Below are 140,009 nucleotides of genomic sequence, written 5' to 3' on the forward strand. Positions count from 1 at the left end.
TTTTCTTCAGCCTGGATAAAATTAAATCCCCAGCTTTCTTTACCATTAGTGGCCTATGTACAACAACCATAAGATTCTTTTTCAGATGTCTTTGGTGAGATTATTCACATATTTTAAGAAAAAGGTTCCTCCAAGGACACAGTTATCTAAGCTCTAATTCTGTTCAGCTTTTCAATTAAATGGATCCTTTTCTGGAGAAATTGTTCAAAATTTATAGCACCCATGATTCCTTCTGCAAGAGGGCCATAATCAAGGGTGGATTTCAGAAACTTTTTGGGGGGCGGTTGCCAGTCTTCATGACAACACTTTTCTGTTTATTCATTCTCATTGTAAAAAGGCTTTGCTGACCATGAAATCACCTTTCCAATAGCACAGCTCTTCCTTATCTCTCTACCACGGTGTTTTAAAGCACCTTGTCTAAACTTTTCTTAATTAGGCTAACTTCAAATCCTCATTCATTTAGAAAAAAAATTTTTTTTAAATTCTTGTTCATTTTAAAATGAGAAGCCCACACAGAGCTTGATGCCTCCAAACATGACTTTACACCAAAGGCAAGGAAGGTATTGATGCACGTTACGGTCCATCTTGGAGAAAGAGTGGGGCAAAGGAAACCATTCCTAAGAGAGTTACCATATCCTGGAAGAAAGAAGAGCCTGGGGCAAGTAAACCTGAATAGCAATTATTCTTTAAATTTTAGAAACACTCCCATGTAATCCAAGTTGGGTGCTATTTATGAAACATTCTGACAGGAGGGTCGACCAGCTGGTTCTAAACCTGGCTAAGTAAGGAGTAGAGAATATGCAGTCCGTCTTATCTAGGGGCTTTGCCCACCAGTAAAAAGCCAGCTTTCCCCTGCACCTCACAACACATGCTCCTGGGATCCCAACCTGCCCTCCAAGCCCTAACCCCCCCTCTTTGTGGTCACCAGCCTAATCAGTGATCCTAGCGGGGTGGGGATCAGTGCTGCTCAGCCCAGGCTTGTGAACTTCTAACCCACAGAGCATTCTTATCCCATTGTGATAAAATCCACAGAGCTCAACAGTTTAATTCTTCTAGGAACACTGAATATATACCAGGTGCTGGGAGAGGGCGAGAGGGAGGAGAGGGGAGCAGTGAGGCCGAGCTGTGCAGAGACCCCGTCCCCGCTCCCCAGGTCCTGAGGGTCTAGTTAAGCAGAGATAGATTGGATATGAAACCAAAAATAACATGACAGAATGAAGTCAATGGAATAATAGTGCGACGGGCTCAAGGGATTCAGAGGAGAAACAATTCCTTCCCTAATGCGGAGGGGAGCAAAAGGGAAATGAGGCTTTTCACAGCAGAGAAAGGGTGGGGGCATTTTTAGCTGAGGGAACAGCCTTCAAGTGTAGGCTGTATTCAGAGACCATTTTTAGCTGTCTAGTGAGGTTACAGGGGAAATTCAATAATTTGCCGGGAATGAGTTGGACTAGAACTTTCGTATCACATCTCACCATGGAGGGGCGGGGGGCTGGTATCCTCCTTGTTTTGTGGAAGTAAGGCATATAAAAGTATTTTTTTTTTTTTTAAAACTTTAAAAGAAGATTTGCCTGGCTAGTGAATTCTTTGGAACCATAGAAGGGACTTACAGATAGTAATAATAACAATAATAGTAATAATTGCTACTATTCTTATTATCTTGTCAAACTGGAAGTGATTTAGGGCATACATAATCGTTTAGAGTTGAAAGAACTTCAAAGACCACCTCATCCAACTCACTTATTTTCCAGATGAGGAAATTGATGCCCAGAGATTTCTTGTCTCAAATCCCTGGCTAGTTAGAGGCAAAGCCAGGTTGGGGTACAGATCGCTTCCCTCTGAAACCAGGACACCAAATGACTTGCCACTAGAACTAGTCTGCACCACTCCCGGCTGTGTTTCAGGAAAGCAAAAATGGTGACTGGAGTTGAAAGAAGTTTGCCTGGAGTCCCACAGCCACTGGTGGCTCACGTGGAACTCTAACCCGGGACACAGGGCACAGGCAGCCCGAGCTCTCCTGGAAACACTCAGACTAAAATTAAACCCCTTCATGAGGGATGAAGCATGAGAAGGAAGAGTGAGTGCGGTGGCGAGAGCCCAAGAATGCCGGTTTCTCCAGTCAGGACCTGGGCTGGAGGGAGTCTGCCTCCCCTCAGCTTCCCTGCAGCCTCACCACCACCACCACCACACACACACACACACACACACACACACACACACACACACACGCCAAGCCGCAGGGAGCTCTCTTCACCGGGGCTTAGCTGCAATATGGTTTAAATTAGACATTTCTTGCCTGAGTAGAACAAATCACTTAGGTTATAGGCTGACAAAAAAGGAACAGTCTGCATGCTTGGAAAGCTTAGGGGGAATTAAATTATGTGCTGTCACTTCTGGGGCTCCTCGGTCCTCTCCAGCGCCACCTCTCAATTGCCTGCAGGAGTCCTGGAGCCTTGCGTGCAAGCAGAGCCATAACCCAAGGCTTAACATAAACTTCGGACTCTCAGGTCATTGGGAAATAACAGGTATATCCGGTTGGGCCTTTTGTGCTTGTCTGCACGCAAATTAAAAGTTCGTGCAAAGCTGAACTCCTCTGAGCCTCTGGTGAGGGAGAGGGGAGGATGCCTTGGAAGAGAATTCTCACACAATCTCCCTGTTTATTTTTTCAGGGAACCGCAGATAGAGCTCGTTTAGGAGAAGTTTGCACCTCTAGAAGCCTGAGCTCAGAAGGCGCGGGCTGTGGAGGTGGCCTTGTGCCAGACGGTCGGATGGGGAGAAGGGCTCTGAAGGACCCCAAGGCAGGGCTTTGAAGGGATGTAGTTCTTATAGACCTTCAGGGAGGAAGGTTTGGGGGGTGGTTGTGGCATGCCAATGCCCACACTTGCCCCACTGGAGGCAAACAATGGCAAGGTGGCTGGGTGGGAGCAGAGTTGGGTCGGGAGGGTCATTGGGGGAGCCCCCAAAAGCCAGGGGCCATATACCCAGTGCTGTTATCTTGGCTCCTCCCTGCCCACAGTCTTTGATGATCCCCATATTCAGCTCTGAAGCCCCCAAGAGGGTGAATGAAGCTGGAAGGGGTGTCCACTCTGTCCCCATGCTTCATCCAGTGGGAAGCAGTCACATTCAGGCTTCCTGCCCTTGAACTTGGATCTTCCTCCATCAGGAGTTTGCCCGCTGGGAGCTGGGAGCTGGGAGAGAGTTTTTGGTCTGGTAGACCTGGATTCAAATTTCAGCTCGGCTGCCACAGGCAGTGGTGTGACGTTGGTTGGTAATTCTAACTGCTCCCCCCTTACTTTGTCCCTACGAGAGGGATTACAGTTAATAGTTACCTCAAAGGGTTAGGGGTGAGAGATTAACGAAAGGATTTCGGTCAAGTGCTTGGCACACTGCCTGGGTCCAAGTGTTCAATAAATAGTAATTCCACATTACTGGCAGTATATTCTTATTGTCGTCATTACAATTGGCAGAGCTGCTGTCCTCCAAAAAGCTGCTGTGGCTCACACCTGAGCAGGATCCCTCACCCTCCACCTCTGCCACCACCCTTCCCGCCCCACCCCCCAACCCCCAGCTCTCCCAGCCACCCGATTCAGACAGCGCCTGGGCTCTGGCAGCAGGGCTCCGGCTACCAGCCTGCCTCTTCTTCAGAGCTCTACTTGGGATTTAAGGTGCCTGTCTGGCTGGGATAGCCCAGCCAGACACCTGCTGATGGTACTTCCGGGATAGCCCAGCCAGGCTGTCGCAGGGCTCTTATGTGTCCACACGTGTCTCCAAGGCTCTCCTCCTCAAACCAGTAGCTGGGGCATCACTGGCCCTGAAACTGACCCCCACTCCCACCAACTTCCTGTATCAAGCCCCTTAGATATTGCTTGGATGGAGAGACACACCAGAGAAAAAAAATCACACTTTTAAGCTTAGGCAATGGTTTCCAAAGTGTGATCCAGAGACTCTAGAGGAGAGTGGGTGGTCCCCAGGACTCTGCCAGGGGATCCCCAAGTTTCAAACCATGGTCATAGGCTGGTCTTCGCCTTTCTTCCTCTCCGTCTCTCACCTTTACTGGGGCCTTTCAGGGGCCACATGACGTTGGCGATCACAACAGACTGAATGCAGAGTCAGATACCAGTCTTCATCTGTCTTCTTTCTGTTAAGTCTGAAATTAAAGAGATTTGCAGAAATGTAAAATGATGCCACTCTTGCTAATATTTTTGGTTTTGGAAAATATAGTTATTTTTCCCTAAAACATGTTATTTACGTTAACATGAATGTGTTAGGTTTATTCTTCTCCAATGAATAAATATTTTAAATCTTGTTGCGTTTTCCTTTCAAAAATTGTAAATATTGGTAGATATAACCTCAATTGAACAATAGTTTTTTGGTTTCAATAATAATCTTCTGGAGTGTAAGGAGGTCCTGAAAGCTAAACATTTGAGAAGCACTGAGCTAATATTTTGGCATTGGGGTCTATGAAATCATCCCTTTGCTCACTTACTTCTAAATAAAACCATCATTTCTGGAGATTTGGAATTGTGTGAATTTTATAGTAATTTCAATGTAATGGATTTGAGCGGAGCAGGTCTAGTCATGAAGCCCATGTGGAATGCTCTTTCCAGCTCTCAGCATGTTCCAGCCACTGTTTTAAAGGAAAAATGTCTAAGCTCTCCCAAGACCAGACTGTAAATGACAGAGATTAAATCGTGCAGGGCAGACACCAGGGAAATCCTCGGCTGGGAGGCGAGGGACAGGGTTTGAATCACATCACTCACTGGAACCAAGATGATTTGCCCCCTGGGGTCCTGGACCATTAGGGGGAGTCAGCTCTCCCTGGCAGGATGGGGGTGGGTGGAGAGGCTTGGGGTCACCCAGGTCCTTAGCAGCCATAATCATGCCAGAGAAATCTAAACTCAGCAAAGAGTTTGGAGGGAGGGGCTGCTGTAAGATTCAGGACCCTCAGCAGAAGTTAATTTATCTTTTCTGCTGGGGTATGGATCAGTTTTGCAGCCTGCGAACCCGAGTTCAAATCTTGACCCCTCTCTTGCAATCTGTGTGACTCTGGGCAAATAGTTCACTGTCTCTGTACCTTAATCCACTTATGTGTAAAGTAGGCTAAAATTAGCAATGCTTTTAGGGTGATTAGGAGAGTTCAATGAAATAGTAGTTGTGAAAACATAGAAAACAGTTCCTGGCACTGGGGAGGAATATTAGCTCCTTGTCTTTCTCTGTCCCAACTTGCTCTGTGGTGTTAGGCACCCTAAGAGCATACAGGGCTATAAAGCACAGGCCCTGACCTTATTATGACTGTCACATCAGAGAGGAGTCGTCCTCTCATGGCGGGCATAGTGGCCCTCCCAGGTTCTGTGTTTATTCCTTATTGAATCCAGTGATATGTGTAATTGGGCTTTTACCTCTCTGTCTGCCTCAGGTATGGTGCTGAGAGCAGAGCAGTAAAAGAGAACAGAAATGAGGCTTCTTAGGAGTCCAGATCCCTCCTATGTCCTTGCTGGGGAGGTAGATTTCTATTTGACCCCACAGCCCCAGGTATGCCTCTGGGTCATGACGCTGGAACCTGGAGCTCAGGGCCCAGTCACATTCTTAGGGCATCAAGAAGTCCCCGAAATGGTGAACAGAGAACGAGGGGCCTGGCGGTGACGGATCCCACCCAGACATGAACAAAGCAGGGTGCCATGCTTCAAGGCCCAGAATCCGCCAGACGCCCTCCTTCTCTCTGCATCCAAACCCTTAAAATGAATGGGCCACCAGGGACAGACTCAGCCCAACGGGGAAAGGAGAAACTGAGATTAGTCACCACCCAAGTCCAGACTATTGAATTTAACTTTCCATTTTGGATGGGAGAGCATTCTGGAGAAAGTTCTCCCTGGCGTTTAAGAAGGGGGAGCTGAGAGCCGCCCCACCCTGCCTTCGGGTTCTGCCTCCCAGGCATGGCCTCAGCCTCTTCAGCTTGGTTGTCAGATGGGCTTTCAGCCCCACCTGTAACTTCGGGAAAGAAGGCCGGCGCTTCTGGGAAGCTGGACAGCACTGTGTCATTTGTACAAATCAGCAGGAGGTCCCTTGAGTTCTCTCCCATGTGCACCACGTGGACTAGTGCTTTCTCAACTGTCCCTGGCAGGGAATCGCAGGAGTCTTGTCCCGGAGCCTCATTCCTGAGGGCTGCAAAGCATTCACCAAAGCCACGGTGGGACTGGCCCCAAGCCGAGCTGAGAGGAGGGAACCGGGCCCTGCCTGGCCCAGAATCTTTCAGGAATGTAGCACCCTCTTGCCTGAAGGGCCGCCTCCATACTAGGGTCCTGGGCTCCTAGGAGCACATCCACGGTGAGCTGACACGGGGCGAGGAAGGGGGCAGCACGGCCACCAACTGCGGGGTGGAGGAAAATGCAAGTTGGCTGTTGGTGCTGAGCCTTTCGGCCAGGAGGCCAGGAGCGGAGGGCTCTGCGGTCAGTCAGCCTCCTCCTACAGGCAGCCGCCAATGGCTACCCCCCCCAACAGTGACTGGAGCTGATGCCTGCTGAGCCCCTGTGGGGTGCCCCGCACTGCTCTAGAGCCTCACACGTGGCAGCTCAGTGAGTCTCCACCACGACTCTATAGGCTAGGGCCTGGGATCAGCTTTGTGTCCCCAAAGTGGAGCCCGGACCCCGGGAAGTGGTTTGATTTGCAGCCGCTGGAGTTAGCCACTGTGGGCCTCCTGGTCTGACTCTGGCTGGCTCGACAGAGGTGACTTGGCCGCTCAATGCTGCCTCAGGAATGCAAGGAGCAGGGGACTGGTGTCGCCCCAGGCTTCCAGAAGCTTGCAGGTGGGTAAGAGCACATCGCCAGGAGCCATCTCACCCATGCCTTTGTCACTGTGAGCTCCAAGTCCTTGCAAGACTCTGACTTTACTGGAAAGGAGTGAGAATGTATATCTGACCAAAACAGAAAATATACTTTACACACACACACACACACACACACACACACACACACACACTAAATAAATGTATGTATGTAGGCTTAGTAGTAGTAGTGGCAGTAGTAAACAACAACAACGACAGTAATAGTAAGGGCTAACGTATCTACAGCTTGCTCTTTCCATCAACCACGCTACTGGTTTCCTCACAATATCTCATTTAAGCTCCCCCAGTGCCTTCTGAGTTTGGGATAGTATTACCTCTCTTGCATAAAGGAGGAAATGCAGGCTCAGCAGAATCCAATAACCTGGCCGAGGTCACTGCTGATAAATAAGCAAGCTGGGCCTCACACCCACGAGGGCCTGGTCCCCGGGACCCAAAGTCCTGACGAGGGGGATCTGCTGGCTTCACTGTTTTTGATCTCCTCCGAAGAATTAGACAAGCCTGGAAGGCATTTGGGCCTGTGCCCAGGAGCCCATAAAGAGTTGTCATCATCTCGGGGAGGCTATCAAGGCACACCGAGGTCACTCTCCCACTGTGGCGTCTGTGATGTCTTCCACATAGATGCGGAGATCTGGAATGTCGCCCCCCTCACCACCTCCCCCCCCCCCGACATTTCACAGACTTTCATCTGGGGATTTCCCTCATCTGTCAAGAAAAGGAGACATCCAAACACAAGCACACATATTCTTTTAAAATAAGGAAGAGTACTGAAAGACAAGTAAGCTTTTGTTTGTTCTCTTTCTACAATTGCAAAGCTCGATGACAGCAATGGTTCTTTACAGCAGCACACAGACTCCTCGGTATGAAACCCAGGTTCCTGAGGATGCAAACCCAGTGCCCCTTTCTGGAAGAAAAATGGAGGGTAACAAGACCCTTTCGAATGCAGGTGCCCCTGGTTTAAACATCTCTACTGGAGTGTATATAGACCTGCACAGACAAGCGAAGTATTTCCGGTGAAGTCTACGAGCGAGACAAGGCCCGCGTGACCATCTACGAGCTGGTTGAATCAATTATGCTATAGTCGTACCACACAATAGTTCAAAAGCATGAGGTAGGTTTCTGCCTTCTATTGTAGTCACCAAGACAGTTACTAAATGGGAAAAAAAAGGTCACTGAACAGTAATGTACAATCTCGTTTGTATCAAAAATACATACCTATGTACAAACATATGCACGTACATAAATAGAAGGTCATGGTTCCCTGGGTTACATCTGAGAAGAGGTGGGAGTATGGGCTTTCCCATTTTCCTGCATATTCTTATATTCTGATTAAATCATTTGTAGCAAGAATCTATTTTTGTGCTACTTGTGTGTATTTTTAAAATGTATTCTGACCAAAACAGGAAATATACTTTATATAGACACATACATACACATATATAAAATAAATTATATTTATGTAAAATAAATATCTATCCCCATGTAGTTTTCCTGCTCCTGGTCTCTGGCCCTGAGGGTCAGCGAGAGTTTAACATGGCCTCCGCCGACCAGAACACAGTCTTACAGCCCCAAGATGCATTTAACAGGTATTAATGCAAATCTCATTCTTAGTTGTTTTTTTTTTTTAATTGATTGCCTAAGGGCAATTAAAGGCTCAGAATGGTACCAAGTCTTATAATGAAACTTAAAGACTTGGATCACCAGCTCAGTATGGGCACAACAGTGGAATGCAGATTTTTACAACAGTACAAAAACCTTAGTTTGCATTAAAAGGAGCACTGGGAGTCTCCTGGGAAGTAACTTCATCCCTTTGGGCTGGACAGGATGTCCTCATTGGGAGTAGGCTGTTCAGTTTCAGGTAGGCACTTAGGCATATTGAAAAACTACATTGTCTAGAAGGCACAGATAAGCTGGGTAAAGTTCTAGAAAACATGTTACTCAAAGAATGACTTGAGGAACTGGGGCTTTCTTGGTGGGTGGAACCATGGCTTCGTGCCATTTTCAAACATGTAAAGGACTGTATGTGAAAGGGACGTTAGTCTTGGTTTATGTCTCTCTCCAAAGGGAAGCTCTAAGTTCAGCAGAAGACAAGAACGTCCACTCCAGAATCTTTTGTACTGTCGGAAAGAACCTTCTGACATCTAGAGCTTTCTCACTTGGGCAATCCAACAACAGGACAGGCCATGGCTGAAAAACGAACACTTCCAGAGTAGAAAAGAAAAATCCTGTTGGGGGTTGATGGTCAAAAAGCCGATGTGTAATTATCCAGCCCATGTGTTCCCTTTTGGGAATGGGCAGGGGAGGAATAACCACTTAACTACCCAATATTATATTATATTATACCCAATATACCAATAATAAACAATATTATACCCAGTATACCAATAAATTACCATTTAACTACCCAATATTTTCTTAAGCCCTGGGTATGACTACAGTTTTTGACCTGAAATTTTGTCCCTTTGTGGAAAGAGACGAAAACCGTTAAGATAAACAGATTTAACCCTGAAAACTAAGAGGATTGTGGAGTAAAAGAAAACTGGAATCTGGATTCTCAACCAAGAATCTGTCCCAGATCAGGAAGGTGTACCAGTCAGCGGCCCATGGCCAGACGCTGAACCCAAATGTACATTTTTGTTGGTTGGTTGTCCTTTACTTACTGTGAGAAGGTGAATGTCAGAAACTGGCTGGCTGGTAGTCAAAACTCAGGGAACAAAGGTACTGAAGCAACCCCAGACCTCGGCGTCCCTTCCCTTCCTTTGAATGATCACTGTCCCAAGTTAGTGATCGCTTCTCCCCACAAACACGGAGCTGGGGCGTCCTGCCGGCTGGGAGCCCACCCTGTCCGATCCCTGCGTTCTCTGTTAGCCTCGGCGTTTGATGCTTTGCCCTTATTCCTTTTCTTAGTTCTTCTAGTCCCCCGATCTCTTTTCTTACTGTCTTCGCTCCCCTTCTCTTGTCTTCTCTACCCCTAACTCCGTACTGTCCAGGGAGAGAGAAAAGGTGAGCAGGAAGATGGAGAGAGACAGGGAGACAAAGGACGGCAGAGGCGGTGCTGGTCGCTGCACGAAGAACAGAGGTCTTGGAAGGCATGCAGGTGACATGAGGCAAGGACGCGCCTAAGGAAAAGGGGAAGGGGAGAAAACAGGATGCAGGAAGGAAAGATAACTGCAGAGCAAGGAGAAGAAAGAAGGTTGAGGAGGAAGGAAACTGACAGAAGCCGGAAGAAACAATCTGAGACACGTGCCCTTGGCTGCTTTTACGGAACCTGGGAAATGGTCAGTGGGTTATCTCCTGGAAATAAGACGCAGAGGGACCAGAGAAAGAGGTTTTTACGTATGATATTCTTTTTGTTTTAAAAAAGAATTGAAGGCGATCAAAGACCCAGATTCATTTAGAGCATTCAATGAGCAAGGATAGCCAAGAAGGGAAGGGGGCAAATCAGATAGGAAACTGGGGAAAACCATCTCAGCTGAGCACATTTGTACAATTTCCTAGCCCGGAACTCTGAGAGGCGGATCCAAAGAAGCAGCCTGAAGGACACGCCAATCCCAGGTCCTTGCCACTGGCCTCTCTCATAAGACACTCTCAATAAAAACGGAGGAGACAATGTAAGATCCCAATGTCAAGAAGATATTTCTTTCTTATGCTCCTAGTTTCTATTCTTAGTAACTTTTCATTTTTTTTTTAGTAACTTTTAATTTTGATACAATTTCAAACTTATAGACATGCCCCAAGAATATCACAAGGAACTCTCATTTACCCAAATTCTCTAATTATGGACAATTTACCATGTTTGCTTTATCACTTTCATCGCTCTTTCTCTCTCGGCCCCCCTCTCTCCCTCTTTCCCTCCCTCCCTCCCTGTCTTTTTTCTTGAACTCTGAGAGCATGCTGCAAGCGATGATGTCTATTCACTTCTAAATACCCACGGAAGTGTTCTGGTGGAATTGGGACTAGTACAGTGTAGCTTTGTGACTTTCACTAGCATCAGATTATATGGAAAGAGCTTAGTGGGGCACTGAGATTGGAAGGGGAGGAAGTCTAAGAAAATGGTCTTAACCTGCACTGATTTAGTAAGGGACTGTTTCCTTGGGTTTATTTAGGTCAATAAAATTAGCAAAATCTTCCAAAGCAGCTTCTCCCCATGCTTTATATGAAATTGAAGAAACATCAGTTGTTCACTCAAATTAAAAAAAAAAAAAAAAAACAATGGAAGGGAAGATGGCTTTGGTAGGTGACACTCCTGGCTCCAAATGCCTTATCTAAGAGCTCTCAGGACCCCCACTACTGAATACAAAGGCAGCAAAGATCACCACCAGCACGCAGTGCTCTGTCCATCCTAAAACACGCTGAGGATATTTTTAACATCTGTGAAATTAGACCATGTCTTATTAACCGGTGACATAATTGTAAGTGGTAGCCCCCTGTGTTTATTTATATTAGTGCATAAAACAACAGTGCATCCCACAAAAGATAACTTCTTCGATGAGATGAAATAAGAAAGATTTTTTTACCTCTGTGCTTCTTAGCCTGTGTATTACCAGGAGGAAGGAAGCAGAAGCAGGTCAGGTGGGGCACAGGGTTTTGGTATTCCTAAGAATCCTCCCAAGTCCCAGCACATGATCTGTAGCTTCCTCCTCCTCCTCGCTCTGCTGTCCTCTCAGTTGCCTGGGACACTTGCTTATCTCCCGATGGCTGTTTCTCTGCCTGCTAGCATGGGTCTGATGACAATGTCTTGTGCATCCCATATGTCAAAGTATTGCCAGGGGCTGTTGCTTCTACTCCCTTCTCCTCTCAGTGCATGTGCATATGTGTGTTTGGAGGGGGTTGGAAGAGCACAGCATTCAGCCGCAAAATGATGTGCTAGAGGACTAGGCTGAAGGGAAAATCCAGCAAGAAAACCGACTTCTAGCCTGATGACGTAAAGGCTGACTTTCCTGGGTAGGGGCTCCAGGTGTAATGCAGCCATCTGATTTGCTGATTTAAAATGACGATGAAGGGGCACCTGAGTGGCTCAGTGGGTTAAGGCCTCTGCCTTCGGCTCAGGTCATGATCCCAGGGTCCTGGGATCAAGCCCCGCATCGGGCTCTCTGCTCAGCAGGGAGCCTACTTCCTCCTCCTCTCTCTCTCTCTCTCTCTCTGCCTGCCTCTCTGCCTACTTGTAATCTCTGTCAAATAAATAAATAAAATCTTAAAAAAAAAAATGACGATGAAGGGAAACCTGGGTGGCTCAGTCTGTTAAGCACCTGACTCTTGATTTAGGCCCAGGTCATGATCTCAGGGGCATGAGTTCAAGTCCCGTGCTGGGCTCCACGCTAAGTGCAGAGTCTGTCCCTCTCCCTATCCTTCTGTTCCCCCTTCCCCAATAAATAAATAAAATGTAAAAAGCCCCAAAATGATGATGATGATGATGATGATGATGATGATAGGCTTGAGGTATTCTTCAACCCAAAAGGGAGTGTTGGACAAAAGTGAGATACAGGAGGACTGAGGGGGCTTTTACCTTTGGTTTCCTAGCATGTTCTTTCTTCCCACATCCTTCTTTTCCCGATATCAGACCTGGAACATTGGCCACAGGGTGGCCTGATGCTGGCCTGGCGTGTCAGAGTCCTTCCGGGGTCTTGTATAATGACCTTGGGAGAAAGATATTCTCTTATTCTTGGAGTGGTCCATTTGGGGCTGCCCATGGCCAGCTTTCCCAGCATGTAAGGAGAGTCTGAGATGGAAGAGAGTGGCTCCAGATCCTTCCATCCTGCAAGGTACCACAGTTATCCTTCTCTGAGCACAAGCCAGGGCTTTCCTGTTCTGCTTAAACAAGCTTAAGCTGGATTTCTGTTCTTTGGAATTGGTATGATATGAGGTATTTTAAACCTCCACCTTAAACTCTCTCTGTAGCTTAGCTGTTCTTTTGAAAGTTATTTGCCCCACATAATTCAAGTTTGGGATTTGGGAGGGTGAAATCCCCACATCCCGGGCTGTTGACTAAAACGGGATCCCAGGGCCTTCAGTACTACTGGCTTTGGTTGAGAAGTTGTGTTGATGACTGAAGAGCCTGGTGTGGATTCTCACTAGGGGGAGGGCCTTGCCTCGACCTGGGTCAGGGGTCCCCACGGGCCACTGAGGATTCACCCTACATCTCTGTTGGGTCCACAAAGTCTGAGAGAATCTGAGACCTGCAAATTCTGAAGAGGCTGTTACCATAGCCAGTCACTTGGGTTTGTCATAATCGATAAGGAACTGTCCTTTTGACAGGATGGGCCCAGCTGCGTACTCTGCTTTTTAAAGCATGTCCTAGAATAAGAGCTCAGCCCAACGCACCACGTCTTGAAGGATATGCTTAAACTATTCTCTATGGCAAGAGGGCATGCATCTAGTTTACCTAAAAACTACCCATACAGCATTATTCAGGAATTACTAACAAGAGGTCTTAAGAACAGCCTTGGGTTGTACTTTTGAAAAGAGTAATTTACTTGGTTTAAAGGCAACCCCTATTTGCTCGGTTTCTGGTAGAGCTACTGGCGTAGAGCTTTCAGGAATGTTGATAGCTGAGAATTGGCATCAGTCCATAGACAATTCCCGTCTATTAAATTAAAGCCTACTGAGAGACCGATGCGTGCAGCTGTCTCGAACTGAATTATTAGGCAAGGGGCTTGCTAAAGCTGGACATTGTAAAGTTATGAAACTCATCTCAAAGGGCGTGTAGACCATCCCAGCTCTGAAACCAATGTTTGTTTATTCCATTGCTCAAAAACAACTTCATCATGGATTGGAGAGCTCTGCTACAGTGTGTGACATCATTTCCAGAGAGAACCTCTCAAAAACTACTGAATGGAGACTTTTACAAAAAGCATTTTCTTACCAGGTCAGATATTTTATTGTTGGTCTCTCACAAAGTATGATTTTCAGACATCTCTTTGGGCTTCTTAAGGCCTCCTTCATCCAGTTTTACTGCAAAAGGGAACCACACTATTTCTTCTTTGTGAACCTCACAGTCCTCACTTCCATAAACAAAAACAAGTATTCAAAGAAATTCTTCCAGCTGATGATGATGATGATGATTATTATTATTTTAGCAGGCAGGAAAGATGGCATTTGTGCTTTTCTCACCTGAGGATTTCCTTCCACATAAACTTGTCTGATGGATCTGGAATGAGACTGAGGGGGGTTCGAATTCTGGCTTCACCTCTTGAGAGGTAGTTAAGAGGTGGGAAGGGGAGAAAACCATCAAACATTTCAATCACTTCCTTGAAAAGAATCACTTACGATTACAGTGTTGTTGTTGTTGATTTAATTTTTACTTAAAAGGGTTACTTGGGTTACTTAAAAGGGGTGGAGGGGAACAGGGAGAGAGAGAGAATTTTAGGCAGTCTCCACACCCAGGGGGGAGGCGACACGGGGTTCAATCTTACAACCCTGGGATCAAGACCTCAGCCGAAATCAAGAGTCTGACGCTTAACAGACTGAGCCCGCCAGGCGCCCCAAGATTATACTGTATGTCTGTAATTGTATTATTGCAGTGCGTGTGATCTTGGTTAAGTCACATAACCTCTCCGAACACCAGTTTCCACCTCTGCAAACTGAGAAGCAATAGAACAATAGAGATTTCCAGCGCGGGTAATACTCAAAGCGCAGAGTTGTCACGTGGTAAACCCCCAACTTTTATGACACTTGAGGATCCCAGAGGCCCGGAGGTACAATTCCACCCTGGTCAACTACCAGACATCTCACCCTTCCCCGGGCTCGCCCTTTCCCCAACCTTGCGGAGAAGCTCTTTTCTCCCCCGGGGCTTGAAAATGCTTTGTACCAGCTGGTAAAGGTAGGGCGCAGCCAGCGGGGGAAGCTACCGGGGACGGAGCACCTCCTGCTTCCGCTTGGAAGGAAGCGTCCCCATCTCGAGTTCACAGCGCCCAGATCCGCCTCCCGATAGGGTGGTCAGGGCGTCCTCCCCGCTGGCCCCCGGGGTGCGGCAGTGCGTGCGCCGCGGAGGGCGGTGGCGGCGGGTACCCCGCCCTGGGCTGCCGCCCCCGCCGCCTCGGCGTGTCAGGTGCCGTGAGAAGCGCCCAAGGATATGACCGGAGCCGAAGACTTTCCAGAAGCCGCGCACGCAAAGGTCTGCTCTGCACGCAAGGGGGAGGGACAGCAGAGGAAACTTCAACCCGATGAAATTGGTAGGCGCGAGGAGAACGGCCTCCTGCTCCTCCTCCCCCTCCCTCCGGGATCCTCAGAGCGCCTTCCCTCTGCTCCTAGCCCCCCGTTCGCCCCAGCTTGGCTCCGGGCTCTGTGCCGAGGGTCTCGGACGCGGCCAGCGCGACTATGCGCGGGTCTGGGGGCGGTGCCACCTCGGGGGACTGCGAAGCGGGAAGCCTCTCGACCAGCTGCGCGCGCCCAGCGCCGGTCTTTGTGTGCCCAGCACCGCCGGGGTCTGGGAGCGGCGTCTTTCGGGGTTCTTGATCTCTCTGCACAAGGTGGAAGGAGAACTTTGCCCGCCAAAGGGCCTCATCCGAGGGGCCTATTTGTTTGCAAGAAAGTTACAATAAAGTAAAACAACTGGGGATATGCTGTAAAGGCAAGCCGCCACCATAACCCGGGCAGTCCGCGTTCCTAAACCGGACAGGTTCCCTCCCCCGGCCCGGGTGCCCAAGGATCCCGAACGGGTTTGTCTCGGAGAACGGAGCTCAGTCACCGAGAGGGAAGAGGAGTCATGCGCTCCGGGCCGGGGCGGGGGGGGGGGGGGGGCGCGTTCCCATCCAGAGCCCCGCGAGACGGGCAGGTTTCGTTCCCAGCGCGCTTCCGGGAAACTGCGGCTTCGCTGGGGAGGGACTGATTAAGAGTGGTTTTCCGGCAGACTGGAAGCTCACACCGCAGCTCTGGCAAAGCCGACAGTCACTGTGCCAAGGCCGTCGGGAGAATTGGGGCCGCCTTGCGTGACCGCGGGAGCACAGCGACGGGGGTCTGAGCCGCTGGACCCTACCCGGCGCCCCGCCCCCCGCCCCCCACAAGCCCCGCCCCCGTCCCGCCAGGTCCACCCGCCCAATGCAGACCTTAAAAGTCGGGCGGGATGGCGCGTTTCAACTCTGGAGTGACTGTGCGCAAACGGGCCACGCCTCTGCGACACCAGCTGTCGGAGACACGCGGGGGTCCTGAGGGCTGGGAATTGACTGCATTCGTTGACCCCCCAGTCTCAGTCCGCACTCTGTGAGAAAACCCCGCTTTGCCGAGGCCCCAGGTATAGCGGTGATCTGCAAAGAAGGGACCCTTCTCGGTCCGCATCCCAGTCCCAGCGCCCCTGGCGCGGACGACGCCTAGAGGCTACTGAGTGGGTGCTCAAGCTCCCAGAGCAGCAGGTGTCCCGGCTAGGTCTCCGATTTCCTGGAGACCTCTTGCCCTCCACAAAGGCCCCAGCCCTGTTTCGGAGCCGTGCATCCCGCGCCCGCAGGAAACCGCGCCACCTCGCAGGTCAGTCTCTCCGCGGAGCTGCTTTCCCGCGACCTTGCCGAGCCGGGGTGGTAGGCACCGAGAGGGAACGGAGCACCTCGGTCTTGATGCCCTCCGTGTTGTCTCCGAATTGCTGCGACCGTTAGGCCGCTGGGGGTTGAGGTGGGGACGGAGAGTTCGGGGCACAGAGAGGTGGAGACACGCTTTTCCCCTTCTTCTTAGGGGGAAGGGGTTTGGGCCAGGAAGAAGCGTCCTCTGCTGCTTGCCCAGTGCGCGCGCCCTGAGCTGACCTACGTGCCACCTCCTCCTTCCCAACAGCGCAGCGTAGCCAGACGCCAGGGGAGGGGCGCGGGGCGCCGGCTCCTTCCTCCGCACACCTGAGCGCCACGCCTCCGTCCATCTCTCTCCGACATGGCCACCAGCCTCGGCTCCGACGCTCGCCTGCAGCCGAGCGCGCTGTCGTCCCAGCAGACCACGCTCCTGCTGCTCCTTTCGGTGCTGGCCTTGGTGCACGTGGGCCAGTGGCTGCTGAGGCAGCGGCGGCGACAGCCGGGGTCCGCGCCGCCGGGCCCGTTCGCGTGGCCGCTGATCGGAAACGCGGCGGCGATGGGCCCCGCGCCGCACCTCTCGTTCGCGCGCCTGGCGCGGCGCTACGGCGACGTCTTCCAGATCCGCCTGGGCAACTGCCGGGTGGTGGTGCTGAACGGCGAGCGCGCCATCCGCCAGGCGCTGGTGCAGCAGGGCGCCGCCTTCGCCGATCGGCCGCGCTTCGCCTCCTTTCGTGTGGTGTCCGGCGGCCGCAGCCTGGCTTTCGGCCAGTACTCCCCGCGCTGGAAGGTGCAGCGGCGCGCGGCGCACAGCACCATGCGGGCCTTCTCCACGCGCCAGCCGCGCAGCCGGCGAGTCCTCGAGGGCCACGTGCTGGGCGAGGCTCGCGAGCTGGTGGAGCTGCTGGTGCGCGGCAGCGCGGGCGGCGCCTTCCTCGACCCGCGACCGCTGACCGTGGTGGCGGTGGCCAACGTCATGAGCGCCGTGTGCTTCGGCTGCCGCTACAGCCACGACGACGCCGAGTTCCGCGAGCTGCTCAGCCACAACGAGGAGTTCGGGCGCACGGTGGGCGCGGGCAGCCTGGTGGACGTGCTGCCCTGGCTGCAGCGCTTTCCCAACCCGGTGCGCACCGCCTTCCGCGAGTTCCAGCAGGTCAACCGCAACTTCAGCAACTTCGTCCTCGACAAGTTCCTGAGGCACCGCGAAAGCCTGCAGCCCGGGGCCGGCCCGCGCGACATGATGGACGCCTTCATCCTCTCGGCGGGAACCGAGGCGGCGACGGAGGGCTCGGACGACGGCGGCTCACGGCTGGATCTGGAGTACGTGCCGGCCACTGTCACCGACATCTTCGGCGCCAGCCAGGACACGCTCTCCACGGCGCTGCAGTGGCTGCTCATCCTTTTCACCAGGTAAAGCCTCCAGGAGGCGTGGGCCGGGCCTTTCCTCCCCTGTAAAGGGCGGAGTGGGGCTGGAATATGCTGAGGGCGCGACCAACGCCCAGGGTATGCGGTTCCGCGCCAGGTCCGCACCTCTCCAAGCTGAGATCTCGGAGACCGCGCGCGCACCCTACCCAGCCGGGCCCCGACCGCCCGCGGCTTTGATCTTGTCGCTCGCTACCCCTCCAAGTGGGGACAGAACTGTGAGAGCCGCCTGAAAGGCAGGATCTTCTAAGTGTCCTCAGATCAGTCCTGGTCTCTGCCTCCTTGGCAAAACAGAAGCAAAATCGGCACGGTTCCGAAAGAAAGGGTAGCGGGGGATACGTTCAATAAACACAGCAGCATCTTGGCCCGGCCGGTCCCCGGCGCAGAGCAGAGGCCGCCCAGCCCCTGCGCTGCCCGCCAGCCGCGCGTCCGGGCTTTGTTCCCGGGCACAGGGAGCCCCGCCAGCGCTTACCCGGCACGGAAGCTTTAGGAAGGCGGCCAGAAACTAGCAGGTTGTGCTGGGTTTACGAAACCGCCGCGCTAGTTGTGTTAGAAGTATCCGAGTTAAAAAGCCGCAGAAGCAGTCACTTTTACCGAGCGCAGAGCGGCGTCCGGGAGGGCAAACGGGGCATCCAGGAGGCGCCTGCGGACGCACTTCTCTGGTCCCCGGGCCCGGCTCTGTGGGCAGACTGATCAGCAGTGGCCACCTGGATTAGGATCGCAGACCTCTGGGAAGCTCTACACGCAGGTAGCAAACGGGTTGGTGGTATAGGGTGTTGCTAGATTTAGAAAATAAAAAATAAAATTCACGCAGGACATGCTCTTGCTAAAAGATTAACCATTGTTTATGCGAAATTTAAACATTTAACAGAGCAGCCTGTGGTTGTCTAGGAACCCTACTCTGGGGCAGATGGCTCACTCAAGGCACATCGTGGTTGCCTTGAGAGACCTGAAGCCCTGGTTGTGCCATTTCTTGGCGCAGAAGGGAGCCACGGTGGGGGTGGGGGGTGGGGATGCTGAATTTGCTGGCAATCCAGACATTGGAAGGCAAAGACTGTTTCTTTTCTTATTAGAATCCTCCAACCTCAGATCGGGTGCAAGCACTTTTATAAACTGAATTTTTTGTATTTTTAACATTGCATTTCAGTATTAAGAGCCCAGAAACACATATAGGCAATGAGCAGAAACCAAATACAAACAAGTTGATAATAGATTGGGAAGAAGACATCCCAAAACGAGATCAATAGGTCTTCTATGTCCCTCCATAAACATATCATCTTTTGAAACTGCGCTCTCTCTCTCTCTTTAAATCAGAAACTGAATTGGGCAGCATAAGTAAATAAAACAATTTTGGAGTCACTTTCAATTCAATATAGCTGATGAATACATTTTTCTTACTTTTAGTGAAAAGACAGTATGATGGAGGTTAGCAAATTACACTGCCCATTTTTGTATGTAAGTTTCTTAGCAAAATACAACCATGCCCAGTCGTTTATGTCTTCTCTCTGGCTGCCTTCACAGCACAGGGCAGAGCTGAATAGTTGTGACACAGGGATTTGATTGGCAAAACCTTAAATATTTACTATCTGGCCTTTCATGAAAAGGTTTGCAGACCCCTGAAGTATGATATTCATGAGGCAGTTTTTTAAATCAACCATAATTTCATACCATACATGCTTAAATTTTTTTCAGAGATGCAATAATAATTTACTTTTTTTTTTAAACTTCTGGCATTTTCACTTACTGTAATGGACATTTTCCTATTTTTTAAAACTTTATTTTAGTGATTTTTGATGGCTCTCTAGTATTTTTGTCATAATAGTCCCATGGTATACGATCACTTCTTTTAACACTGTTGATTGCATTTTAAAAATTTCGGCTATTGTTTTAGTTACATATTTTTGTATCTGTTGTTTCCTGCATATACATTTCTAGGCATGGATTACTGGGTTTAAAAAGATTGGGGAGGGATTACCCTTCTGCATCTTGCTTTGTACTCAGATTTTGTTCTCCAAAAGGACTGTACTATTTGTATTGCCAACAGTGAATAAGCATTATAGTTTGTACCATCGAACACTGGGAATTTCCTTTTACGTTTAGAAGATATGTAGCTTTATCAGGATACCAATTTGTGTGAAGTGAGAGCAGTGTATGTCTTAGAATTATCCTGGGAAATGAGAGAAAAAAGGATCAGCTTTGGAGGCTGCTTTTTTTACTTTTGTGGACCCTGGGTGGGACCTCTTGCCTCTGTAGACGGCTTACCCCAAGTGATTTTTTAGTGACATTTAGTGACATTTTTTTACTACATTGGAATAAAGATAATTAGGTTAAAATTACATATTAAAACATTTTCTTTGACCTAACAGCTCCTTTTTTTGTTCCCTGATTTTGAATGAAATGAAAACATTTTCATGGGCCCCTGGAAAGTTTTGTGGGTCCTTGGCACTGTCTCCTGTGCCTCATGGAGAAATTGTCTTTGTTAGGACCTTTTTCAGACTAGAAAACTTAAAGACTGTTTTCGACTTACGAGAGGAAAAAGAGCATCAGCCAGGTGAGGCTTGCTACAGGAAATAGAATTATTAGTTTACCCATCCCGTAATTTAGTGAGAAAGTAGGAAACTGTTTGGGATTGTTCTCTTTTTGAGGGGTTGGCTGTGTTAACTCAGCCACTGATTCAGATAAAGAAAATGGCATGCACAGAAACGGTCATGCACTTCCTGGATAAAAGAATTCATTTGCCGCCTTTACTTTCTCCTTTTGTGTTAACAACCCAACAGGTATCCTGATGTGCAGGCTCGGGTCCAGGCCGAACTGGATCAAGTCGTGGGTAGAGACCGGCTGCCCAGCCTGGACGACCAGCCCAAGCTGCCCTACGTCATGGCCTTTCTTTACGAAGCCATGCGCTTCTCCAGCTTTGTGCCTGTCACCATTCCTCATGCCACCACCACCAGTGCCTCCGTCTTGGGCTACCACATTCCCAAGGACACGGTGGTTTTTGTTAACCAGTGGTCTGTGAATCATGACCCCTCAAAGTGGCCTAACCCAGAGGACTTTGATCCCGGCCGCTTCTTGGACAAGGACGGCTTCATCGACAAGGACCTGGCCAGCAGCGTGATGATTTTTTCAGTGGGCAAACGGCGGTGCATTGGGGAAGAGCTTTCCAAGATGCAGCTGTTTCTCTTCATTTCCATCCTGGCTCACGAGTGCAATTTCAAGGCCAATCCAGACGAATCCGCGACGATGGATTTTAATTACGGTCTGACCATTAAACCCAAGTCATTTAGTATCAACGTCACTCTCAGAGAGTCCATGGCGCTCCTCGATAGGGCTGTCCAAAAGTTTCAAGCCGAGGAAGGCTGCCAGTGAGAAGCCAGAAGCGAGCTCAAATTTTGGAAATACTCAAGTGGGGGGGGGGCGGTTTAAGACTGTTCTAGCTTCTCTGTGCCACATTCTCAATTGGCTTCTAAAGTGAGCATCAACCAATGAACCCGCTGATGAGGGGCTTCACGGACCTGTGCTCAGAGCAGCGCAGGGCTATGAAGGAGCTCCTGGAAGATTTTTGGAGCCAAAGAATTAAAGGGTCCAAGGTATTTTTACACAATATTGAGTGCTGGTAATAATATCTTGAGGGAGCATCCTTTGGAGTTGAAACCCACATATGCGCACCCACAAATGACCTAATGAAGAACAGGTTCAGTAACCACACCTTCGTGGGTGGGATCCAGGACTGACATTCCGAGCGTTGAAATCTGCTTCATAGGAAACCACAGTGAGCAAAATTTCTGAAAATACTGTTGATTATGCAAAGGCAAACCATTTCAGTGTAAGACGCGGGATTGAGGGTGACAAGGGAAGAGGGTAAAGACCAGAAACTCCTTTCTGACCTCTTTGATAAAAAATAGTTTAGGGATTATCTCCAGGTGGATTTGTCTTTTTGCCTACGGATGTGCTTTCTCTTTTTTGCATAAATCATGAGGTCATTTGCTTATAAAGAAATTAATAGTGGTTGATTCAATAGTAGGCTTTGATGATTTATCATGATTTTGAAGTGTAAGTTGTTAAACTGTCAAAAATTCCAAGCCGAAGTCACACCTCTGCTGTTGCCAAAGTATAGAATTTCAATGATGAGGAAAAAAAAAATATTTACCAGCCTAGCTAAGCTTTATGGCATATGATCATAATGCACTGATTTCAGTAAGTCTCGTAGAATAAAAAGGCCACCAAATACTATTCAATATATTTACATATATAATATTCTTAAGTAATATGTATTAGTTATTAGATTATTAAATAGTATTAGTGATTTTAAGAAAAGTTCGAGTTATGTACACCTTTCCAAAAGAAAGACCAATCAAAAAATACAGTTCAACCAATTTAAGCTCAAATACTTGAAATGAGCCTATTTTGACATCATGGAAACTAACATAAAGCAAAGTCCATTCTCTCATCCACAACTTGAATCGGAACTAAAAAGTCTCAAAATTGGATCTCTAAGATGCATTCTTTATTACTTTACAACATACTTTCTAAAAATTATATTCACAATCTAGAATCTTCTTGTGAAATCAATGTTGTTAATATGCTATAATTCTAAACTCTCACCATACTTAAATTTTAATTTAATTTTAAAGCCGTTCTGATTGTTGAGTTTCCATTGAAGTTACTGGAAATCTGACCATTAGCCTGTGCAAGGCAAAGAAATTTAACCTGTGTCTGCCTGGTGAATAGGGAAAAATGCAATGAACTACCCAGATCTTCTCTTTATTAGAAAACCAGGGGGGAAATTCCCATCATTCTAGGCCTAGTTTCTTAAATGATTTTTAAAAAATAGTGTCCACGTCTGTGTTTTGGAAAGTCAGAATCAGAAGGTAGCATTGGGAGGCTGTTTTGAGGATTATATCGCGTTCCACTGGAGCTGATCAGATCAGGCGTGCTGTTCAGAATGGCAGGCCTGGTGAGCAGCCCACTTTGATAACTGTGAAAACATGAAGCCTGAAGGAAATATATATGTTCCATTTATATAAAGAGCCCAAAAACCTAAAACACACACGCAAAAACAAAAAAACAAGGCAAAACAAAAATCGCACGATGGAAAGTGGCAAAAGTTCGAAGTGAAGGTTGGAGCTTTAACTTTCCGTTGCGTGTGAACTTTCAGAGGCAGGTATACATGTCCTGAGAATTTACTGCTTCTTACATTCTATTAAGCTTTTTGGGAATCTTTTAATCATGTTACAAAGGGAGGCATGTCTGATGGCTCTGCATAGGGGCGGTGAGAAAAAAGAGGAAAAGGAAAAGGAAGAAATATGATTAAGCTTTCCCCCACTCATTCCAAATTAATTCCTCTGAAGCACAAAATTTGAAATATGAACATTTAGAAAAATGTATCACCGGCTAAAGTTCAATCCCAAGTATACTTAAAAAAAAATCTACAACACAGAAGATCTATTTTGTAATTTGGAATTCTTTTATGAATAAACATTTTGTATGCTTTTAATCAATAAAATCTCATAGCTCTACCTCTTGAGGATGGAGACCCGTGACAGTATTTTTAAAGGCACTAAAGCCAACCGTAGAAATCGGGCTTACTCACTACATTTACATTTTTTTGTCACCCACTATGCTAAAACGTGGTTACCCCCTACCCCTAAGCAGGGCCAAGACAGTGATTTTAGGCTGTCCTAGCCCACTTACTCTGAGACATGTGTGGTACAAGAGCAAGCATGTACCAATCTGGATGCCTCATTAAGTCAACCAAGTCCAGATGTGCTATAATCTGTTTGTACAGATGTAGGCTCAGTTCAGCTGAGACTTCTGGCAACGGAGAAGGACGAAGAGAGGTGGGTTCCGGGAGGCTACCTGGCTTATTTAAATGCAACTTGGTTATTCTCTATTTTATAATCTAGTTAAAGGACTAAAGGATGGAAAACGAAACCCAAAACAAACCAATACAAATAACCAAACTTGGAAGCTACAGTAATCCAGCTACTGATCTAATCAGAAAACCTTACTATATTTCTTCCAGACAAAGAATGTATTTGCTGGTCGCTATTGTAGTCGGAATATCTACTCTCCAGGTTATGGTAACAGTTAAAGTATATTGTTCCTTAAATAATTCCTTTATATACTGAAGCTTTGACTTTGCAAGAAGATGACTTTTTTTCCAAACAAAAAGATGTCTCAGGTTTGTTTTGTGGGTTATCTGAAAGCTTTTTTTTTCTCCCCTCGCTTTAAAAGCTTTCACGTCTCAGAACTTAGCCTTCACCTGTGAAATGCTATTACGGCCTTAATATTTTCGTATTAGATCTATATTAGATCAAATAGTTGCATGGCGTTTATATGAATTTGTATGTTTTTAGCTATGACACATTGTGTGGTATTTTAGTAGATGTTTATAGCTCAATGATAACTTTTTATTTAACCTTCTCCTATTTTTGTATTTTATCACCGATGCTTTTAACACTTAGAGAGCTACTGTCATACATGCTTGTAACTGAATACATTTTGGCGACACAGGGTTAACATATATCTTTTACTGTGTGATTGACCAGGTTAAAAACATTCTGTATCTGTAATTACCTATAACCTGACACCATTACCAAAATAATAAAAATCACTTTCTAGTCTTGTTATGGAGTTTTACTTTCTGTTGTAGCGAATCTGCTACCTTTCTTTCAACATGTATCCATTCATTTCAACTCCGACTTACAAGTGCTTGAATTAAAATGTTGCCTTGTAAACATTTTACTTGGTCATTTGACATTTTAGGCTGCTTGCCTTTTTTTTTTTTTTTTTTTTTTTAAGTAGGTGTTCAGCATTCAGTTTCCTACCAAATTTCTGATCTCCATATTTTTCAGTTTATGAGCACCAACACAGAAGTTAAATTTCAGTGGCAAACACCTAGCAAAGTGCGAGTTGATTTTTAATTTTGAAAGATGGACTAGAGTAGATTTTTTAAGACTCTGGTCTTTTATTTCTGTTTCACCTACAAAATGCAGGATACACTTCCACCCTCAGTAACAAGCCAGTCTTTTCCTTTAGTATTTCATTCATTCATTTTGTTTCCTTTTGTCACAAAACCTTCTGTGTGTGTGTGTGTGTGTGTGTGTGTGTGTGTGGTGAAAGCTTTTGTTTTCAATTCAGTTGATACACATTTTTTCATTCATTTTTAAGGTACATGTGCCTTAATTAATAAATGCAATTCATGTCCAATAAAAATAGAATAGGGGAGAACATTCTGTCCCATACTCTGTGGAAATATTTTCTGCTAACCTTTTTACTGGGTGAAGGAAGTGACTTGCCAGAGCCTCTGCTGGGACTCTCCGGGCTCTCGCCGCCCCACGCACACAGATCTCAGGCTCTGCAGTGCCAAGGGCTCTCATTTTTTCCAGACCGAAGCTCCCATTACTGTGAAAACAGGAAAAGAAATTGGACACACACAGTGTTATTGATGCCTTGGCTCAATGACATCATTTCAGCAAGTAAAGGGTATGCCTATAAATTGGTTTAAGAAAAGATCCACCTGTTTTCCAAAGGTGCTAACCTCGGGTTTTCAGAATGATCATACAGTTTTAGGACCAGTGAAATACATTTTTCCACAGGAGAAATTTTAACAAAATTGTAAGTGGGGTCAGGCTTTTGCAATAATGTCAAGCAGAGTTGAATTCTACCCAACGGATCCACTAAAATATAAGGCTGGAGTGCAGGGTGGGAAATGGACTTAGCTTTAGACAAAAGACAGGCATGATTGCTGCAAACACATAGAGGTCATTTCTCTGACCTTGAATCCAGTCCATTTTTCTGCAGAAGTTTGGCTGTTGACACTCCCTCCCTTCGCCTCAGTGACTCCCATGCTCTCTGCTTTCCAGTTCTGACCCACTAGCTATAATTCTCAAGAGAAGGGAAGAAAAAAAAAAAAAGAATACACTCAGAAGCAATTATTTTTGATGGGAAAGAGTGGAGAAAATCTGGTTTAAATAGGTTTGGGCGAGCCGCAGGCAGACAAGAGCTGATGCCTGGAGCTGCTGGTGCACTTGCACCCGGGCTGCGTGCTCCGTGCATACACGTCCAACACGCCGCAGGTACGGGAGGAAGCCACGCCCCCAGACCGTGTGGGGCGCGTATTGTGTCTGAAGCACCGCACGACGCATAACTACACAAGCATTTCCTGCGGGGGGCCGTCACGGGGCCTGCTAAACACTGAGAAGTTGGCAGTGTCTGGACACTCTCTAGACAGGAACTGACTCCACAGCCCATTGTCCTCACGCTGTAGTGAGCTACCTTCCGACCTGGCCATGTGTCGGGGGACAGTCTAGTCCGTCTACGGTCCAATCCCTCTGACCCTTGGGTTTCACAGCCATGTGCCAAACCTGTCTAGGGCACGTTCCACACGGCAGTCTGGTTTGACACTGTGAAGTGCCAGGAAGACTCACAACACTCCTTTCTCCTGAGAAAAGCATCCTCGAACTTCCTTATTGAAAAGGAAGAAAGTGGGGTGGGGGGCGCCTGGGTGGCTCAGTGGGTTAAACCTCTGCCTTCGGCTCAGGTTACGATCTCAGGATCCTGGGATCCAGCCCCACATCAGGCTCTCTGCTCAGTGGGGATCCTGCTTTCCTCTCTCTCTCTGCCTGCTGATCTGCCTACTTGTGATCTCTCTCTGTTGAATAAATAAATAAAATCTTAAAAAAAAAAAAAAGGAGGGAAAGGTGGAAGCGGGCAGGGAGGGAGGGAGAGGGAGAGTGAGAAGAAAGAAAAGAGAGAGAAAGAAAGAAAAGAAAAAGAGAAAGAAAGACAAAGAAGGAAAGGTCGTGGTTTGTTTTATAATCCTAAAACTTCTATCCTGTAATCTGTTTAGGTTAAAGATCCTTGCCTGAGCCAAAGGCCATCCATTCATAGGGAGGACCAGTGGCCTATGAAGGGGCCTCATTGAAGAATTCTCTCTGGTAGGGGACACCACACTGGATATTGGCTCAGGTGACTCATCAGAATCTTTCCTGCTTTCGGCGACTTTGAGTAGGGTGAACACAGAACATTCTCCAGAGAGCAAGAGAGCGTGCCTGCAAAACCAAGGCATGAATGAGACAGGCATGTTGATGGGAAGTCTCCTTTGAGAACAGCTTCTGGGAGCTGCTGGAATGGATACTGGGCTATTTGAGGTCCTTTTAGGTGATAGAGAGGCTCAATAAACTAGCTACATAAGGGTTATACTAAACAAACAGCACGATATTACATAAATTGCACAATATAACAACACAAATCCAACAGCCACTGAGGGCCCTTCAGGTCAGAAAATCACACCACCAGCCTGGAAAACCTTCTAGGCTCTCCAAAAAATTTTCATTCTGTTTTTTATTCCTACCCACTTATTTTTGTTTCTCTCCCTCTCTTGATGCTTAATGGGTACTTTTTGTTTGTGTGTGTTCCAGCAAAATTTGTATTATTGTTTTGTATACATGTGGTTTTAATTTATTGTAAGTGCTCGCTGTATTCCATGCTACTGCTTGGTCTTCTCTGTATACGATACTTTAGACCTTGTTGAATCTCATGGCTTCTGCTCTCTCTCTCGTGCTTTTAGGTGTTCATCCACCGCATTTTCTCTATCCAAGTCTTGGGAATGGGCACCCAAATGGTGTCTGATTTCATGTGTCCCCATATAATGCTGCAAGGAACATTTTTGTACATGTTTAATTGAGGGTTTATGAGAATTTTATAATATACACCCATGATCAGAACAATCAGGTTCGCAAGTCTGCATCTACCTGATTTAGGGACTGTAAACACGTTCTCCAGGATGCCAACTAGCCACACTTCCGTCAGTCTGGTCCCTCTACACCGTTGTCCCTACCAACACATGGAAATGACCTCATTATTTTTTACATGAAATACATTGCTTAGGGAGTAAGCATTGCATTAAATAGATTTTTTTCAAAAGAGACATCCACCCTCATCTTTCAACATGTTCTATAGATATATCTGTGGTTCTATCAATCTCTTTTCAATGGTACCTTTATTAAAAGCAGGGACTGGGTGCTGGTGCTTTGCTATTGAATGGTAGTTTGCACATACACTTATCAATGAACAAAGGAGTGAGTTCTGGTAAATCTGCTTCTCAGCACTAAGGACACCATCTTTCCCCGACTCCTTTCTCAATCTGTGCCCTTGAAGTCTGACCTCAGTTTCTTCTCCCTGCTGTAGAGTTGAGCTTAGTTAAGGTTTTGAGGTTCTCCCTAACTCACTCCAGCAAGTAGATTGGCAAGCAGAAATGCCAATCCTGGGTCTTCCTCCTCTGGTAGGAATAGTGGCTTTTGAACATTTTTTTTTTTTTTTACCAAAATCTTCAGTATAAAATACATTTTGCACCATAACTTAGTACATACCTCTGTGTGTAACTGTGCACTTACATACTGACATAAACATAGCAGACCCTTTCACTGGGGCACTTGGGTGGCTCAGTTGGTTAAGAGTCTGCCTTTGGCTCATGTCATGGTCCTGGGATCGAGCCCCAAGTCAGGAATCCCTGCTCAGTCGGGAGTCTGCTTCTCCCTCTCTGTTTGCTGCTCCCCCTGCTTGTGCTCTCTCTTTCTCTCTCTCTCAGTGTCAAATAAATAAAATCTTCTAAAAAATAGTATTTAGCATTGTTTTCTGTGATGCAATTTCTTTCAAATCTACTTTATTATTTTTCATTTAAAATACACTGTAATGAGATACCACAAACTTTTGATAGAAACTAAATTAAAAAACAAACACATAATAAGTGTTAGAGATAATGTGAAGCTATTAGAGCATGCGAACATTGCTGCTGGAGAGTGCAAAATGGTGGAGAGGACGGTGTGATCAACAATCCTACTCCTAGATATTTATCCTAGACAGATGAAAATTCATTCACATAAAAGCTTTACATTAATATTTACAGCAGCTTTATTCATAATCACCGGAAACTGGAAACAACCTAAGTGTGCTTCACAGGTGATCGGCTAAACAAACCTTGGTACACCCATACAGAGGAACGACACTCAGCAGTAAAAAAGCAATGAACTCCGCAGATCTACGTACCAGCTTGGAGGAATCTTGAGGGAACACCATTGAGTCAAAGAAGCCATCCTCGAAAGGTCACACACTGTATGAATCCAGTTTTGCGACAGTCTCCAAAAGACAAAATTAAAGTGATGGAGAGCAGACCACAGGTTGCTGAGGGTTAGGGGCAGAGGGGGCTGGGGCTACAGAACATGGTGGAGTTTTGGGGGGTTTCTGACTGTGGCAATATAGCTTCGGTGTTAAAGCTTATTAAGCTCTACATTAAAATAGGCTGAAAAATATATATATATATTTTTTAAGATTTTATTTATTTATTTGACACAGAGAGATCACAAGTAGGCAGAGAGGCAGGCAGGCAGAGAGAGAGAGAGAGGAGGAAGCAGGCTCACTACCGAGCAGAGAGCCCGAAGGAGAGTTGGTGCAAATGAGTTTCAGCGAAGCTGATTGGTGGTTGGCAGAGACGACAGCAGCTGCTGGAAGACAGAGAAGCACTGAACAAAGGCCAAGTCTAGGTGTGTGAAGCCGGGTCACAGCCCGAGTTGAGTCCTTGTTGGCTGAGGCAGCAGGCCCTCAGAGCAGAACCGGGAAGTAAGACGCCAGCATTTCCGATGAACAACAGCAGCTACAAGTCAAGAGTGGGAGCCTGCCACTCGGTGCGATTGAAATCAGAGTTAACTGAGCACCTACAGTGTGGCAGTCACTGTTCTGGGCACTGACAATAAGACAGCGATCGAGATACTTGGCTCTGAGCTTTTGGGGCTGATATTCTAGTGGGGTAGACCTGGAGAGAAAGATAGAAAGGAAAGAAAGAAAGAAAGGAAGAGAGGAAGAAAGAAAGAAAGAAAGAAAGAAAGAAAGAAAGAAAGGGAAAGAAAGGAAAAAGGTAAGGAAGGAAGGAAAGAAGGAGACTTCAGTTAGTAGTAAGTGTCCCGGTGCTGTAAAGCCAATGGAACAGAGTGGAGTGTGTGTGTCCATGTGTGGGTGTGTTGAGTGCATGTGTTTGTATGTGCATGTGGGGGAATTCTATACGTAGTCAGGGAGGCCTTTCTGGAGGAGGTGGCAAGGAGCAGAATTAAGGACAAGCATCCTCTTCCTCCCAGCCTATGTGAAGGAAATAACCGACACAATTTTCAGACAATAAATCAGTAATCTAAAAAAAAAAAAAAAAAAAGGCTGGTTACAACTCATTAAATTGATTCTGTGGTCACTAATGAGTTACAGGCCACAGCTGGAAATAAAATCACTTCAACACACCCAGTGACAGATGTAGCAGGCAAGCCCTTATGCAGCTTTGGCTTTTGGTTTTGCCACATGGCATCGGTATGGTCCAGACCGTTTCCTGCCTCTGACTCCCAGACTCCATCGTCTTCCCCTGGGAGCACTGTAACAGCTCTCGGAGAATCACCAGCGAGCAGGCCCTCTACATGCCTAAGGATGTCGGCGCTAACATACTCGACAACGGTGCTTTGAAAAATCCAAGTTCGAATGGTCTGCGGATTCTCCCACTTTCTAAGCAGCAAAGGATTTCAACTTGATGCTTCGGAGCACTTAATGGATCTTCTTCTGGAATATTTCACAGACTCTACCTCTGGCCCTTGAATGAAACTCTTACTGTATTTTATTGAAAAGGATTTCCACCCTGATTTCCGTGGGCTTGTGGGGAAGAGCAAGCAGTCTGGGTTACAGTGTCCTGGGTCTTGCATCCCCGGTCTTGTACTGTGTGGCTGGTTAGGCTTTCTCTACGGGCCTTGCCTCGTGGTTGTGTCTGTCAGCTCTGGCTTTTGTCCAGGTGCTGGGACACCAGAGCACAGGTCACACCCAGCGCTGAGACTTCCACAGTTCCCTTGAGGCTGGCAGGCTCTGTGCTGGTCCTTCTGATGCCGCCTTGGGTGCTCCCCTCCGACCCCCCATTTCACTGCTGCCCCACCTCAGGGGGCCACGGGGCACCTCGGCTCTCCTACTGCCCTTCTCAGCAATCTTCATTTTAACTTCAGACTCTGCTTCCGCAGTTTCCACAGCCTCCAAGCAAATCCAGTTGGCACGCGGTTTTCCCTAGCACTTGGCATTGACACTGAGGGAAAAAGTTGGGAAACACAGGCTGGACAAAGAGGTGGAGGAATAAGGTTGGTTTTTTACTGTTGTGTTTTCCAGCATGGTTTCCAGAAACTCATTGCGGTAAAGAGCAGAACAAGGCTGCTTGCCACTTAGTTTTCATTTTTAACTTCACAAGATGGTTCTGGAGATACCAATCAAAGCTTTGTTAACAAAACCCACCCCAAACTGTCCTCCCTCCTCAGGGCCCCTCCAGGCTCATTTTCTCTGTGACCATGTGGCAGGGGTTCAGTCCGTGATCCAGAACCACCACTGGGCTCTGCGGGGTTCAGTTCCTTTGTCACTTTGCCCCTTCCTGTAGTCTGAGTTCAGACCTCAGTTTTTTTCTTTTTAAAGGATTTTATTTATTTTATTTATTTATTTGTCAGAGAGAGAGAGAGAGAGAGAGAGAGTGCACAAGCAGAGGGAGCAGACTCCCTGCTGAGTAAGGAGCCCAATGCAGGACTCGATCCCAGGAACCCTGGGACCATGATCTGAGCCAAAGGCAGATGCTTAACTGACTGAGCCACCCAAGCGCCCCAGATCTCACCTTCTTGATGCAGCCTACTTTCACCACCCACCAGACACTCTCAGCTCACCTTATCTCATTCTACCTTTTCTGTGTTTCTCTTTTTTTTTCTTTTTCACAGCACATGTTTCCTGGTAATATAACATAAACCTAACCTTTCCTCTTTGTTTATGGCTTAACGTCTGTCTCTAACGGACCTCACTCCACAGAATGTAAGGATGGGCATCTTTATGTTCCTTGGGAAGTAGGACATCCAATCATCCCACTAGGTTTTCTACACAATGTCTGTGGGGTCTGATCACTGCCCCAAATAAGTAACATACACACACACAAAATTGGTTAATTATTGTTGTATAGACCTGCTGTCCAATAAAATAGCTATGAGTTACATGTGTCTATTTAAATCTAAAGTAATTAAGATGGAAAAAATTGAGCTTCATCTCCCTAGTCATGCTAGTCATATTTTAGGTGGTCTGTAGCCACGTGTGGCTAGTGGCTACTGCTGTGGACAGCACAGATATAAAACACTTCCATCACAGCAGAAAGTTCTATTGAACCGCGTTGCTATAGGTGAATTAGTTTGTCAACGTGTTGGATTTTTTTTCTTTTATCCAAGTGGTAGCTATCCATTTAGTGTCTAATTGGAGTGAGGCGCCCTGATAAGAAATGCATGTTGCCCAGGGAGGATTCAGAGACCTTGCTTCTTTCAGCAAGTGGGTCTGAAGATAAATATAATATGAAAAATATGTATCAAAAACCTTGAGGTTGATACAGATAAATTACTGCAGGAATTCAAAGGAAGGAAATATTTATATTTTCCAGTTCAGGGTAGGAAATCAAGGAAGACTTCTTGGAGGAGGTGGATCTGAAACAGAAAACTGTCCAGTACTTCAGTCTGAAAGCACAAAACACTCAACACCTTGAGAAAACTAGAGGAGAGGACCTGATACAGTGATAACCTGGTGGGAAACTTAGCTCCACACAAGGAGATTAACAATGATCGTTCCCATAGCTTTGAAGTTCTGCTTTTACTTCTCCCTCACCTCTGCCTTGGGACGAGTTCCCTGGAAACAAAGACTTCTGGTCCTGACGTCCTCTGCTTGTTCGGAGCTGGGGAAGCAGGTAGAAACTAACAACACTTGAATGGTTCCTTCTCTGATTTTTCTCCTCTGTTTGGGGGTCGCAATGCAGGGAGAATCTTCTCCTAATCCCATTTCCCCTTGCAGAACAAAGCTTGGAATCTTGACCTGAAGAGCTCTATTGCAGGATGAGGAGTGACTGACTGTGATTTGTGGCTCTCTGAGACTCTCCACCGGGCTCGTTTACCCTCTTCCCGGAGCCCGTAGATGCTGACTGGTATCAGCCTGGCCTTCTCTCACAGGTGGGGAACCTCATGCTCCCAGTGGAAAACTCAACTCAGGGCAAAGGAACAAGGCACGTGAGGAGCACAATTATTTCCACAGAAAACAGTTAAATTTCAAACACTTGATGTAGCTCTCTAACACCGCTAATATGATTTGAATATTTCTGGAATGCTTCTAACACCACTAGCATAGCCTCAGCAGGCTCCACTGATCACCTGCTGTCTAGACAGATGCCACCTTCTGTGCTTCACACCAGAGGTCAGCAAACTGCAACCCACGGACCGCATCCAGCCCATGACTTTTTTTTCTTCTAGCTTATGAGCTATGACTTATTTCTACATTTTCTAATGGTTGGCAAATATCAAGAGAAGAATAGTATTTAGTGACACATGCACATTTCATGAAACTCAAAATTCCGTGTCCGTAAATCAAATTATGCTTGATTTACACAAAGACATCCATTTATTTGCTTTTTGTCTATGCTGCTTTCCTTCCCCAGAGGCAGAGTTGAGAAGTGATGGGGATCATGAAGCCTGCAAAGCCGACAATATTTATTCTCTGGCCCTAACAGGAAATGGGTGCCATTCCTGGTCTATACAATTGACGCCTCGAGGCACCAGCGAATATTGATAATAACTTCCTTAACATCCACCAGCCCATTGTGGCTGACAGGACACTTCCCCGGGCGCCACTTTCCCCTCTGTCTCCAACTGTCCTGGCCTCCGTCCAGCAGGTTCTAGCAGGCTGTGGCTGCTTCACAGACAGACATGAACCCACAAAGCCATCACCCCAGGTGAGGTCATTCGAGAACAGAAACGGGTGCCAGGCATTTTTTTTACTGAGGCAATATTCCAGGCTGTTTGAAAATGTAGGCATCTGATGACAGACTAGAGAACACAGCGGTTACGTTCAGGCAACATTCAGATCCACGCACATGGTGCGGTAACATCGCTGAAACAGAATCAAAGAAATAGATTGTGTGTCGGCACTTGAAGTTCTTACTTATTTTCCTCTTCCCGATGGATTTGGTGTCTGTAAGCTTGTATCATCTGAAAGAGTGCCCTTCACAATTATTAGGCGTAGCCTGAGCTAAGGCGACCAATCCGATAAACAAAATTCTTTGTCTTATATGGTCACAGGGGACACTCTGAAGTGTGTTTTTGAGCAACTCTCATAGGATCTTCCATGCAGAGTGGAGTAAATCAAATATCATTTATTCACATCCAACTTATGCCTCTAAGCATTGTTAAACACTGTTTGATTTTGTGATAAGAGAAAACTACTGAAAAAGCAAACACATTTCCTGTTTCAGGGGTGTTTATTCTTTTTTTTTTTTTTTTAAAGATTTTATTTATTTATATGACAGACAGAGATCACAAGTAGGCAAGAGGCAGACAGAGAGAGAGGGGGAAGCAGGCACCCTACTGAGCAGAGAGCCCGATGTGGGGCTCCATCCCAGGACCCTGGGATCATGATCTGAGCTGAAGGCAGAGGCTTAACCCACTGAGCCACCCAGGCGCCCCCAGGGGTGTTTATTCTTTGTTCGAGGAGACACACGCAAGCAGTGGGATGGATGCAGCAATGGTTTTGTATGAAGTGCAGGGGGAATAGAGATCAGAAAATACCGGAGGGAGGCGAGGGTCGGGAATGGCTCTGCAGAGGAGTTCGCTGTGAGCTGGGCCTGGGAAGATGCTTAGGATTGCCCAGAGAGACGGGATACTGGGAAAGAGGGCTGAAAAGATCCTGGCTGGGCGCTGAGGTGTGGAAGGGCCTGGTGGTCTGTCTGGTTCCCTGCTGGGTCCCCAGGGCTTAGAATGGTGCCTTGTCCTTGCTCAGTAAATACCTGTTGGATGAATGAATCTGGCATGTTTGTGGATTGTGATAATCCACATGGAGTGGGCACTTGTTTGTATGGTTAGTAATGTGCTATTTGGGAACCATTTCAGCGATGAGACTGACTTTTATCTTGATTTTTCATGCATCAGTGAATAAATAAATACTAGTCTCGGAGGGCCTGGAAACAGCTTGCATTCTCTCTTCAGCAGCATTGCTGAAGCTTTCTCCTGCTCTGGCCCATGGGTTCGATATTGTGTACTCTCAGAACTCCCGTGAAACCTCCCGCACTGCCCAGGACATTTCAGCTAAAAGTGCTGAGATACTCAGCTGTTAACAATACACCAGTAACAGCCACCTGCGGGCTGTTTGGTCTTAAGGTGAGAGGGGGCTGTGCACTATTTCTCTCACTCAAAAAATCATATCATGAGCCAAGTGAAAAAGATGTATTATGGTAGGAACAATTTTAAATCCACTGCTTTGTTTATTTATTTATTTAGAGCATGCCAGGGAGGGGCAGAGGGAGAGAGAGCATTCCAAGCAGGATCCATGCTCAGCTGGGAGCCAAATTTGGGACTCGATCTCATGGCCTTGAGATCATGACTGGAGCCAAAATCAAGAGTCGGATGCTTAACTGCCTGAGCTACCCAGGCGCCCCTCACTCATTTATATTTAAGGGACATTATTATTTGTACTTATTGGTACTTTATTTTTTAATCAACAAATGCCTTTCAATCTCACGGTGATTAAGATATAACAACGCGGATTGAGAACCAGTGCTTTGTACTACAAAGAGCCTTGACATTTATGGATTTGGCAGTCATGGAGTTAGTGACCAAGGATCCGTTCTATATGGTGATTTTTCTGAGACACAGATTTGAATCCCATGGCCAGTTTGGCTGGGGGATGGCAGGGAATCCATTAGCTGGTGAACCCAGCCCACTGCCCACCTGCTTATGTCAAAATAGCGTTAATATTTTCTACTTGACTTCAGGGTCCTCAAATTCTTGGAAACCGATTAAGAAAAAAAGTTTGTAGAACATGTCCCCAGGACAAACAATAATTGCTGGTGATGAAAATAAGAAGACAGAGAGGTCATCAGACCAAGAAGGATCCTTAGCCGGGCTCATCAATGCTTATGGAGAATCATTAAGGATATGAAGGTCATTCAGAATTTCCGTTTCCACCTGACTGCATTGTACAGAGGGCATGTGAAACTGCTGCCATTCGCAAACACCTCCAGACGCATCCCGCCTGACCGCCAAGGGTCAACTCTATCTTCAACACTCCCCCAGCCATTTGGTTTTGCTACGACTCTGCATGACCTTTGAAGGAAACGGTTGGCAAATCGAAGATAAACATCAAACCAGACTTGGTCTAATTGAATAAATTCCAGACTGATGAAGCCTGAGCTAATGAGGTTTCATGCCCTGAAGGACATCTTAGTCCTTGTCACTGGGCTTGGGGATGTCTTTCCTGAAGAGGCTCGCTCCCCGGGGTACAGCCAGCCCCACGAGGCTGTGTTCTAACTTGCTCTCCCTCTCTGCCTCTCTGATTCTGGCCCTTAAAAACAACACACCCTTCGTGATACTTTCGAGGTAATTCTTCCAGGTGGGAGATTCGCAAAAGCACAGGATTACCCATGAGCCTTCTTTGGACGCCGCTCCCCTCTCTCATTTCCCTCTGATACTTAGACATCAACCACGGTGGGAGGTTATCCAACTTGAGTTTTGAAGTTGGGCGAGTCTTTTTCACAGCTGGGAAACTAGACTCAGATTAAGAGTTGCTATTTGACTTCAAATTATGATGCTTCGATTAAGCATGTTGGGGGGAAACCATAAGTAACAATCCTAAGCCTAATCTTCCAAAATTAAATAAGATTTCTTAAATTCATGTCTTTCAAGGAGCAGCTTGCTCTCAGAGTGGTCCCAACTTTTTAGGGTCTTTTTATATTGACGGCCTGGCTTTTTTTTTTTTAAGATTTTATTTATTTGTCAGAGAGAGAGAGAGAGAGAGAGAGTGAGCACAGGCAGACAGAATGGCAGGCAGAGGCAGAGGGAGAAGTAGGCTCCCCACCAAGCAAGGAGCCTGACGCGGGACTCGATCCCAGGAGGCCAGGATCATGACCCGAGCCAAAGGCAGCCACCCAACCAACTGAGCCACCCAGGCGACCCTGGCTTTTTATTTATATAGATCCTATAGATAACAACACAAATCACAATAATTCAACAGAACAACATGTGATTATTCCAATACAGTGGATGCAGAGGTTATGGTCATCACTCAAAACCACGTAGTGAATGGCCCTCTGATCTTTAAGAAATCCATGTGCCCTTCACTCAGGGTCGTGTCTTCTCTTGGTTCCAAGTTCATAATGGGGTGACCAGGAGCTCTATTAGAAATTGAACCATGGTAGGATATCCAGGGCAGCTGTTCTGCCCAGTTAAAAACTAGATTGCTTCCCCTTCAGCCAGGACAGAGGTCCTGTGGGCTTTTATTTTTTTTATTTAAAGATTTCATTTATTTATTTGACAGAGATCACAAGTAGTCAGAAAGAAGGGAAGCAGGCTCCCGGCCAAGCAGAGAGCCCGACGCAGGGCTCGATCCCAGAATCCTGGGATCATGACCTGAGCCGAAGGCAGAGGCTTTAACCCACTGAGCCACCTAGGCGCCCCTCCCATGGGCTTTTAAAGACTCCCCCAGAACATCTGAGAGCTGCAAACAATGTAATGGACTGGTGATGTTGCTTGCCTTTTCATGAACACAAGAGGAGAATCAGAGAAATTCAGGCTGTAAGTGGGGACGTGAGGAAGGAAATGTACAGTCAAGGGTCATACTTAGAGTAAGTCATGCTTAGGCAGGTGTGTATGCTGGACCCCATGATCCTAGAGAGAAGAGGGCGTGAGGCAGGACAGAAGGGAGCCGGTTGTAGGAGTGAGGACCCTCAGAAGGCAGTGGAATGTGGGACGCACAGCTCGTGGGGACACTGGGCCAGGGACACGGAGCTCCTGTAATGTGGGGCTGAGTGTTTGTGTCGAATCATGAGTTCAAATCTAGTCTCTGTCAGTTTGTAGAAATGTGTGAATTTGTGCAAGTTAATCTCTTTAAGTAGCCATTCCCTCATGTGTAAAATGGAGGGAATAAGATCTCAGATTTAAATTGCTACCCTTGTGGGGCGCCTGGGTGGCTCAGCGGGTTAAAGCCTCTGCCTTCAGCCCAGGTCATGATCCCAGGTCCTGGGATCGAGCCCCACATCGGGATCTCTGCTCAGTGCAGAGCCTGCTTCTCTCTCTCTCTCTCTGCCTGCCTCTCTGCCTACTTGTGTTCTCTGTCAAATAAATAAATAAAATCTTTAAAAAAATAAAAAATAAAAAAATAAATTGCTACCCTTGAGTCTCACACACATACACACGCATGCACGCACACACTTGAGTAGGAAATCACTCCTCTGTGAAGAAAGATTACATCCTCAGTCTTTCCACAACTTACCTCCTGGCATTTCTCTGTTCTTCCGATGCTGGCCTTCCCCCAACTTGAACCTGCGGATCCCTGCTTGTCCGGCAGGTGCCAGAGGGCGAGGGTCTTCACCTGCCTGGGACACGACTGTGGACTGAGCCGGAAGTGCGGGGCGCCCCGCTGGGAGGGTGGCCTGGCGGGACAGCCTGAGGAGAGGAGGGGCTACCGGGAGGTGGGAAGGAGACCAGCAAGGCTTGCTGTGGCTTTGTCAGACATGGCGCTGGGCACATTCCCTTTCCTTGTCTGCTTGATTCCTCGAAGCAGGGTCTGATCCTTGGCATCTGGGGGCCGGGAGTGAAACAGGAGACATTAGGTTCTTGGGAGGGCAGGCCAGCTCATGTCCTTCCCTACTATCCTTCCTGACTCCTCAGGGAACACACGGTTCAGCCTCAGACAGTGGAAGATTTTGTGGCAGGGGAGGAAGAGGGGTCTTCCCTCATCTGTCAGCAAACCTGATTCCTCCCTTTGTGGAAGTGGGGCCTTCTGGTTAACAGCAGGGGTGAAAAGGGGGACTGTTCCATCAACACAGAAACGATGTCTCAGAGGAGCGGGGGTGACATAGGAGAGGCTGTGCCCCTCATGTAAAGGAAGTCACTGCTTCTGAGAAAGAAGTGAAAAAACACGAGTGCCTGGCGATGCTCCGAGGCCTTGTCACTTGCCATCGACAGCACAGCTGACCTGCAGAGTTAGGAACCAGGCAGCTCTGAGTTCGAATCATGTTTTGTGACTCACTGGTTTTATTTCCTTAGGCAGGTTAGCCTCTCTGGACAATAGTTTTTGCATTTGTGAAATGAAACCAATCCCAAATGAGTAAAACCCTAAAGGACAATCCCAAAATGAAGACTGACTTTTCCAGGACAATCATGGCATTAAAATCACACACATATATATGAATTACGTGTATTATGGACTGTTGAATAGCATCTGGCTTTTAACCATTGCTTTAAGAAAACCATTACTGTATTTTCATCATCATTTAAAAATTTCAAATCAAGGTTGGGTGCAAAAAACCCCTACACTTCCAGCTTGGCTTCTAGGGGACATACCGGCCCCAGAAGCACAGGCCTGACCCTCCTAGTGCTGAGGGGGCAGAACCTCTCAGGGCAGGGCTGGCCTGGTCAAGGCTAAGACCTGATGCGGTTCCTCGATACGGACTCCACAATTGGGTCTGTGAGACCAAGGTGTCTGTCTCTACCTGTCCCAAGGTCTCAACCCTGTAGGGTTCTGACAAGGTCCCAGTGTCATCAACCCACATTTCCTTTTGATTTCAAAAGGCTTGCCCTGGGTGCCTGCTGTGGGGCAGGGTTCATTCTAGAAGCTGTGGGTACAGAGACTGAAGGTGCGTGCTTGAACCTCAGCTCAGGAAGTCGGAAGGAACCGGCAGACCATGCCCCCCAGTGCGGGGGGGCCCCTCGCCTGCAGACGCAGAGGCCGCCCAGCACAGGCTGCAGGCAGCGGGCCGGAGCCCTGAGCCACGCAGGAGACAGTGCTGAATTTCCCAGAAAACAGCTTACACAACAAGGAGTATCAGTTTTCCTTGGCTCCTTCCCCCATGGACCAAGATTACCGAACGAGTTACACAGAACACTCGGCTTATTTGATTGTTGGGAAAAACCAAAACCTCCCCAAGGGAAGGAAGGCCCAAGCGCCTGGTGCAGAGGGACCGGCAGCTAGCGGCGGCCTTGCCCACGGCTCCCAGCACGCCCCGGGGACCAGGCCGCCCCCGGTTCCCCGAAAGGCCAGGCTGAGGCCCTCAAGGAGAAAGTCCGCGAAGGGCTCCCTCGGGGATCGGGCGATTTCCGCCGGCTAACCGGAGGCAGTAAGTGCCTTCCGTGGTCTAAGTGCGGGAAGAAATGGAAAAAAAGAAGGGAACAGGGAGAATAAAGAGGAGACAAGAGACAGAAGACAGCCGGCATTCTGGACGCCCGACTGGCAAGTGCAGGCGAAACTCCCAGGTTCCGGGGCGCCTGGGTGGCTCAGTGGGTTAAAGCCTCTGCCTTCGGCTCAGGTCATGATCCCAGGGTCCTGGGATCGAGTCCCACATTGGGCTCTCCACTCAGCAGGGAGTCTGCTTCTCTGTCTCTCTCTGCCTACTTGTGATCTCTGTCTGTCAAATAAATAAAATCTTAAAAAAACAAAAAACCAAAAACAAAAAAAATACCCTTAGGTTCCAGAGCTCTACAGGCTTACAAAACACTCCAAAGTATTGCATTTAATCTTTTCCTGCAATTCTCATTCCCTCACCTCTCTTTCTGGTCTTTCTGGGAATGACTCCCAGCCCAGGCTGGCACTCAAGTCTGTCACACTGTGGGAGTTATTGAGACTCGGGGAGCTTGTGTTTTATCACCTATGATGGCCTTGTGGGGGGTGGGGGACAAGAGCCAGAGGGTGTAAAGCATTTCATGCAGTGTCTTCCGTGAGCAGTTTGTGAGTTTCCTGCCTTGAGTTTCTTTCAAGCTCCCGGCCACTAAGGAGAACCCGAAAACGTGATCGAACACAATACGTGAGTTCGGGAAAGACACACCAGGATTCTGAACTCATTTGGAGACTCTGTTAAGTCAAGGGCACTGATGCGGATTCCCCAGCGGGTGTGCATGTGGCAGTAGTGGCAGCAGCGGGCTGTCTTCCCCCAGGACTCGCACAGAGTCCATGGACGCTGTCCGGCCCTCGCTCTGGGCTGCGAGGCCGTGAGCTCGTGGTTGGGCCTGTCTCTGCAGACATTTGCTCAACAACCAGAATCTAGAGGCCGAGTCGACAAGCACTCCAGGGAGAGGACAGGGTTATGGGGATAAAAAGCAATGTGGGAACATCTTGGGAAGATAGGGAAGCTGAGAAATCCTCTCCATGTCCCAATGCCAATTATTTTCCTTGCGTTTATTTAAACTTTCTCACAAAATCTTGCATCGTCAGAATGTTTAGCACCATTTTATGAAGGGGGAAGCGAAGGCTCACTGAGCTTAAGTCACTGGTGCAACTTTGTGCATGGAGCCAGGGCCGGTCTGGATCGGAATCGGATTCAGAACATTGTACTGGTTTCTCTTTTATATCATGCCACCTTTCCCTGGAAGCCTCGACTGATGGAAAATCAATGCTATCCGGGGATAAGGCGGCACATTTTGCTATGCACTTTGCTCTGCACCCCCCTTCCTACTCTCTGGCCACCAGGACCCCCGAAGTGGCCGTGGCCACCAGCCTTGTGGATTTTTGGCCCAGTTGCTTCCCATCAGACTTCTGCATATCTGCCAGCCTGGTCCAGCACATCTCTGGCTCTGATTTCTCCCTGCAGGAACCCGAGAGTCTGTCTCTGTATGTGTTATCAGACCAGCTAAAGAGTTATACATGTCCGCTCGGAGGAAGAGGGCTTTGATGTTGGATCCGCCTCCAGGAAAGCCTCCTGCTCCCCTGCCCCGGCTGGAGCTCTGTGTTTTCATCAAGTTCCTCACGACACCTTGCTGCTTGCCAAGAGGAAGGCCAATGAAGCAGGACGGTGCCGGGGTGGGGCGGGGGAGGGCGACGCGCCTGCTCGGGGCCCTGAGTTTGGGGCAGGGTGCTGATTATTCCCTGGCTTCCAACCTTAGCTTTCTTCAGGGAAGGGAATCTGGATTCTTGCTGGGTCTACAAATCCTGTGGCTCCTTCAGAAAGGATAGGGGGCAACGGCGAGGGGCGTGCTTGTTACAAGCCAGACTCAAGGCAAAGTGAACACTTGTCTGTGACCAGAGTTTGCAAAGTGTACTCGCGTCTGTCATGTCATGCTCTCCTTGAGGGAAGCCCGGGAGCTGGGCACAGCAGCCCAACTATGCGTACTTGGCTTGCTGGGCGTACGGAGCCCTACCTCTGGGCTCCTGGTAAGACTATCCTGCAGGTGGTGGCTGTCCCCAGGTGACACCTCCATCTCTTTGTGAGGAGATCTCCGTGATTCTCCATCACAGGCACCTCTTTCTTTATCCTCAGGTTGGGCCCATCAACAAGGGTCCCCTGCATGTGTGCCCAGGGAAGCTCTTTTTCCACATGTTCTTGTAGCTCCTGACACGGTGATGCTTGGAATTGGGTGCGGGGGGGTGGTCCCTGGGACCCGGGTGATGCCCAGAGTGAGTCACCGTGCCATGGTTGGGGAGTGGGTCTCTTGTCCATCTCTCCGACCCCCCCCTTTTTTTTCCCAAGGGCTCCTTTACTGCACAATCCCTTTTACGTGCCCCCTTGATTTATATTAAATTGGCCCGTGTATCTGGGTGTACTTACAGCCTCTCCACACTGATGGGTCATCGATTCATTCACAAAACTGCTTTCATTCTTAGAGCTTTAGGCTCCATTTTTTCCTATCTGGTAGGAATATCTGCTTCCTATCTGTTTGCCCTTCCTTCCTTGACTTTTTCAGGGTCTTCCCAACTATTCTTCTTGTTGTTTTTCTATATGACTCTTAGGGTACGGAAAGGATCTTGTTGGCATTTTAATGGGAATTACACTAAATTTGTAGATCGACTGAGGAAGCTTTGGTAACTCCAGGATGCTGTCTTCTAGTCAGAATGCAGTAGGTCTTTCTACTTGTTCAAACCCTTGACGACTTCAGATTTCCACTGTGCATCAGGCACTTCCTTACTTTACTGCTAGGGATTTGACTCTGTCTGGTGGTTACAGTCGATAAGGGCTTAGCTTCCATTACCTCTCCGACCGGCTGTTTGTACCGGGGATGGCTGTTGATCTCCACACACTGCACTGTCTTAGTAAACTCTCTTATGTTTGAAAATAGTTTTTTAGCTACTTCTCTCAAGTTTTTTGTGCATACAGGTTGATTTACCTACATAAATAACAATATTTATTATACTCTGTTAATATAGTACTTCCAAATGGACTCTGGAATTGATTTGTCTTTTTAAATCAGAGCTGGTACCAGGGCTAGTACCAGGTGGTTCAGTCGGTGAAGCATCTGACTCTTAATTTCCACTCAGGTCATGATGTTGGGGGTGGTGAGATCGAGCCCCACACGGCTCTGCACTCAGCCTGGAGTCTGCCTGAGATTCTCTCTCCTCCTCCCTCTGCCTCTCCCCTGCTCAGGTTCTCTAAATAAATTAATTAAGATATTTTTTAAAAAAAGATTTTACTTATTTATTTGAGAAAGAGCAAGTGAAAGAGAGAGAGAGAGCACGAGCACATGAACTGGGGGAGGGAGGGGCAGAGGGAAGAGCCAGCTCCCCGCTGAGCAGGGAGCATGACCCTGGGATCATAACTTGAGCCAACAGCAGACGCTTAACCGACTGAGCCACTCAGGAGCCCCAGTAAATAAAATCTTAAAAAAAAACTAGTGCCAGTGCCTCCAGAACAATATTAAGTGATAATACGGATAACATCATTCTTGTCTTGTCCCTGACTTCAGTACAAAGGTTTCTAAATTCTGTGTTGTAGCATGATAGACTCAGATAAATATCTTTTTATCATTTTGAGAAAGTCTTTTTTTTTTAAAGAATTTCTTTTTTAATCAAGCAAGGAGGCAATCCTATACTTTGAAAAGTTCTATATGTGTGTGTGTTTTATCATAAATATGTTAATAGAGTTTTAATATTTGTAATTTATAAATAAATGTATGTAAAGATGTTGGGGATGCCAGCTTTGAAAAACTGATCGCCTCAGGCATGTAATCAAAGAAGCTTGGAGACAATGGGCTTGTAAGATCGTAATAAAATTACTATATTAAAATACTAACATTTACCACATATATATTTAACTTTTTGTTTTTTTTCAAATGCAGAAGACACTTAAAGATCTTGAATGCTTTAGTTTTATCGTAATGGATGTTGTTTATCTTATCAGTTGATGGAAGATTGGCTAACTAAGCATCGATCATTAGAAGGTCTTAGTTCATCTCTGAAAAAGTCTGATTTCTTTGCCCCTCTGAATGTCTTCCTCTACATCGGATGGTTTCAGGGAAGCAGCAACATGCTGGGTTTCCCTGGTCACACCCCCAAGTGTGGAGGCATCATAATATGACAGAGGAAGGATGTGTGGCCTGGGTCCTGCCTCTCTGAAGCACACCTTGGACAAAGAGTGTGTCCTGGTTGAAAGATGCTCTTTCTGGCAGAGGCAAGGTAGTGACACACCTATGTGCAGACCACTCAAAGGATGGGAGGGAACCAGACTTCATAATGACTCATGGCTTCAGCACAGTGGGACTTCCTGTCGGGGCCACTGCCGGAAGTCTTGAGTAGATGATTCTGACAAGTAAAGAAACACAAGTATTCTTTGTAGTCATAGAAAAAGGAAAAGATGGCTAGAGGGATAAACATCTCAAACAACAAATACTTTTTATGGGATGTCTGGTTTTCTGCAAATTTTTTTTCTGAACCAAGACATGTGTTTTTTTTAAAATTAATACATGCAGTACAAAAACTCAAAGCAATATGCTGATTTAGTCCATAAAGATAATTCCCAGGCTAACTGTGGTTTGTTCTACATTGTCAACAAGAGTAGGGAGCTGGGGGAGGAATTTTGTAAAGTCCTGGAGATGAAAAGCTTGAGTCCACATGGAATGACTATAATCTAGATCAATTCAATCTCGGCCTCCCGCCTCCCCTCCATATCTCTCTCTCGCTTCCTCTCTCCCTTCTTTTTTCTCTCTTTCTCTTTTCCTTTCTCTCTAAATATATACATACACATATATGTTTATATGTGTGTGTGTGTGTATAAAATAAACATATATATTGAAATGGCAAATTTAATTCAACCTTTTAAAAAGCACTCATTGAGTACCACGGGAACACAGAAGCAGGATAAGAGGGAGTGCCTTTTAATCTATTTAAGGAGTGAATACATGTGCATATGGAGTGAATAACAATTCAAAGAAGTACAGAATTGTGGGGCAACTGGGTGGCTCAGTCGGTTAAGCGTCTGCGTTCAGCTCATGGCCTGAGCTGGGTCCTGGGATCGAGCCCCGCATCAGGCTCTCCACTCAGCAGTGAGTCTGTTTCTCCTCTCTCTGTGATCTCTCCTGCTTTTACTTTCAAATAAATAAATAAAATCTTAAAAAAAAACCCATAATTGAATAACAAAATAACACGGACTATGTTATAAGAGGTCAGAAAACTCAAGACTGGTTGTTGGGATTCTGTCAGTGGGGTGTCTGTAAGTACAGCGGAGCAAAGGGGGGAAGTAGGACCTAGGATTTCTCTTCCTTCTCCTAGCATTGTTCCAATGTCACAGCATCCATCTACCTGCTCATCTGAAGGTCTGTTCTGACGACCTCATCCTGGGGCAGGGGGCAAATCAGAGCTCCTGTCAGCCTCCTTATGTGCTGCCAGTGTTAAGGCAAGAAGGAAAAAATGACAAGCTACCCGCAAGTGAGAAGGATGTTTTTGGCTGTAGGATTTTTGAGTTTAGTGCCATCTGCTAGTCAGAGCAACTGAGTCAAGGAAGAAGATAGACAACGAGCCCATGAAAAGATGCTCAGTCATCAGTTAGTGAAGTGCAAATTAAAAGCACAATGCAATGCCATCATGCGTCATTAGAATGGCTAAAACTGAAGACAGGCTGACCGCGCGGAGTGCTGGTGAGGATGTGGAACAACGGGAACTCTCATTCATTTCTGAGGGGAATGCAGTATGGCGCTGCCATCGGAAAAGCAACATGGCGGTTTCTTGTAAAGCAAACATAGGCTTACCATGTGACAATTCCATGCCTAGGTTTTGCCTCCTCCTTCCAAATAAAAACATGTCCTTGAAAGACTAGTGAATGAATGCTCACATCAGCTTCATTCATAATAACCCCAAACTGCAAACAACCCCATATAGGTGCATTGACAAACGATTTATGACATTCAAATTATGAGTATTACACAGCAACAAAATGGAATGAACTATTTATTGATACACCTGAAAACACAGATGAATCTCAAAAATGTGCGTGGAGAAGGAATGATTCCATTTATGTGATGTTCTCAAAAACAACCTATAGTAACAGAAAGCAGATTTATGGTTGCCTGAGGCTGGGGTGCGGGCTAGAGGGACACAAGGGAAACTTCTGGAGTGATGCACATATTTATATCTCGATTGTGGTAGGGTTTAACCTGATGTATACATTTGTCCTGACTCATCACCCTGTACGCTTCACATGAATGCATTTGGTTGTATGTAACGTTTACAAGAAGTAAGAAGAGAAGGAGGAGGCCCTTCTTCTGATGAATGGACTTTCAGGACAGGTCAACCAGTGAGAGATAGCACTCGCTTCTGAGAAAGGCCTGGGGGATGACGGACAGAGAGCAACTCAGCCCCACATCTGCCCCAGTGCTGTACAAAGATGGCGGCTGAGTCTAGCCTGGCAGCCATGGTGTGGTCTGCTTGGTTGGATGTTTCTTTTGAGACCCAACTCAGTTCACTGGCTCCTCTCTTGAACAAGACACTTAATTTGGGGTCTAGCTAACTGTGGTTTGGAAAAGCATTCCTCCTGGGCCCTGTGCATCCCGAAGGTGGTCCCTGCTCTGAGAGCATTTCCAGTTCGAGACAAGGTGGGAGGTCAGAAGGAGATGGGCAGCTTTTGCTTGGGTGCCCCCAGCAAGTTATCCTCTTTGAAAAGAAACCAGGGGGTTCATAGTGCATTACTAAGTTTGGGAAAATCTAAATAAACTTCCCCTCATCCCCAAGCTTCTCGGCCAACTCAGTGAGCCACATTGGAACAGTCTAGATTTGGGGAGGAGGGAGTTGTGACTTCGAGATAGATCATAATCTCCACTAAGTATGTTCTGAAATGTAAATTATGGTTATGGAACAGTGATGATTCACATAATTACATCGAAATTAAAATGGAAACAAAGTATGACTGTGAGCAGTATCTTGTAGAGAAATTACCGCCACCAGATGTACGGAAATTGTTCCTTGAGTAGGGTAAGGCACCTTTCCAGGACATTCCTATGAATTTATATTCTATGGACACTGAACTCCCTATCCAAAGCCCATCTTAATTACTGTTTTCCTTTCCAATGAACCATTTCTCCCACTGTGGGAGATACTTGTGTGGTTGGCTAAGTTAACAATTACATGAATTTCAAGAATTCTTTGTGTTGAGAAAAGATAGACAGCCACAGGCAGTTTTTAGGTAAATAAAAACAAAGGAAAAAGAGTTCCTAAGTACATTAAATCTAAAATGGTTTAAAGCTGATTGTATGGATCTGAATATGATTTCCTCCCTTACTGCACACACCAGGGCTGGGAGTCAGGGCCCCAGGGTCCGGTGTCCACTGTCTCATTAGCTAGGTATGTGACTTCCAGAAAATCTAACCTCGTTCCGGTTTCCTCATGGTCAAGTTAAGATGGCACCATGTCCTTGCCAACCTCAGCAAGTTAAAGGCTTGCAACGAAATGTTACATCTGGTGCTAACACTTTGAAAAAGTGAAAGTTTGATATGAATACAAAGGAGCGTTTTTTTGTTTTTTGTTTTTTTTCACATTCCCAAGACAACTTTTACAATGTTATAAACATAGTATATGTCGTATCAGTAGATGTACATGCTATGGGACTGGTTCTGAAAACAATAAAAATCATCTCATTCAAAAATTTACCCATCTGTTAGCAGGAAGCACCAAGGGCTAAGTGTCCTCCGAGAGCCACACTCGCTCTCACCAGGTGGCTGTTAGGAACAGTCCTCTGTCACCACCACTCTAAATCATGTTAAGTTCCACACTGGGGTACGGCAGGAGTCACTTTATTACTAAACCAAGAGACTGCAAACTGAAGCCTGGAAATGGAATATGAATTAAAATTTCAAAAAGAAAAAAAATAGCAACTGGGTCTTAGAAATGCCACCATGGTTAAGTCTAGAATACAGTCCACATTCCATTCAATGCAGGCTATAGTTAAAAAAAAAAAAAAAAAGAAAAGGAATGTCCCCATGTCTGTGTTGTTTTTAGGGGAATAAGAGAGTCCTAGGAATTTGAAGTCAAGGACTGGTCTTGGCATTGCCTTGAGCTTGCTTACTGCCTCTGGCCTAGCCCTTGAGCTACAGGGTGGATCCATTTCCTGCCCTGCTCTCCCCTCCTTCCCTCTGCTTGCTCCCTGTCACGTCATCTCCCAAGGGTAGAAGTGACCCTTAATTTCCTCTTTTAGGAACCCTAGGAGCTGTGAAATGCTTTTGTGTTTCTTGAGTTGTTTGGATTAGTTGAACACGTGTTAATTGAGAGCAGACAGCCAGATAGGTAATAGAAAAGTGACTAATAGATGGTCCTTGTCCTCACCTTGCTGAAGATCTGATGGCTGGTCAGGCTGACAAAGGACACAAGAAGTGCCTTGCTATTTTGAGGAAGGAGAGAGCACATCTAGAAACGTGGATCAGGAAGGATTTATGATGGAGCTTCTGTCACTTGAGCCAGGCCTAGACTGGGGATAGAGATGTTTGCAGTGTGGGGCTCGACTGTAGGACCCTGAGGTCACCACCTGAGCTGAAACCAAAAGTTGGACACTTAACCAATTAAGCCACCCAGACACTCCTGACTGGGACCTTTTAAAAAATTAGGACAACCAATGTTGGGTTCCAGATGATTCCATACACACCATGGTGCGACTAGTCTACCTGACAGGAAGTCGTTGCCCACTGAGGGGTCCATGAACAGCACAGCTGAGTGACATTAATAATTCCTAATGATGTTTCTACTTGTAATTTTCAGCAGATTCTTTTCCCAGTCAAGTTTCCCAAATTTAAATTAGTAGGGTTGTGTAAATCTAAAGTACTGAAGGAGGAAGAAAGGTATAATTTAATTCTTCACATGCAAACTTTATTTGCCAAAGTGTAAAAATGCTGTTTAAAAACAAATTATCTGAGTTAGAAACCAAAGTCTAATTAAATAATTAATTTCATAGTACAATTGCTCAACTTGTTTTATATTATAGAATGGATACATTTGAACATTATAGAAATTTGTTTTAAGAAACAATTTAATATGTTTAAGTTCGCTGTACAATAGAATGGTTTGGAGGACTGGAAAGTGTTCCAGAGTGACAAGTGTTCCTGAAGTTACAATTTCTCTTCTTCAAAATCCAAACTATGGACAAAATGTATGAATCTATGGTTTTCCTGGAGTAGGAAAGAAAGAACAGTAACCCCTGAGAGATTGTAACAGACAGGATAAGCCCTGCATCTGCCCAGGGTTATTGCTTTGAGAGAGCTTCCAGGAGACCATGAACAGAGGGGGAGCCTGAAAGGAGTCCCACAATCTCCCTGAGTTGAGGAGACAAATTGAACAACAAAATGCCCATCAAAATCTTACTTTTTTTTTTTAAAGAAATTAAACAACTGATTCTAAAATTTCGATGGAAATGCAAAGAAGCTAGAATAGCCAAAACAAGTTTGAGAAGAAACAAAGCTGGAGGAATAATAATATCTGATTTCAAGGGAATATAAAACTACAGTAGTCAACAGTGTGGTGTTGGCATTAATACTCAATGGAATAGATCAATGGAACAAAACAGAAAGTACGTACATGTGTGGAAAATGGATTTTTGACAAAGGTGCAAAGGCAGCTTGGTGGGAGAACAACAGTCTTGTCAACAGATGGTGCTAGAACAATTCTGTGTCCACACACACAATGAATGAATTGCAATCCGTACCTCACACTGTATACAAGAGTTAACCCAGAATGGATCACAGATTTAAATGTAAAACCTCAAATATAAGCTTTTTAGAAGAAAATATAGGAGAAAATTTTTATGACCTCATATTAAGCAAAGATATTTACATATACCACCGAAAACAACATACATTAAAGTATAAACTGATCCATCAAAATGAAAAACTTTTGTCAAAGACAGTGTTAACGAAATTAAAAGACAAGCCACAGACATACAGAAAACAGTGACAAATTATCTATCTAATAAAGAACTTCTATCATACTTAATATATAAAGAATTCTCAAAATTCAATAAAAAAGAAAACAAGTATCTCAATTAAAATAATAGACAAAAAATTTGAATAGATATTTCACCAAAGATACATGAATGGCAAATAAGCACATGAAAAAATGCTCAGTGTAATTTGCTATTAGGGAAATGCAAACTAAAACCCCAAATAGACCCAATTAAATCCTAATCACTGCACACAGAACAGTAGTTAAAATTATGGAGAATGACGACACCTAGTTGTTAATAAGGTGGTGGAAGTGGAACTCTGATTCATTGCTGGTGGGACTATAAAAAGGGATAACCACTTTGGAAAACAGTCTGACCATTTTTTTAAATGCTAAACAGAGATCTATCACATGATTCAGCCAGTCTACTCCTATGTATTTATCAAAGAGAAATGAAAGCATATGTCCACTTAAAAAATTTATATGACTATTCATAGATTCGTTTGTAATAATCAAATACTGGAAACTCCCCAAATGTTCAGCAGATGGATGGAGAGAAACCACTGTGGTATATCCGTGCAATAAAAATCCCCTGGTAATAAAAAGGAATGAACTTTTAGTGTACATGATGAGATGAACGAATCTCAAAATAATTTTGTTGAAAGAAATCAGACAAGAAAAGAGAAAACACAATTAATGTACAATCTTAATTATACAAAAGTCTAGAAAATACAATCTGTCGTGTCAGAAGGCAGGTTGGTGGTTGTTTGGGGATGGGAGGTGCAGGCAGAGTTGGGGGGCTGCAAGCGGGTGTGAAGAAACTTTTGGGGTGATGCAAATGTCTGTTATCTTGTGGTGATGGTTTCAGGGATATATATATATAGAGATGGATCGATCAAAACACATCAAGTTATCCACCTGAAATATGTGCATTGTGGAATGCCAATTACACCCCAATAAAGTTATTTTTAAAAAGCTTAGGATGCGACTTCGGGCACCCAGAGCAAAATCCTGGTTTGGGAGCTACAGAAGTCACGAAACAGCAAGATATGAACAATATTTGGTTCTAAAATGTGACTTGTCTTTAATTGGGAAATGAAATATTGTTGTTAACTGCCCAACAACAGGTCGTAAAGTCTCCACTGAGGCTCTCCCACGACACAGATCGAGGTGAACAAGTCACTTGAAAGCAGGTTTCACCACCTCCTTTTTCCCTCCTTCCTTATCTTGGGAAAGGAGAAGGCAGTGAATGTGAAAACAGACTTAATATAAGGGAAGATACACAACAGGTTGCTGGAAACATAGGAAACCAGAAAATGGGTATCAATATCCAAAAACTACAAAGAAAGATTTTTTCACCTTTGTTCTCTTTCCTTACCATCTCTCTCTCCTACCTTCTGTCTTTTACCACCACATCCCCTTGACCCCCATTTGCTGGCAGGATTGCACAGTGGTTCCGACTATAGCGCGGACTGGAGCAGACTGCCCAAGTTCAAATCTCATCCCGTGCTCCGTATGGTATTTAATGCCTCCTGCTTTAGCTGCCCCGTCTGTAAATAGGGTAATACCAAATGTTCCTTCTCATCGGGCCACTGTGGTAGGTAAAGCACTTGAACTAGGCAGAACCACGGGTTAATACCCTGCAGTGTTACCATTCCCGGAGCTGCTCCCTAATCTACCACTGACAGGCTGGGCTCCAATCAGTTAAATGTAAAAATTCCTGGGCTCAGAGAAGACCACAGAAAGCACAAGATTCCGAGAGCTGGAACCCAGTCCTGTCTCGGCCAGTCCCCAGCTCCCTGACCCCTTCCATGTGATTTATGCATCAGAGATTAGACTCTGATCTAAATGAGAAGGGAAAATGAGAAGGTTGGTCTAGAAGACTGTCTCCATGGTCACATGCAGCTGTTAACACTTTTTATCATTCTAAATCATACAAATATTATCAAATGAGCAGCTTTTTGACAACCATTAGGCACAATGGAGTTTTTCGTGTTCCAGCAAAGATCATTCATTATTCAGTAAGAAAGATAACTTTGCAATTTGCATGGAGTTTAGGAGTCTGCGTGTTTTCCTTGTGGTGGCTGACGCGTCACTAGCTTGGCCTTAGGGACCCCCGGGGAGAAATCATCCAGAAGGTCTCTGGAGCGATTCTGTCTTCTCCCAGGTCAGCAGCACGAGTGGAGTGAAGTAACCATAGAAAGAAAGCGACAGCCAGTTCACATGACTCCCTTCGTGCGAAGTTCACTGCAGAAGTAAAACAGTGCTGCCCGCTGAGAAAAAGACTCCGCTTTTCACCGGGGCAGACTGAACGTGGAAACTGTTCCGTCGTGACCCAGACAGCATGAAGGGGATCCAGTATAACATGACGAGGGGGAGGTTTCCTCTGCTAACATCCTACTGAAGAAATTGTTAAGTGTGTCAACAATTCTGAATGCTTTAAAGGTTCAAGTAACTTTTAGGAGTGTTACATTCCCATTGGGGTCCTTATCCAGAAACAGGATCACTTAACGAAGGGACATCAGTCTGTCCCCTGAAGGCATATTGACTCCAGGGACCCAACAGGAATTTTGTTAAAACACATGGAGATCGCTTAGATGTCCCTCATAATTCCTAGCAGAAGTCTCTGCACTGCTCTCTGCTGGGATGAGCTGCTCCCACAATGTGGTTGATTCTGTCATTTGCTGCTAGTGACAATCACCGTCTCAACTGGCACATTCCTGGAGCTGTTTAGAGAGAGCCAGAGGCATCCTAGTCTGTGGACACCAGGGCTCTGTGCAGGGACCTACTGAGACTCCTGTCCCTTCCAGCCAGCAGTGTCAACGTGAGACCGGGTGTCAGAGTTTGGGCAAGAATCAGTCGAACCGATCTGGGTATCTCGATGGGTCACTGTAAAAGAGGGAGGATCTGGCTCAGTTTGATTAAATGGCATCGGTAGGTCAGGGCTCGAAGTTTTGAGTGTACAAATGTATGCGTGTCTTTGGGATAGCAAGCAGGAAATTCAACTTCTGACCTGATTTCCAGGATGAGGCTGGTTCAGGTGTAGTGAGGAATCTTTATAGATCGCTAAGTTCAATGAAAAAAATCCTTGTAGTTTATTAAAAATTGGGAAATACAGGAAAAAACCCACAACTCCACAGAAATAGGAACTGCTACCAGATTCGTGTCTTTCCAACTGATGCTCTTCTGCACACATTTTCATACAGCCGAGACGCCATGTATATGTGTATATGAGATGACAGGTATACACTACATATACATATACAAATATGTACACTGCCTTGTAAGTTGTCCTAAAGATGCTTTGTGCATTTCACAGTTCTGGTAATTTTTTCAATGTCAAAGTAATAACCTGTTGTAGTTACATTCTCACATGGTTAGATTCTAATACGGTTAACTGCTTTTTTATTGTTGGACGTAGTGTTCTGCTGTAGTAAAGAATGCTGTTATAAACATTTGTGGATAAATAATTGTACTTTCTCTCTTTAGCACTGAAATGACATTACAGAACTCAGGAGTTACTACATTTTTAAGGCTCAGCATTTTACCAAATGCTGGTGTCAAAATACCCTTACTCCAGCTGTGGCTGAGAATGTTCCAACTCCTGGCATCATGACCAGCACTGAGCATCTCTTGAAAGAAAAAAATCCTTGCTAATTTGATGAGAAAACAGTATCTTACTGTAATTTTATTCACATTTCTGATTACTAGTTACCATGTATTTACTCTCCTGTTTTTCCTCTTCTATCAACAACTTGTTCATAACCTTTGCCCATTTTTCCCATTTATCATCTACATTAATGAAATTTTGTTTTGTAAAGTCTCCATTGAAGCAGCAATAAAACACTTACTAGAGTTCACTTTGTTGAATTGATGTAAGTATTTTATTTAAAGTAATATTCTGAAGACTATAGTTTATTGATAGGAAAAATATGAATCATACATGTTTAAAGATAATTTTGTACCGACATTTATGGGAACTTGATTTCTCCAAATAACATGATTAGTTTTGTAGTGCGACTATTGGAATGCATTCTGCAGAAATGTGGTTTTACCTTCAGATCTGAGCACAATACCCTTACATCAAAAAAAGAAAAAAAAAGGATAATAAAAAAACGCAACTTGGATGAGTTTAAATTTTAGTAGACAACATCTGATTTGTTGAAGAGTAAGTTCTTTTATTTACCTCTTCAAGGAACTGGTTATTTTTTTTACTTCTCTCTGCGCATCTGTATCCTATAAAGAAAATACAAGTACACAATGAAATTTCACACAGTGATGCTGCTACCTTGGGTGTTTCAAAGCAAACTTGGTGGAGTGAGGCGGTACTTTCTGAAGGACCATTATAAGGAAATTACAGATTTCTTAGATCCAGGTAGTATTCAGATCTCTGAGAAGATGTGTCATGTGGAGAGCTAGTTCCAGGGTTCCCCCCACCAGGTCTGGAGTAGTGGGAACGCAGGGAGAAAGAGAGCCTTCTGTGTAAGCGGACACACTTGCTCTCAATAGCGTGTTAATGGTTAACACTGTTTTCTTTTTCAGCTGTACCATGTGGAAGAAGTCCCAGCCCTAGCAGCAGGATTTGAAGAAATCTGAGGTTCCAATGCAAGATCCAGGCTAGCAAATACGCCTCTCATTATTGACTTTAACAAGTAGTTTATATGAAAGCTGAAAAACCATGTAATATGTTTTCTAGTACTGCACATGTGTTGCTATTTCTTTAAAACGGGTATGGAGGTTAGAAAGAGAGGTGATACATTCAGATGGCAGGTACGCCTCTACATTTTTGCATTTAACAAACATTTATTGAGGGACGCCTGGGTGGCTCAGTTGGTTAGGCTTGGGTCATGATCTAGGGTCCTGGGATCAAGCCCCCAGTCGGACTCCACGCTCAGCAGGGAGTCTGTTTCTCCACTGCCCCTCCCTCTGCTCCTGTTCTCTCTCTCTCAAATGAATAAAATCTTGAAAAAAAACAAAAAAATCCAAACATTTATGGAGCACCTAATGGAAAAAATTTAAGGGATGTAACAAATTAAAATGAACAGATGAGGAAAAATAAACAAAGTAATATTTGGAAGTAGCTGTTAGCATTAAAAAAAAAAAAAACCGAAGTTCTTGAATAGTTTTTATCATAATGTAGTGTCTGATCAACAGGATGTCTACTTCTACCAAATCAATATTTGTTGAAGCTTGTGAGAAAATATGATTAACAGATTAGTGTATGAACGTATTATTTAAAAGAACTTATAAAAAATAAGCTGTAATCCCTGTTGATCTCTGTAACCCTCTGGCTAGCTGAGTGCTTGGCCCCTACGAGTCCTGAATGGATGCCTGCTATTAGGGGTCTGATGCTAGAACATACAGTAACACTTCCCATTGATCAATTCCTAGGAATCCATTTCTTACAGAATAATGACATGAATGAGAGAATTATTTCAATTAGATGCCTAAAGAAATGAAAATGCACAAACCACAATGAAAGATTTAAAATGAAGGTCACAGAGCAGCAATATTTACACTCATGCCCCACAAAGAAGAGATCCTCCAACTTCCACCCCAATTCAACTGGCGGCGAATGTGCGCACCCGCCCGCTCACCACACACACACACACACACACACACACACACACACACACACACCATCCCTCCCGTTTCACTCTTGCCCAGGGCTTCCATTCAAATATTCTCTTTATTTATGTTTTTATGTACAGAGGACACTGGTAGGGCTTTTTGGTCCCAAAAGCCACCTAAAACCACCACCTCCAATCACGCTTCCCTTTGTTATCATCCAAAATATAGGCCCTTTACACCCTAATCCTTGTTGGTGCTCCCCTGATGCCGCTCGCCTGTGAATTCTCCTCCTTGACTCAACTTCCCACTTTCCCCCCTTTTCTCGGACGCTTCTACAGAGCTCCCTAGCACGCCTGTTAGGGGACTTGTTTTGAAGTCACTTTTGCATCACCCGTAATGCATTTGCTGAGAGAATATATTCTGGGGGGAAGGGGAGAGGGTGAGGGGTATTACTGGCGGAGGGGGGGGGAGCCAATGAGGGAGGAGGGTTCCCCTCTACCATCTCTTATAGTTGTTAAACTCCTGGTCACTCTCCCTTTACGTTTATTTTTATATGACTTCGGGATCTGGATCACTCTCCACACTGTCTGCCACCACTGTTGGAAACATCCTTGTCCCCATGGCCCGTGGATCCCAGAGCCCCAGGACCTGGTCCCCTCATCACCAATGTCCTCCCGCACCACCCCCGTGAGCACACCCTGGGCTGCGTGATGACCTAGAACCGCTCTACCCCGGACACACGCAGCCTGCTTTCTGAATACAACTGCCTATCTTATTGGGCCCTTTATCCGATTATTCTCAATAACACCAATTTTTCAACTGCTACGGTTTATTATTTCCTTATTGTTCTCTGTCAGCTTCCTGGTGCTTTGACTTATTTTCTACCCACATTAGGTTCTACGTCCAGCTACTCTATGAGCGAGAGCGCAAAACCCATTCTCCCTCTGTGGTGCCTGCCCTGGCTCTCCACCAACCGACAAGTCTACAAACCCATTGAGTTTTCTACTGAGTCCATGACCAAAAAAAAAAAAAAAAGAGGACCGTGATGTGCTCTCTCTGGCTTTCTCAGGACCTTATTCTATCAATTATCTCCTCTCTCCCCAGTCTTTCTCGACCCCTGCCTTCTTTGCTGGCCCTTTCTCATCATTTAAATATGCTCCCCTAGTTCCCATCCAAAAATACATGATTTCTCAACTCCAGCACCACCTTAACCACCGCCTGATCATCCCCCTCTCTTCCCCATCACATTATTGGAAGAGCGCCTCCATGTACTGACTGCATTTCCTCACCTCTGGCGCTCGGCACTGTCTCTGCTCCTACTGTTCCATGGAAATAATCTGGGTGAAGATCGCCAGTAACAAACATCATTAAATTCAGCTCATTCCAGTCCTGACTTCTCCAGAGTGTCCAACAGAGGTGACCACTTCCACCATCCTTTGGCTTCTGAGGCCCCTGTGGCCACTTCTTTCCATCTCACTTGCAGCTTCCTTTTCCACCTCCCCTTCTCTTATGTTGGTGTTTCTCAGAGTTGATCCTTGACCTGTTGGCTTTCAAATACTCTCACTTAACTGGGTGATCTCTGCCATCCTGGAGCTTCAGAGATCCGTTATATGACAAATATCAATCATCTGATGGACTGGAGAACCTCACAGACACAAACTCAAAAGGTCCATAACCGAAGTCACCTTCTCTACCAAATCTGGTTCTCCAACGTTCCCTAGATCCTTCAAGGTACCGCCATCTATGCTGGTCAGTTTCTAAAGGCAGAAACTGAGATCTCATTCTTGAGTCCTTTATCTCCTGGAAATTCAGAGTCTGAGTCTTGCAGAGACCGCCCCCAAATCCGTTACACCTGTGCTCCCTTCTCACTCCTCACTGCCACTGCCTTAGTCCGGGTCACCGGCTCATGCCTGCTTTATTGCAGGAATTCCCTAAATGGTACCCCTTCTTCGAGTTCTGCTCCCCTCTGAGCCAAGTCAGTCTCCACATGGCATGCTGTGGACTCCCCGGGATCTCACTGGGTTACTTGTTGCTTAAGACCCTGTAATGGGTTCCCCCTCCTTTAAGAAAAAGGTACACAGGGTTCTCATCTCTTCCCTCCCTCTAGTACTCAACATTTCAGCCACATTGTACATTTGATTCAATGCTTTTCGGCATATTTCTCAATTCCAAGCATTTGTTTTTAGTGTCTTATCAAGTAGGGCCACCCACATCAGTACCAACCGAGATACGTGAACCACATCGTGTGTTTATGGTCCATGTTTCCATTCACCTTTGTCATGTACATACATATTTCGACACTAATATAATCCTTAGAACACATTATTTTGTGTTCCCCATTTTTCAGTTACATTAAAAGTTGTTTTCTGATTGAACAAATGTCTTTGTAAATATGTTTAGAGTTGCATAAAGAATAGAAATTGGTCAGCTTTCCACAGTGAGGTAACAAAGGGAAAATGGCCTGATTACTCAGCATGTTTCATGATTTTTTGAAGACAAATACCAATGTATCAGATTTTTTATCATCAACTTTTATTAATCTGCTGAGGAGGGATTATTTTATAGCCTATTGCACGTTACCGGATTGTGCCTTCTACATGTCCAAGAATGCGCTTTGGTTCTACATTTTTACACTGCATTATTTTAAGTGCCATAACATTTGCCAAAAGTCTAAATTATATGTTGAATTGTGTTCTAAAGCGTTCTTGATAGTTTTGTTCTCCAGTCTGAGTTTTCTTATAGAAGCTGCAGATAAAGGCACTTCTACTTGGACTTGAAGCCTGAGGGACTCCCCACTGTAAGAACTTGAAGGCTGACTAAGGTATGCGTGATCACTGAAGACTTCCCTTCATTTGTGATACTGAGGGTGTTCAATACAGTGAGAATCCTCATGTGTCCTTGAATGTTACTCTGTGAGGAAAGGGTTTCTCCTGTTTATTTCACTGAATTGCTTCTCGAACATGAGTTATCTGGTATTTCTCAAATGGCTTCCTCCTCCTGGTAGAGATTTGCTATTTTCCTTCTTGATTTCTGTGTTCTGTGTCTTCAGCGTTCTGTGTCTTCCAAGGCTTGAGCTTTGGCTGAAGGCTGTAGGGTGTCTCCCCTGTGGGGACTCTTATGGAAAGGTTAATGCTGAGGCTGAAGCGTCTACATCCATTACAGGTATGGGGGTTTCTTTCCAGCGTGTGTTCTCATGATGGCTGAGGTCACAGCATGGGCTAAGGGCTTTACCATGGAGATGGCATTCATAGAGTTTCTCTGTGGTGCGAACTCACTCATGCTGTTTGAAGGACAAGTTGTTACTGGTGGCATTTCCACACCAATTACAAAGGGTTCTCTGGTGTGAATTCTCTCACAGAAACAAAAGTTAGCTCTGTGGCTAAAGAGTTTGCCACATTCGTTACATTTGTAGGGATTCTCTCCAGCACCACAGACCAGTCAGGAGAGCTGTGGCTATTTCCCCATTCGCATTATATTCAAAGAGCTCTGCTCCAGTGTGAACTCCCTGCTCCTAAGGGGGAGAGGTGAGGCTGCTAACGGTCTGCCTACATCCGCTCATCAGTTCATCTGTCCACATGTGGATTCTGTGCTGATCCTTCAGTGATAACCTCCAGTGAAAGTCTTTGCCGCGCTGGCTACACTCACAGGGTGTGATACTCTCCCATACTGAAGTTCTTCTCTTCGTAGCAGGTCAACTGCACGGCGATTTGATGAATTCTGAGGTCTTCCTTACATTTCAGGCACTCGATATATATGGGCCACATCTGTGCACATGGCATCTTCTGAGGACTCGGCTTATGGTTTTGAGTTCAGATTATTTTTTGTCTCCCCAGATTCAAACTATGAGACATTTCTGCTGAGACAGCACACTTCCTCTCCTCAAAACACTGTAGTTTTAAATTCCGGGCATATAAAGTTGTTGACATACAAGAATCTGGGCCCTAGAGCCCAAGGGCTGACATTGCCAATGTCAAGTGCAGTGTGATGAGCTTAGACCTCCCTGAAAGGGACAGAAGACATGTCACAAAGAACTCACACACCAGGAAGAGATTACAAGTGCCACAAGAAGCAGCACTTATGGGAAAATATATCAATACTCTCTACCAAAAACTTTGCACAAGGAAGTCTCTCTCTTACTTATTCTTATTCTTATACTTATTCTTATACTTACATTGTTATGCTCCTGGCATTTGGCAATGATCGTCAAACATCAACTTGACTAGACTGGCTACAGCTTAAGAATGACTGATTTCAAACTGATGCTCTGTCATCAGTTATTTTAAGAAAATTATTAGAGGGAGGTTTAAGAAACTTCTTGAAGGTGTTTTTAAGATCAACTTTAAAAATGCAACCAACGCTATTATATATCAAGAAGACTTAATGGATACAGTATTTCGGAATGCCGATCAATACAAGAGCTGAGAGAGTAGAAATGGGCGGTAGCACCCTCCCATCTGCAGCTCATGAAAATGTCTGTGTAGAGAATTGGAACAGTCTGTCCATCCGCGAGTGGCCTTATTAAGTTCTTTTAAAATGAACCAGGAAGAATCAGTTCTCCAGGCCTGGATGGCACAGATGAGTTAATCTATACGAAATAAGTCCAAACCAGAAAGAAATAGGGCAAATCAGAATTTCTAACAAATGAGACCCTGGACAGCATTGCTGGGTTTCAGTAAGTGACCCACTCATTCCTCGGAGCTGTCGTATTCCCTTAACAGGAAGGCAGGGTGAACATCTGTGGACTGATTCCAATTTTATAAACTTATCTGAGAAACCAATTTCCTAATTAAAATTGGCCCGCTGATGGGTATTAAGGAGGGCACGGGTTGCATGGAGCACTGGGTGTTATATGTAAACAATGACTCTCGGAACCCTGCATCAAAAACTAATGAGGTACTGTCTGGAGACTAACATAATAACAAATAATAATTAAAAAATCAAGCATGAGATCTTAATTAAGACAGAAAATTAAAGCAGGATTAGGATTTTATTGCTAAGAGTGGTGACTAGTAAGAGGGATGATTCTTAATCTGTGTAACAGCATGGAGATACAGCCCAGGATTTTAAACAACAGGTAATTTCCAAGAAGTTGGTAGCCGGGACACACTAGTGTTTACTTGGAGCACTCCCAGCGTCCTCTTCTTCCTGGAGTTGTTCCTCGTGTATTTTATTTACTGTCCTTTAAGAGTTTGTCTTAGAAGAGCAATTAATTCCACTTCAAAATAGCACAGCCGTTGAAGAACAGTCTGTTTCCTTCCCAGATCAGCGCTTCCCTCGTCGTGACGCACAGCACCACATCCTGCTTCGTGCCCTGAGCGCTCGCAGCACAGCCCAGGACGGTAACTTGACCCTTCCTCCAGGCAGAGAACTCCCAGGCCGCTGGGGAGGTCACGACTTCATTCATCCAGCATGTCACGCCGCCTCAGACACAGGAATCCCTTTTATTTTAAAAACGGAATGTTTCTCAGGACCTGAGATTACCTTCCTGGGGTCAAGAAAAGTCCACATGAATAATAAAATACTGTAGTTTCAAGTTCTGGGAATACAAGGTCGCTCACGTGCATGAATCTGGGCCCTAGAGCCCGAGGGCTGACAGTCCGGATACCGAGTGCTGTGTGATGAGGGGCAGCCCCATGGAGGGGACGGAAGACGCTCATCGCCGGGAAGAGGTGACAAGAGCCCCGAGAAAGCAGTGCCCAGGTCATGCAAGGTCATGCGAGGGAGCGCGCCAGGGGCCGGTGCCCTTCACTGTAATTCGTGGCTCTGCTGGACATTTTGCAAATGAACAGACTGGTCAGCAGAGTCACTACTGGGGTGCACTTCAGTCAGGAAAACCTTGCAGAGATCAGGGGTACTACAGACAACTCTCCTCAGCCTACTCGCTAATTGAAAAAGAAACGGAGACATTCCTGACAGTACATTTAACTCCTTGAAAAAAAACCCCAAAAGACCAAACCTCCTAGAAAATGCAAACAGAAACATCACTGGGAAAAATAAAAAAGTAACATGGGAAATATTTACTAATGCTGTTTTGCTTATTACCCAAGTATTCCCACAGTGCCCAGCTCTCTCAGTTACATTCATAATCAGTCCCACTTACTAGCATTAGTATTTTTTTTTAAAGATTTTATGTATTTATTCGACAGAGAAAGATCACAAGCAAGCAGAGAGGCAGGCACAGAGAGAGGAAGGGGGAAGCAGGCTCCCTGCCAAGCAGAGAGCCCGATGCGGGACTCGATCCCAGGACCCTGAGATCATGACCTGAGCCGAAGGCAGTGGCGTAACCCACTGAGCCACCCAGGCGCCCTAGCATTAGTATTTTTGTTTGCGCGCTACTAGTCTTCTGATTCTTCCTGCCCGGACTCCTGAGTGCTTGTCACATGCCAGGCCTGGCACCTGGCACTAGGAACACGGGGGCGAACGAAACACACCTGGCTGAGACTCTCTTGGAACAATCACAGCCATTACCGTAGCTCTGTAAATGATAGGAAGGAAAAGCGCGAGGTGCTTTCTTGCCTGGGAGCGTCAAGGAAGTCTTTCCTAAAGAAAGGACATTCGTGGTGAGGCTGGAAGGTGAGTAGGAATAAAGGTGGTGAAGGGAGTGAGGGCTGGAGCGGGAGTGTTTCGGGAAGAGGCAGCAACAGGGCGTGGGGTGTGAGGCAGGGGAGAGCGTGGTGCAGAGTGAGGAGAGCAGGGAACATACGCCAGAGCCCTGAAGGCTGTGTTACCCATTTAGGACTTCCACGCAGGGAAGGGACAGACTGACGTTTGCTTAATCTGCTACCGTGGCTGCTACGGAGAGTTAAGAACGGCCTGGAGGGAGGGAGACAGCTAGCTGTGCGGCCATGGGATGCTCCCCCGCCACGGTTCAAGTGAACTGCGGTGCTTTCCTGCTTGGAGTGGGGGCAGCAGAGCCAGGGGGCTGCTGCGTGGCTCACGGCATGTTTCAGAAGAGGGAGTCTGAGAACTTGGGGACCGGGTGGGTGTCTCGGCTGGGGGCTGAGGTGTCCGGGATGACTCCCAGCATTCCCGACTGATGAATGAACGTGCCATTTAGTAGCTGGGAAGACGGAGAAGAGCAGATCGAAAGGTCTGAGGACGAGCTGAGCTTGAGATGTCTGCGAGACACGCAGGTAGGGATGTCCCACGGAAGCAGAAAAGGTCGAGAGCTCGGAAGGGAGGTCTAGAGATGGAATTCGAGCACTGCTGGCAGGGAGATAGCATTTAGAAGTCATGGACAGCAGGTTTGTGGGGAGGGAGGAGGAAAGGTGAGAGGAGAGGGGGTCTTAGGGACCAAGGACCAAACCTCGGGGGTCACTGATACTTGGCCCTTGCGCGAGAGCTGAACTGCGCGCACAAGCAGTTGCATGTCACACCAGGCATCATACTTCATTATCACACTGTACCCGAATCTCAAACTCTAATAAGAACGCCTAGACACCCAGTTTAAGATGACTGCATATAACCTAAGTGACATCATTCAGGAGAAATGGGCAAGTTGGTAGGGTCCCCATCACCAATATGGGGCAGGCAACCAGAGGGACAAAATCTGTTTTCTGCCCCCAAAACTCCATAAAATGTCTTCTGTGGGGAAGTGTTGCTACTGAGCCTGTGCTGTGTGCTCAGTGTTGACCAAAAGAACCCACTGAGGGGTCAGAGAGAGAAGGAGAGCCAACCCTGTAGGAAATCCCAAACCTAGGAGCCACCCGAGACCTGGAGCAGGTGATTGCTGGGAAGGCCCAGAGAGGGCTGGCCAGCCCCGTCTACAGACACGGGCATCCCCGAACCCTGAAGCTCCAGAAAGTTCTTGTTCTACTTCCCCATCATCCGTATTTCTCATGACTGTCCTGAACACCTCTTTCCCTCCAAGCACACAAATCTTCGCTTTTCCACACGGAGACTTTGGTCATGACCTGCGACGTGCTTCTCTCACACCTCCACGTCATCAAAACCCACCTCTGATGCTCCTTGATCTCTTCTAGTGAAAATAATTTCCATCTTCACTATTTCCATAACCAATTATTTGTACTTCTCTTAGCTCTTCGGGCTTTTCACCCTGAGCTACCGTTATTTGGCTCTCTAACCTATATTCTAGGCTATAGAGGGCTGTGGGCATGCCTTGCAAGTCTATATTTGAGATTACAACAAACATCAAAGCCAGTGTAGCTCCAACAGAGAAGGAGAGGGCTACTTATTTCCGAGGTATTTATTTCCCCACGCCACCCCTTTTTAAAAATGTAGGCTCCATACCCAGTGCAGAGCCCAGCATGGGGCTTGAACTCATGACCCTGAGATCAAGACCTGAGCTGAGATCAAGAGTTGGATGCTTAACCAACTGAGCCCCCTGGGCGCCCCTTGAGGCATTTCTTTTAGCTGTGATTCAGAGGATGATGTTTGCTGGTATGGAAGGAAGAAGGAAAACATTTATTTTCTTTCTTTCCCACAATACCAATATATGGCTCACAGGAACACAGACGGGATGGTTAACTCTGAAATTCTTAAACCAGAGCACATCCAGAATGCTAAATCAGTAGACAAAAGGGCAAGAATATGATAGTTCTAGATCAGTAAACAAAACAGCAAGAAGTAATATGATAGTTTCTTCTTCATTAATGGTAGGTGTCCAAAGACCGAGAAAATGGTAATACATTACTTTTAATCTTCTTCCTGCTGTAGGATAGCCATCCCCTGCTGTGAGCTGAGGACTGAGGATGGCCGGCACGTGGACAGTCCTCTTGCTCCAAGGGGGGCAGCCAGCCTACTTGTCTGCTGCCTATCACAGCTTCATCGTCAGCTCCCCAGATTGAGGCTGTTTTCCTTCCTTCCCCCAGTGGGCTTAGCCTAGTCTCTGCTGTCTAACACTTAACAGGCATTAGGATATTTTAACTACTAGCCCATGATTTGTGTGTCCCTTAAAGGTACTGGGAGTCTACTACAGCAGACTTTAAAACTTCATACTACATGTTAGTATGGAAGAAAAATCCAGACATTTCTAAGCCATATTTGAGGCCAGAAAAGGACTAATAAAATAAAAGCCCTCATTGTCACTCTTGGGACTTACCTCTTTGGTAACACAAGGAAGCAACACTGCCAAATTACAAAACTTCACAGCGTTGTCTGTTTGTTCAAGATCGATGTAACACTAGAAATGATAAACGGTCCATATGAAAGGCAAGCACAGTTTTATGTAATGGACTCAAAGTGATCTTAGAAGAGTGGTCTTCCTGGGGCGCTTGGGTGGCTCAGTCTGTTAAGCATCTGACTTTAGATTATGGCTCAAATCATGACCTCGGGGTCATGGGATTGAGCCCCAAGGAGGGCTCTGCTCTCAGTGCAGGATCTGCTTGAGATTCTCTCTCTCCCTTATTAAATAAATAAAATATTAAAAAAATATTTTATTTATTCATTTGAGAGAGAGAGAGCACAAGCAGGGGGAAAGGCAGAGGGAGGGGGAGAAGCAGGCTCCCCACAGAACTGGGAGCCTGAAGTGGGGCTCAATCCCAGGACCTGGAGATCACGAACTGACCCAAACACAGGTGCTCAAAAATCTGAACCACCCAGGAGCTCCAATAAATAAAATTTAAAAACAAACAAACAAACAAACAAACAAAAAACCCCAAAATAGTGTTCTTCCTTACCTTGGCCAAGAACAAGTAATTGGACTTAGAAAAACCAGGGTGTAGTTCTTCAACCTGATTTTAAGAGAAAACAGAAAATAGAATAATGGGATAATATTAAAACCACCACCACCACCAGTAAAGAGGATATATTTCAATAAATCAAGTACTAACCAAACTGTCCTAAAAATTTAGGTTGATTGTGTTACGTCAGAATCATTTTATCAGTTCAAGTACCTTATGAGTGGAAATAGAGCTTTGAGATTATCCATTAAAATGAAGTTATTACTACGTTCATAAAGCAAACGAAACAACGTGATACTTTGAGGTTTCGGGATTTCTTTGTATAACCTATCCTTTCTCTTTTTCTCCTTTCAAAAACAAAAACAATTGGTGATACACTTTCCCAGGACAAGTCCTATACAATTCACAATCTATTTAGGAACTAAGCAGAGGATGACTGGTATCCTATGACAAGCCTCCACTGCATTAGTATTTGATTTTTTAGGACTTCAACACATCCCATGAGTTGAATCCTATCTGGAGACCTTTGCATCAAGTGTTTTTAAAGCAAAGACTGACCCGTGAAACAACTAGTCCAAGTGGCAGACCTACGTGCAGATTTTAATAAGTGGGTATGATGGAGACACTTTACTCTTCATCTACTAAACTCTTATGCACCGGTTCCCTTTCTACAGCTCTGTGAATAAGAATTTCTTCAGGCATCTGGCATAGCCAATAGAAAGCACTTCTTAGAACCTAAGTCAATCTTCGGTCAGGGTCGTCTTCTGCAGTTGCAAGGGCTCATGCAAATATAAGCCCCCGGTCTGACCTCGGAACCCAACCCAGAGAGATACACAACCCAACAGAAGAAGGTTACTTTAAAAAAAATTTACAAAGATATGCTTGTTTTATAAGATACAAATAATATGGACATTTAAAAAATTAAAATGTGAAAATTTCTTTGTTCTAATTTTATTTTCGATTCCAGTCTCATTCCCCAGGGGTAACCACTACAACAGTTGGACATGCATCCCACCAGATCTTTCACAAGTACATACAAATTAAAAAAAAATCCGCTTTTGAAAAAAAATTAATATAGGGCCATTTCTATGTATTGGTCCAAAACTTTTCTTCCACAACATATCACAGGTACATTTTTGTGTTAACATACACAGATCTACCTCATTTATTTCTTAAGAGCTGTATTTCATAATACACATATGCCGTAATTAAATTAAGAATCCTCTATTAGACATTTTTTTACTCTTGCTAACAATGACCGATGAACACATCTGCTCCTGTATGCTTGTGCACATGTGGAATTATGTCTGTAAGAGAGATTCCTAGAGGTTGAATTGCTGAGTAAAAGGACACATACACTTTAAAGATGGATGCTAACGGAGAGGAATCTGAGACTGATGCACTCCTGTGCTGAGGAGGGCACATCCTTGGTAAAGGACATTTACTTTCTATAAAATCCAAAAGGCAAGGGTCCTAGGAGGAGGAGGAGGAGGAAGAGAAAGTCTTTTGGGCTGGGGAGCCAGACTGGGTGTAAGTCTTTAGGACCAAATGGATGAACAGTGTGTGGATCTGGCCAAGAACCTGCGAGTGAGACCGCAAGGCTGCCACCAGATGGAAGGACATTGTCAAGTGCAGTCCTAGTCAGAGCCTTGAAAAGCCCACAGGACCATCCACAGTGCTGTTGGGTTCTGGTTCTGTTGCTTCTATCTTGTCCAGTTATTTTCATCTCAACTCTTACTCTTTGAGTCTACTAAGTGCATTTCTTAGATCACTCTAATAAGACCTCACTTAAACTTTGCTCAACTGTACCTTCTTCTATGTCCAACAGTTGCCCGGCTCTGTCCAAATCCTGCCTGGAGAACTTGCTCCAACATATGCGCATATGCAGTTTCTTCTTTTTCTAATGTTGGCATTTTAATTCCACATACACACCTTAGCACTTATGTTTAATTAACCATACTAACTATAAATTAGAACATCTCTTTTTGTGCTCATGGTTAAAAAAAAAGAAGCAGCCCAAGGAACATAGGTTACAAACAACATGAACTTCCTAAAACGGAGCAGATTCTGACTTTTTACCAAAGGGCATACCTAATAACAAGGAAGGTAGTGTTGCTCAGTAGAATGTTTTAGTTAGGCAGCAGTTTCTAGCTAGGCTTTTAGAACACTCTATAATAATACTCTACAATAATACAGTAATATAATAACAATATACTCTATAATACTATAATGCAATAATACTAATACTCAATAATAATACAGAATATTGTAGTTAACTTGGTCTTGGTTGTACAAGTTCCCTGAAGGCAGGAGCTGTGTTCATCATTTCTGTATCTATTACCAACTATGTGCTTAATAAACATTACTGAATAAACTAGTGGTGTTTTAAGAACATCTCATAACCTCAGGCAGCTGCCCTCCATCATATCAGGACACAGATGAAGGCTCTGCAGGTGGTAAAACCACTAAGGGAGGATCCAAAGATCATATGTTGCAAACAGCAGGGGAGACCAGGGCCACCGATTCCCCAACATTGCTACACCTGCTATCCTATTACATATACTCAAGGCACTGGGTTCTCAACCATGCCATGGGCTGTACAGGAAGAGCTCTGAGAGCTTTAAAAACACTGATCAAGCTTTTAAAATACTTCCCTTATGACCCAAGTCCATTCCTTTTGCTAAGGAAACGTAGCAAAGAAACTTTAAACATTTCTACCTAAAAGCTTGCATATGAATGTTCATAGAAGCTTTATTCATAATGGCCCTGGTCTACAACCACCTCCTGAGATGCTGTGACACTGAGGAGGATCAGACTTCACCAGTTATAAGAGCAAAATAATAGCAGCTAACATTTACTTTCAGTTAGAGAACTTAACGTGCTAGATCCTGAGCTAAGAAACTTTTATGTATCGTCACAAAAACCATATAAAGTGGGTATTATTATACCTGCTTTACAGATGAAGAATTTAAGATTAAGAGAAATAAAGAAACATGGCTAGGTCATATGGACGGGAAAAGACTTAGGTCTCCAACTGTCTGATTCTAATGCCAGTGCTCTAGATCTCTACAGGACTGAGCTGGATGGCCTGGGGACACATTCCTGACCCCTGTGAACACTCTTTGGGGGGACAGAGCTGGGAACAGGAGTTCTATAGTCTGGGGTCCAAAACCCCAACCTGCTGCTGGGACCAAGGGTTGTGGACTCCTCTTGGGTATGGGATCAAAGCTCTTTCCCCTGTACCCCACAGTGTTCTTACTTCCCCCCACAGCCTTCGAACTTAGCACCTTGGGCTCCTCAGAACCCTTCGCTGTGGCAGTTGACACAGGGAGCAGCTTTCCTTATGCCTTCTCACTCCCTCAACAAATACCACAAAATGCATTTTCAGACAGAATTTAAGTCACGACTGAATGGTGAGATCCCCAAGATGGTTGGCCAAGGTGTATACAATTTAATGGAGTTAAAACTCTATGACCTTTATTGGGCTTACTAGGTACAAGGCACTCTCTAAGAAATTTCCTTGTATTAACTTATTGAATCTTCACAACAACGCTATGGGTCAGGTACTATTATCTCCATGTCATTGATTAAATGGAGAGAGAAGTTAAGAAACCAGTCCAGCGTTAATCAGTTGGTAAGTGGCAGAACTGAGATTTAACCAGGTGGTCTGGTTAACCAGAGGTAAGGCTGCAATCCTTACCTCTACATTATTGGGCCTCCGATCATTTATTTTATCTGGGTAGTATTTTGAGTACATTAGCACCTGAAGAACTTCTGTGCAATGTCCTGAAAACCTGAGCCCCCATTTATAACTCTGATACTATGAAGAAAGGAGTTTCAAGTCCAAATGACATTCTTAGCTTAGCACCTTCTATGACCTATCTTAAATATACCATGATCTATATTCTTATAAAATATAAAATGAAAGAACTAATTCTCAGTGGTAGATAAAAAAGGTGAAGAAATGGGGATGACCCAGCCTTAGACTACGTGCGTATTTTGGCCTGCCACTGTGTGACAGTAGAAAAAATTAAGTTCCTTGCTTTCCTTTTTTATAAAATAAAAAAGATCACGTTAAATAAAAAAAAATAAGACACATTTGGCCCCTGCGCTTTTATACCCTCCACTCTTTTCTAATGGGCTCATGATCTCAGAACACTTATTTTTTCCACAGGGCGTTGTAGGTAGCTGCTAACCATTCAGTCAGAAATGGAAAGTGCAATGAAATCTGTTGTGATCTTAGAATATATGTTTTCTAAATCCCCTCTTCGTTCTACAAAATCAAACCCTAAGATACAACAAAAAAGTATGAGCATGTATAATATGTTGGACAATACAGTTTAGAGCCTGATTTTTGTCTACATTGTTACAAATCTGAAAAGGTAAATAAGGAAAGAAAAGGCATCTGAGTGTCTGTAAGATTCTATAATTGCTCCCAGAGAAAGATAAAGGGATTAGCTCACCAGGAACTTGATTATATACACACACACGTTATTACTGTTTAGAGTTTTATCAGCATTGCAATTATACATTTTAAGACAGGAATGAAAATACTGGTTTGATCTGATGCCCTGTGTTCCATAGAACTGTCTGCAACTTATGGAAAATAATAACTTTCCTCTTTGATATCTTTTAGTTCTTCAAGATTAAATTGCTTCTGTATTAGGCTAATTGGGAGTATTTAGGAACAAGTCTAATAATCAGGGCATGAATGCTTTTGTACATACTTGAGTGAGTACGTACCCAGAGAGCAACTCTTGGATTTGGTAAGCAAGGGCTGTGCCCCTAGGACCTAAAGCATAACTAGCTGCTCTGGGAAGCAGTCTGGACACCTCAAAACTAGGATTCAACCCACAGCTTCTGTTAGAGATCTATGCATGGAGAAGCGTAGGAGGGATTGGTGCAGGTTGGAGCCAGTTTGATACTAAAATAACAGACAAAATATACCTTAAGGAAATTTTGCAAAGCTTCTTCTACAGTTGAGGATGGTATTTTTCCAAACAGAGTAGCGGCCATCTTTTTCTCAATCCAGCTCAGTTTTGAGACCTGCAAACAGGGAGGCGACATCATTCTTAGAAAGTTGATCACCTTTTTTTTTTTTTTTTTAAAGATTTTATTTATTTATTTGACAGAGAGAGATCACAAGTAGGCAGAGAGGCAGGCAGAGAGAGAGAGAGGAGGAAACAGGCTTCCCTGCTGAGCAGAGAGCCCGAAGCGGGACTCGATCCCAGGACCCTGAGATCATGACCTGAGCCGAAGGCAGCGGCTTAACCCACTGAGCCACCCAGGCGCCTAGTTGATCACCTTTTGAATAAATCGTCTCTCCTCAGACGTGCGTGTCCAGGTGTATGTGGATGTATATGCATAGAATATATAAATATAAACATCTCCATAAGTAACATATATGACAGAGATCATCTTTACGGTATTAATATTTTACCTTCCCTTTTCTATAGTTCTAACAAACCATGAGCTCTAAAAGCACTGGTTACCAAATCAATCTGAAATACTCACGGTAGGATTTGTGTTCAGACAGAGAAAGGGATGGGGAATACTGCTGATCCTGTTTGTTTATATGATTCAAGATTCTGAGATGACCACACAGAATTTCTTTTCAGGGTGCAGGACCTACCAGTCTCCATCCTGGGTTCCTTCCTGCCTACTCCCTTCCTGCCTACTCCCTGCGGCCAACACAGCAGCTCAGAAATGTAAATAGAAGAAGGGTCTTTAACCCAGAGGGAGTACAGAGTGAGGGCCCAGGATACATATTCATAATTCAGGAGAAAATTTTTTTAATCAATAACCACCAAAATCAAAATTCATATTATCATTTATTCTTTGCTTCCTTCCCCCCCCATTTTAATTCCAATGTGGTTAACATACAGTGTTCTGTTCTTCTCAGGTGTACAATACACTGATTCAACAATTCCGTATGTCACTCGCTGTTCTACAAGAGAGGTGTGCTCTTTGTCCCCTTCGTCTTTCGACTCACCTCACCCCTGATAACCAGCTATTTATTCTCTGTAGTTTAGAGTCTGTTTTTTGTTTGTCTCTTTTTAGTTCCCTTATTCATTTGTTTTGTTTCTTATATTCCACACATGAGTGAAAGCATATGGTGTTTGTCTTTCTCTGACTGACTTATTTTGCTTAACATTATAGTCTAGGTCCAACCATGTTGCTGCAAATGGCATGACTTCATTCTTTTCTATGGCTGAATAATATTCTATTATATGGAATACTATACCACTTCTTTATCTATTCATCTATTGAGGGACACTTAGGTTGCTTCCATAATTTGGCTATTGAAAATAGGTTACAATGAACATCGGGGTCCATGTCACACTTTGAATTAAAGGTTTTGTATTCTTTGGGTACCCAGCAGTGTGATTACTGGATCATGGGGTGCTTCACCAGTTTCCATTCCCACCAACAGTGCCCAAGGGTACCTATTTTTCTACATCCTCACCAACACTTGTTATTTCTTGTGTTTTCGATTTTAGGCATTCTGCTAGAATGAGTGACGTTGAGCATCTTTCCAAATGTCTGTTGGCCATCTGTATTTCTTCTTTGGAGACATATCTGTTCACTCTTCTGCCCATTTTTAAACTGGATTATTTGAGTGTTGAGTTGTATCAGTTCTTTTATGTATTTTGGACACTAATCTTTTATTGGATACATGAATTGCAAATATCTTTTCCATTCATTAGGTTGTCTCTAGTTTTATTGGTTGTTTCCTTTGCTGTGCAGAGACGTTTTATTTTGATGTAGACCCAATAGTTTATTTTTGCTTCTGTTTTCTTTGCCTCAGGAGACACATCTAGAAAGATGCTGTTATGGTCAGTGTCAGAGAAATTACTATCTATGCTTCCTTCTATGATTTTTATGGTTTCAGGCCTCACATTTAGGTCTTTAGTCCATTTTGAGTTTTTTGGTATATGATGTGAGAAAGTGGTCCAGTTTCATTCTTTTGCATGTAGCTGTCCACTTTTCCCAACACCATTTGTTGAAGAGACTATCTTTTTCCCATTGTATATTCTTGTCTCCTTTGCTGAAGATTAAGTGACCATGTAATTGTGGGTTTACTTCTAGGCTTTCTATTCTGCTCTATTGATCTACAAGTCTATTTTTGTGTAAGTAACATACTGTTTTGATTACTTGTAATATAACTTGAAACCTGGAATTATGATAACACCAGTTTTGTTTTTCTTTTTCAAGATTGCTTTGGCTATTTGGGTGGTTCCATACAAAGTTAAGGATTGTTGTTCTAGTTCTGTGAAAAATGCTGTTGGTACTTGGCTAGGGATTACAATAAGTCCATAGATTACTATGGGTAGTAGAGCCAGTTTGACAATATTTGTTCTTTCAATCCATAAGCATGGAATGTCTTACCATTTTTTTAGATCATCTTTAATTCTTTCAACAATTTTTTTTATAGTTTTCAGAATACAGGTCTTTTACCTCTTTGATTAAGTTTATTCCTAGGTATTTTATTATTTTTGTAATTGTAAATGGGATTGTTTTCTTAATTTCTCTTTTTGCTTTTTAGAAATGCAATGGATTTCTCTACATGGGGATTTTCTATTCTGTGAGTTTACTGAATTCATTTATCAGGTCTAGTAGTTTTTTGGTGTCGTCCTTAAGGTTTTCTATATATAGTATCATCTCATCTGTAAATAGTGAAACTTTTACTTCTTCCTTACCAATTTGGAAGCCCTTTGTTTCTTCCTCTTATCTGATTGCTATGGCTAGGACTTCCAGTACTATGCTGAATAAAAGTAGTGAGAATGGACATCTTGTCTTGTTTCTGATCTTAGGGGAAAAGCTCTCAGTTTTTCACCAATGAGTATAACATTAACTGTGGATTTTTCATATAAGGCCATTATTATGTTGAGGTATTTTCCCTCTAAACCAACTTTGTTGAGGATTTTATCATAGATGGATATTGTACTCTGTCAAATGGTTTTTCTGCATCTATTGAAATGATCATTTGGTTTTTATCCTTTCTCTTAATAATGTGATATATCACACTGATTGATTTGCAAATACCGAACCACCCTTGCATTCTAGAAATAAATCCCATTGATCACAGTGAATGATTTTTTAATGTATTGATGGATTTGTCTTGCTAATATTTTGTTGAGGATTTTTGCATCTATGTTCACCAGAGATATTAGCCCGTAGTTCTTTTTGTTGTTTTGTCTTTATCTAGTTTTGGAACCAGGATAATGCTGACCTATTAGAATGAATTCAGGAGTGTTACTTCTTATTTTGTTTTTTGGAAATGTTTGAGAAGAATAGGTATTAGCTCTTCTCTAAATATATGATAGAATCACCTGTGAAGACATCTGGACTTTTTTGGTTGGGAGTTTTTTGATTACTGATTTAATTTCATTGCTGGTAATTGGTATGTTCAAATTTTCTATTTCTTCCTCTTTCAGTTTTGGTAGATTATATGTGTCTATGAATTTATCATCTCTTCTAGGTTGTCCAGCTTGTTGGCATATAATTTTTCATAATATTCTCTTATAATCCTTTGTATTTCTGTGGTATTAGTTACTTCTCTTCTCGTTCTGATTTTGAGGTTTTTTTTTTTTTTTTTTTTTAATGAGTCTGGCCAGCGATTGATCAATTTTGTTTACCTGTTCAGAGTTAATCCTAGTTTCATTGATCTCTTCTATTTTCTTTCTTTCTTGTTTCAATATCATTTATTTCTTCTCTAATCATTATTTCCTTTCTTCTGCTGGATTTGGGTCTTGTTCTTCTTTTTCAACTCTTTTAGGTGTAAGGTTGGGTTGTTTGAAATTTTTCTTGCTTCTTGAGGTAGGCCTGTGTTGCTATACACATCCCTCTTACAATCACTTTTGCTGCATCTCAAAGATTTTGAATCATTGTGTTTTCATTTTCATTTGTCTCCATATATATATATTTTAATTTCTTCTTTGATTTCTTGGTTGATCCATTCATTGTTTAGTTGCATATTATTTAACCTCTGTGAAGATGTGGTCTTCCCAGATTTTTTCCTTTTTATTTTATTATTTTTTTAGATTTTTAAAATTTATTTATTTGACAGAGAGAGAGAGATGACAAGTAGGCAGAGAGGCAGGCAGAGACAGAGAGAAGGGGAAGCAGGTTCCCTGCTGAGCAGAGAGCCCCGATGTAGGGCTCGATCCCAGGACCCTGGGATCATGACCTGAGCTGAAGGCAGAGGCCCTAACCCACTGAGCCACCCAGGTGCCCCCAGATTTTTTCTTTTAAGCTAAACAAATAATGTACATTCAAGTCCAGACTCATGTGAGGTTGGGTTAATGGTTTTTAAGCCTGTGGAGTCTTGTACCTTAATGAAGACTCAGGTTCTCAATATCTAAAACTGGCATAATAAAAACTGCTTACAGGGATGTTTCAAGGATTAAAGGGGATAGGAAATACAAAGTACAAACTGCACATTTGATACATAGCAGGTGTTCAATAAAAGAGCTTCCTTCTCCATTCCTAATCCTCAAACCACAATTAAAAAGCTTCCTCTTTTGCTTATGCTAATTTCCTTATTCAGAAATAGCATTTCTCTTCAGCATAATTTTTCATGCATCTCTTAAGATAGATTTTCACATTCTGTTAATTTTCTATAAACTAATGTCATTTAAGACACTGGATCTTAGACTCGCCAGCTGTCTTGATTTATTTCTGTATGTTTCAAGTGTTTTTCTAAATTCAGTTCTTTGAAGACAGGAACAGTGGGCACATAATTTATGTTCAACACACTGATAAATGAAACAGTCCTCTCGCAAAACAAAGAGCAGTACACCAACACAGAGCACATGCCTATAGGAGGCTGACCAACAACTGAGAGCATGAAGGGGCCATGTGATTAACGCCGGGGGAAACAGAGAGGTGGTCAGGGGAAAACACAGATATATACATGTATATAAAAATTACATACTGTATGTAACACAGTATACAAACAAATCAATCATAAATTCATAAAATAGGTACTGATTTTATCATTTTCCCTATAGTAGGCACTAGGTAAAACACTTACAGGAAGAATAAGTCACTGGAAATATATCCTATAATCATAGTATATTTAAACAAGACTTATAGATAGAAACATTCGACTCACAGTATAACAGTATCTTCCTTTGAGGTAATACAAAAAGGGTTCTTCAGGTAAAAATTGGATTGCTTTATCTAGATGTTCCTGAAAGAAAAATCAAAACAAATACCATCTCTCAGATTTCAGACAGTGATGAATGGAAGTGTGCCTAGTCAATTCAAAGGGGCTTTACAGTGTTGTTTGGTCCTCCTCCTCAATCCTTAGCATTAATACAAGTAAGTCTTACCAATAATTCAATTTTTGGGAATGACTGCCCGCAACTAGAACAAGACTGTGACTCTGAAACAATCTGAGGGTTTTGAAGGGGCCGGGGGTGGGAGGTTGGGGGAACCAGGTGGTGGGTATTAAAGAGGGCACAGATTGCAGGGAGCACTGGGTGTGGTGCAAAAACAAGGAATACTGTTATGCTGAAAATAAAAATAAAAATTAAAAAAAAGTAAAAAAAAAAAAGACTGTGACTATGATTTAATTAAGCAATGTGTAATTTAAAGCCAAATGTCAGTATAAAAATAGAAAGCATCCAAGTGACATTTTTGTCTGCCCATGTCTTGCCGAGCTAGTACTTACTATTGGGAAGCATCCTTGCAAATATCAAATAATGGGGATATAACGGGAGAAAGAACAGCAGAACTAGGTGATGAAGGGATCTACTCCCCTGACGTTATTGTAATGGTTATAGGGAGCTGGAAGGCAAACCCTGACCATTTATATTGAGCTATCAAAGCTACAGGCACATTATAGATGATGTACATATACTCTATCTGTTTTATTCACTCATCATGTTAAGTTTAAGCCTTCAATTGGATTCTACTTCTCCTGCCACATCAATATGCAAGAAATGTTAACTAATTAGTCCCCATCATGTTGATGATATTGGTGCGTTCATGACCAAAAGACTAATCCTCAGTCTTTGAACAAGTAATACTCGTCTACTATGTGACTACTTTCAAGTTCCAGAATAATAATAATCTTCAAATTCCCAAGTAGTTTCATTCTTTTTTGTGTGGTATGATGTAAAGACTGTTACTTCATTTAAATAAAAAAGATAAATTCCTTGAGATTAATTCATTGAATTTGATTTATATCTTTTAAGGAAACAGATAGGTCCATTAAAATATTTTTAATACCAAGAAATACCTTGAAGCGATGTCCATAGTTGATTTTGTTTTGTAAGCCCTCAAACTCAGATACATAGCCACACAGAACCGCATACCTGAAAAGAATAAAAACAGTGGAGAGCGTGTGAACTTTTAACCAAATACCATCATATAACATTTTAAAAATATTTCTTGCATTTATTAATATTTGGCAGAAGTATTCATACAGATGCAAGGGCATCTTTATGAAAATAAAGTAAAATGAAATGAAAAAAAAAAAAAAAAGAAAAATAAAAAAAAACACCTGACATGAACATGAGGCCAGTTTCCTCACCTATGGCAGGGGAAAATAACATCATCTCATACATCCCGTACGTATGCCAGAACACCTCGAACACATAATTGCTTAGAATACTACCTGCCACATAGTGAGTTCTGAGAAACAGGAGTTGCTGCTATCACCAACACCAACATCAAAGTCACAAAGAGGCTCTCTGAAGAAGTCTAGTCACTCAGGTAATAAATTGAAAAATATATTGTATCATCATATCCCTGCTCCTCCTTAATAAAAATAAAAATAAAAATAAAAATTTCACAGCCTCCCTTAATGTCATTTGAAAACAAAAATAAATACCACAACTAAAACAAAATCAAAGGTAGTTTCAGAATACACTTTTCTGAAAAACTCCCCATGTCCTTCGATCCTTCCTTGGAAACAATGCAAACTAGAAGAGCGTTTCCCATGAATTGTTTACTTTTTTTTCCCACTGGGAATACAAAAGTTACATCAATAATTATTTGACATAAATTGGGTGTGATACTTGTTCAGCAATTTGCTCACTCCGAAATCTGGGGATGTATTACTCTTTATATCAGAGTGTTTCTGTCTATTTCAAGTCTCCAGAGTATTTCAGAGTGTTTCTGTCTGAGGCAAAATATTCACTTACCTAAATATTTCAAGTGTACATATTAATTTTTACTTGTACTGTCATAATCGAAATGAAATATGTAATTTTGGGTATTTATCTTGATAATTCCTGTAGATTAGCATCACTTTCAAGTACAAAAATGAAGTGAACAATTTTCTTAATTTGGAACAGTTAGACCCTTCCTGAACACAAAAGATGACATAATTCACATAACTTATGACACCAACAAAACAGTCACTTTACAGTTACGATTTGTTTGACCTCTGAATTTCCAGTTTCTATATAATCAACCAAATCTGCTATAGGAGAAACAAGAATGATAACTAAATCAACCTATCAAAAGTAATCTGAGAGCCTAACTAGATTAGGAGATACTACTACTCACAAATTCTATCATCAGATTACATTACACATAGCTCTCTGCACCCACCAGAGATCCAGCATGGAGGAAAAGTTTACCGGAGAAAGACTCAAGAGTTTCCTTGTAAAACTGCTACTGTCACCTCCAGCCTCACCATGGTCTTTTGAAATGCTCTCTGTCATTTTGTTCAGGGAGTTCCAGAAAGTGGAGCAGAATCCCATACATCTATTTCCCCCAATGCTCCCATTTTTTAATGGGCATTATCATTTTCTCATTCACTTGGACTTAAAACCTTAGGCCACTTAAAAAAAAAAAAAGTTTTTATTTTAAAATAGCCTGAGATTTATAGGAAAGTTGCAGAGATGGTACAGAGAGTTCTCATACACCCATATTCTGTTTTCTCTCCTGTTTACATATTACTTTACATTTTTGTAATTTTTTGGGTACATTTTGTACTGTTTACATATTACAGTACATTTATCACAAGTCTACCAATTCTGTCAAGCAATACTGATACATAATTTTTACAATGTACCAATAGTAATACATTATTATTAATTAAACTCCAAGCTTTATTCAGATTCTCATGTTTTTCCCTAAGTTAAATATTGACACTTTTCTCTCCATCCCTCCTTCCACATTTATCCCTGTTAACTCACACCTGTGAAAATCTTTTGAATTATTTTTGTCATTCATCATACATCCTCTTCTAGTTTTGTGTTACTTGCAACTTTTATAAATGTACCTATTCTATCTTTACCCATTGACAAAATTATGGAACACACCAGTGTCTAAGATACAGACCTGGAACCCTAGAATCACCTCCAGATTGACAATGATGTTGCCAACAGTTATTCTGTTGAGCAGCTGAGGCTTGAACCCTTCTCTCTATGTGGGTAACCCAGAGACCTGCCCACATTTCTGCATCTTGTCCATAAGAACATTATAAGTAAACTTACATTAATGCCTTGCTTAAATCCAGATGTACCAGCTCAATTTCCCTACTCTATATGCTGGCAAAGAAATAAAAAACAAATCATGTCACATTTTTAGAAAAATCTGTTTGAACTTTCTCATCCAGAGATTTATAGAAAAACCCAAATATTTGCACTGGAATCAAAAGAAAAGAATCTATGTTCGCTGATCCAGAGTGCTGGGATCAATCATCTATTCCGTTAAACGTCAGCATCAGAACAACTCCATGCACAGCCCTAGGCATCGACACTGCTTTCTCAGCATGCTCTCTCCAAGCTACTCTGAGTGACTCTTGCTTACTGAGGAAAAAAGGGGAAAAAACCCTCTATGACTTATGCATATTTCATATAATGAATATATGCATATTTCATATAATGAATGCCATTATATGAAATATACACATTTCCCTTATAAATAATCAGTCTTAATGCTTCTCATAATCTTTTATGAAGTCTGTTTCTTTCTTTTTTTCCCCCTGAGCTGAGATCAAGAATTGGATGCTTAACTGACTGAGCCACCCAGGCACCCCTTGAACTCTGTTTCTTCAAAGTCTAAAATATTGCTTATCTTCCTACATACTCTAAGTTCAAAGTTCACCTGACCTCAAAGGATCATCACTTTTTTTTTGGCAATCAGTTCCACTTATGTCTCTGTTTGTCTGCGTGTTTTTGTTCTTTTATGCTGTTCATCTTTAAACATGTAATTTAAACCTTCTCAAGTTGACAGGAACTCTGAAGAACGGTAATTCACAACATGGTCCATTACCTCCATCTAGAGGTCATTCTCATCGTAAATACTTTGACAAAAATTTCGATTTTCTTTGCATTGATATCGAATATATCTTTAATAAATGACCAACATTCCTGCTTTAACTACTAAAATTACCCCATTAGTTTCCCTGCATACTTCTTATTCAGCACAAATGCTATTTACACTGTAGGAAAACAGTAGAAAAATAATGTAAAAGGAAAAAATACTGAGTATCTAGGAGTAAGAGATCTGGTTGTTGTTTTTTTATTTATTGTGTGACTCTTGCTTACTAATCAGCATATACCCCCCACAACAGACCCCCTAAACACACTACCTGGCTCCTCCTTATCTATAAAGTGGAAACAGGTTGCTCTGTGACTCCTGTGCTATAAATATTTGGATATAATTTGTGAACAGTAGAGCACAACAAATATGTAAGACATTAGTTGTAATTAAGGTCAGGCCTATTGGGCTAACAAACTAAATCCTCAGTGATTTTACTCTCTTGGTTCTAGAAGTATTTTAGACTGGGTACAACAAAAACAACAGAATTTGTAGCAAACATTTTAGGCTTTGGGGTCAGACAGTGAAGGTTGCAACTATTCAACTTCATTGCTGTGCACAAATGCATAGGTGTGGCTGCGAGCCAATAAAACTATTTACAAAAATAGGCAGTCGGTCCCAGGATGTACTTTGTCATTTATGCTGAATGAATGAGAAAATGTCTCAACACCCCAAAAAAGACCTTTTATAATATTTTTATTACAATTAATTATGGAATCAGTTAACCTAAATTTTAACCACTGCTTCTCAAGTCAAACTTTTCATTTCTTTTATCATTACCCTAAGCCTCTACTATTTAATTGAATGAAAACTCTTGTATTCACTACATACAATATAATATATTCTAAGAACTAAGATAAAATTGACATTTGAATTTATCAAATTTTACTAACTGATTAGATTTTAACTTTTTAAAAAATTTAAAACTGATACTGAACATGACATGTGCAACACAGTTGGATGACTACTCAGTGTGTGTGTGTGTGTGTATAAGATTTAAACTTGGAGTCAAATACCATAGTTATAAACAAGGCAATCTGTTCACAACAAAAAGTGAAATAAGATGAACAAAAGCAAAGAAGCCAGACTAGTGTACGGCAGACCAGGTAGACTATGAGGGCAGAGTTACGGATAATTTCTTCTTACAAGACAGATTTCAAGGTACTTATGTAGCCCCCAGGGAAGACTTATGAAAATTCCTCTAGGAAAATGTGAAGCTTACCTAGATAAATGCCCTCAGGTTGAGGACTGAAATCCACTCTATATTTTAAGTGTGATTTTCCATGGATGCAGATCTGTATGTGGGAGAAGGAAAAGGACAACAGAGGAAGAGCAATGCAGCGGGAGGGAGAGGAGGAGCAGCTCAGAGTTAAGAGTAAGTAGGGCTTCGGGGTTCTTTCTTCATCCAAACCTCGGCAACCAGCTCCCAAACCTCCAGTATCAAAGGAGATGAAGAGTGTGTCTTGATCAATACAAATTCATTACAGTTACGACTAAAGGTAGAAGAACAGAAGTACCTCAATGCATTCCTCTGTTCATTTATTAAAACTGATGTGCACATTAGATGAGAAGGTCTGTTTGGCTGTAGAAATGATAGCCAGGACCCTTACTTACTGGGAAAATGATCTTAAAGATATGTACCAGAAAGTTAACTGCAAAACTGCCTTTCTGCTAGAGTTGCGACAGAGGGACCAGGGGCATAGAACAATACTTCACTTTAGGTGCTCCAATTCCTAAAGCCAGAAGCTCTACTGCCCGTGCATGACACCTTAAGGAAATGACTGACAGGCTCTGCTGGGCTCAGCCCTGTGCCCTTCTCCAGGCTATAGAAGAGAAGATAAGGGAGGATTCTTGCAGATGGGCGGACAGTGGGCCCTGACTCCCACCTTCTCATGGAAGGGGGCAGGAGGGAGGCTTGCACCTCATCTTAAGCCAAGTGAGAGCAGATCAAAAGACCTGTTTTTACTTTGGCCTGTGTCCCTTAGGGGACATAAAAAAATGTCCTTGACTCCTAAGCAGAGAAGCTTAAAGATGAGCGTGTGGGTGGAGCTCCCCCTGCTGGTGGCGGAGTAAAGAAACAGCTCTGCTTTGAGAAAATGGGTCTGCATTTCAGAGTTAGCTAGTGGAATGAAAATGAATTTCCTGTGGGACAAATGTGGACCTGCAGAAAGGGAGCCACTGTGAGAGAGATATTGCCTAAAAGTGCTCCAGAAGAATAAAAATAATCCCCAAGAATGGTAGGTTTCTGGAAACCTAGGTCTGAGAGAAGGATCGTAAATTAACTTACTATTGTTATCTTCCTAGCGCCTGAAGTACCTGTATTGCTGTAAGGAACTAAAAGATGTTGTAAAAATGCAACCACACGGGTGCCTGGGTGGTTTGATGGGTGAAGCATCTCCTTTCCGTTCAAGTTGTGATCTTGGAGTCTTGGGATCCCTGCTCATCAGGGAGTTTCCTCTGCCCCTCACCCTGCTCATGCTCTCGCTCTCTCTCCCAAATAAGTAAAAAAATAAAATCTTAAAGAAAAATGCAACCAAAGAGTGTTAATTTAACACAATATATTTCTTATTGTGTTTTATAATTCTAAACATACAAAGGATCCAAGAATAATTCTTGGATTCTTGCATACAAGAATAAATTTGTTTCCCCAAGGATATTCACCTACCCAATGAATTAAATTCCCTTTGTTTGAGCTTTCTTATATTCCTTATATTAAAAATGGCTCCTCTTTGACACGTAGAATTTGTACACATGGACTCATTAAGGTAAAGGAAATGAGTAACAGTCTTTTATTCTTTGAAGCACTCTTCCTACATTTCATTTAGAAACATGGTATCAATTCAATATTTGTTTTCAAACAAAACATTAAATTATATTTAATTAGAATTTATCACATTCAAAGGCACTGCACTTGGTTGATTCACCTATGAAATCTTCAGTGAAAGTTTACTTTGAATATATTAAAATACATATACTATAAAATACATGAGAATAAGAATAGTTACTGTGCTATCTACTAAATATATTTTTCAGTGAATGTGACAGGTGAAACAGGTCAATAATATCTTAAAAATCAACTGTAGCTTACATAGAGGCATATGAAGGTTTAAAAAGACTATAGAAGTTCTATGTACTTACCACAGATGACAATGTCCATTCGTGGGTGCTCTAGTGATAGCTCTCTCCCCTAATGTCTTTCCTGAAAGACAAATGTACTTACAGTTAGTACTTTCACATGAGTTGGTGGACGAGTGGAATATTGAATTAAGTCAGTGGTTCCGAAAATATGGTCCCAAGACTGGAAGTATCGCCTGGGAACTTGTTAGAAAAGTGAATCTGGGGGGCATCTGGGTGGCTCAGTGGGTTAAGCCTTTGCTTTCGGCTCAGGTCATGATCTCAGGGTCCTGGGATCGAGTCCCGCATCGGGCTCTCTGCTCGGCAGGAAGCCTGCTTCCCTCTCTCTCTGCCTACTGTGATCTCTCTCTGTCAAATAAATAAATAAATAAATAAAATAAAAAAAAAGAAAAGAAAAGAAAAGAAAAGTGAATCTGGGACTACAACGGAGAACTCATTCCCTAACAAAGTCTGGGCTCAGCAATCTGTCTTAACTAGCCTCTAGAGATTCTGCTGTATGCTCAAGTTTAGGTCCACTGGACTAAGTGACGAAACCAAGTGTAAGAAAAGTCATTTGATCATTATTTGAAAGCAAAGAAAATGGATGCAGAAACTAAAAGCAAGATGAAGAAAGAGAGAGCGAGGCAGAGGACAGCGTGCTAACTCCATCTAAAGGGAAGGCTTCCCAGGGAACAGGCTCTGTACATAAATAATCATTCCAAATCATTTCCCTTAGTTTTAGGATTACTTTTCATAATGTCATAATTACTTTGGATAGAGGTTTGTCTATTGGCCCGAAAAGTCAAAACATTTGTTACAAAACTGAACATTCTGAAAATTCTTCTCTAAAAGGGGCTTCTTTGTCTTGTGCCATCTCCTTTTCCCCTGCTCCATGTTTTTGCTGTCGTCTTGAAGAGAATATCCAGGGATCTACAAAATGCTCTTCCAAATAAGTGGTTGAGTTAATCTTTATAAATAAGGATCTTTTATTCTAAAACCATTCTATCTGTTAATATGTTAAGGTGGTACACTCTGTATTTGATAGCTCTATCCATGAAGAAAACCATCCTGTGTAGAAATCTACCAAAACCAGAAAAAATTACAAAGTGAAGTGTTTTAATACTGACATTGAATCGTAGACATATATTAAAAGAGTAATTTTTAAATAAATGATTGAAAAGCAGTTTTAAACGTACATTTAAATATTAGAAACAAAATCAGTATTTTATCTCCTTGGCCAAATGAGCAAAAATAGCTTTGAGTCCACAACCACAAGCCTGAAATAGAGTCCCTTACCCTGAGACTAGGAAAGGACGCTCGGTAGTATGCAGGAGGGTTCTGCAGCCTCATTGATCCAACGGAAGTCCAATAGGAAAGCTGTTTTCCTTAGGACATCGTACTTTGTGATCTATTTGAGACACTTACATTGCTCTTTTAATTCTGGCAATTATAATAATGTTCCTTTAGATAAAAGATTCATATTTTGTTTGGAAGACAAATTATGATCAGAGTACTTCAAAAGAGGCCTGTGTAAGGCTCCACCCCAGCGAGAGGGTGCGGAAAGAATTCTGCACTCCTCGGCCATCACATTTTCCCCTGGCACAACAACTTTATTTTTTATTTCTTTTTAAGTGTTTATTTATTTATTTGACAGAGAGGGAGAAAGCACAAGTAAGCGGGGTGGGGGGGGCAGGAAGAGGGAGAGGGAGAAGCAGGCTCCCCACTGAGCAAGGAGCCCCATGCGGGACTTGATTCCAGGACCTTGGGATCATGATCTGACCCAAAAACAAACTCTTAACCGACTAAGTCACTCAGGCAACACCTCCCGCACCATTTTTTAAAAAAATTTAACTACTCTATTATACAGAATAACATTCAGTACTTCCTCTTCCCTCATGCGGAGCTCCAATGTCCTCTCAACGCTGGTCTCAGCTCAAGCCTATTTTTGTCATTGCCTTTCCCAGGTACTCACTGCCTGAACCCTTCACATGATGGCCTGCCTTGATGTTGATCTTTCTAGCAAGTTCCTTAATGTAGCGTCACCTTAATCACGTTCACCTCCGTCTTCTCTCCCTTCTCTCTCACCCTCCACCCCTCATTTTAACATTGTTCCTGGACACGGTAATTTCCAATAAATACTTCTTAAATGGAGAGGAAAAAGAATTATTTTTTAACAAATTTCAGTATCTGAATGAATGCATTTGAGGCTTTCACTCCTTTTCCATGACATCATAAATGTTTCTTCTTAAAATAGATCCTATTCCAATCTATGTTCCATTTTTTCCCCCAATTTCCTCCAGCCCATTACTTTTTCCATTTTTACCACCTCATTCATTAATTCAATTAAACTTCTACTACATTTAAGAATAGAGATCCCAAGTAATTTCACCTATGAGAGACTCTTACTTCCCTAGGAAAGCCTTCCCTGCCTCGACCCCCAGCCCCTGCCATCATATCCTCGCTGTTATTCCTCTTAAAGTCCTGCATTCTCTTTCCTCACAATGGCTTTCCATCTGTTTCCTTTTATGTACAGTTATTTCAATAATACTGCTTCCCCAACAAAGCCTTCGGCTCATCTAGAGTCTGAGAACATGTGATTTTGCTATCATTTCTACCTCCTATCACACAAAGGAGGAATCTCAATGCCCAGGGAAGCGCAAGTGCATACAGGAAATAAAGAAGTATCTGATACTGATGAATGTTGAAACAGTTTACATGGGATATCCTGTGACTTTCTCAGTAGATACAAACACAAATCAGTTTTTTTCTCTTTGTGCAAAAGTCACTGGAGGAGGAAATCTACAAGTGGAAGGAATGAAATTACAAGCAGTTTGAAGATACTACCTTCTTAGAAATTAAAATGACAGTGAATGAGATTGGAATGAGGTCTGTGGTATCCTTATGCTTTGCTGTTTCTTCCTTACAGAAAGGTTGGAAAAGAGGAGGTTTGGAATAAAAGAAGAATTAAAGAAATTCTGATGTCAGATTACTATGCTGAAGCTCAGAGAAATGGCAACTACAGGGTTTTTTGCAAGAAAGGGTTTTGATATTTAATGAGAGTCAAGGTGAGATATATATATTTATATTATTTATATATATTTAAATATATATTTATGTATATTTACATATACTATATATTTGTATACTTTAATTTATATATTTATTATTTATATATATAAATATTTGACATCCTGGCTGTTTTTCTTTTGTTGTTACTATGGAAAATTTCAAAAATATGCAAAAAAGTATAGAGTACAGTATAATAAACAACCAGGTACTGTATGCCTTAGCATAAACGATGATCAACTCAAGGCTAATCTTGTTTTATCAAGATGAACTTTGTAAAAAAAGCACTGAAAAAAAACCTGAAGTTCTACCTTACAGTAATCAGGGAGGGTCATTTTAATTGTACTGAAGACAACTATCTTCTGCCTCTTTTCCTCCTCAAATATTACCTCTGAACATTTTGTCTTTCTGTGATTTTATAAACTTTATTATCTGAAATTTGAGTTTCTCAGTTGCCTATTCTAATATGCTCAAACATTCAAAAAATATATATACTTTAGCCCTAAAAAACCCTTTCTGTCAGGGCTGCGTAGCTCAATGGGTTAAAGCCTCTGCCTTCAGCTCAGGTCATGATCTCAGGGTCCTAGGATCAAGCCCTGCATCGGGCTCTCTGCTCAGCGGAGAGCCTGTTTCCTCCTCTCTCTCTCTCTCCTCTCTCTCTCTCTGCCTGCCTCTCTGCCTACATGTGATCTCTGTCAAATAAATAAATAAAATCTTAAAAAAAAAAAAAACACCTTTCTGTCCTTAGACTATGTATATTTTTCAGTACTAGGATATATTAAAATAAATTAAACATATTGGTTCTAGCTTAGGTGATTTAAATTTGATTAACATTCATTAATGGGTTATTATAGATAATGACTGTCATTTGAGGATAATCAATCTTTACAAAATACTTACCGATATTAGCATAATGTTTTTTTTCTTGTGCGTTAGTAGATAGCTCATACATGTCTCCATAAGCACGAGCTAACCGCCATATAAACTCTATTTCATCTCTAAACTGAAAAGATAGAACTGTATATTAGATTATACTCAGTAACTTGACAAGACTAGAAATGTTTTCCTCTGCAACTTTTAAACAAGTAGGCAGGTGAACTGACATTTATGGATGACTGAATCTATTCATGTGCATACAACATTTTCAATTCAAATATTCATGGCCCCAAAGTGTGATTTAATATAGTGTTGCCTTTGGATCTTAAAACTAAGGAGGGTTATGGAGACACTAGCTCTACACCAACAAGGGAGAGAGAAGGGCCAGGCGCCAGACTCGGTGAGTTTTCGCCAGACTCGGTGAGTTCTCCGGGGATGATAGTATCCTCTTTTTATTTTCCTTTCTGAGTTATCTACCTTCAATATAATGCCCCAGAGAGCATTACAAATCACATATACTCAAAAGAGCAGGCGTATTTTTAACCTAAATTGCCTACAAATACAATCACAATCTATGTGCTTGGAGTTGCTAAGTCCTCAGACAAAGGATTCGAGACTAAAACTGCTCACAGAGAAGACGTCCTTCCTCCGTCCTCCCCTCCCTCCTCCCTCCCTCCCTTCCTTCTTTCTCTTTGGTGGTAGTAGTGGGAGGAAAGGGCTTTTTCAATTCAGCCCAACGTTAAATATTGAAAAATGTCCATTAGTAGAAACATGCTGAAACTGATGGTTGTTACACTAATAACTCTTAAGACAGAAAACTTAAAATTGTAGCTTTCCTGCCCCAACAGAAGCAGTAGATCATATTCTTTATGTTATAAAGTACATATCAAATATGGCAAATTAATAAGAATCAAATAAAAATAGGTGTGTACAATCTTATCTCCGGTTCTCATTTTCATGATCTTAGAGCCTCATAAACTCTTATAATTTAGTTTTTAAAAGTTTCAGTTAGATTATAGAAAAATTTTGCATCAACCATTTAGGTAACACAATTGTTACAGTCATAACAGGAATGGGATTGCAGGTAAAATTAAAAATCAAAATTATACAAACGTTATTGTCTCATATCTCTTACCTTTTCTTTGTGATCACAAAGTAGTTCGAAACTCTCCAACTTGCTACATTCATTCATACGTAAATTATCAGCCTTCTGAAGAAGGACATCTAAATTTAACTCCTCTATGTGTGTGTTAAATGCCTTAGCGACTGGAAAACTCTGTTCTTCTGTGTCAGTATTAGCTGTAATATACCTAAAATTCAGAAATAATAAATAATGATCAAATCTCTTGAAAGTTATAATACCCAGAGTGATTCTTTTAAAATACAAGCCAGTAGGCTATGAATACCAGAACAGATGCGTGACTGATGAAATAAAAGAGGCATGAAGCAGATCGGTACACATATGGAGCTGTGGTGCGTGACGGAGTTGGCCTGTCAGATTACTGGAAAAGGAAGGGAAGGGCCAGGAAAAAAAAATGGCTATGCCTATGGAAAACAATGAAACTGAATCTCTACAATATAATATTATAAAATTAACTCTGGATGATAAAAGGAATTAAGTGTTAAAAATAATTTTCTAAACTCTAAGTAGAAATTATACGTGAATATCTCTCAGTCTTAGAAGTAAAAAGTTTTCTTTTTTCTTTTCCTTTTTTTTTTTTAAAAAAAGATTTTATTTATTTATTTGTCAGAGAGAGAGAGCACACAAGCAGGGGGAGCAGCACGCAGAGGGAGGAACAGGATCCTTGCTGAGCAAGGAGCCCAATATGGGACCCGAACCCAGGACTCTGGGATCATGACCTGAGCCGAAGGCCAACGTTTAACCGAATGAGTCACCCAGGTGTCCCAAAGCAAAAAATGTTCTTAACCAAGATATGAAAGAATTAGCTATAAATGATTAATTATGAGTGACTAATCAGCTTAGTTATATTAAAATGAAAAAACTGCTACTAATCGAAAGACAATTTCAAAAGTATAAGAACATAAATTAAAAACCAGGAATAGATGTTTTGCAACATATCCATGTGGAGAACACTGATATCAAGAACATATAAATGCTTTTCTAAAATTAGATAATAAAAGATGCAGTGAAATCAATAGAAATATGCTTGTTAGATACAGACTTTCCCAAATGAGAAAATACATATAGTCAATAAACATAAGAAATGATGTTCAATGTTCACTAGCAAACAGAGAAATACAAATAAAGACCACAGGGAGATATTATGTAAAAAGTCTGATAATATCAAATGCTGGGCATGAAGTCAATCCATAGGATCCGATGTGCATGCAAACTGGTGAACCCAGCTGGGAAAGCACTCTGGAGTTATCTTGTAATCATGAATTTCTCACATGCCCTAGGACCCAGTAATCTGGTCTCCTGCATATGTGCAAAAAAAGATGTATAATAGAGAGCAATACTTTTTTTTTTTTTTAAAGATTTTATTTATTTATTTGACAGAGATCACAAGTAGGCAGAGAGGCAGGCAGAGAGAGAGAGGAAGGGAAGCAGGCCCCCTGCTGAGCAGAGAGCCCGATGTGGGACTCGATCCCAGGACCCTGAGATCATGACCTGAGCCGAAGGCAGTGGCTTAACCCACTGAGCCACCCAGGCACCCGAGAGCAATACTTTTGAACACCAGGAAACAACCTAAATGCCCATCAAAGAGTGAATGAATATTATACAACAGTCAAAATGAAAGAGATACAGTGATGAGCAAAATATGAAGGAATCTTGACAAACTTATTATTAAGTGGAAAAATAAGCTCTTAAAACTATATACAACACAATCCCTTTTCCATAAAGACAATCAAAATTAAACGTGTATCTTAAGGAACATACACACACCTGCAATGAAATGATATTATTAAAAAAAAGAAGGAATGAACAATATAGATTAGACATTCAGGGTAATCGTTACCTTCAGATGAGGGAAGGCAAGGGGAGCCAAATGGTTTGATGAAGATTATTGTCTAGGTCCCATCTTTTGTTTCAGGAGGTAGTTTCATGGATGCTTTTACATTATTCACAATAAGTAACTAAATGACTAAAAGTGACACATGCATGGACCAGTCCTTAGAGTTTGCAAGAGCTATTCTATGTACCTGAGATATAAGAAAATGATAACCCAAAGGAAGTAACTAGTTTAATATAGTACATAATATTCTTTAGAGCAAAAAGCATTAGAAAGAGGGACACCGATGCTAAATCGTTCAATTTATGATAAAGAAAGAGCAGTTTGAGACGTCTATGCATCTAAAAACTCAAGTCTCAGATACACGGAAAACATAAATTAACACCTACAAAGAGAAACTGAATCCACTATCAGAATAGGAGATTTTTAACATAATAGTCTAAGTAATTGATAAATTATAAGAAAAGGTAAGGATACAATTTAGGTGCCAAAATTAACAAGCTCAAATCCAACTAGCATATATAAAACTAGACATTGAGCCCCCAAAAAACAATGTCATATGGAATATCTATGAAAACAGCCACATACACAAGGCCACAAAGCAAGCCACAAATGGTAACAAAAAATCTGCTATGTAGACCATATTCTCTGTTCACAATGCAACTAAGTTAGAAATCAACACTAAAGAGCAGGTGAGAAAACCTCCAAATTTAAAAATAATTGAAACATTTCCATCTACATGCCCACTACACCGGCTAAAATGAAAAGACAAAAAACAAGAAGAGTTGGTGAGGATGTGGAGCCAATGGAGCTCTTATACATAGCTGATGGGAGCATAAATCAGAACCACCACTTTGGAAATATGTTTGGCAATATATCCTAAAGCTGGTATACACATACTCCATGGACACAGTCATTTCACTCCTAGGTATATACCCAAAAGAAATGTGTACATATGTTTATCCAATCATAATAGTCCATAACCGGAAAGTACCAAATGCCTATGAGGAATAGGGAGCTTACATATTGTGGTATATTAATGCAATGGATGAGTATTTAGCAGTGAGGATAAATGGCCTTCAACCACGCACAATGATATGCTAAAGCTAATATCAACTGAGAGAAGCTAGACACAAATGGGCATATGGTGTATTATTTCATTTAGATAAAGTAAAAACATAATTTTAACTGATGTATGCATTTGTAAATCAAGATGGGTTATCCTGTTGGTGCCAAGAAGTGACTGGATGAGAGAATGTTGGGAATATCTGAGGTACTAAAAATATTGTGTCTCTAAATCTGGGTGCTGACTTTACCATTGTATTCAGCTTGAAAAATCCGTCTGGGTGTTTGTTATTTGTATGCTTTTCTGCATGTACTCTGTATTTCATAAAGTTTAAAAAGAATTTTAAAAAGATACATCTCATACATAAGAGAATATAAGAAAAGAAAGAAAAGCAGAAGTCATTATAAACAGCAGCAGGAATGAAACATTGTTACTACAGAGCATAGATTTAAATAACAGACTACAAGGGCACCTGGGTGGCTTAGTGGGTTGAGCCTCTGCCTTCAGCTCAGTTCATGATCCCAGGGTCCTGGGATCAAGCCCCACATCAGGCTCTCTGCTCAGCAAGGAGCCTGCTTCCTCCTCTCTCTCTGCCTGCCTCTCTGCCTACTTGTGATCTCTCTGTCAAATAAATAAATAGAATCTTTAAAAATAAATAAATAAATAAATAAATAAACAAACAACAGACTACCATGAGCAATTTTAGGCTAATAAACTTAAACTTGGAATGAAAGACAACCACCTAGAAAAATATAACTGGCTAAAACTGCTCAAGAGAAAATCAACCAGTTAGTCCAGAAAATGAAATAAAAAGTTTCCAGATTGGAAAGAAAGAAGTAAAATTATCTCTAATCACAGATGACATCATCTTGTTCACATAAATCCTAATAAATCCATAAAAAGCTATTAGAACTAATAAATAAGTTCAAGATTGCAAAATACAAGATCAACTTATAAAAGTCAATTGTATTTCTATATAACTAGCAATGAACAACCCAAAAACAAAAATGAGGAAAACAATTTCACTTACAATATTATTAAAAAAAAAAAAATTCTGGGGCACCTGGGTGTCTCAGTCAGTTGGGTGTCAGACTCATGATTTTGGTTCAGGTCATGATCTCATGGGTGGTGAGATCAAGCCCCTGGGTTATGGCCTACACTCAAAAGGGAGTCTACTTGAGATACTCTCTCTCTCTGCCACTGCCCACTCATGTGTGTCCCCCAATTCTCTCTCAAATAAGTAAATAAATAAATACTCTTTTAAAAAAAGAATAAAATTCTTAGGATTGAATTTAACAAAATATGTGCAAGACTTATATACTGTAAACTATCAAACATTGCTGAAATTAAAGAATAGGATCTAAGTACATGAAAAGAAGTTTTGTGCTCATGAATCAGATTTAGTTGTGATGGCAGGATTCCCCCAATTTATCTACAGATTCAAAGTAATTTCTATTAAAACTCAGCTGACAACATTTTCCCCCCAGAAATTGACAAGCTGATCCTAAATTTCACGTGGAAATGCAAGGGACCCAATATAGTCAAAATAATGTTGTAAAAGAGAAACAAAGGGAATTCATGCTTCCAGATTTCAAATTTTACTATAAAGCCACAGTAGTAAAGATGGTACTGGCATAAGGAAGATAGACATATGGTATAGGGATTAAGGACCTATTAAGAATTCAGGTCCAGAAAAACAAACCCTTATGTTTATGGTCAATTTGTTTTAACAAGAATACCAAGACAACTTAGTGGATGATACAATTTTATTTTCAACAAATGGTACAGGGACAAATAGATATCCACATGCAGAAGAAATAAGTTGGAACTTCGCCTCACACTATATATAAACATTAACTCAAAATGGATCAAAAACCTAAATGTAAGAGCTAAAATTATAAAACTCTTAGAAGAAAACACAGGAGTAAATATTAGAAAGAAAAAGTAGATAAAATAGATTTTATAAGATTTTAAACTTTTGTGCTTAAAAGAAATTTTCTTCATCAAGAAAAAGAAAAGAAAATTTAAAAATGGAAGAAAATACTTACAAATGAAATATACTAATGTATATCTAACAAGTATGCTGACAAATATACTGATGTATATCTAACGAGTACACAAATAGATTTACAACTCAATAATAAAGACAATTCAATTTAAAAATGGAAAAAGGACTTAATAGATATTTCAACAAAAGATGATAACAAAATGGCCAAAGAACACATGAAGAGATGGCTCCATATCATTAGTCATAAGTGAAATACAAATCAAAACCACAATAATTCATTCATTCATACCTTCTAGGATGGCTAAAATAAAATAGACAATAACAATATTGACAAAGATGTGGAAAAACTGGGAACCCCCTACACTGCTGATGGGACTGTAAAATGGTGCATCAAGTTTGGAAAACAATACAGTAGTTCCTCAAAATGTTTAACAGCAAATTACAAATTTGACTCAGCAAATTACAAAATGACTCAGCAATTACACTTCTAAGTACACATCCGAGGAACTGAAAGACTATGTCCATACAAAAACCTGTGTAGGAATGTACACAGAAACTTATTGCATAATAGCCAAAGAATGAAAACAACCCAAATACCCTTCATCTGCTGAATGGGTAAACAAAATGAGTGAACAATGGAATATTATTTGGTAATACAAAGGAATGAAGTACTAATGAGTGATACAACATGAATGGACCTTGAACACATCATCTAAGGGAAAGGCCACATATTGTAAGATTCCACTTCATGAAATGTACAGGATAAGTAAAGCCATGTTAACAGAAAGTGAGAATAATGGTTGATAGGGCCTGGAGATGCAGAGAATAAGAGAATGAGTGGATATACGGTACATGGAATGTACAGGATAAGTAAAGCCATGTTAACAGAAAGTGAGAATAATGGTTGATAGGGCCTGGAGATGCAGAGAATAAGAGAATGAGTGGATATACGGTACATGGCCTTTTTTTGAATGATGAAAGTTTGGTAATTAGATAGTGGTGATGGCTATACAACTAAGTGTGAATAAACTAATCCCCACCAAATTGTACACTTTAAAGGGGTGAGTTTTACAGCATATGAAGAATATCTCAATAAAGATTTTATTTTTATAAGAAAGAAGAAAAAATGTGACTCTTCCTATAGCTATCAAATAAATTAAGCCAGAATCTGTATATCTATTTCAACACACACACACACACGTACATACACACACAGAAAGAGAGAGACAGAGACAGGGATTGGGAGAGAAAAGAAGTTTCTCTCATGGGGAATTCCACCAAATATCCAAAGAATTAGATTAACTCAAATTCTTCTAAGAAATTCTAACACAGGGAACACCCCTCAGCTCATTTTCTGAAGCTGGTAAAACTGACACTGAAATCAAACAAGGATAGTATAAGAAATGAACATTATTGATGAATATCACACATAAATATAGATGCAAAATATCAATCAAAGACATCAAAAATATAAAAAAAAAACTGTAACAAACATGAAAGAATGCATCATAACCAAACTGGATTTCTCCCAGGAATGACAAGCACAGTTTAACATTAGAATGTTTCTTTTTAGTACAACAAAAAGAATGAGAAAAACTAGATGATCATTTCAGTGATTACCAATTTTTTCTCAATAAATTCAAATTCATTTTAGGATAAGGAAATAGCAGGCCCATGAACAAGGAGTAGAAGGGGACTTCTGAACACAAGGTTATATGCCAAAACTATAACATACATTTCACACTTAATGATGAAACATTAAAAGCATTCTCCTTAAAGTAAGAAATAGAAAAGGATGTTCAATATTGTTGCTTCTATTCAATAATGTACTGCAGGTCCTGTTAGCACAATATTAAAAGAAAACAAATAAAAATTATAAGAATTGGGAAAGAAGGACACCTGGGTGGCTCAGTGGGTTAAGCCTCTGCCTTCGGCTCAGGTCATGATCTCAGGGTCCTGGGATCAAGGCCCGCATTGGGCTCTCTTCTCAGCAGGGAGCCTGCTTCCCCCTCTCTCTGCCTGCCTCTCTGCTTACTTGTGATCTCCCTCTCTCTGTCAAATAAATAAATAAAATAAAATAAAAAGAATTGGGAAAGAAGAAATAGAACTACTTTTATTTGAAATTAATGCAGTAGAATAAAAATGCTAGCAGAATTTACAGATAACAAAGCTATTCAACATTTATGATCAATTTTTGAAAATAAATCATGCCCTTATATATATAAAACAAGTTAGAGAATGTAATTTCTTTTTCTTTTCTTTTCTTTTTTTTTAAAGCTTTTATTTATTTGTCAGAGAGAGAGAGAGAGAGAGAGAGAGCACACAAGGGGCAGCAGGCAGAGAGAGAAGCAGGCTCCCTGTCAAGCAGGGAGACTGACATGGGGCTCAATCCCAGGACCTTGGAATCATGACCTGAGCCAAAGACAGATGCTTAACTGAATGAGCCACCCAGACACTCCTAGAGAATGTAATTTCATAAAGTGTAACATTTACAGGAAAAATACACAGCACCTAGGAAAAATATTCACATTTTTTAAACTTTTCTATAGAAAGCTAAAAAATATTATTTGAGGAAATTAAAGACTATCTAAAAAATGGGCAAAGATATTATATCCATGGAAAGAAGAACTTAACATTAAACCAAAAAGATGCTTCATGTAAATAACAACATTGGCTATACTAACCTCAAACAACGTGACTTTAAGTCAAAACTTACAAGGGTCAAAGAAGGACATTATATAATTATAAAAGACTCAATTCACCAGAAGTATGTAACAATAACAAACATATATGCATTAAACATTAGTGGTTCTAAATATTTGAAGCAAACACTGATAGAATTGAAAGTAGAAACAGATAGTAACATAATAATAGTAGGAGACTTCAATATCTCACTTTTAATAATGGATAGAATAGCCAGATAGAAGATCAATAAGCAAACAGAGGACTTAAATATCGTTAGAGACCAATTTGACCTAACATATACAGAATACTCCACTCAGCAACAGAGGAATACATATTCTTCTCAAGTGAACGTGGACATTCTCCAGCACACATCATATATTACACCACAAGACAAGTCTTCATGAATTTTAAAAGATTAAAATCATACAAAGCATCTTTCCTGATTGCAATGAAAGTGTAAATCAAAGGCAGAAGGAAAACTAGAAAATCATAAATATGTGCAAATAAATAACACACTTAAACAACAAATGAGTCAAAGAATAGATCACAAGGGAAATTAGAAAATATCTTGAGTCAAAAGAAGGCAAAACACAGCATACCAAAATGTATAGAGTGTAGTGAAAGCAGTGGTAAGGGGAAATTTATAGTTATAAATGTTTTTATTAAAAAGGTATCAAATCGACAACATAAATCTATAGCTTAGGAAACTAGAAAAAGAAGAGCAAACTAAACCCAAAGCTAGCAAAAGGAAATAAAAAGATTAAAGTAGAAATGAACATATACAGAACTTAAAAAAAAAAGAAAATCAATGAAACCAAGAGTTGGTTCTTCAAAAAGATCAACAACACTGACAAAACTTTAGCTAGACTAAGAATAAAGGAGAGAAAATCAAATAACTAAATACAGAAATGAAAGAGGAAAATCACTATCAATTTTACAGAAATAAAAAGGGTTATAAGAGAATATAATGAAGGATAGCATGCCTACAAACTGGATAACTTAGATGAAACAAACAAATTCCTAGAAACACAGAACCTACCAAGACTAAATTAGGAAGAAACAGAAAATCTGAACAGATCTAACAAGTAAAGAGACTGAATTAGTAATCAATAAATTCTTATCAAAAGAAAGCCGAGGACCACATGCCTTCACTGATGAATTCTACCAAACATTTAAGGAATTAACTAGTATTCTTCAAATTCCCAAAAAAAATTTGAAAAGAAAGGAACATTTCCTAACTCATTCCATTAGGTCATTACTACCCTGATCATAAAGCTGTACAAATACACTATAAGAAGAGAAAATTAGACTAATATCTTTGATGAATACTGATGCAAAAACCCTGAAAGAAATACTAGCAAATAAGATTTGAAAGCAATTATACACCATGACCAAGTGGAAATGCAAGGATGGTTTAACATATGAAAAATCAATGTGATATACCACATTAACAGAATTAAAGGGGGAAACACATCTGACCATCTCAGCTGGTGCAGAAAAATGCAGAGCACTTGACAATATTCAATACACTTTCATGATGAAAATGAGTAACAAACTGGGGTGCCTTCATGACTCAGTAGGTTGAGCATCTGACTCTTGGTCTCAGCTTGGGTCTTGGGCCTTGGGGTGTTCAAGCCCCATCTTGGGCTCCATGCTGGGTGTGGAGCCTACTTAAAAAAAAGTGTGTAACAAACTAGCAATAGAAGGAAACTACCTCAAAATAATATAGGCCATATATGACAAACCCAAAGATAACATCATACTCAATGGTGAAAGACTAAAAGCTTTTCCTCTCACATCAGGGACAAGACAAGAGTGCCTCCTTTTGCCACTACTATTCAGTACAGTACTAGGGAGTCCTAGCCAGAGCAATTAGGCAAGAAAAAGAAATAAAAGATACCTAAATCAGATAGGAAGAAATAAAATAATCTCTTAGCAAATAACATGATCTTAAAAGTAGAAAATCCTAAATATTTCTCTCTCTCACACACACACACACACACACACAAACTGTAAGAATTATAAACAAATTCAGCAGTTCCACAATATAAACCAACTTGCAAAAATCAGATGTGTTTCTACACATTAACAAGAAGCAATCTAAAAAGCAAATAGAAATGACTATAATAGCATTGAAAAGAATAAAGTACTTAGTAGTAAACTTAAAAAAGGAGATGAAAGATTTATAAACTTAAAACTATGAAACATTGCTTAAAAAAAATTAAAGACAAAATCGGAAACCCCATGCCAGAGATTTAAAGACAAAATTGGAAACCCCATGCCATATATTTGGAGACTAATATTGTTAAGATGTTAGTATTACCCAAAATAATTGATAGAACCAGTGCAATCCCTCTCAAAATCCCAACAATGTTTTTTGTAAAAATAGAAAAATCCATCCTAAAATTCATGTGGAATCACAAAGAACCCTGAATAGCCAAAACAACCTTGAAAAAGAATAAGGGTGGAGGTCTCACACTTCCTGATTTTAAAACTTACTACAAAGCTCAGTAATCAAAATAATGTGGACTGACATAAAGTCATGTATAATATCAGTGCATTAGAATAGAAATCCCAGAAATAAACTCTCACATATATAGTCAAATGATTTCTGACAGGTCCTAAGACCAATCAATGGAGAAAGGGTAGTCTCTTCAACAAATGGTGTTGGGAAAACTGGGTATTTATATGCAAAAGAATGACATTGGGCTCTGTGCAAAAATTAAAAATTAACTCAAAAAATGGATCATTTACTATTTTGGAGATGTCAACAAAAGCACTGGTTACAGAGGCAAAATAGATGGACACCAAAATTAAAATAGATAAATTAGACATCAAAATGAAAATGAAATTTTGGCCATCAAAGGACATAATCAACAGAGTGAAAGGCAGCCCACACAATGGGAGAGAAGATTTGTAATCATATATCTGATAAAGGGTACAACTCAACAACAGAAAGCAAACAACCCAATTAAAAAATGGGTGAAGGACTTGAAAAGACATTTTCCCAAAGAAGATGTACAAAAGGCCAATGAGCACATGAAAAAATGTGCAGTACCATTAAACATGGGGGAAATGCAAACCACAATGGGATACCACCTTGTACCAATTAGGATGGTTACTGTCAAAAAACAGAGAAATGTTGGTGTCGATGTGAAGAAACTGTAATCCTTATGAACTCTTGGAGGAACATAAAATGGTGCAGCTGCTATGGAAAAAAATTAGGCAGTTCCTCAAAAAAATTAAAAATGGAATTGCCATATGATCCAGTAATTCTACTTCTGGATAGACAATCAAAAAGAATTGAAAGCAGGGTCTTGAAGAGATATTTGTACACCCATGTTCATAGCATTATTCACAATGGCTAAAAGTAGAAGCAACAAAAGCGTCTATCAACAGATGAATAAATAAGTAAAATGTGATCTGTACATACAAAGTAACACTGTTCAACCTTAAAGAAAATCTGACACGTTATAACATAGATGAACCTTGAGAACATGTTGAGTGAAACAGCCATCACAAGAAGACAAATACCACATTATTCCACTTCTTTAAGGTGCCTAGAGGAATCAAATTCATACAGCCAGAAAGTAGAAAAGTGGTTGCCAGAGACTTGGGGGATGAAGGGGGAGGGATTCTCATGGGTCCAGAATTCAGTTTGGAAGATGAAAAAAGCTCTGGAGAAAAATGGTGATAATGGTTGCAAAACAGTATGAATGTATTTAATGCCATTAAACTTAAAAACGGTTAAGACAGTAAATTTTATGTGACATGCATTTTACCACAATTTAAATAAATGAAGTAGAAAAATTTTTTTTACAAGAAATGCTAAAACTTGGAGAAACATGAAAGTAAAAGTAATATCTTGGCCCAATGATGCAGGTTTAGGGGGCATTTTATCATAATTGAACACAATGCCAATTTCTTTCCTCTACAAAGAGTAATAACTATATTCTAACTTAAGTATTTTTAATTGTCTATATGCATTTTTTTATTCAATAGTTATTCTGATAAATATATCTATAGACCTTAATATAGTGGGAAAAAACTGAAAGATATTTACTCAAAAATAAAGTTTTGGGAGGCACTTTTTAAAATAAAATTTTTATTTAAAAAAATCTTTAAAGTAAAAATTTTGAAAAAAATCTGAAAAATATTCATTTTGAAAAATTGAGACTAAAATATGCATTTATTACCTTTGATCTCAGAGTCCTCTAAAGTCTCAGACACACACACAAGTGTGTATTAAAATTATTTAGTTAAAATACCTGGTTTCAGTATTCAATAATTTCCATTATCATATTTTTTACTTATAACTTGATCCTTGTATTAGTAAAAATATCATCTGTCTCTGGGCTATCTGGCATGGGAAATGTTATCTAGCAATGTTGATACAAATGAAAATTTGTGAATTGCTGAATATAGCTCTATAGATGACATAGGTAGAAACACTGTCTGTAATGACTAAAATAGGATAAAAGATGATGTTAAAACTCTCGGAGAATGTCACACATCTAGAAGACATATATCAATGCATGAGGTTATTTTCAGATCACAGAAATATTACAATAATCATTCAGAAATCTGAGACTGGTCAACCTGTTAGCAGTCAATCGGTTAAAAGCCTTAAACAGATTAATAACTTTTGACTTCTAAATTTCAATAAAGTCATAAGCTATTTTTCCAAAGACATACAGCAATTAAAATTAAATTTAGACTGCAACGTGGAGGTCTTTTTTTTTCTGAAAAGGCAGTGAAGCTTGGTGAGATAGACTTCCAGGAGAACTGAGCCATGATTTCTACAGAATGTGCCTGGGGGAAAAATTTCTGATTTAAGCTACTCTTCTAAGAGAGGGGAAAGTATGTGGCAACGTTATTTTAGGAATTGCAATAGCTGAAGATCTGTCTTCATCATGGAATGGCCATGTTTTTATCTTCAAAGGAATCTAAAGCCATGTCCTTCTGAGGTGGGATAAAGCGAGTAGCATTTTTTTTTTTTTTTTTTACAAAGTGAAGAAAATCCAACATTACAGAAAACAGGGGAAGTTACTCTTTGAGAGGGATGCAGGTGGAGAATGATCTGTATGGTGATTCCGAGAACAGGATGAAGGGAAACTTTCCTTGACTGGCCTCTTTCTTCAATATCGGTGGCAGTTTCGTTTTGTTGACAGGTGTAGGAAACAATACCTCGAAGGGAAGCTAAGGCTGATGTGCTAGGTTGACAGGTGTTTCCACCAACAGTGTGTAGATGGGCTGAAGGATTAGCTCTTATTCCCAAACTCATAAAATGTGTAGGGTTAAACTGAGGAGAACAAGAGCTTAGATATTTTTCAGCAACAGAAATACTTGAGTTTTTAGAAACTCTTTCAATTTCGTCTGTATTAAAGATGCTTTGACCACTTGATTGAAGATCAAAAAAACTAGCATTCTCATAACAGGAAATTATACTGAGTTTAGGGGTAGAGAAAAAACCTTGTAATCTAAGGCTAAGATGGTCTGAGGAAGATTTTAAATCACGGGAGGTTCTTTTTTCTTGAGAATCAAAGTTAGCTCTACTGTGTTGATGGTCAGGGAAAATATTGCTTTTCTGAAGTTTAGCAAGTAAAGAATGTCTTCTTCCACAGAGAGACGAGTGAGTAGAAGATAAATGTTTACTTCCTCTACGTGAATTGACATTACATATTGCAGACAGACGAGTTCTTTTAGGATTAAGAGATCGAGGAGTTAAAGAAGAAGCTTCATGCCGCAGGGGGTCTGAAGTAACTTGATCTGCAGGATAATTTGGTCGCAAGTTCTGGTCCTGTTTGCTGCGGCTAGAGTGAGAAAAGTGTCAAATGAGGGAAAAAAAAACAAAAACAAAAAACAAGGAGCAGAGGTGGAAACCTGCCAAGCCTTCTGAAGAGTGATATCTACTTTATCGATATGGAAAAAATAGGGAATGAGAAAATTATGGCAGCTGAATTGAGGGTCACACAGATGTATCCCCCTCCCCCAAAATGACCTAGTCTAAAAGATTATCTCTACTTGCAGAGTACCTGCCCAATCTGTTAAACCTTGGGAAGATCAGTTGAAAGAATCAGGGAAACAGGAAGAAAGACCAGGGGAAACATACCACAAGGCACGAGAACGAAAATATCCCCTGAAGGAAAGGAGAGGGTTTCCTCTTTTAAAAATAGTAAATCATACTATCTGTTTGAGATTCTTGAACTACCACATTTAAAGGAGTTAAGTAGAATAAATGTATGCCCTGTTGACTAGTACATTTTAAAATAGTAACCATGGAAGAAGCAGGACTTCTCTGGAGAGAATACTTCAGATAAAGCACCCAGAGTCCTCATACTCAGTTATTGTGGGAAACTAAAGGAAGCGTTAAAGCTGGGTTCATGAACATGTCAGTGTTCTTTAGCACATGAACGCATATGGAACAACGGGGGTTTTTCTTTTCTTTTTAAAGGCTTACCTTAAGTATTTTCCCATATTGAATTTAATCCAAAGGAAATCTCTCCCTTCCTTCCTAAGCCATCATCCTTAAGCCATAAAAATGCCCTGTGTAGGTGGAACAGGTCAGAAGACTGAACACTTAACCTGTGTGTGGAATTAACATGGCGATAACACAGAATGTGATGACAGCAGACTCTAGAATCTCATGACATCAGGTTCAGATAAAACTGTTCTGTGGCTTGCCTTTCTGAAAAGCTGCAATCCATGTGATGGGGGAATGCGTATTCTAACTTCATCATGTTCAAGGAGTCAGCCAATAACTCAAGAGACGAGAAAACAGGATAAGGCAGTAACGTATATAATGTCTGCACGATCTTTTGCTTGGGACTGTCTCTCTCACAGCCGCCCTACACACCCCTGGCTTACTAATTCATTCTACTTTCACATGAACACTCTTCACCCCAGGTTTTTATCCCCTCCAGTAATACAGAAAATTACCATTACAGATTTTGGTCCAAAGATATATTGAAAAGGAAAAAAAAAAACCCCAAAACCTGAATAGCCAACATCATTGCCCCCCGAGAATGAAATAAGCTTTCTCTATGTGGGCAGTAAAGCACGCCATCTGATAGTGCAGGCCAGACTCAGAGATTAGAGATCTGCTGTGTTATTGTTTCTAACTCCTTGAAACAAATTATACCCATTTAAAGACAAGGATAACAGAGTCCTCAGAGAAGAAATACTGTCCTTTCCTTTTCCAAACCAACTTGGAGCCCCATCCATGTAATAGGTATGTGTGTCAAGCCAGTGATGACAGAAAACAGCGCCTTGAATATAAACTTTTCAACGTCTCAATATTCTGAACACGCTGCTGCCACGTTCTGATTTTTCTTCCCCTTCTAACAATCTTCTTTGGTAAAACTTTTTTTTTTTTTTTTTAATTTAAGATTTTATTCGCTGGGGTGCCAGGGTGGCTCAGTGGGTTAAAGCCTCTGCCTTCGGCTCAGGTCATGATCCCAGGGTCCTGGGATCGAGCCCCGCATCTGGCTCTCTGCTCAGCAGGAAGCCTGCTTCCTCCTCTCTCTGACTGCCTCTCTGCCTACTTGTAATCTCTGTCAAATAAATAAATAAAATTTAAAAAAAAGATTTTATTTATTTGCCAGAGAGAGAGAGAGAGGTACATACAAGCAGGCAGAGGCAGCGAGAGAAGCAAGCTCCTGCAAGTCCCCATGTGGGACTCGATCCCAGGACCCTGGGATCCAGACCTGAGCCGAAGGCAGCAGCTTAACCAACTGAGCCACCCAGGCGTCCCGGTCTTTGGTAAACCTTGGAACAAACTACTTTTCAAAGGCCCAACACTCTCTCATTTTCATCATATAATTGTCGGTTTGGTGATCTGATTTGACCCTACACATAAGCTAATACACTCATCGGTTAATGTCTCACACATAGGTCTTGGGTCAGAAGAAGAGGACTTTAATACACACAGCAAATCCAGCAGTATGATCATTGGCATATTTGTGCTGGTTCTCCCAGACCCCAGGTCCCCCACAAGGGCAACGCAGAGGGCCTGGAGACCCCTGCATTTGCTCTGACTCGTGTTAGAAAGAAAGGAACGCTGAGCTTAGGGAACCCACTACACTGACCACAAGTAGTAAGCAAATCTGCTAACTGTGCTGTTGGTGCTGGAGGGGAAGATCACTTCATTCCTCAAGGTTTCTCCCCATAGTCCCGACACATGCCCTGGACAAAGAGTGGTCGGTCATGCAGACCTTATACCCTTCCCAAACACAAACTCAAAATGAAACATAGCCCTAAATATAAAATGCAAAACTATAAAACTCTGAGTAGACAATACAGGAGAAAGCCTAGATAAATTTGGGTCTGGCAATGACTTTTTAGATAGAACACCAAAGGCATGTTCCTCCACTTTGGCCCACTCCTCGGTATTAGTTCCAAAAGGCTCTGCACTCTACCTCTTCGCTCTATCCCATGCAACACATTCTGCCTGAGCAATGCCATTCATTCCTACAGCATTCAGCATCATACTTGGTGGGATGGCCAGAACAGGAACGACCTTCCCTGAAGGAATGCTTCTCTCAGACCTTCAGCTGCTTCCTTTCACAGGCTACCGGCGGGTGAACGCTCATGCCGGCAGGGGCTTCCATCTTTTGCCCAGTCCTGCCTGGGAGGGTCTAGAAGGCAAGGGGACTTGGCCCTTACTGCTCCGTTCTTGGCCTTTGGGGCTCTAGTTAAAGTTAGAACACAGTATCTCTCTTTAACATTCTGTTACCTTGTTTCAAAAAGATCTGTATTTGACTTGGAAGACTCTGTTTTGTTTTCTCATGTACCTGGGGAGCCTACATGGTGCTGGGCACAGGGTGGACATTCCCAGAGAATCGATAAAGAGGACACCAACCTTCCTTTATTGTCCCATTTTTAAAAGAAATTCATAGATGAGAAGACCGAAGTATAAATAAACTATGATGAGATGCCCAATCTTAATAGTGTTTGGGGAAACGCAAACTGAAATCATGATTAGTTACCACTTCGTCTCCACCAAGTTGCCTAAAATTAAAAAGTCTAACTGTAAGAATTTGTATGGGAAAATAAGAATTCTCATATATTGGCACACTCTGAGGAATAGGTTAGTAATACAGCATAACACTCTATTTGGTCTACAACTCAGCAACCACTTCTAAAATATATACTTTGAAATTATTCCACCAGTGCCTAAGGAAATATGAAGGTATTCAATAAAGCATTGTTTGGAAGAACCAAAAAATGGTAACCTAAACAAACATCCATCCACAGGGAAATAAGTGAAGGCATATTCATACAACGGGATGCAGCATAGCAACTGAAAAGAATGAAATAAATTTACATACATCAATCTGGAAAAATCTTAAAGAAACATCTGATGCAAAAGTGAGTTACAAAATGTTACATACCATATAATGCCACTTACTTACATCTTGAGAACCAAACACCATTTATTCATTGTTGACATAACCATGCACATGTAGGAGCAACATTCACTTTCAAAGGAAGAATCTGCACCAACTTTAAGACAATGGTTACCTCCAAGAGAAAGGACTACAAAAAGGATTTCATTTATGTGGCAATACTTTATTTTTAAAAATCCTAATCAAAAAACAACTTTTGTGTGTGCAAATGTGCTCTTCTACATTCTTTCAACATGAAAGAATACAGAAGCACCACATCATGAATGTATGAAATTGTCTCTCTCTCAAGGCCTTGAGAAATTGAAGTCCAACAGTAAAACTGTCTTGGCAGAAGTAAATAATAGTAAGAATAATAAATGTAAATGAACAAAAGGCAAAGACTATATATTTTGGCTCACGAAATGAAAATTCAAAAATTTTTAAAAAGATTCATGTATCTGTTTATTTGAGAGAAAGCATGAGTAGTGAGCAGGGGGAAGGGCAGACGGAGAGGGAGACAGAATCCCAAGCAGCCTCTCACTGAGCATAAAGCCCAACGCAGGGTTCGACCTCACAACCCACAGATCATGAGCTGAGCTGAAAGCATGAGTTGGACACTTAATTGACTGAGCCATGGGCACCCCGAAAATTTAGATAGTTTTTAAAACTAGTTTTTAAATCTCAAAAGCCTTTTCTGTCTGTGGTCTTGCTGGCATCACCATCCTTTATTATTTGCAGAGTAATATCTCAGATACTACATACTGTGGCTTGTATTATGGCTTGGTGTTCTTTTGGGGGTAGATTTGTAGGGTTTTTCTTTTCAAATAATTGTGTGTCTGTTGATACCATCTGAAGCTATCATATGAACTTAACACTAAAAGGAAAATAGTTACATCAAGAAAAAGAGAAAGAAGGCCTGTAGGATTACTATACAACCATGATTTCCCGAACAGAAATGTTTCATTTTGAAACACATCTAATATTTACTTTTTTAATTTTTATTTTTTTTAAAGATTTTTAAAAATTTATTTTAGAGAGAGAGAGACACAGCGAGAGAGGAAACACAAGCAGGGGAAATGGGAGAGGGAGAAGCAGGCTTCCTGCCAAGTGGGGAGCCTGATGTGGGGCTCAATCCCAGAACCCCGGGATCAAAACCTGAGCCGAAAGCAGACGCTTAATAACTGAGTTACACAGGCACCCCTCCTTTCTTTCTTTTAAAAAAGATTTTATTTATTCATTTGAGAGAGAGAACGAGCAAGCATGAGCCAGGGAGAGGGGCAGAGGGAGAGGGAGAACCAAGGGGCTCCATCCAAGGACCCCAGGATCATGACCTGAGCTGAAGGCAGATGCTTAACCAACTTAATAGAAACACATCTATTCTTTGTAAAGTTCACTTAAAATGAAGAACTGTGAGTTTATTAGAGGTATTACTTTAAACTAAATTGGAACAAGATGGAACTTTTGAAAGAAAGGTTTCTAAAGCTTTACGTAACATTGTGATTTAAAGAACTTTTTAAACCCATGGTTCGATATAACCTTTACAGATAAAAGTTGACAGAAAAAGGAGCAGTGAGAGGCTTGAAAAAGAAAATGAGCTAAAAAGTTTTCAGAAATAAGGAAGGACTTCTGTTTAAGCAGAAAACACAACTGTGAACTCGTGACCTTGAAAATATTTAAAACTATTTTTCTTTACTGTGACCCTAAATGGGCCCAAGCAAGCTCTGGTATCATCCTGCCCACAAACAGGGCGCATCTGCACACCCGGCTGCTGCTGTCTAGTACAATTTGTCCCTGAAAGGAACCAAAGCTGCCAAGGCAGTGGCTGACTCCAAGTCTTGGAGCAGGGACAAAAGCAAAATCAGTAGAAACATAATATTACCAAGAAGCACAGATGCTTTCCAAGATGTTCACGCTAGCGCTAAGAAGGAAAAGGAAGAAACCTGACAGGCCCTCTGATGGCCACATTATGAGAATTCGAGCCTCTGGGACGATCACCTCCACAGTGAAGTAGATGAAATCAGCTAAGTCCTACAAAGGTATAACTCCCTACGTCTGTAATGATACTGTGTATGAAGACAGGCATGCAGAAGATACTGTGTGCAGAAAATGGTTTCTACTGATATACCCATTCAAATTTTTGATACCACCTAAGAATATAACTAGGTTTTTCTCTCTTCTTGTGTAGAAAGAACAGCGTTAGCAAATTGTGACTGGCACCCTTTTTACTAAAAGATGTCAAAAGCTCCAGGAACCTTTGGCAAAAGATAAACTTTACATATGGAACATGCAATTATCATTTGATGTTTAATTTTGCTGTCAAGGACACTGCTGTATCAAGGATACATCTCAACTTAAATATGTTAATGGGGCTATTTTCTTACCATGACAAGTCATTTCTGTCCCGTGGGAGGTTTATCAGGACAGGCAGTCTTAATTTTACAAAAATCCACTTTATAAAGACCTTGTTTTAAAAAAATACATTATTTAAAAAGTTCGTCTCTACGTTTTTATTTAGAAAGGTATTAAATTTTTCTACATCTTATTCCTCTCTCAAAAAAAATCCATGTTAATTGTTTCTTGTTTTATTTTACTGAAGTACAGCTAGTAGGAAAAAGTTTCCCTCTACTTTATTAAGTATATACTCTATAATTATATACTAGTCCAAGTCATTAGGGCTGCCTTGCCTCTACTTTAGTATTCTGTTGCTAACAAAGGCCCCCAGGATCGAGCAAGAAGAAGGAATGTCTTACCTGACATCAATCTTAAAAGTTTTTATTAGCCATTTGCGGCTGTCATTCATAAATTTCACAAATCCTTCTTGAATTCACATAAACAATTTATGCCTACACTATTACTTGAAGTTAATTAAGTCCCACGATTACTTTGTTTTCATTTGTCTAAACTTATCTTTTTAAAAATTTAAATTAATTCGCCAACATTTGGTACATCATTAGTTTCAGATGTAGGGACTCAATAATTCATCAGTTGCATATAACACCCAGGACTCATCACACAATGTGCCCACCTTAATGCCCAACACCCAGTTACCCCATCCCTCCTCCATCTGCCTCCCCTAGTTTGTTTCCTGTAGTTAAGAGTTTCTCATGGTTTATCACCCTCTCTGATGACCCCCCCTTCAGCTTTCCCTCCCTTCCTCTAAGATCCTCTGAGCCTTTACTTATACTCCACATATGAGTGAAACCATATAATTGTCTTTTTCTGATCATCCCAAACTTAACCTTAAACTTAGGAGAGGCTGCCTCTCTTCCTAGAATCTTAGAAGTTCTTGAACAAGCCTGTGCTCAATCTAACCTAAGTCTTTCCCGATGAAAGGTTACCCAGCCTTTTGGCCTCCACTCCTTCACTAGGACTCCTCCCAGTCGATCCTCTCTGGCCAGGCCTTCGTTCCACCATGTCCTTTCGAAGATGTGCTTGCCCCATCAGTGTCCAAGGCTGTGTTGGGATCTTTGTCCTCACTAGAAAACTGCTGTTCTTTATACCCTTAATAATTAACAGCGCCTTTTCAGAGTTACGGTTCTGGAATATTTAGAACTATTGTCAATTCCTTTCAATCACTCCACTGCCAATTTTAAAATCAGTTTACAACTTGTTGTTGTTCAGGAACACAAACGTTTAAAACCTTCCTGTTCTCTAGATCAACCATTTGTGGCTCTTCCCTATCTGATTTTTCATAGAGTTCATATATATAAAAATGTTAAGTAATTCCAGTCCTAGCATGATGTCAGAGACCTGATCAACTGTTTCATTTCTTTACCTATAAAATCACACTTTTACTCTGACCCACTGTTTCCTCTCTTCTCTCTCCTCCCTTCTCCCAATTGCATGGTGATGTAGCAGAACACTCAATCATTCATGAAATAGTTATCAGCATCTACTCTGTGCTAGGTACAAAAACAAGATGTTAAGAATATAACAAAATAGGGGCACCTGGGTGGCTCAGTTGGTTAAGCATCTGCCTTTGGCTCGAGTCATGATCCCAGGGTTCTGGGCTCATGCCCCGCAGGAGGCTCCCTGCTCAGACGGGAGTCTGCTTGCTGCTTCTCCTCCTTGTGCCCTCTACCTCTCCTTGTCAAATAAATAAAATCTTTTTTTAAATAAAGAACATAATAAAATAAACATAGTGTCCCTGCCCTAAAGAACCTCTAGTGATTCTTTATTTACTTGCCTATTTTACTCCTCAAAAATATTAGCTGGGGACAGTTTTTTGTTTTTAATCATAAATCACTTGTTTTTATTCTAGAAGAGTGTTTTTTATGTTCTTGGTTTTAGAATTCAAAGGTTTACCACTGTGGATGGTGAGGATGAAACTGAATTACCTGTACCTTCTCAAATCATTTTAGGTCTGCACTAGTCCCCTGGTTATTTAAATTAATTACAATTAAATGAGATTAAGAATTCAGTTTCTCAGTTGCACTAACTACAATGCAGGTGCTTGATGGCTAAAACGGTTAATCACTACCATACTGGCAGCATAGACTGAGACCATTTCCATCATCACAGAAAGTTCTAGCTGAGAGCACTCCTTGGACAGTTCTTACATAAGGGGTCACACATGGCCACATATAAAAACAGGTTTCACATTCTGGCAAACAATGAATGACTTTTTCATTACTCATGATGGCACTTGGTGCTAGTAAGTCACTTATATTCTTCTTGTCAGTACAGTCTAAATTATCTTAAATATAGACCGCTATTGAATATAGTTTTAATTATGATGTAAGCCAAATAATCGTTTCTTTTTTTAATCTTATTACTAGCAGAATACATAACTGGAAATGCATAATGAAAATACCTAAATATAATAGCAATAATGAAATAAATAATCAATCCCACATGGGAAACATCATGGAGAAACTTACCCTCCTTCACTTTCTGCTTCCTCTGAACTATTACTTGTTCCAGAACTTTGAACTGTGGCAAGCCTTCTTTTTCTAGCTCTGTGCTGAGGACTTATCTTATGAACAGTTATCCGCCCTCCAAGTTCACCTTGTATATATTCCTCCAGCTTTGGAATGGCTTCTTTAAGAACTCTGATTTCCTCTTTGAGTTCTTCCATATTTATCAGTAATTCATTTAACTTCTCCAATATCTGAAGCTGCCTTCTTTGAAAGATTGCTGCTGTTCCTTGGCCATTATACATTTCATCTTGAAAAGTCATGGAATCAAACTTATTACCCAGAGAAAGAAATTTAGGTAAATTCAGTGTTGTCCTTGATTTATGAACTTTGTGGTACCACAAAAGAAGCAAGCTGATTCCAGTAGTTCCCACCATGATGCCAACTATCAGTTCTTTGTTTGTGGAATGAGGCATTTCTTGGGTTTTATTTCTAAAATTGAAAGCATAAATGTAAATAAATGTTGTTTCTGTCTTTGACCAAGACAAAAATATTAAAGCTTTCTCAAACAACAAAAGTCAAGTCCCCGTCATAGACACACAGACATACACACAGACACACACATGAAAAATCATAAACTAAAATACACTGCAAGTATAATATATTTATTTCTAAAATGTATGTGGCCCAATAGAAATATTTACTTTAAAGATATCACTGAAGTCCTGTGTAAAATTTCAATTTTAATTCAGAATTTGTATTCTACATGCCTGATGTATTCTACATGACTGATCTGAAATGTGTTCTTTATCATATATTTTGAAAGAATATGATAGTGGTAAAAGCATCATTATACATTTTTGGAAAAAAAAAGCTGTTTAAGAATTCAAATTGTGCTTAACTCTTTTTGAAACTTTTATCTGTATAAAATTGGTATGCTGATTTCTGAGTCTTATCCAATCTTTAAGGAAGTTCAAGGAGCTTTTCTTAGCACCCAGTTCACATGTATACTTAGAGCAATAAGCATTTTCAAAGCCCAGGGATTTGGAATATAAAATATATCAGAGAGCCCTGGCAAGTTTGTAACCCACCTCATCTCTGTTTTATTCAGCATGCAGAGCAAAAACACTACCACATGAAGGCTTCATCACCTTTCTTCTTTTGATCCAGAATGACTCTGCTCCTTACATTTCTATTTCTGAGGTCTTAATGTTTTTATTTTCTTTCGAATTTTCCTCTCTTTTAAAGTAGCAAAAATGTCCTTTCTTTGACTCTTCTCTCCATCTGAACTTTCACTGTTTTACATCCAAGGCTCAAGTGTTTGCCTGCCTAATTCCACACAAACTCAGCTACTTTGACTAAATGCCACCATAATTTTTTCTTGGTATATCCCATCTTCCTAGTTTTATTGCTTATTTCTGTTCTTAAAATCAGAAGCCCATTAATGAAAAACAAAAATATAATTAATAATATATTATTAAACAAACATATCTAATATTAAATATATAAGTAAACATATAAAATATAATAAAAATATAATATTTATAATAGTATAATGTTCCTTTCCTCCCAAGGCTTTAAAATGGCAATAAGTATATTAGTACTATAATAAACTTCTGTGTTCAGAATAAAATATAGTGAGGCTTCTTTACAGACTTTGAAGTTCTCAAAATTATTTTCCCATCCATAGCCACTACTTTGTATACACCTTTATTAAATTTTGTTAGCAATTTGAAAGAAATGTTCAAAATAATGGTAAACTGTCTGTTACAGGAATTTGAATTCACAAAGTTTTTGGTTTATTTTTCTTGACACTTTCTCAAGGAGCAAATTAATAGAACACTGCCACCTATGATCCCTAAGAAAAAGGAAACAAATGAGATAAGTCCTGTGATCTCCCTGGGTTTTTAATTTGAGGCATTTCTGGACTATGGCACAGGAACAGGAAAACCAAACAAAGCCTGGTAGTCTACTGAGTTGAACAGAGAACAGAGTTCAGAGAATCTGAAGGACCTAGAATTTGTGTGGCACAGTAGCGAAGATGAAGAAAGTATATAGAGAAAGAGCTCTAGAAATATGCATAGGAGTCTCCTTAAATCTTTAACTGAATACCAGTCTGAACTTGCATAGAGTCAAATCCCATCAGCCCAGGCAAATGAACAAAGTCCAGGAAGTTATAAACCTAATTATTCCTAAAGATTACACAAAGTGTTTATCAAATATCTGAGGCTTTCAGTAGAGATCTCAGAAGGCTAATACCTTGGAAACTAACCCTAGAATTAAGATCTATTTAGATTTGTTCTCAAATAGATTAAAAATGAGCCTCCAAAGGATCAAACTAATTCACAAATAATTTAACTGCCTTCAAGAGAAAGTCCAAAACTCTTTAAAGAAACTGAAAAAGTTCAGAATACAATGACATAAAATCACAATGTAGATCATCCAATCGAAAATAACTAGATACACAAAGAAGCAGGAAAAGAATGGAGATGATGTGATTAGCAGACAGGATGTTAAAATAATGATTACAAATATGTTCACTATTTAATATAAATATTAAAAATATGTTACAGGGGCACCAGGGTGGCTCAGTTGGGTAAGCATCTGCCAACAGCTCAGGTCATGATCCCTGAGTCCTGGGATCGAGCCCCACATCAGGCTCCTTGCTCACTAGGGAGCCTGCTTTTCCCTCTCCCACTCCCCGTGCTTATGCACCCTCTCTCTCTTTGTCAAATAAATCTTTAAAAAAATATATGTTACAGAAAAACATAAACATGATGAGGAGAGAAATAGAAGGTGTTAAGCAAAACCAAACAGAACTTCTGGAGATGAAAAATAAAATTTTATTGATTGAGATTAACAGAAGAAAAAACATTGAGGAGAAAAAAGTCGGCAAACCTGAAGACAAAGTAACAGGCAAAAAAACAATGAAGTGACATCTTTAAAGTACTGGAAGAAACTGTCAACTTACATTCTATACCCAGTGAAATATTTTTTAAAAGTGAGGGTAAAACAAAGACTCTTTAAAGTGTTTGGTTTTTTTTCCTAAGATTTTATTTGTCAGAGAGAGAGAGAGAATGAGCACAAACAGGAGGACTGGCAGGGAGATGGGGAAGCAGGCTCCCTGTTGAGCAAGGAGCCAGAGGTAGGACTTGATCCCAGGACTCTGGAATCATGACCTGAGCCCAAAGCAGACGCTTAACAGACTGAGCCCCGCAGGCATCCCAAACAAAGACTTTTTTAGACAAAGGAAAGTTGAGAGAATTCATTGCCATAAGACAGGCACTAAAAGAAATGCTAACAGAGGTTCTTCAGGCAGAAGGAAAATGGTAACAGATAGAAACCTGAATCTACACAGAAGACTGGCAAGTACGAGGGTAAATATGAAAGTCATTTTTCCCACTTTAAGATTTCTTTATAAAATATTTGCTTATCAAAGCAAAAATGATATTAACCAATTATAGGGTTTATAACATATGTAGAAGAAAAAAAAAAAATGAGGACAACAATAGCCCAAAGTATGGGAGGGGACAAAGTAGAATATACTGTTGTAAGGGTCTTGGATTATAACACAGTGTCATTATAGTAAGTTAAACATGTATTGTTGTAAATCCAAGGGTTAAAAACTAAACAAACAACAGGGGCACCTGGGTGGCTCAGTGGGTTAAGCATCTGCCTTTGGCTCAGGTCATGGTCCCAGGGTCCTGGGATCGAGCCCTGCATCGGGAAGCCTGCTCCTCAGCGGGAGGCCTGCTTCCTCCTCTCTCTCTCTCTCTGCCTGCCTCTCCGAGTACTTGAGATCTCTGCCTGTCAAATAAATAAATAAATAAAATCTTAAAAAAAAAACACTAAACAAACAACAGCAACAGTTTAAAAAAACTCCTTAAAGGTGTAAATAATAAGCCAAGAGTGGAGATAAAAATGTAATACTAAAGATATTCAGTTAGTCCAAAAGAGGTCAGAAAAGGGTAAAAAAGGAACGGGCAAAGAGAAAGCAAGTAAGGAGAAAAGAAATGATGTCATGACTATATTGGAAAATGGTGCCAAAAAGATGGGATAAATAAAAGCATTTCTATCTGGGCATGGACAAGATCCAATTCTTTAAGCAAAGGAATATAAAATGATGAAGTAAAAGATCAGAGAATCACTGAAGCACGAAACTTGAGAAGGCAGAGCGATGGATGGTCTGCAGGGCACAGGCACAGACCTTGACCTTTGATGGAAACACAAACCATTCATTCACAGGAAGGAAAGAAAAGGCAGATTATGTGAGCAGATTCAGGAAGGTGGGTAGATGGGACAGTGGGAGCTTATGAAAGTTCTCTGTGGTTGCTTCATTGTTCTAAGTGAACTAGGAAACCAAATAAACAGCTGAGAGTGAGGACAGGGAAAGGCGCACTGGAAAGATGTGAATTTTGAATTTAGTTGTGTACCTGAAATGTGTCTTTCTAGGGTCTATAGCTCATGATCACATATACTTGGATAAAGCATTGTTATACTCTAAATGAGCAACTAAATGTGGTGCTTCAAATGGTCCCCCATTGGAGCGTGAATAGGATTATTTCCAAGAAATCTGCCTAAGAGAAAGTGTTTTCGGATTCCTGAAGTAATAGACTAGATGATATGCACGGAATGCAGGGAGGATCCTAGCTAGATGCTCCATTTCATCACAGGTCTCGGTGTAAAAGAGAAGGACTAAGGATTTTAAAATAATAACTTTTCAGAAATTACTATATCCAAGAGAATTAAGACTCCCTTCTTCTAAAGCCAAAGATTCTAGGAGAAAGGCTGAGTGCTTAATCTGGCCTACCTGACCTCAGGGAAGTTTTCCTGGTATTAATTTATTTTTCAACAAGCATTTTTACCTAATTGTTAGGATGGAATTGTAAGTCTAGCCTTTCGTCCTCTCCTATCCTGTCCAGGAGACACGTCAGCAGTAGATTGGGATCAATTCAGCTAAAGTTGTGGGTAATTATTATTAGCTGTACACTTATTTACATACACACACACACACACACACACACACACACGGATGCACACAAAATACATCACCAAACTAAATTATTTTGAAAGATTATTGCAAAAAAGGCAACAGATAATAATAAAAGTCACTACATGCCCATGACTTCCATTTGCATTATGTCTACTAACCACGCATCAAACTCCATCTTCTTGGCTTTTTGTCAATAAAAAGATTAATGCAGAATGTTCCTATGCTGATCCGGAGGTCTATTAAAAGAAATCTTCCTATTCTGATTGCTTTCTTGGCTCATGGGCCTTCCTTGAACTTTATATGAGAAAAACGTAGCCTAGTTTGAAATTATTTTCATTTACTCAAGTAAATAAATGGGAGTTAGGAAGGCGATCTGATCCCTGAGACTGTCCCAGGTTCAAATAAGTGGCCAGGGGCATGAATTTTCGTTTGACCTTTTCTTTAGGAATTGCACCAATTCCAAATTATATCTTGGAGGCAGGTCCTGTTATTATCTCTATTTTGCAGAAGCAAACTGAGGCATACTGCCTGCTGTTAAGTCATTTACCCAGGGGCCGTGGGACTAGGACAGGAAAACCATTACCCTGATAAGTCCTGGACGAATGGCTGCCTGAGGAAGATTCAGAGAGCATCCATAAGGATATGAAGGAGGGTGCTGCCTGGGCAGAGATGTTCGCAGCTGAAACAGGATTTCAGAACTATAAAAATCAACAGGGGAAAAACTAGAATCAATCAGTGGAGCAGGTATTGCTTTTAAATAACCACAATTAGAGACTAATAATGCAAGCTATGTTTGAGTTTTTTTTACCAGTATAAAATAAACCTGGTTCTAAGCCACCAATCTGAAAAATGCCACTCATTAAAAAATAGTAACTAGCAAGGGCACCTGGGTGGTGCAGTTGCTTAAGTGCCAGACTCTTGGTTTCTGTTGAGATCATGAGCTCAGGGTCCCGAGATCGAGCCCCTCCTCCGACTCACCTTTAAGTCTTAAGACTCTCCCTCTCCTTGTTCCTGTCCCTTGCACTCATTCTCTCTCTCTATAAATAAATAAATCATAAAAAAAACCTAGCAAAGTAATAAATCAGAACACTTGCTTACCTGCAGTATAATTTCAAAGGCTGTATTACATTATTTGTGTAACTTCTATGTATTTATACTATCCTTTTGTATAAAAACACAGTAATTAAAAAATGTATTGACTAGATAATCAAATGCTAAGTATTAGTCCCCTTACAAGTCTTGATTTGTAAGGTGCCAGTAATAGAAAATGACACATTATTTTCATACAAAATATTGTCATCTAAAGCTAATGGGTAATACATAATTATTTGCAGATGAGAACCAAGAATCCTACTGAAGTAATAAATCACCAAAATGTTAAGGCTAAAGAAATTTTTACATTAATTTTTAGAAATGGAAATTGTGCTTTATCAAATTACAATGTTTTCAGCCATATCTACCATATATTAAGTTAATTCATCAGTAGAATCTTAGGGGGAGTTACATAAAATATGTAACTCTGGTACTTGGAGGGACGTATGAAAAATTTTGCAAGAAGGGGAAAGGAATACCATGGGTTACACTCAGGCCTGAGGTTGGATTCCCATAGGATTGTCTCTGAGACCTTGAACTGGCAATCACAGCGACCTGGCTAACCTAGTATTTCCAAGTGAATTCTAATACTCCTTTTTCATCAGGTTCTCATTAGTTTTCCTATTTAATAATTCTTTTTAAACTCAGGGCTCGCTGATGTTTGGCTCCTTTGCAGATATTTGGGGCACTGAAAATTTGGCCTTTCTTTTGTGTCAAGTAGAGAATCGGAGTCTGAGCAAAACACAACAAAAATGTTTGCCGGAGACTGAGCGGCGACCCGGCGTCTCCGGCTGAAACCCCTTCGGCTTGCAGGGACCCACCGGGGCGCGCAGCACACCGCCAGCTTCCCACGCACCCACGACCGGCGGCCTGCGTGAAACACCGGCGAGTTCCAGGACTGCAGCTTCCAGACGCCGGCTCGACGCGGCTGCTCCGGAAGGGGAGAGCCACTGCCCGCCGGGGCTGCCCCCGGGAGGACGCGGCGCAGCACCGGCCGGCGGAAGGATGCCCCGCGGGGCGTCGGCGGCAGGGACCCCGCGGGACCCGGAAGTGCCCCAGCGGCCGCCGGAAGTGCCGCCTCAAGCCCTCCGCTCCGCGGTCGCGTCCGGCCTCCGCCAGGCGAGCCACCCATTACCCACCTCCCCACGCACCTGAGTTCGCCGCTCGGGCTTCTTCGCGGTCGGAGAACGGGGACCCGGGACCTGCGGCCGGGCGGACGGGAGCGGAGCGGCGGCCGGGCGGACAGCAGCCGGCAGCCCGCGGGTCCCTCCGTCCGGCCCCGCGGCCCGCCGCGTCCTGACCCAGATAGCGGAGGCGCCGGGGGAGGAGCCCGCGGCCGCTCGCCCTACGGCTCCCGCCTCTTCCCGCGGGGGTTCGACTTACCCGGGCGGGCAGCCAGCGCACCTTTTCCAAAAGGAGAATGCGCTCCGCCGGCGCCTCGGCCCGCACCGCATATTGTTGCCGGGATGCCGCCTCCCATCCAAGCCTGTCTCCCTCGGGTCTCGGGCCCTGGCTCTGGGCCAGCCGCGACAGGCCCAGCGCGTCTGTCCCATCACTGCCGCTCCCCAAACGCGCCTGCACCTGGCTCCCGCGCCCAAACTCGGCCTTCCCCCAGTATACCCTTCTTTGTTACCACTCCTAGGCATAACCTTGAAGTTCCATCTTCATTACAGGGTGGGGCAGACGTCAGATTTAGGCTTGCAGAGAACTTAGTCTTGATTACTAAATTCCCCACCAATGCACTGAATGGAATTAAAAACAGGTCACTCCTATTTGTTAAGGAAAAAAAAAATCTTGCTCTATGAAAAATGGAAAGGCTTGTTTTCTCATCTATACAATGCTGTTTACTGATGGGGGTTCTCTAGGATCCTGGAGACTCTAAGGTGTTTTTTGAGTTTTAAGCAAGCTGCATTAAAGAATAAGCAAGCCTAGCCATAACCACAGTCATTTTATTGAAACAAAGTTATATTTTGGAAGACAGTAGGCTAACACTTATAAGATTTGAAACTAGCTACAATAGCACTCCATTCCAAAAATCACTTTCTCATTTTATGGTTTGCAAGGATATCACAATACAATACTAATATTTGTTTTGTTTTCCAGAATATAATATATTGTAAACTTGTTATGCAAGGTTTTTTTTTTTTTTTAATAGGATTTGGGTACAAAAGAAACTATACTGTCTCTTCTATAATACTTAAAAGAAGCTTAAAGCACCATGCGATTTAAGCTTTTCCAGAAGCAGCCCACTGAGTTGTTCACTGCTATGTCCTCAGTACACAGCACAAAGGAGATCCTCAATAAAAACATGGAGTGTGAGTGGAGAACAAGGCCTTACCAACTTTCTGCTCCAAGAGGAAGATGGCAGCTAGTACTGACTTTTCTTCAAGTAGGGTCAAGTAGCTAGACCCTGGTTTGCCTACCTAACACCTGTTCCTCTGCCTGCCACCAGTATCTTTGATTCTGTTCCTTGCTTAGTAAAATTATCTGAGAGGTAGAAACTGAGATAGTGGTAGCCATTGATCTTTGGTTAAGTTAAAACTAAACAGCATAGAGAAGAGATACCCTTGCCAGGAACTGTTGTAGGGATAGCCTAAAAAAGAAGGAAGGACTCCCCCACCCTTCCTCAAGTATAGCATCAAAGGAACTACTAAAGGGGGGTTTGGGAAACAACAGGAGCTTCAAAGTTTCTGTTGGCCATGGGCAGATACTTGTGTTCCCCCAAAGTTCATGTATTTAAACCCTAATCCCCAAGTGATGTAATTTGGAGGTGTGGCCTTTGGCCCATAACTTGGTTATGAGGTTGGAACCCTGTGAATAGGATTACTGCTCTTATTAGAAGACTGAGAGGCCAGAGATCTCTTTTTCTCCCATGTGAGGATACAGTGAGAAGCCTGCTGTCTGCAACCTGGAAAACGACTCTTCCCAAAAGCCAACAACACTGGCACCGTGATCTTGGATTCCAGCCTCCGGGGCTGTGAGAAATAAGTGTCACTTAAGCCACCCAACCTATGGAAATTGGTTCTAGCAGCTAGAAATGACTGAGACACTTTTCTCCATCAAAACTAGCACAGTGCTACAATGATCTGGTCCTTCCCAGTTTGTCCTCACCTGCTTCTCCAGCTTTTCCCTACTAGACATCATTCTATACTTCAGCTATAGCCAAACTGCCTTACCTTCTTTCCCTAAGCCACAGATTTTCCAGTCTCTGTGTGCTCTTCAGGCTGCTCTCTGTGCCTAGAATACCCTCCCATCACTGCTGGTCAAAAACCAATTCATCCAGTTAATCTGCTTCTCTTGGGAAGCTTCTCTATACATTTTTCTCCTCCCCAAAAGATGTGCCCATCCATGCCCCCCTCAAAACTTTTGGGGAAGGATAAGGACTCAAACAATCACAAAACCCTCCCCCGCTGCCTTGCAGACACCTCTCTCTCGTACCCGGTTTTGTTACTGCTTGGCCAGTGACTGTTGGGTCCTTGAGATTGGGCTCTTCAAGGCAAAGATGTATCTATCTTGGTGTCCCCAGTTCACATACTCAAGGGCACAGTGCACATACTCAATGTCAAATATTTTGAAAAAGAATATTTGTAAGTAGTATGTATGGTCAAGAGAAAAGCATTAAGACATTTGAAGCCCTTCCTGCCGTAGAGCTCACGTTATGGGTTTATCAGGGTTTTTTATTTTGTTTTGTTTTGTTTTATTTCTTGGGTTTTATCTAAGTGGTTTTATTTCCAGGAAGCAATTGAATGACCAAGTTGGTTTTAGCCCTATAACAGTTATCAATATACTCTATGGTTAATTATTCATATACTTCCTTGTGCAATTATTTCCAGATCTTTTTATCACCTATCAACTTAAGGAACAGACCATTAAGAGCAAAGAAACTGTTTAGTTAGGAGGCAATCAAGGGTTTTGCCTCCATTTCCTTGAGAAGATATACTCTTATTCTAGAAATTTGATCTGGATTTTACTTAAAGGCTCAGGAACCTATGATGGTCAGATATTGCCATTTACATTCCAATCCATTATATTTTTGCTCTTGGAATATTCTAATTTACAACCTGAATTTCTGTGAATTGCAGGTTGAGCAGTAAATATAAGTACACCCCAGGCCATGCCCCCAAACCCTACCTCAAAACAGCAACATCTACCTTCTTCTCCAGGCTGGGGTCAAGGAAGTGTTTTGTTGCTAAATAACTGAAGACATTATTCTAAAATTAAGGACACACTAACCAAGAAGAGAAAGAGCTGCCTGGAGGAGCCCACCAGCGCCACTGAAGCTCCAGGTTTCCCAGATCAGACCTGGGGGCCAGAAGAGAGCCAACAGCAACAACAGCCACAACAAAAATACTGACTGCGTCTTACACTCCATTCTTGCTTCCTTCTTCGGATGAATTGTCTTATTCCATCGTCCCAGCCATCTGGTGGGAGAAGTAACGCTATAGGTGAGGAAGCAGGGGCTTGCAGAGGGGAAGAAAGTTGGCCCCAGTCCCACAGTCATTTTTAGAGGCAATGATCAAACCTAGCTTTTTGTGAATGCCTTTCCTCTCAACCACCTCCAGTGAGGCCCGCCATCCTGATGCCTGATAGAACATTCGATCGAGGCTCATCAGAACACCTCTCATAAGCACATCCCAGAAGTTCGCAGGTGATATTGTCCTGTCTTCATCTCCGTAGTCAGTTAATAATGGGGTTCAGCTCTCACTGCTCCTCTTACAAGAAGGCCTGAATCTCCAGATCAGAGCACTTTACCCCACGGGGAGCTTCTCTCGTGGGGTTAACCATGATGTCTAAGCCACAGCTGCATATAGAATTGTGGTGGATCTAGTATGTTCAGGTTAGGCTAGGAATGGACTTGGGGAAAAGAGGGAAAATAATACTGTGTCTAATGCAAGCGGAGTGCTTTTGGGGGACATTTTTATTTTAGGGGACCCCCAGACTATGAAATTACTCCAAGATTACTATGACCAAATTGGACCTTCCAAGGGGAAAATGTTTTCTATGAAAAAGGCACAAGAGTAAGTTTATTAACTGTTTCCACAAGACTAAGTAATTAGTGTAATAAACTGTTAATCATTTAAATACAATAAAATAGCTGATCCAATATTCCTGTGCTGAATAAAACTTAAAATGGTATTTTAGAAAAGTACATAGGAAAGAAAAATTAGCAACAATATTTATGTAATACTACATAGCAATCCAATGTTGGAACCATTTGTTAAAAATATGACAACCTCATTGAAATATGGAATTCTTATTCAAAACTTCCCGTTTGTCTAGAAAAATTAAGTTTTTGTGCAATGAAGAAGCAGTTATTTTCAGAAAAGCGTATACTTTGCCTGATTGATACCAACCTTGCTCGATGATGATCAGCAGTTTTTCTGGGACGCTTAAAGATAGGAATAAAGTTTCTTCAGAAATTGCAGAAGGCTTTCTAAGTCACATTCTTACTGTGGTTTCCTGTAGACAGCCTGTTTAAAGCACAGCCATGGATACACTCGAAAATGGAACTCACAGCGTAAAGAGGAATCTTGCCCCTCCCTTCTGCATGTTTTCTTCATCTTGAGAGAAAATGTTCAGGGACATTCTTGATTTATTTGTCAACTTCACAAGCCAAGGTCATTTTCCTTGTGGCAGGTTCAAAATAAAGTCAAATGCTCATCAGTTAAGCAAAATATTGTTACAATACGTGTATATACAAACTAGTTAAAATAACTGGATAGTTTTAATTATACTTAAGTAGAACAAAAGATTTCATTTTGAACTTGGGTTTTGTACAAGGTTCAGGCTGGGAAAATTTAGGTTAGCAGTTTCCCAGACCCACTGTCCTCAGACTATTTAAAGAGAAGTAGTTTCTCCTTAGGAGCAGATCTCTTTCAAAAAATTGTTCAGTAGAGACCGCCTCTTGTATGCAAATAAATCTATAAGAAGAAAACACCCTTGTGCCGTAATAGAGACACATTAATTCACCATCCATCGTTAAAACTTTTTCCATTTTATAAAGATTATACTCTCATTATTATAATTAAGACACATACAAAAGTGAATCTAGACAAAGATGAACATTGCAATTCACCACTGTAATGATTTTAGAAGAAAGCTTGATTCCTAAAGCAAGTGACTAACCCGTAAGTATCAGGATCTAAAATAATTGAGGTTTGTTTGGAACTTGGAATATATATCTTATGAAAATCACATTATAAATTGTGGTTTGTTTTCTTTCTTTCTTTCCTTTTTTTTTAAAAAAAGATTTTATTTATTTATTTGGCAGAGAGATCACAAGTATGCAGAGAGGCAGGGGGAAGCAGGCTCCCTGGTAAGCAGAGAGCCTGATGCGGGGCTTGATCCCAGGACCCTGAGATCATGACCGAAGCCGAAGGCAGAGGCTTAACCCACTGACCCACCTAGGCACCCCTGTGGTTTGTTTTTTAAGTAACCCCATAAAATCCTTCATAATCTACGAAATACGAAAACATACTACATGGTTTCAGCTGAATTTTCACTCAGAACTGTTGATGTCAGGATATCACCCACCTTTAGCTCTGGCCCTAGCTATTTCCACTTAGGGGCGTAAAAAAAAAAAAAAATGGACTTGTCCCTGCCAATTGCAGCAGCTAATAGCTGTCCAATGAAAAGAGAGACCCCATCTTCCAGCTATGGCATCTGCTTACCAACTAATTAAAAAAAAATAATTCTTCCTACCTCCAACCACAGCCTCTGCTGAGTTTTCTAGCAAGGAAAGAACTGTCCATTCAGCCAAAGGGTCTTTGTTTCTCAACTGAGGCAAAACAACTATTCCATGCTCCTCAAAAAGAATCAAGATAAGATAAAATAAAAAGACAATTCCAACAGTAATGACATTTATTTATTTTTTCTGTAGTGGAAACCTCCCATTTCTCAGACAGAAGGAACTTTTCTTCTAGATGTAATGACTGACTAGTCACTCATGGTATAAAAAGTGTAACTCAAAGGGTGTCTGTATTTAACAAATGAAAGCCTGCTAAACTAATTTTAATCATGTAGATAGTCACATAGAAAAATGCAATATGGCTTTACAGAGTGACAGCAATTAAAAAAAAATTTAACTGAGAGAATCTAACTTTTGCCATAAAGGCACTTACAGTTTTTTCCTTTGCTAAATATTTGTGATTGTGAAGACATGACCAAAAATAAGCAGTATTATTTTCTCCCCTTTTTAATGTGTAAAAACTGAAGATCTTTCACCAACATGCTGTAATTGCCACTGTGGCCCAGGTTAGGGCTTCAAAGGCATCAAATATCTAAAGGAAAAATGAAAATTTCAGTTGATCCAAATATTTTTAAATACTTGACTAGCAGCAATTACCCTTCCTAAAATAAGGCCCTCATCCTGCCCACCCGCTGGTGTCTCCCTTATCTCACACCCAGCACGACCAGAAATTCACAGACTTGTCTTCCTGCTTCCCCAACCATTTATCAGCCCCTCGAGGAAAACCCTAACACTGCTCTCACGAAGGGGACAAAGGTCTCCTGATGTCCCAAATTACTGCGTTGGAGCTCTTTGGAACAGGGTTTTTCAACTTCAGTCCTGCTGACCTTTGGCACGAGAGAATTATTTGTTGTAGGCTCTCCAGCATATTCCTAATTTCCACCCACCAGGTGCTGGTAGATCTACAAGTTACCTATCACGGAATCTCACTTAACAGTGAGTGGCCCCAGTCAGACACATGCACATTTTCCCAAAGAATTAAATACTCCATGGGCAGGCAAACATCAAAAGAATGTGATGGGACTTCTTAATTTCTAAGTTTAGATAATTTTTCTTAAAATAATGGGCCATGTCTTATTCATTTTCTATCCTCAATATTTGACATTCACTAATATACATCTTGAATGAATAGATTGACGGATACATTAAAATACCTCGACATCTGAATTCTTTTCTTTCTTTCTTTCTTTTTTTTTTTTAAAGATTGTATTTATTTATTTGAGAGAGGGAGAGAGAGCATGAGAGGGGAGAAGCAGACTCCCCAAGTGGCTAGGAGCCTGATGTGGGACTCGATCCCGAAATTCCAGGATCATGACCTGAGCCGAAGGCAGTGGCTTAACCAACAGAGCCACTCAGGCATCCCTGAATTCTTTACTTTTCAACCTGAAGTTTTGACAAGTTTGCACATTTGTCCCCAGCCTACATGATTGCTTTAAAAAATTTTTTTATTTTAATTGGTTAATGTCAGGTAAGATGGGTTACAGAAAAGAAAGACCCATTTGGCTGCGGAATATGGAATTGGAGGGATGCTGAGAAAGGAAAACTCAAGTTTTCAAAATTAAATGGAATTTTTTTACCTTACCTCAGAGACCCAAATTTTGCCTAAAACTAACTCTGTTTATCAAACCACTTTTCTCATCAGAATTATACTATCCAGTGTTTGTAATTCTTTCTAAATACATGTATACTTCAACAAGGTTTACTGTCCCTGGTTTCTGCTTTGCAAAGGCCACTCAATCTTTTAGGTAGCATTTGTAATTAAAATGTTATACTGAAAGACTGGGATATTTATGTGCATATATACTAACTGGGTTGCTTGCTTATTTTATAGATTCTATGACCATCAAAACTTCAGATTCTTAGCTCTGAGATGGGACCCAGGAATTTTCATTTCAAAATATTATTCTGACCTGATGTCCCACGGACCACCCTTTGAGAAACATTGCTTGTAGCGGTAGGGATGGTGATCTGCTGAATTTCTAAAGTAAAAATGAGGTCAGGCAGCCTTACACTGGAGGAACCGCTGTTAAATCTGTTCTTTATTCATTTTTGGTGTTTTATGCAAAAGAAACCAAATGAAATTCGGATTTGGGAAATCGAATACTTCATTAGACGTTCTTCTCACAGTTTCTCCTGTGAGTGAGAGAAAGACTGAGCGCAAAGATAAGAGAGGATAAAAAGGTCCACATTTGTTACCATTCTCAAGATTCCAACTCATAGGGAATATAACTCTTGGTATTTTTTGTTTATTCTGTACTCTATGGCTTAAGGCACTTTTTAGACTCACTTTCTGACATCATCAATTAGATCATTAAAGGGAAAACATGGGCAGCTTAAAAGTTGTGGAAGGAAGAAGAAAACAAAGAATAAAAATCTAGGTGGAGACAGGTCACAAAAAATAGTACCGAAGCTCTCCACTTCACGTTCATGTATGTTTGTAATAGCCAAATATCCAGGATAGCAAGGAAGTCATTCTTTGGTCTGTCATGGCACTATGCCAGAGTCGCCTAAAAGCTCCACAGAGTGCCCGAGAAAACTCCATCAAGAACAGATCCAGAATGCGAGGCAAAGCACTAAGGAGGTTGGTACTGAGATGACAGGGGAGCTGGGAGTTGGGATTGTGGACCCCCAGAGAGAACGAAGCATTTCCCTTTGGAGGGGAATGGGAAGAGGACTCTTATACTAAATCCAGAGGATCACAGCAGGAAAATTAGAACACAAACTAAAATATTTTTATTCTCTTTTCGCAGCTTATGGAAATTATTTCTCTTTCCTATGACTTTTAATGTCTTGCTTGGCTGCAAGTAATAGAAAACCAACTTGATGTGTCTTAAACACTTAAGGTTTTGCTTTTCCCACATCTCAAAAAGTCTGGAGGCCTGACTGATTCAGCATTTCAACAGTATCATTAGGAGCCAGGTACTTTCCATATTTCCAGGCTGCAATCCACAACATATTGACTTTCATCCTAGGTTGGCATCCTCATGGTGGCAAGATGGCTGCCACAGCACCAGGAATCATGCCCTCTCACAACTGCTTCTGAACGCAGGAGGGAAGAAGGAGGCTATCCTCCTGCATCTCTTTCTTTTTATGATTAAGGAAAATTTCCCCAGATATTCCTCATGTCTTCATGGCGATAGCTGCTCATACCCATGCCATTGCTGAAAGGGAGCTGCCTTAGAAAAACAAGTAACTGCCATTTACTCTCTGCTGTGGCTGGTGGAGTCCATCAAACAGTCAACATAGGAAAGCTATTGTGCAAAGAAGCTTGTGGGTGAGCAAAAAAATTCCTTCAAGAACAGATCTTGTGTTTCTCTTTAGACATTTCACATTACAAGTGAGTCAGATTTCTTTCTCTCTCTCTTTTTTTTTTTTTTGATTTTTATTTATTTATTTGACACACAGAGAGTGATCACAGGTAAGCAGAACAGCAAGCAGAGAGAGAGGGGGAAGAAGGCTCCCCGATGAGCAGAGAGCCCAAGGTGGGCCTCGATCCCAGGACCCTAAGATCATGACCTGAGCCGAAGGCAGAGGCTTGACCCATTGAGCCACCCAGGTGCCCCGTGAGTCAGATTTCTAACCTGGCTTTATAGTAAAATGGCTCAGGCCCAGATATTCCCTATCTCCTGAGAGTAATGCTGACCAGTTAACTGACTTTAGGGAACAGGGCACCTGACCGTGAGCCTGCTCTCCTGCTAACGTGCTTTCACATTTGAAGGATCAATGCCTGTATGAAAAGGAGAATGTGTTCCAGCATGTTATGTTGCCAGAAACAGAGGTCTAAAAATATAGAAGATCAAGAGGCAGCTTTGTTGTGTCTAAATCACATTTGCATTCATACAAAAACAGCTTTTACTGTTTCTCCTTTGGACCCATATAAACAAATTTCCAGATGGACGTGAAACATTTGGGGAGGTGCTCTGTGTCTAATGGCCCTTTAAAAAGAGAAAAATAGATTCTGGCTTTTACCTCCACAAACAGTGTGGGAGTTAGGGGTCAGTGCCTTCTTACACAGATCTACTATGACATCCTTTAGTAATACAAAATGTTGCTGATAGAACAGATGAGACTTTCAGTTGTAAGATTCATGTATGCAGAAATGTCACTTGTAGTTGAACTCCGCAGAGGATCTTTTCGTCCTGGCTAGCGACGCCATGGAAGAGATCAAAATCGCCTATTCAAGGTAACTCAGCTACTTCTGGATTTTAAGTCTGGGAATCTTCCACTCTGATGCACCTTCTCTCCTCCTCCCGGAGGGCGAGCTAAGCTCCTGGGAAGGTTCATGTGTCATCCTGGCAGCTCGCCAGCCTGGCCATGCTCCGTTCCCATTTGCTTCTTATGCCAGGGAGCTGGTTTCCCCCCCACCCCCACCCCAAACCCTACTTCCACCCCGTCCTTGGGTGCAGGCTCCGCCTTCAGCTGCTGGTGTCCCTGGCCTTTGGTTTCAAGGTCTAGCATTTTGTTTCTTTTGGGTCCCAACCATAAGTGTTTTGTGCTCTCTGGCCCTCCCACCACACTGGTCCCCACCTCCCCGCACTGCATCCTCAGAGGTTTTAGAAACCCCTGCCCTCCCTCCTACCTGGGTGGGGCCGCAGAACTTTCTGAGACAAACCAGTCTTTTCATAAAAATAGTGGCAACACAATAAAGCAGGGGTATCTAAAGAGAGAGTTCCTGACCCCGAGATTTTCCAAATCCCGACTTCCCCTCCACACAGTGTGCCTGCTGCTATTATCATAGAGGAAAAATGAGAAATCTGCCTTACTTCCCACAGTGCAGGCACTGCTGGGGGAAAGCAGGAAGAATTTGATCCTCTCTTCTTAGATAAGGGAACAGAGTCAGAGATAAGATAATGTTGCCTTGGGGGAAAAAAAAATGTTTGGTTTCAGTGGTTTTCTTCCTGGGAGCCTGACGTCTCTGTGGGGATTCAATCCTCGGCTGAGTCAGTGTGGGGTTTTGTACCAGCGACCTGTGCCTGTAAAGCATTCAGCTTCTGAAATGAACACCGAGTCCCCCCAACAAATCCGTGCCACCAGGCCCTGAGTGGCGTGGAGCTGTGTATGGAAACTGAAGTTCTTGTGTTTTCAAAAACAAAGCATAGAAAGAAAAAGCAGATGGATACAGTTTCACAATTTCTAAATGTTCTTTCATGCAGGTTAAAGAAAGAGTTTTGAATGATGATCGTCCGTGTTCGTCTATGTTAAATACACACCATGCTGAAGGGTAAGATTTAGGTGAGAAAGAAGTTTTGTGTGGATGTAGAGCTAGGAGGAGTTTGGGGGGTGGCAGCAGGGCTTGTTTGCAGCCTTGGGCTGGCTTGATGGGGTAAAGCTGGGAGGGGGAGCTGAGTGGCTGTTCTGCCTCGGACATCGATTTACTTTGTGGCTTCGAACAAGTCACCTTAAAGGATCTGTGTCATTGGTCAGTCAATGACCTAGCCTTGAAGTTGCATGGAGGACCAAAGCAGACAGAACCGTCTGGTCCGAATGCAGGAGCTTCTCAGAAGGATGGAGCCCCAGAAAGAGCAAGTGTGACTAACTGTGCCTTGGTGAGCCTGCTGCGACCCACTGGAGCTGGAAGCGGCCTCTGAGACCATCCGGCCCACCCCCCTCATCGGTCAGGTGAGGAACCCAGGGAGGGGAAAGTAACTTAGCAGCCCCACGTAGCCGGTAAGTGCCAAGCTGGACCCGTAATTCAGGGCTCGTGGTTGCCATGAAGGTTCTGGTGTCCTCGATGTCTAACGGTGAATACAGAGTTTATTTTGTGGTTAGAAGCAAGGTGAGTGTGCTCACGGTGTTCACAGTAAAACGCCCAGCTCTGTGTCCTAGAGAACAGAGGGATGACTTAAGGAGACATTCCCTGTGAGCCAGGCAGAGGCTGCTTAGGCTGTGCATTCTAGTCAATTCTGTCATCACTAGGGATGGGCCATCTCACAGATCTGGGGCTGCAGCCTTTAAGTAGGAGCAGCCCAAGGAGGCTCCAGTGCTCCTCACCCCAGAGACCTGACTGGGGGAGGCAGGGGGAAGAGAGCACTGAGTAAGCAAGGTGGGGGTGAGGGTGGGGGCTTGGGGGAGTGGGGTTGGGGGTCGTGAGGGGGGTGGGAGGTGGAGGGGAGGGGCAAAGGAGCAGACTGAGTGACAACAGATGGCTGTGGGGAGAGCATTGGTGAGGAGATGGCGGGAATGGGAGGGAGCAAGCCAGCAGGAGAGCAGAGAGAAAGGGGGTTCCTTCTCCTGAGGGAGTAGGGTTGTGGTCCACCTGACTGATGGAGAGGAAGGGCCAGTAGTCCCTGGGCTGAGGGCATGAATGCAACGGCTGGGCCAGGGCCCTAATGGGGTTTGGAGGAAACAGGCAGGATGGAGTCCACTGGACCCTTTTCCAGGCTGTTCCAAGTGGAGCCTTTGGGCAACAGGGGCTTCTAAGGGCTCCAAATAAGTCTGCTTCTAAGATACAGCCCTTTGAGTCCCAGCAGGCCTGGACTTCATAATAAATAACAACGAGTATATTTCTTTAGTACTTCCATGTGTATAAAAAGAGATAAGCGTTTTTTTCATACTCTGTCTCCTTCAATAATCACAACAAATTTCAAGTTAAATATTATTATCCTCTTTATCCAGCAGAGGAAATTGAGGTTTAGAGATGGTAAAACAATGTCCCAAGACTACCAAGAATATAAGCAGGCAGAGATTCCAATCCAATTTCTATTCTAAATTCATTTTTAATCATTACATTACACCAAGGACTCTACACACTTGGATCCTGCCTCCTGGGGTCTGGGCCAGGCTCTTCCTTTGAATGACACCAGTTCTATGATTTTTCTGAATGAACCTGCCTATGTCAAGCTTGATGTCAGGAATCAGAAACTCTGACTGAGGAAGGGAGAGAGAAAAAGGAAGATGGCGGACAGGGGCAGAGAAGAAGCCCCAAGCACCCCAGCGTGCTCAGTGGAGCCTCAGAGCATTCACCTGCGCCGGAGCTGCATTTCTCTGTGACTTTTGATTTTTATCCTCTTAATAGCTTTGCCCTTGCGGCAGCCAAAGGGCGGGACAGCATCGCGCAGGGGAGTCCAGGATCAGGGTGTGGTCTAGATAGACCAGATGTGTGTTCAGGCAGAAAAGGAGAGCCGCTCCTTCGGGCAGGTGTGTGCAGGTGGTGAGTCCGGGTGAGGCAGTTTACAGAGTCGGGGCATCTCCCGGGGCAGGGAGGACCAAGCCGCAAGAGGGTCTGGAGCAGGCAGGAGGGGTCTTTGGGTCCGAGGACCAAGCCGCAAGAGGGTCTGGAGCAGGCAGATGGGGTCTTTGGGTCCACGAGATCCTCTCTGTCAGGAGGAGCCTGGATTAAGTTCGAGGCAATGAGCCAGGCTAGAGCACTGGGACTTCACGTGGAAATAGTAGACGAGCTAGTGGGTCCTAGATGCTGTTTTTGGCATCTAGTTAAACTGGCCACGAGAGGGCAGTAGGGAGTCACTCTTGAGGCTGCGTAAAGGTTGGAGGGTCTGGGAGCTCCCAAACCTGGGCAAAGGGACACAGATTCCTCCGCCTCACACTGGCCACTCTGATTCAGTAGCTGGGGGTGGGGGTGGAGGTGGCACATGACAGTTTTAACGCGCGGCCCGCCTGACTCTGATGAGGCAACTCCATTGGTGGCATTTTAAAGGATCCCAAATCTTCTCTTACCTTCAGCCACCTTAATCCAGGTCGACAAATATGATTGTTCGGAGAATCATACCTGTTCAAATGTTTTATGGAGAAAATAGATCGCGTAACAATGACGGTCTAAAACATATGTTCATTTCAACGAAGAAGAATAAGGAAAAGGGCTGTGCCCACACTGCGTAGGTAGGTTGAAACGTAGAAGGTGGCAAGCCCCTTAGAAACCCCTGTGTGCCTGCCTCACCTCGCGTTCCCTCCCTCCCTCCAGAGGTAACCATGATCCTGAGGTTTGTAGGAATCGCCCTCTTCCTTCTCTTTAGAGCTTAACACCTCTGGGTTTCTGGAATTTTTTTTTAAACCCCTAAATAATATATTATTTAACTTGGGCTGATTTTGAATTTTTAATAAAAGGATTTTTTTTTCCCAGTTAACAGTAGGATTTTGAGACAAATCCATATGGACACATGGGTTTGTACTTCATTACTGTGTACGGACACGTGCACCTGGATTCATCTTCTCTCTCTCTGTCCCCCCCCCTTCCCCCCCCTCCCCCCGGTTAACTCTACCCCTAGTTTGGGGCTCAAACAACCCCAGGTCAAGAGTCACACACTCTAGCAACTGAGCCAGCAAGGCGCCCCCATATATCCTCTTGATGGACACTTACAGAGCTTCTGGGCTTCTCCCTCTACTTTTCTGTGAATATTCCTGTACCTGGAGAATTGTGTGAGAGTTTTTCTAGGGCATAGATCCAGAAGTAAAATTGCTGGGTTTAAGCGTGCATAATAAGCACCAACCATTAAAAAAAAAAAAAAAAAGACTGATACATCTTTAAAGATAGAGAAAAGGCAAGCCATATCCTGGGAGGAGATGTTTGCAATCCGGAATACCGATAAAGGACTAATATCCAGAGTATACAAAGTACCATGAATCATTAAGAAAAAGGGAGACAACCTGATAGAAAAATGGGCAAAAGTCAGACATGCTTCAGAAACAAGGAGATCCAGAAGGCCATTAAAAATACTGAAAGAGGTGGGCGCCTGGGTGGCTCAGTGGGTTAAAGCCTCTGCCTTCGGCTCAGGTCATGATCTCGGGGTCCTGGGATTGAGCCCCGCATCGGGCGCTCTGCTCAGCAGGGAACCTGCTTCCTCTTCTCTCTCTGACTGCCTCTCTGCCTACTTGTGATCTCTGTCTGTAGATAAATAAATAAAATCTTAAAAAAAAATACTGAAAGAGGCCCAACCTCATTAGTTAATAGGGAAATGCAAAGTCAAGTTACAAGGAGACAGCAGCCCATAGCTTACGGATTGTTCAGAATGAATCAGCCCGTATTAAGTATTGTTGAGGCTGCAGGACAATAAAAAAATCCATTCATTGCAGAGCAAGTGGTAGAATAACTTGGAGAAATACCAACATTATTAGGAGAATGCAATGGAATCGGAAAAACCAGGGGTCCATGCTGAAGTGGGGCCATGAAGAGGAACTGGTAGGGGGTTCTCTAGGAAGCTCTTGCTTCGGTGTAGCTATGGCCTCTGTGGGTTCACAGCCAAGCATCTGGTGTGAGGCCTGGGGCTGTCTTGGCTCAGCAGGGCCTGTCATCTGGAAGAGCTAGACACGTAGCACAGGAGAGAGAGGCCAACCTGGATGGACCCTACAGGGTACCCTACCACAAAGACTGTCAGAGAGAAATGGCTCCCACTTCCCAAATCTTGTCCAAGTTTCTCCTTTGGCCAACTCTAACTGGGACACACAGGAATAGGGATTCCGGGTGACGTGGTTTCCACTGTATTAGTTTCCTAATACTGCTGTAACAGATCACCATAAACTCGGTGGCTAATAGTGCAAACTTAGTAGCTTACAATTTTTTTAAAAAAGATTTTATTTATTTGTTTGACACAGAGAAAGAGAGATCACAAGTAGGCAGAGAAGCAGGCAGAGGGGGAGGGAAAAGCAGGCTCCCTGCTAAGCAGAGAACCTGATTCAGGGCTTGATCCCAGGACCCTGAGACCGTGACCTGAGCCAAAGGCAGAGGCTTAACCCACTGAGCCATCCAGGTAACCCAGTAGCTAAAATATGTTCCACTTGGTTAAAATCAAGGTATTGGCACTGCCCCACTCCCTCTGGAGACTCTGAGGGAGAGTCCACTTCCTTACATTTTTGGGCCTCCAGAAGCGACCTGCTTTCTTGACTTGTGGTCCCTTCCTCCATCTTCAAAATGTGTCACTCCACCCTCTGTTTCTGTTGTCATACCTTTCTGACTGTGATCCTCCTGCCTTCCTGCCATAAGGACCCTTGTGATTATATTGTGCCCACCTGCATAGTTTGGGATAACCTCCCCGTCGCAAGATCCTTAACTTAATTACATCTACTAAATCACTCTTGCCATGTAAGGAAACACATTCACAGGTTCCAGGGACCAGAACATGGGTGTGTCTATGGGGTTGTGATCCAGACCACCATGGCAGCCCAGCCCAGCCCAGCCACCATCTTACTGACTGGAGCCTTTTTTACTGGATGATGTTCAGTTTGCTCACTGAGGTCCTCCTAGCGTGGCTCCCTTCTTTCAAAGGTGAGGTAGACTGGTAATTTATAGATCCTCTGGCTCATAGATCTTTCTAATCTTTCTACTCTCTCTCAAGCCTTGCTGCTGTCTCACATTTTAGCACACCCAGCCATCACCTGAAGATACGGAATCCTGGGAATTCCTTTTCACCTTGTTTGTTGAAGGTGTCCTTGGTGTTTTTCTTTCATCATCCTTATAGCTGTGCCTCTATTTTATGATCTGGGGATTAAATAAAACTCTACTGCCACTAGTTCTTGCTGTCTGAATGGTCTGCATTCTTGCCATGGTTTTGAACCCATGGGTAGAATACTATTCTTTTAAATGAAGCTGGAAGATAGGTAAAGATTAATGAAGGTTGGGCAAAAGACCTTTTCTGAGGTTGGATTTCCTAGCCAATCTCTTCCCAAACCATCCCCTAAAATATGGCTCGGCACTAAACTTCAAAGCTGAGTAGCTACTTATACTACTAGAAATAAAATTGGATATGAGGTTTTTGTGGCTAAGATAGCCCTCCATTATGGTCAGAAATGAAATTTCAAAGGTTTAGGGTCAAGATATTTTCGCAGTTGAAGTATCAGTTTCAAATACCTATTTTAAAGATTCTCAAACAAGGTGGTTTGATTTCTTGGTGTCTTAAAAGTGTTTGGCTTCACTTCATCCCAAGTGAGATTTTAGACTATGAACCACATTGCAAGAATCCCTTGGACCACCCACCTCAAAAATTCTGCTTGCAACCATGGAACACACACACACACACACACACACACACACACACACATACATCCCACCACCACCACCACCACCACCACCATCACAACCGCACCATATGAAGTGTCTGCTTAGCAAGTGACCATCTTTGTGGTTGTAATCATCAAATATCTATTTCTATACCCTTTTTACAGAGAGTTCAAATCTCTAGCAGAAAATACTCTTCGAACAAAACCTACTCATTGCATTTGGGCAACCGCAGACCACCTGGAGGGCCTTCAAAGACCAGAATCTCAGAAACTACAATTTAGAGCATAAAAAGAATCATGGTGCCTTGAGTTGAGGAGAACCAAAAAGATACCTGGTACCAGCTCACCCCAAATTTGAAAACTAGCAAAGCACACAAAGTGTACTGGTTCAGATATATATAAAAAAATGTCTTAAAGGGATGAACTATGGAACCCAGCGGTCAGCTAGGACCACCTCTGCTCTGGGGGTTTAGTTGAGCTCCTACATTCACAAATGTTCCTCTGTTTTGTCTTCCCTTCAACCTGGAAACTCAAGCCCTTCGAGGATTCTGTAACTCGTCCTTCTACTCAATCATGTCTAGAAGTTAATGGTGTCAGAAGTCAAGCGGGTCATTGGATGCCATAGCCCACAGCCTGACATCGCTTATATCTTCACTTCTCCTCTTCCTCTCACCCCACTTCCTAACTCCACCTGCCTCCCTCTTTGGGGAGCAGACAGTCCCATCTCCTTCACTGCCTGCCCTTCCCCTGTGGCCTCATGGCCTTGGCTCCAGTCCCTTCACACCCACCCCAGACTCATCCGCTCCAAGTGCCTGCACTGAATATTTCCCCAACAAGGATGGGCCTCCTTTGAAGAGAAATTCACCTACCAGCCCCTGAAGGAACAGAAATGTCTTCACCTCCTGACACATACAGCAGGCAAAGTGGTCATAAAACCATGGAACTACACGAGAAGTTATTCAGTCTCTTCTTCTTCAGGAGAAAATCCACACAGAAAACCCAGACAGGTGAGGACAAATGTGAGAATGTCTGAAGGCTTCTCCTACTTCCTTCCTTTAGCAGGCTTAGCAAACTTGCGTCACCTGAATTTGTTGTCTCTCCCCACGCTTCCATCAGAGTATGCTATTCTTCTGCATTCTTTCCAAATCATTCCTCCCAAATCTTCTTCCCCATGAACTAAACCTGCCGTCCTGCTCTTTCTCCTTGTTTATGGGTTCACATCCAACAGGTGAATTTCCTACTGCTGGGTTTTGTGTTTATTTCACTTGCTGTTCAGAAGGCAACATTGCAATGAACTGTACTTATCTGTAGAGAAATCAGTAAGTTCTTACAACACAAGAAGGATGGATTCCCATATTTTTTATCAGGAGTCTCACAAGTCTGTGTATCATTTGACTGAAAAAGCAGCAAGCTCCTGAGACTCTCTTACATTTCCTTACAAACTCCACTTCCTCTCGCTGTCTGAGAAATGAACAGACAGGGACGCCTGGGTGGTTCAGTGGGTTAAGTGTCTGTCTTTAGCTCAGGTCATGATCCCAGGGTCCTGGAATCAAGTCCCGCATCCAGCTCCTTGCCTGGCCGTGAGCCTGCTTCTCCCTCTGCCTGCTGCTCCCCCTGCTTGTGCTCACACTCTCTCTGACAAATAAGTAAAGAAAGGAAGGAAGGAAGGAAGAAAGAAAGAAAGTCAGTCTAGGAAGGAAGAATGTCTAGAAAGGAAAGAAAGGAAGAAGGTCTAGAAAGAAAGGAAGGAAGGAAGATAAAGGAAGAAAGGAAGATTAAGGGGAAAAAGGAAGAAAGAAAGAAAGAAAGAAAGGAAGCTAAGAGGGAGGGAAGGAGAGAGGGAAGAAAGAGATAACAGACATCACTAAGCTTTATGGGGCAGTTTCCCGCTAAGTCAAACAGACGAGGGTCCTGTCTTCAAAGGACTTTAAGAAACAGCCCATTATAACAGGAAACATGGGACTCAAAGTCCGAAGGCCTGGTTTCAGAAGGAGTGGGGGCGGGCAGGTTATTGCAAGTCTCTGAGATTCCTTGGTTTCCTTGTTTGTAAGATGAGTAATAATCATTACGGCCCTGCGTGCGGTTGTTGTAAGACGTGAATACAGTTGTACCCATGAGAGTTGTGTGCAGACTGCAAAGCATTGTACAACATTGAGATATCAAGCAAGGGTTTAGCCATCAACACAAGGAGGATGTAAAAGGAAGGAGAAGTGCATCCAGTTAATTCTCTGAGTCTTCAGGTTCATTTCTGTGGACTGAAGCTTCAAATCCCTTTTTGCAACTTGAATTTTGATGCAAACCTTTCCTTTATCTCCAGTAGTAGCCTTGAGTTTGCAATGCACTGGCCACGGCCAGGGTCAGCTACGTCTGAGGAAGCAGCTTAAACTCAGCCCTCACAGAGGGACATCTCATCAAGCCATGAGTTGTCCAGATCGGATGTGGTCACCTCTCCTCGGCTGCAGACTCCATGTCTGTCCCTGCCGATAGTGCCTTTTCCTGCCTTACTGGGCCTTGCCTGAGCAGTGCACCGGTGCAGAGAACGAGACACAGTTTGGGCAATTTCAGGCCTGAGCATTTATCATCCCATCTAGCCAAACCCTCCATGGAAGGCACCCCCATATTCCATTTCACAATGGAATGGAAACTCAAGGAGGCTGGATTGCCGGGTGGCTGGGGCCTGAGCAGGGTGCACGTTACAGGGACTTATCAAGTGTCCAGGGCTGGGTTGGGTCTGGCAGTCCCCCGCTGAGTCAAGCTTTAGCCTTTTTTTTTGCCAGATCATGGGAGATCTGGGAGGAATGAGAAAGGGCAGAAGGGTCTGGACAGTGAGGGTAGGGAGGTGGCAGGGGAACCTTCAGGGAAGGATGCCAGCAGCCATCCACCCACCAGTAGGAAGGTATTTCAACATATTAAGGTCTGGAATGCTCTTAGAGGGACACACAGGCTGAATACCAGCCCAGCGATTGAGACATCATCTAGTCTACCCCTTTGGTTTCCCCATGAGCAAATTCAGTAACTAGGCCAGGTCCCTTTCCCAGCAATGGTCTCTTTGATACAATCACTCCAGCCAATCGTCCCCAATCTTCTGGGCTTCAAAACATGGAGGACTGGGGCACCTGGGTGGCTCAGTGGGTTAAAGCCTCTGCCTTCCACTCAGGTCATGATCCCAGGTCCTGGAATCGAGCCCCACATCGGGCTCTCTGCTCAGTGGGGAGCCTGCTTCCTCCTCTCTCTCTGCCTGCCTCTCTGCCTACTTGTGATCTGTCAAATAAAAAACAAACAAAAACAAAAAAACAAACAAAAAACCCACGGAGAACTGCAGAGTGCCTGGTTTCCATGGCAACTGGAAACCAGATGCTATGCTGGGACAACCCTTTATCTAATCAATTAAAGTCTTGTTACTGTTGCCTTTGATTTGATTTCCTAATACTTCCTCCTGTTCCCTCATCAGTAATTGACATCAGTGCGACTTCATGAAGCTGTTACTGTGTCGATTGGGCTTGATTCTACAGGAGATTTGGAGGACCAGAAAGCCTCTGGCTTTTAGGAGGCTGCAGGTGGGAGCGGACAGAGGTGTTGTCTGAAGGCATCCAGGAATTCTGAAGGAGCAGAGTCGGGGGGAAGGCAGGAGGGTTTGGCCCTGGGAGCACCCGCAGCAGGGAGCCCCAGCCTGAAATGGAGACAGACAAATGGAGCCTTGGTAAAGGCATACTCATTGAAGAAAAGAGGTGTCTGTCGATTTACAGGTGGAATTCGGTGAAACCAGGGAACTCAGCACTGAGAGCAGATACAAATGGTGGCAGGTGGGTAGGGCAGTAGTTTTCCAAATTTTCTCAGGAGTAGATCTTATGCCAGAGCTGAAAATATGCGATAGATTAGGGCAGACCTGGGAGGTGGGGGTGGGGTAGGATGGAGAGCATGGGGAAGGGCAGGGCTCTGGGAGCACAGCATGGAAACCATTGGTTTAAAAGATGGCCTTTAGGGGCTGGAAGATCTTGCAGGATCTCTCGTGCCTGGGTCACCTCATCCCAGGATCCCCACAAGGAAGGCTTCAGATTCCTCCGGCTCTGAGAAATTAACACAGGTGGGAGACTAGCTTCCGGAGACTGGAGTGAACAGCAAAATGTCAGCAGCTGGGTTTTCAGTGGGCTGGACTCTTGACCTCTTTTTCTGTCATTAATCTACATGGCAAACTAAATCGTACTCAGAAAGTACTTTAGTACCTCAGCATAAGAAGTCACAGTCACTGGTCTGAAAATATTTGGTCTGTATCTTCCGCATTCTCTTTCTATGTAGATATCCACCTGTGGCAGGACGTAACCACAAGGAATCGGTACAAGGGGGAACTCAAGAAATCAGGTCTTTAATTGCATCAGGCTAAAATAGCCTGATCTTTTTATCTTGTAATCCAGTGGACTCCAAACTATGGAGTATGCATCCCAATTAGCACAAACTGCTGGAGCCCATGCCCCCAGGATAGGTATTTTAGTTATGAATTATATGTACCTTCCATGTATATTTTGAATATTAAATATGAATACATTTAATTAAAAATGAAAAAAATTCTAGTATTTCCTTTCTTCTGAACTGTGTAATATTTAAAAGCACTTTGATGACAGATATGGATTACCATATTCATGGATTTCCTATGTGGGGACCTCTTTGCAGTGGAAAAATTCAAAACATTCTACCGAACACAGGGAGTGTATTAACTTCTTCGGGAGGCCATGCCAAGACCATCGCCACCTCACTAATAAATAATGTCACCACCGTACGTAGAAACTGGATTGCAAGCCCCTAATTTGTGCGTGTGCCCTTTGGTCTTATCTAACATGGAAGAGCGGGCTTGGAACTCTGCATGGAAATATTGTGACTGTAAAAAATATTGAAGACGTCAAACAAATAAGCAAGATGACTGTCTGGTTCACACCTACAAAAGCTGGGACTGAGGTGGTTTCTTACTTGCAGAAACACTATGAGCTCCTGTCACAGGGCAAATATTCCAGAGTCTGTAGAGCTCTCCCCAGACACCTGCCCGCACCACCATCCCGCCTCATCAGGAAACAATTGTACTTGTTATGGATCAGCATCTGTATTAGCACCTAATAAAGAGAATGATTTGCACTGAACATCTCAAACCTTGATGTCATTCCGTTTTTACTATTTGAGTAAGCACATTGCATAGTTCAGCCCAATTTTTAAGGATTTTGAAGATTTCCTTGATGAATAAAGCAGTGAACCAACTGATTCACCATCACTGGTGCAAGCTTCTTGGTTCCAAGTGAGTATGAAGAAGCTTGTCTAACCTAACCGATCAGCTTCTTTCCCTTTCTCACCCATGCCTGGGTCTAGAGACAGACTTTCCTTTCACCTCTTTTTTATTTCCTTTTATGGGCTTTTATGGTCTATACGGGTTTTCATATGTCAAAGAAGGAAATAAAAGAATGAGGAACAAACTTTCTCTCTCTCCAACATAAGCCTGGGTTTTAAGCTTAGTGTGTTGCTACAAAATCCTATTTTGAATAACAAAAGCTATTATTCAAAATATCAGATTCCCCCCCCCCCACTTTGCGTTCCTGCTGTAATAGTTTTAATCTTAGAGACAGATGACCTCAGGTTGCCCAGAGAAAATGACACATATACCCCAAAACATAGAAAAGTGCATTAACATTTTTAGGGTTCTTTACAGAGCCCCAGGAGTTGGCCAGTTTTTGCTGCATACTCTACAGACCCCATTTTCCTGGTTTTCCATGGTGACCCCATAGCCATGTAGTGCTGCGGCTGGTGCCCCTCCGAGGACTCTCTCTGGGTTCATCTTGAGTGTTATCCCATAATGTTGCAGCTACCGTGGTTCTGGGCTTTGTTCTGGAACCTCTTCCTGCCCATTGCCTCCAGGGACACTCTCATCCGCCCTGGGGGGAGTCTCCATTTCATGAATGGTCTGTGTGTGGAATGTCCGGAAGCCTAGCCTTGGAAACCCAGAACTCATTTTTCTGTAGAGAGAATGTTTTAAGTGTTTGTGGTTCTCCAGGTCAACCCACAAAGACTCGCTCAAGCCCTAGTACAGGTAATGAGTTTTCCCTTTCCTCCTTTTATATGTTAGAATTATAGACTGTCGGAGCTGAAATGGAATGTAGAACATTGTGTTACCCACCGCTAACAGAGTTGTTTTCCACTGTGTTCCATTACAGAGGCCCCACATTCCATCCACTTTAGATGTTAGTTGGGTCCTGTGGTCTGGCCTGGAAACCCAGTCATCCTTTACGACATCACACAATCATGAAGCAGGAATGGTCTTGCCACAGGGAGCTTCACCTTGGCTACTTTTCTTTACAGCCTTGGAGGCACACCATGAGGGCTGGGTATGTGTCGATGGTGTCCCTACCCAGACATGGCCAATACTTAGCACCTTAAGTCAGTGGGATCACGGGAGCCACATCAGGAAAACCAAAGGACTCAGGTGTGGAATGGGAGGTGTGAAAGAACGCCTGTTGGCATTTCCAGAGCCAGGCACACTTCCAGCTTGGGGAGCCTTTATCTTCCTGTCCTCTCTGAAACGCTTTCCCCCAGATACTGTCATGGTGCCCTCTCTCACTGCATCAGCTCTTTGCTCAAGTGTCACAGCTTGGAGAGGCCCTCCGTGGCTGTTCCATCTGAAGCGGCCCTTCCCAGCTCGCTGGGTTCCTGTCCCCTTTGCTTTGCTCCGTGGCACTATCGTTTGCTTATTCGTCAGAATCTCCGCTTGCTATCCTCCCCGCCCCCTGCACCCTTT

The 140,009-nt window shown here is 42.5% G+C and overlaps 2 protein-coding genes and 1 long non-coding RNA gene across 10 annotated transcripts; 2 read left to right on the plus strand and 1 right to left on the minus strand.

Annotated features, from left to right (window-relative positions):
• The first annotated feature begins 16,599 nt into the window (after positions 1-16,599).
• LOC116596000 (cytochrome P450 1B1) lies at positions 16,600-24,372 on the plus strand. Its single transcript, XM_032352940.1, has 2 exons — positions 16,600-17,731; positions 20,521-24,372. The coding sequence occupies exons 1-2, from the start codon at positions 16,686-16,688 to the stop codon at positions 21,107-21,109; spliced, it is 1,635 nt and encodes a 544-aa protein (XP_032208831.1). The 5' UTR covers positions 16,600-16,685; the 3' UTR covers positions 21,110-24,372.
• Positions 24,373-51,314: 26,942 nt separating this feature from the next.
• RMDN2 (regulator of microtubule dynamics 2) lies at positions 51,315-121,034 on the minus strand. 8 transcript variants are annotated; one of them, XM_032352944.1, is made up of 14 exons: positions 120,897-121,034; positions 115,034-115,148; positions 109,482-109,949; positions 100,336-101,028; positions 87,617-87,791; positions 86,506-86,608; positions 82,564-82,624; positions 76,388-76,463; positions 75,257-75,334; positions 70,087-70,185; positions 65,137-65,190; positions 64,560-64,640; positions 54,114-54,163; positions 51,315-52,816 (listed from the first exon to the last, which is right to left on the minus strand). In XM_032352944.1, exons 3-14 carry the CDS (start codon positions 109,931-109,933, stop codon positions 52,783-52,785), a joined length of 1,956 nt encoding a protein of 651 aa, XP_032208835.1. In that variant the 5' UTR covers positions 109,934-109,949; positions 115,034-115,148; positions 120,897-121,034; the 3' UTR covers positions 51,315-52,782. The 8 variants fall into 8 exon arrangements, with proteins under 8 accessions (XP_032208835.1, XP_032208833.1, XP_032208834.1 ...); XM_032352942.1 differs by lacking the exon at positions 120,897-121,034 and adding an exon at positions 116,694-116,805; XM_032352943.1 differs by lacking the exon at positions 120,897-121,034 and adding an exon at positions 116,399-116,586.
• On the plus strand, positions 80,360-97,029 carry LOC116596004. Its single transcript, XR_004287963.1, has 3 exons — positions 80,360-80,370; positions 88,166-88,171; positions 96,945-97,029. It is a non-coding gene; the product is annotated as an uncharacterized LOC116596004 (long non-coding RNA).
• Positions 121,035-140,009: the final 18,975 nt, after the last annotated feature.

This window comes from Mustela erminea, chromosome 7 (assembly GCF_009829155.1).
Source record: "Mustela erminea isolate mMusErm1 chromosome 7, mMusErm1.Pri, whole genome shotgun sequence".
NCBI lineage: Eukaryota > Metazoa > Chordata > Mammalia > Carnivora > Mustelidae > Mustela > Mustela erminea.

Bases quoted from the DNA above. Each gene is read 5' to 3' on its own strand.
- LOC116596000 (XM_032352940.1), top strand. From the start codon at position 16,686: ATGGCCACCAGCCTCGGCTCCGACGCTCGCCTGCAGCCGAGCGCGCTG. The intron at 17,732-20,520 runs GTAAAGCCTCCA...ACAACCCAACAG, and splicing joins CTGCTCATCCTTTTCACCAG to GTATCCTGATGTGCAGGCTC.
- RMDN2 (XM_032352944.1), bottom strand. From the start codon at position 109,933: ATGCCTCATTCCACAAACAAAGAACTGATAGTTGGCATCATGGTGGGA. The intron at 101,029-109,481 runs GTAAGTTTCTCC...TTCTCACTCTAG, and splicing joins GAAGCAGAAAGTGAAGGAGG to CCGCAGCAAACAGGACCAGA. The intron at 82,625-86,505 runs GTAAGTATTTTG...TTTGTCTTTCAG, and splicing joins AAAACATTATGCTAATATCG to GAAAGACATTAGGGGAGAGA.